We start from the raw sequence: 133,291 nt of genomic DNA on the forward strand, positions 1-133,291 counted from the left end.
TCCTGATGAGTGCAAGATGAAAAACTTTGACAAAATGTCTCTATTTTCAGCAATACTCAAGTTCTGTACTACAAATGACTATTTTAGCATTAATTGAGAATTTTTGTATAATCAATCTCCATTCAGCACTGAAGGGGAGGCAAGTAACCAATTCAAAGATACTCCAGTCTGTTATCAAATAAGTCGACTTTGATTTTATCATCCTATACTCAGCAACACTTCTTAAAGCTATTGGGCCCAATTTTAACTCTGTGCAAGTAAATGGGTTTTGAATGAATTAAAAATCTCATCCTGTCTCAATCCCCAATCCTTGCAACACATGGCCATCTCTTCCAACAGCCATCTTTGATAGGCTATTTAATTGAAAAATACTAGTTTAGTGCTTAATTCATAAGGAAGGAGCTCAGTTGAGAAACCCATTCAATGTCGAAGCCTAACAACAGAAGCCAAAGATTTTAAAGAACTGACTGCTTTTCACCTGGGATCTGAGAAGAGAAAGGGCTGTGTTCTAAATCCCGCACCACCCCCAACTCAAATAAAAACCGAAAGGGGCCCCTTTTTAACCAGGTAAATTGTAACAGTTCATTCAAAGTTCCATCGGTTTACTTACAAACATAAACCCGTGTCATGCATTCAGAGTCATGTTTTTCTAGACCTAGACCTTGGTGTACAGGGCAAATTTCAAAATTTGCGGACGATACAAAACTTGGAACAACTGTGAACTGTGAGGAGGATAGTGCAGAACTTCAAAAGGACATAGACAAGTTGGTGGAATGGGCGGCCAAGTGGCAGATGAGTTCAATGCGGAGAAAGGTGAAGTCATTCATTTTGGTAGGAAGAACATGGAGAGACAATGTAACCTAAAGAGTACAACTCTAAAGGATGTGCAGGAGCAGAGGGTTAAATCATTGAAGGTGGCAGGACTGATTGAGAGAGTGCTTAATAAAGCATACAGTATCATGGACTTTATTAATAGGGGCATAGAATACAAGAGCAAGGAGGTTATGCTAAACTTGTATAAGACACTAGGTTGGCCTCAGCTGGAGTATTGTGTCCAGTTCTGGGCGCCGCACTTTTGGAAAGTTGTGAAGGCATTGGAGAGAGTACAGAAAAGATTCACATGAGTGGTTCCAGGGATGAGTAACTTCAGTTATGAAGATAGATTGGAGAGGTTAGGACTGTTTTCCTTAGAGAAGAGAAGGCTGAGAGGAGATTTGATAGAGGTATTCAAAATCATGAGCGGTCTGGACAGAGTGGATGCAGAAAAACTGTGCCCCCTCGTGAAAGGGAACAGTTTTAAAGCGATTGGCAAAAGAGCCAAAAGTGACATGAGGAAAAACTTCTTTACGCAGCAAGTAGTTAAGGTCTGGAATACACTGCCTGAGTGTGTGGTGGAGGCAGGTTCAATCAAAGCTTTCAAAAGGGAATTAGACTGTTATCTGAAAAGGAAGGGGGAATGACATTAGCTGAATTGCTCAGTTGGCGAGCCAGTGCGGACACGATGGGCCGAATGGCCTCCTTCTGCACTGTAACGATTCTGTGATTCCGTGGTTTCTGTGATTCTATGTGAATAACGCCACCTAGTAAAATGACATTATGCACCACCTTAGAGACAAACACTGGCATGAGGATCACTGAGCAGAGGACACAGATTTATGTCACTGGCAAAAGAACTGGAGGGAGATGAGATTTTTTTTCAAGCTGTAAGTGAGAATGTACTGCCTGAAGGAGTGGTGGAAGCAGATTCAATAGAATCCTAGAAAGTTTAAGGCACAGAAAGAGGCCACTTGGCCCATCGTGTCTGTGCCAGCCGAGAAACGATCCACCTATTCTAATCCCACCTTCCAGCATTTGGTCTGTAGCCCTGTAGATTACGGCACTTGAGGTGCATATCCAGACTCCTTTTGAATAAGTTGAGGGTCTCTGCCTCAACTATCCTTTCAGGCAGTGAGTTCCAGACCTCTACCACCCTCTGGGTGAAAAAGCTTTTCCTCATCTCCCCTCTAATTTTTTTACCAATCATTTTAAATCTATGCCCCCTCTGACGTCTGTGCTAAGGTCAACAGACCCTTCACTATATCCAGGCCACTCAAACTTTTGTACATTTCAATTATATCTCCCCTCAGCCTTCTCTGTTCCAAGGGAAACAACCCCAGCCTATCCAATCTTTCCTCATAGCTGCATTTTCCAGTCCTGGCAACATCCTCGTAAATCTCCTCTGTACCCTCTCTAATGCAAATACATCCTTTCTGTATTGAGGTGACCAGAACTTCACACAGTACTATCAAGTTGTGGCCTAACCATGAGTTATACAGTTCCAGCATAACTTCCCTGCTCTTATATTCTATATCTCGGCTAATAAAGGAAAGGATTCCATATGCCTTCTTAACAAAGGCCTGCTACCCGACCCGAACCCGATGGGACCTGACGACATGTGTCGGGTCGGGTCGCTCTCCCGGGTCCGGCATTCGGGCTTGGGTCGGGTTGGACCGTGTCGGACATGCTCAATCACCACCTCAGGTAAGTGATTCTAATATTAATTTACTTTTTGGACTTTACAGATGGTTTTGTTACAGTTATTTTAAGCTTGTGCAGGTAAGGACCAAAGTGAAAAACGGAAGGTAGGTTAACTGATGGTCGGGTTGGGTCGGGTCGGGTCGGGCATGGGAAAAAATGGAAGAACTCGGGCCGGGTCGGGTTCGGGGTTGGATGGGGTTCTGGCGGGCTCGGGTCGCGTTTCATTTGCAGACCCGAGCTGGCCTTTACTTCTTAACCACCTTATGGACCTGTCCTGCTACCTTCAGGGATCTGTGGACATTCACTCCAAGGTCCCTTACTTCCTGTACACTTCTCAGTATTTTCCCATTCATCGTGTATCCCTTCGCCTTGTTTGACCTCCTCAAATGCATCACTTCATACTTCTCCAAGTTGAATTCCATTTGCCACTTTTCTGCCCATCAGACCAGACCATCAATATCCTCTTGCAGCCTACAGCTATCCTCCTCGCTATCTACCACACGGCCAATCTTTGTGTTGTCTGCAAACTTCTTGATCATGCCCCCTACATTACATACAAATTGTTAATACATACTACAAAATGCAGGGGACCTAGTACTGAGCCCTGCAGAATGCCATTCGAAACAGCCCTCCAGTCACTAAAACACCCATCAACAATTACCCTTTGTTTCCTGTCACTGAGCCAATTTTGTATCCACCTTGATGCATTTCCCTGGATCCCATGAGATTTTATTTTTTTAACCAGTCTGCCAAGTGGGACCTTGCAAAAGCCTTGCTAAAATCTATGTAGACCACACCAACTGCACTACCCTCATCTATCTTCCTTGTTATTTCTTCAAAAAATTCAATCAAGTTGGTCAAACAAGCTCTTCCCTTCCATGCTGACGATCCTTGATTAACCTGTGCCTTTCTAAGTGACAGTTTATCCTGTCTCTCAGAATAGATTTCAAGAATTTGCCCACTACTGAGGTTAGTCTGACTGGCCTGTAATTATTCGGTCTATCTTTCGCTCCCTTTTCAAACAGAATTACAAACTAGCAGTTCTCCAATCCTCCGGCACCACACCTTTATCCAGTGAGGACTGGAAAATGATGGTCAGACCTTCTGCTATTTCCTCTCTTGCTTCTTTAAACAGCCTGGGGTACATTTCATCTGGCCCTGGTGATTTATCAACTTTCAAGGATGCTAATCCCATTAATACTTCCTCTCTCCCTATGTTTATCACATCCAATACTTCACACTCCTCCTCACTAACTAAAATATCTGTATCATCCACCTCTTTTGTGAAGACAGACACAAAGTATTCATTAAGAACAATACCAACATCTTCCACCCCTACACATAGGTTACCTTTTTGATCTTTTATGGGCCCTACTCTCTCCTTAGTTATCCTCTTACTCTTAATGTATTGATAAAACATCTTTGGGTTCACCTTGATTTTGCTTGACAATATTCTTTCATGCCCTCTTTTTGCTTTCCTAATTTCCTTTTTGATTTCACCCCTCCACTTTCTATACTTCTCTCGGCTTTCTGTAGTATTGAGTTCTCTGTGCCAGAGATAAGCTTTCCTTTTCTTCCTTATCTTGACATCCATGGGGCTCTAGATTTGGCCATCTCACCCTTTTTCTTTGTGGAAACATGTTTACTCTGAACCCCCTGAATCTCCCCTTTGAATGCCTCCCACTGTTCTGACACTGATTTACCTTCAAGTAGCTGTTTCCAGTCCACCTTCGCTACATCACTCCTTTGTTTTGTAAGATTGGCCTTGCCCCAATTGAGAACTCTAACTCCTGTTCTATCTCTGTCCTTTTCCATAATTATGTTAAAACTGACTGAATTATGATCACTACCACTAAAATGCTCTCCCACTGCCACTCCTTCGACCTGCCCAGCTTCATTTCCTAAATCTAAGTCTAAAACTACACCCTCTCTAATTGGACTTGCTCCATACCGGCCAAAAGAGTTCCCCTGAATGCACCTCAAGAATTCTGCTCCCTCAATTCCTTTCACACTAAAACTATCCCAGTTAATATTGGGGTAATTAAAATCCCCTACTATTACTGCCCTATTGTTCTTGCACTTCTCAGAGATTTGCCTACATATCTGCTCTTCTATTTCCCTCTGACTGTTTGGGGGTCTATAGTGCACTCTCAGCAGCATGATTGTCCTTTTTTTGTCCATTAGCTCAATCTATATGGCCTCATTTGATCAAAGTTCCAACATACCATCCCTCCTCACAGCTGTAATAGTTTCCTTCACCAAAATTGCCTCTCCTCCTCCTACTTTCTTATCCTCCTCCCTATCGCGTCTGAAAACCCTGTAACCAGGAACGTTGAGCTGCCATTCCTGTCCCTTCTTAAGCCATGTTTCTGTAATAGCTATGATATCATACTGCCTGTGCTCTCAGCTCATCTGCTTTATTTGCTTTCCTCCTACATTGAAATAGATACCCTTGAGCACTGCCAAACTCTTTTTAAAAAAAATTTCTAACCTTTGTTTTCTCTGTCTTCCAGACTCATCCGTTAATTTTCTGCCTTCCATTTTCATTTCTGATTTTGTCCCAACTGAGTCTACCCTCAGATCCCCATCCCCCTGCCAAACTAGTTTAAACCCTCCCCAACAGCACTAGCAAAACGTCCCGCAAGGAACTCAGAGACTTTCAAAAGGGAATTGGATTTATAGTTGAAAAGGAAAGATTTGCAGGGTTATGGGGAAAGAGCAGGAGAGTGGGGATAATTGGACAGTTCTTTCAGAGAGCCAGCACAGACATGATGGGCTGAATGTCCTCCTCCTGTACTGCATCAGTCTATAACTCTACTTTCTACACAACACAGCAGCATGTAGCTTACACTCATTAATAGAAGTTCTTGAGACCTCTGAGTACGATAATAGTTTCCCATTGTGAAGGGATTTAATTTAAATCAATGGAAGCATTAGTGGAGTACAGAAAATGTAGGATGGAGCTTAAGAAAGCAATTAGGAGAGCAAAGAGGGGATATGAGAAAGCTCTGGCTGGTAAAAGTAGAGAAAATCCCAAGATATTCTATAAGTATATCAATGGGAAGAGGATAACCAGGGAAAGAGTAGGAGGACCCATTCGGGACCAAGGGGGAAATTTGTGGGTGGAGCCAGAGGACATTGGTAGGGTGTTGAACGAATACTTCACCTCTGTCTTCACCCAAGAGAATAAGGATGTAGATATGGAACTTAGAGAGAGAGACTGTGAGGTTCTTGAACAAATTGTCATAGGGAGTGACAAGGTATTGGAGGTTTTGGAAGGCTTAAAAGTGGACAAATCACTAGATCCAGACGATTTGTGTCCCAGGATGCTGTGGGAGGTGAGGGTGGAGACTGCAGGGGCTCTGACCCTAATTTTTAATTCCTCTCTGGCCACGGGGGAGGTGCCAGAGGACTGGAGAACAGCTAATGTGGTTCCCCTATTTAAGAAAAGTTGTGGAGATAAGCCAGGGAACTACAGACCAGTGAGTCTCACGTCAGTGGTAAGGAAACTATTGGAGAAAATTCTGAAGGAGAGAATCTATCTCCACTTGGAGAGGCAAAATTTGATTAGGAATAGTCAGCATGGCTTTGTCAGAGGGAGGTCATGCCTAACAAATTTGATTGAATTTTTTGAGCATGTGACCAGGTGTGTAGATGAGGGTAGTGCAGTTGATGTAGTTTACATGGATTTCAGCAAAACCTTTGACAAGGTCCCACATGGGAGACTTATCAAGAAAGCAAATGCACATGGGATACAAGGTAATTTGATAAGGTGGATTCAAAATTGGCTTAGCTGTAGGAGACAGAGAGTGATGACAGACAGCTGTTTTAGTGACTGGAAGCCAGTGTCCAGTGGCGTACCACAGGGATCTGTGCTGGGTCCCCTATTGTTTGTCATTTATATAAACAACATAGATGACTATGTGGGGGGTAGGATCAGTAAGTTCGCGGATGACACAAAGATTGGCCGAGTGGTTAACAGTGAGGTGGAGTGTCTTGGGTTACAGGAAGATATAGACGGGATGGTCAAATGGGCCGAAAAGTGGCAGATGGAATTTAACACTGAAAAGTGTGAGGTGAAACACTTTGGAAGGAGTAATGTGACACGGAGGTATTCAATGAATGGCCTGACACTGCAAAGTTCCGAGGAACAAAGGGACCTTGGCCTGTTTGTCCATAGATCTCTGAAGGCAGAAGGGCAGGTTAATAGAGTGGTGAAAAAGGCATATGGGACACTTGCCTTTATCAATCGAGGCATAGATTACAAAAGCAGGGAGGTCATGTTGGAGTTGTACAGAACTTTGATAAGGCCACAGCTGGAGTACTGTGTGCAATTCTGGTCGCCACATTATAGGAAGGATGTGATTGCACTGGAGGGGGTGCAGAGACGATTCACCAGGTTGTTGCCTGGGATGGAACATTTAAGCTATGAAGAGAGGTTGGATAGGCTTGGGTTGTTTTCACTGGAGCAGAGAAGTCTGAGGGGTGACCTGATCGAGGTGTACAAGATTATGAGGGACATGGACAGGGTGGATAGGGTGCAGCTGTTCCCCTTAGTTAAAGGGTCAGTCATGAGGGGTCACAAATTTAAGGTGAGGGGCGGGAGGTTTAAGGGGGATTTGAGGAAGAACTTTTCTACCCAGAGGGTGGTGACGGTCTGGAATGCCCTGCCTGGGAGGGTGGTAGAGGCAGGTTGCCTCACATCCTTTAAAAAGTACCTGGATGAGCACTTGGCACGTCACAACATTCAAGGCTATGGGCCAAGTGCTGGTAAATGGGATTAGGTAGACAGGTCAGGTGTCTTTAATGCATCGGTGCAGACTCGATGGACCGAAGGGCCTCTTCTGCACTGTATTATTCTGTGATTCTGTAATTTAGATAGTTACCCTCCATAAGGGTATCCTCGCCTCCACGTTGAGGATGTTTGATCTCTCCTTCAGAGTTCCGAATTTTATCAAGAGAATCTCAACCTTCGATGATTCCTGAGTCCCTCAATACAGAGTCAGAGAAACAGAACTGCTCGGAGTCTGTGATCGAACCTTATGAAAAAGATCATTTCGATTTAGTAATGGCTAAAATCATTCAGGGACACTCCTGGAAGCAGTTTTTTTTTCTAGAAGGAATGAGCCTGTGCTCTTGTTCCAAGGAATGGGTGCTGTCGATAAGTTAATGTTCCCCAGTTAGTGGCGTGGGCAGGACATCATTTCTGGAAGAGAATTTCTCATTAAACAAGCAGTCAGTGCAAATTGATGAGATTTGAGAGAGTGAGGCAGTCGCCACATCTGCCAGTTTGAAGGTGTTATCACTGGTAGATCTTGCCTCTGAATTCATGTTTAATGCATTTAAAGCGAGGGCGGCTGCCTTTGATGTTTAAAGCCCCATTTATACTGCAGCTGTTAAACCTTCCAAGTATTTTACTGATTAGATTCTCCCTGTTGTGCACATGTTCACGTAAAGGAGAAAGTTCCTTACAAGGAAAGCGCCTGTGACTTAGGGATCCTTCCAAACACCCCGATCCCCCGCCTCCTCCTCCGAGCCCGGGACTGTGACCCTCCCTCCCGGCCGATCGACCGTGGGGGCGTCACTCCGGCACTGCCCCCGCCCTGCCGCTGCAGCCTCTCGGTGTTTGGAGGCGGCTCTTGGTTGAAGCTCTTGGTCTCGGGAGGAGAGTCAGCGCTGGGATCGTTCCTTTCCGATCCGCTCGGCAGGTGCAAGCTGGTAATGTTTTAGTCCCTTCCAGAATGTCCTCGATGTTTGGGAAGGTCCGAGCCGGCGGTGTCATTGCTTTGGCCGCCTCCTCGGAGCGGGACCGGGCTCCGCTCGCAGCCACCCCGGAATGTAACATCGGCATCCTGGGCTGTGCTGGCTCCGGCAAATCCGGTAAGAAACAGGGGCGGGCTGAATCGGGCAACAACCCACCACCCTCTCCCCTCCTCCAAACAGCCCCCAAACCTCCCTCCTCCCCACCTTCCCATCCCCCACCTCCCCCCCCCCCAAACAACTCCTGAACCCCCCCCCTCCTCCCCACCCTCCCCCCTCCAAACAACTCCCACACCTCCAACCCCCTGCACCCCCTCCATCCACCAGTCCCTGCATCTTCTTCACCTCCTTCACCCCCTCCATCCCTGACCCCCTTCACCCCCTGTATCCCCTCCACCCCATTCACCTCCTCCACTAACTGCACCCCCACCTCCTCCACCATCTGCACAAGCACTGGGATAGCTTGGTGTCAGATCATTTCCAAATTCTCACTCCAAACAGGGCATGAGGGTAAATGTTTCACTCAGTTGCTATTTCCAGCGAACGAGACAATTTACTTAGAAATGAGAATCTAAGAGGAGACTGTGTATCCTTCACAACGTTGCCAATAGAGGAAATGTGCACTCAGCGAATCCCAATCCAAATGCCTATCCTTTGAATTGCAGGGAGTCCATATGACAGGAGCTATTGATTCATTGGTCTAATACCTCAACATCGTAGCTGAAGCTTTCGCAAGGTTTAAGTGAGACTAAATACTAATGTTTTGTTTCTTTAGCTCTGACTGTGAAGTTTCTCACCAAAAGATTCATAAGCGAGTATGATCCTTACCTAGGTAAGTGCCACAGATTTTCCCTAACCATTTATTAAGTCAGCTTTTCAATCTGTTCATGTGAAAATTTAACGTAAGGAAATCTTTAGCAAGCTATAGCTTGCTTCTGTTGAAATTAGTCCAGGTACAGCTGGCGTGGTTACTTCCATTACAGCGAGCACATTCTGTTAATTTGCTCTTGCTGACTGTCCAATACTGCTTGTCGGTGGTCCTGACGGGTGGAGGTTGTCAGTGTGGGAACAAGTGACCCCATTTGACCGGTGAGGGTTACTCAACAACTGTTGAAAGTACTTTGGAATCTGAACAAGTTTTCTACTCAGACAGACTTATTGCTATGATAGTGATTCCAAGCATTTTCTGTTTGTTTTGTGTTCATTCCTCATACAGTCTGGAGCATTATGTCTATCAACTTTTTTTTCCCAGACAGTCAATAATAATAGTTTTTGTCTGTCCATATTTATCTGATGGGGGTGTGGGTGGTGACTGCATAGGAGGTGAAACAGCTTGGGAGGAGGGGGGAATGCATGGGAGGTATGGAATGGGGGATTGGGTTGACATCAGAAGAAGGGGTGGGATGGGGAATGGGATGGGGGTGATACACGAGGGATGAAAGGGATGAGATGGGTATGGTGTGCGATGGGGATTTAAAGAAGTACTGCTACAATAAAGGTACGAGTTTCGCTGCAGATGTTTTGCGGATCTCTGTTAGTTTATTTGTAAAAAGTCACTAGTATTTAAATCAATAAACTTTTTTTTGGGGGGGGGGGGGGGGGGGGAAACCCACCTGATTCACCAAACAAGTAGTGAGAATATGGAACTCGCTGCCACGTTGGAGTGGTTGAAGTAGATAACATTACTAAATTTAAGATGAAGCTTACTGCACACATGAGGGAGAGAGGAATAGGGGGTAGGGTGGGAAAAGGTAATTATAGTGGCTGGTGTGGAGTATAAATACCAGCATAGACCAGTTGGGTCAAATAGTCTGTATCTGTGCTGTAGGTTCTATATAAGTGAGCTGACAAATTTCAAATAACTATTGTCATGGACACTATCACAATAAAGGGTTCTGGAACACAAACACTTCAGTGCAGAATCTTTAGTGTCCGGAAATGCCACAATTAATCTGGTTACAGTTGATAATCTATCCGTTTTATTCGTTTTGTCGAAAGAAATGGTTTACATATTTTGCAATAGTTTACAGTCCAATATATCTTTGCCAATAAGTTGCTTCAACATCCACTTATGTCTCTGTTCTATACCAGGAGCAGTTGGTGCTGTTCATGCACTTTCTGAGGTTTTTATTAATGCATTATTAGTCTATTTAATTTTACCAACTCTTATCCATCAAAACAAAATTGTAGCAGTAGTTCAACTCAAGAGTATCAATTTAGAACTCTGCTCCATATCCTTTTGTATTGCATATTTATTTTCTTTTAAAGAGAGTGAAAAGAGTTTGTGGGAGATGGGGGTAATAGAGGAAATTATTTCTGTGCTTATCAGAAACCTTATACTTTCTCACTTATCACCGAGATAAATTGTTACTGTCTCAACATTTCTCAATGACAACTTTTGCAATCTAAATTAAAATGAAGACCAACCAGATATATTTTGTGTCAATCATATATTTGCTCTTTTTAAAAAAGTTCTTGATGTGTTGCAATTGATATTGGTAATCCAAGGACTGTTCCTTGCTGACAATGCTATTCTGTTCCAGAGGATACCTACACTACTGAAGAAATCGTGGATCACCAGCCAGTCCTCTTAAAAATAATGGATACAGCCGATCAGGTAATAAAGGCTTCAGCAGTGGAAGAAGGGTATGTGCAGGATATTGTAGCTGCAATATTAAAACACACAGACATTTAGCCATTATTTTACACTGATTCAAATAACCAAAACCTTTTATGTGTTGACATCTACAGAGTTAATGAGAAAGTGTTTAAGTAGATAGTTTTCAAATACCTCGTTTTTGCTGGGCTATTTAATTTAAAGCTTGTTAACTTGGTTTCAAGGCTACACTTGTGCCCATTCTATTGAAGACCAAATAAATTACATAAAACATGTTTAAGATCAATGTTAATAGGGTTTTAAAGTAACAAGATAATATAATGACAATTTTCTAAGAGCACTCCATATTTTCAGTACTGCAAATAAGACCAGATGGCTTTTTACCCATTTATATGACAGACGAAGCATTGCATTTTGTACATGTCTTTCATTTGCCATTATTCATTAGAGAAATTACATCCCTTCCAGTCGGCCTTTTCTTTTTCAAAACAGTTAAACAATAAGCTCTGTCAATGAGAGTACCATTTAACAAAAATAACAACAGATAACTATGGCACAGATAATTCTCTAGTATAATTAGAGGGCTTTGCTATAATCTGCAGTCATTGATAATCTTATGGATACTACACTAACGCCTATTACACTCCACATTTCTTTTAAATTGATAAATTACTGTGATAATGTTAACATCTGCAGTGAGACTCAAGGAAGAACAACAATTAAACTTTCTATGGCCTGCTCTAGTTGCTTATTGAATCTGCATTATGTGGCATGTTTTATGTTTTTCTGCCTTGTTGGCTGACTGTTTTTGCCATCATACTTTTATCCCTGTTACAAAAGTTTCTTTCAATTTTTAGAACTGATTCTCACCTTCAATTCATTCTCAGTGCATACAATAGTTTTGAATCCCCATATAATAAAATGGGTGTAATTAACTCTAGGCACTGATTATTTTTTTTTAGATCTAAACATGTTTAAGAACATTGTGAGTGCATTGGGAACGATTTTCTATTCCTTTAATTTCAATAAAATGGTATTCCTTTAGAACATGGTTTAGTCAAAAAAAAAACAGCGGGAATCTCCACAGATATAATTACACATAGCAATTGGTGGAATTCTTACACCTGTATTGTTACTGAGCAGGAGAATGTATGAATCGTTAACATAGTGAAATTGTGCAGAAATAATACAAGTTGTAGTTTCCACTGGCAGTAAAACACTAAACTGAACGCGAGGGATAAAAAGGAAAATACAAATGGAAAAAAAAACTGTGTGGTACAAGCAAAGATGAGACCATAAAAAGTGAGATAAGAAACTAAACAAGTACTTTTAATGTGAAAGTGCACGTTCTCTAATCCACAATCTGTTATCAAGTGCTCTGGAGGAGTCTTATTGCCTTATCAGCTTACGTAGCTACATTTAGTAATTTATGTATCAGTACTCCCAGATTTCTTTGTTCCTGTACCCAATGCAACCCCATTGTAAATGAGATATGTATCAACAGCTGAATAATCAGAGCTTCAGTGCAGTTTCCCTGCAAGATCTGTAAGTTACAATTAAGTCAGTGAGTAGCTGATAGTGTTCAGTGGAATGCAAAGCTATCTCCGTTTATTTTAGAACCAAATAATTATAGCAAGTATATTTTGTTTAAGCATTAGAATAAAGCTACAGTATTTTCTTGTTATTCAATAATTGGTTGCGATATTGTATTGTGCTTTATACGTGAATATGTATGATGATGAGTATTAGTTTATCCGTGCATGTTTATGCTTTGCGAAGATGTGTGTGTGTTTGTTCTTACAAGTATTTTTCAGATACCTCTCTAAATTAATAATGCACCAGCTGTGACTGCATAACACTAAACAATAATTTATATTTTGAAAACTAGGACAAACCAATGAACTCCGAACGTTACCTGAACTGGGCGAATGCATTCATTGTTGTCTACAGCATTGATAATAGGAAGAGCTTTGAAGGGTGCCTCCATTATCTAAATATAATTTCTAGTCATGCCAAAGGACTACCACATGACTATCCAATTATTTTGCTGGGGAACAAACTGGACATGGAGAGATACAGGTAAGAAATATTATTCAAAATAAAAATGAGTGACTCAAGAGTGTAGGATTTAAAGGGCTTTTTTATTCAGTTGCCACCTGGTCTATAAATAAGGTTCTACACTTTGAGACATTTGCTTATATATTCCTTTTAATATCAGGAAATTTAGGGACAGGAATAGCCTATTCAGTGACTCTGTTCCACTATTCAATTAGATAATGTCTGATCTGTTTATGAACATAATTTACCTGCCTTGCTTTCATATCCCTTAATGCCCTTGTCTAACAAAAATCTATCAACCTCACTTCTAAAATTTCAATTGACTTAGCCTCAACAGCTCTTTGGGAGAGAGAGTTGCAAATTTCACTACCCTTTGTGTGAAGATGTGCTTCCTGACATCATCCCTGAACAACGTAACTCTTAATATTAAAGTTATGACTCTTATACTGGGCTCCCACACATGAGACAGGCACAGCAACAGGTGATATTACAGAGATGGTCTTGGAGAGGAGATGGGGTCAAATAGGATGTGCAGTTTGCAAATCAGCCTCAGAGAGTGGCCAAGGAGGGGGATGAAATTACTGGTAAGGGAATGGAGTTTCTGTCGAGGAATGAAGACAATGATTTTTATTTTTTCCAATATTTAATTAGAGGAAATTTCTATTTAAGCAATACTGAATGTCAGACAAGCAGCATGACAGATCAAATGCAGTGGAGGAGCCGAGAGAGGTGATGGTGAAGTAAAGCTGGGTATCGTCAGCGTACATGTGGAATCTGGCTTTGAGTGTGTATGTCAAATTGTGTGTTTACAATAACCATGTCTTCAGCTCCATTTTCTATCCAATCAAGGTGAATTCATGGCTTTTAAAATACTTGCATTTCTGATGCCTTCCACTTTGATATCACAAGTGAACGTCAATTTGTGGACCAGACCACTGAATGGGGTAGTCCAGCTCAGGAAAAAAATACCTGTCAGTTCTGACCCGCCACATGAATATGTCATTCTTCTGAAAATGATATTCTCCATTGGAATCTGGTGGGATAACATGCTCACTGGCTTTGGTCCTGTATATGAGGTAAAAGCTTGTGAAGGATGAGTTAGATGACCCAATTTGACTCCCTTATCCGTGCTTATCTTTGCGATCTGCCTCTGCCACTTTAATTTGCTTTGTATGCGATATCAGTAAGATCTGACAAGAGGAACAATATGGTCACCACCAGGGCTCTTATTCCTCAGAGCTGGAATAAAATTATAATGGAAAAAGTGAAAGAGGAATTGTGATTTTTTTACCCTGTGAAACAGCCAGTTTATCTCCAGTTTATATTATGAATAATGGTGACATCTAATGATTGTAGAATAAGATTATCAATATCAAATGCACGTTCAGAAGGTCAATACATGTAGACAATGAGAAAGCAAAACAGTGTTGAGAATCCCACCCTGGTGTATTCATAATTCATCCCCTTTCTGTAAGTCTTCCTGTACCACGCAGCATCCCTTGCCAACAGGATGATGGGTGATCAGTTCCGCAGCCTTTGGTGCCACTGTAACCAGCTCCTGCAATGCGGACAGCTCAAACAGGCCCCTACAGGGAAATGTGTAGCTACTTTCCTACAGTGGGACAGTTCTGAATAGAAATTGATAATCTGGGATGTTGCAGGTGCAGTCCTATGTCCCCCCCATTTTATAGAGCAGTGCATTGGACCACTCATTAGCCTAGTCACAATGCTTTTTAATTAAGATTTTTGAAACGGCTCCGATAAGAGATTTTAAAAGGATTTGAATTGGGGTCTTAAGGATATTCTTTATTTACGTATCAAGCATGGATAGAGTTGCTGTTCCCATTCTGCAGAAAATATATATTTGAATTCAAACTATGGTCTGTTATGAGGCAAGCCTTTGTTGTTTTTTGCACACAGCAAAAAAAAAAATCTTGGTCTGCATTTTTAACCTTAAATATCTGTAGCATGTATTATTGGAAATTATCAATGCAGAGTGGAGTTCTTGAAAGTAACACACAATATAAATTTAGTTCAAATTGTTTACATTTCAAGATCCATAATTCCAGAACACTTTCACGTCTCAGTGTTTTGGATCATTGCCATTCATTAACTATGGATATTAACGTGTTTTGAAAAAACATCTACTTTCTGTTTTCAGACAGGTAAGCAAGTCTGATGGCCTGTCACTGGCATCCAAATATAACTGTTCATTTTATGAAGTGTCTGCCTGTTTGGACTTTGAGTCTGTGCAGCATGTGTTCCACGAATTGATTCGTGAGGTGAGACGAGAGACTGAGCGTCACCTTCCTGTCAGACCTCTCTTTATTTCTGAGGAGAAACCCATGTTGGGTATTGCCCACCCACCTGCCTTTGCCCATGCCGTTAAACACCACCCACCTATATTTGGAACACAGCGTCTGTCCACTGCCACCTACAAGGAAATTCCCACCATCACATCAGCTAAACTGGTCACTGTGAAGGCAGCAAGGGCTCAAAGCAAGCGGAGAACTCCCACACTAACATTACTTAAAGGATTTAAAATATTTTAAAATATTAATCACTATTCTGAATACCAAAGGTCTATGTAACCTCTTACCTAGCTAGGTCAAATATTCTGTTCTCTGGCTAGAGACTGTGGAACTAAAACTGTCACAGAGTGTTATGGTATCAACCCTACTAACTGAACACCAAGGACTTCATCTGGTATTGGAGTGATCTTTGGTAAGAATGTCTGAAATTAGGAGTGAGTAAATCGACTAACAGGCGTTGCAGATGTCTACCTTTGTTGATTGCCAGCTGAAGCCTCTTTTAAGAAAAGATATTGAAGGGAAGAGCATTTGTTGCAGTGCCTGCTGCAGGAATTCAGCCAAGGACAGAAAAGATGACATATCCATCCAGTAACCAGAGGGCTATCTTCATGTGAAAACATGTTCCTCAATACCCTTAAGATGACGATGGGAAGTCAAACATACTTTTTCAGCACATTTCAAAGGTAAAAAGGAATCTGGAACAAGTTTTTCAAGAACTAAGGAAGAACCAGAATTGAAAATGGTGTTTATGCTTCAATTATCTGATTAAGAAGTGTTCATTAAATTACATTAGATTTTACTTATTTGATCATGAAGTGTAATGCACAGTGACTCAATAAACTTACACATGTACTGATATCTTAATCTTTTATCTGTATGGTTATGAGATGTACTTCTATGTTTGTTGCAGATGATAGAGTGAAGTAATAGTCATTAAGAATGGGATATGTGAAGTTAAGGACACTATGTTTTCTTCTGTAGACTGCAGCTTTGAATCCATCTCAGCTTGGCGAGATGACCATCTCCCTTTCTCTCTTCTTACTCTTACTGCCACCTGTACATGTTGCCAAACAAAGTGAATTTGGGCAATTGCAGCCTGGTTTTCCATTGGGTTTGATGTTACAAAACAACACCGCCCATAATTTGAGAGGAATTATCACTAAATTAACAATCTCACTCCAAGTCATGAGGATGCCCAGTGCGAAGAGTAGGAATGTTCAGACTGGTGCATCGGAAAGTACTGGACTGAATTTGGGATTGGACAGCTTTACTAAGCATCTGACCATACTTTATCTGGCTTGCAAGAATTGTTGTTGACTGTGAGGATCTAAATAAGAGTTCCTGATCTTCATTACCAGACAACCACAAAAATTAACCTATATATAAAAGACCATAGACCAGTTCCCATAATGGTTATACACCAGATATGTGTTAGCCATGCCTCATCAGAGAAACGGCACCATAAGTTCTTAAATTTTTTTTGTATTTACTGTATATTTGAATATGAAGGCTACTTATTTGCAGGAAAACAAAACTATCTTGCAAAATTTATCTCCAATCACGCATTGGATTTTAGGAGACAGAAACAGAAGCTAATTTGTCACAATAATGTTGGATTAATAAACATCCAAAGTAAGGATACTATTTTTTGTTTGGTTTATTTCCCCCATATATATTTATCTTGCCCTTTGTAAGTAGCCCCTGAACTGTGCACAGTTCCTCAGCCAAGAGAGCGTTTCATGTGAGGAAATGTTCATAACCAGTGTATTGGGAATGTCATGATCCTGTTTTTTGGGGGGGAAATAGGCAGTGTGTCTCTAAGACAGCAAAGGATCAGTACTGCTTTAAGGCATCAAGATTCAGGAGTTACCGAGTAAAGGTGCATCTTGGTTGCCCTGGATACAACCAATCAGAGACCAAGGACAGGACATACAATGTTGCAATTGACTTTTGAAAAACTGGCTTTTGCAGAGACAGTTGAGAGACACAGACAGTTGACACAACTGGGCCAGCCTGTAATGAAGGAGAGATCTCTGTCAATTTAAGCTGAAGGAAGTGAATTTAGACTGACTATTTTTACCTCTCAGAATTCTAAAAATTAAGCCAGATTAATTATTTTGAACGTGGTTGCGAATTGTTGAATTGCTGTAGTCATCGCTGGAAAGAAGAAGAGTTTGATGCTTCAGCTACTGGACTGTAATTACTGAATGGCTTATCGATGAAGAACTGTTTTCCTTTCCTCATTGGACCTGGAAGATTGCGAGTGGACTTTGAATCAGAGGACTGTTCATCAGGAAGCATAAATCTGCAAGGACTTCACTGTTATTTCTATTTTTAGATATTGGTTTAGCTTAGTGTTTAAGGTTCTTTAGTTTTTCTAATAAACAGTTAATTTGTTAAGATCTAAAGATACCTGGTTTGGTTCGCCTCATTTGGGGGTTAATAGATTGTTCAATTCAGCTGTGGCTTCCTTTGATTTGGGAAAGCTTAAAGATATGTTATGCGATCTGTGGAGTGACGGGACTGAATTGACAGTGCTTTGCTCCCACTGCAAACAGAATCATATATTTTGATTGGGAGCTTTGTCTTGAGCAGTCATGCCATAACAGGAATCCCAGATAATGGTGAATAGAAACTATAAATACCAATGCCAGCGTATCAGAGATTCCCAAATACAAAGCTGCATCCTATCAGTCTAAGGTATGGTGTCTAGTCAAACACTGAAATGAAGCATTGCCATGCGTCACCACAGATTGTAGTTCAAATCCCAGAAGCAAAGTGCAAAATGTCCCCTCAAAATTCTACAAGCTCAATGAATTAGATCAAACAATCATTTATTTATTTCTCTCGCTTTTCAAAATATGTCATCTTCATTTGCTTATCTATGCAAATTTCTGTCTGAAGGTCCCCGGAGTGTAAATGCACCAGGTACTGAGTCATTTGGATTAGGAAGCCCCCAAGTTCAAGGAAAGAAAGACTTTCATTTATATAACGTCTTTCATGCCCACTGGATGTCTCAAAGTGCTTCACAGCCAATAAATTACTTTTGAAGCATAGTCACGGTTGTAATGTAGGAAATGCAGCAGCCAATTTGTGCACAGCAAGCTCCCACAAACACCGATGAGATAATGACCAGATAATCTTTTTTTGTGATGTTGATTGAGGGATATGCATAGGCCAGGACACCAGGGAGAACTCCCCTACACTTATTCAAAATAGTGCAACGGGATCTTTTACATCCACCTGAGAGTGCAGATGGGGCCTCAGTTTCATATCTCATCAGAAAGACAGCACCTCTGACAGTGAGGCACTCCCTCAGTACTGAATGGGAGTGTCAGCCTTGACTTTTGTGCTTAAGTCTTGAAGGGGGAACTTAAACCCAGAACCTTCTGATGCAACAGAAAGAGTGCCACGAGCTCAACTGACCAAGTGCCCAACTGACACTTAATCAAGGTCTGGCGATCTCAACCAGGGCAGTGGTGGGGAAGTGAAAACTAGTTTCAGTGTGCCAGGCTTGAAGGCGGGGAAATCGGCTTGAGTTCTCACACCTGATTGCTAACCAGTCGCCTTTGCTAGAAAGTGCAAATATGTAGACATTGGGAGAGGACAAGATGAGGTTTCAGGGGATAAAAGCGGGTGCGGGGAAAAACTATCAGGGTAATTAACAAAAGTGGAGTTATTGATTTATGGCAGTCTAGCAACATGACCTTGAAACATTACCTGGAGCAAGAGACAGCTCAGCCCTTCCTCATATCATTTAATCCTCTTTCAGTACCTGTACTCACCAGTTTTCCACTCTCTCCTTATGCAAACAACCTTGTACTTCCTGTTACGTCAAACAATGGGACTATTTCCTTTCTCGATGCTAGGAGTCTGTGTTTGCTGCACTAGGTGGCAACCTATTCCATTCATTAACAATATTAATGCTGCATTCTCACTACACCTGAGGCCGTGACTTGCAATCCTGGTTCCAGCCAGGAAGTGGCCTATTTATGTTGCACAGGAGTGAGCTCTGCTCATGCATGGTTACACGCACACATAGCACTCTCTCCCGGTGGTTAAATTTAAGGCAACAAAATTCCTGGATTGGGGAGGGTGGAAAAGGAATAAAAACAAGAAATGCTGGAACCACTCAGCAGGTCTGGCAGCATCTGTGAAAAGAGAAGCACAGTTAACGTTTCGGGTCAGTGACCCGTCTTCGAAACGTTAACTGTGCTTCTCTTTTCACAGATGCTGCCAGACCTGCTGAGTGGTTCCAGCATTTCTTGTTTTTATTTCAGATTTCCAGCATCCGCAGTATTTTGCTTTTATATTAGGGTGGAAAAGGAGTTGTGCCACCTGAAGGACCAGGAATTTGAAATGGAACAGCGTTGTGCTGGAATTTCACCTTAAATTCCAGTACGGGAGGGGGAGAGGGCAAGTTTCCAGCCTTTCAGTTGCATCAAGGGGGAGTGTTCCAGGCCACACCAGGAATTCCACCTTTACCCCCCTTATAAGGTTTCAACCAAACTCCCACCAGCTGAAAACTAATCTGAGGTTCTATTGAGGCTTTTGGAAAAAAAAACCCAGCAGATCCTCAAAGCAAATTAGTTGATCCCAGAGAGGATTGATTACTTTAAACTGTCAGGAAATTGCCCTCTTTGGAGCTAACTACAAAAGCCACTGGCATTTTGCCTTCAACCTGGGAAGGGTCTCAAAGTCATCAAAGTGCCATGCAGATCTGAGCCAGGGGATTGGTGAGGGTCCCTCGAAGTGGCCTCACAAGAACGGATGCTTCGCTATAATTATCTAAATGACTGCAACCCTGGGATTTGTAGGGGTTTCGGCTCTGCTGCGGTTCTGCTAGTGGAGAAGGACTCCCAGCATATTGGCCCTGGAATGTTCAGAAAGCAGTATCTAATCACAACACCAGATAAATTTAAGAAGCTCCTGGGAGGCCAAAGGGACACTTGTCAAACCTGGTATTACACCACACTGGATTTTTTTTTATTCGTTCCTGGGATGTGGGCATCGCTGGCCAGGCCAGCATTTTTTGCCCATCCGTAATTTGCCCTTGAGAAGGTGGTGGTGAGCTGCCTTCTTGAACCGCTGCAGTCATGTGGGATAGGTACACCCACAGTGCTGTTAGGAAGGGAGTTTCAGGATTTTGACCCAGCAACAGTGAAGGAACGGTGATATAGTTCCAAGTAAGGATGATGTGTGACTTGGAGGTGGGGGTGTTCCAATGCATCTGCTGCCCTTGTCCTTCGAAGTGGTAGAGGTCGTGGGCTTGGTAGGTACTGTCTAAGGAGCCTTGGTGCGTTGCTTCAGTGCATCTTGTAGATGGTACACACTGCTGCCATTGTGCGTCAGTGGTGGAGGGAGTGAATGTTTGTGGATGGGGTGCCAATCAAGTGGGCTGCTTTGTCATGGATGGTGTCGAGCTTCTTGAGTCTTGTCGATGCTGCACCCATCCAGAGAATATTCCATCACGTTCCTGACATGTGTTTTGTAAATGGTAGACAGGCTTTGGGGAATCAGGAGTTACTCGCCACAGGATTCCCAGCGTCTGACCTGCTCTTGTAGCCATGGTATTTATATGGCTACTCCAGTTCAGTTTCTGGTCAATGGTAACCCCTAGGATGTTGATAGTGGGGGAACTCAATGATCGTAATGCCACTGAATGTCAAGGGGAGATGGTTAGATTTTCTCTTCTTTGAGATGGTCATTGCCTGGCAATTGTGTGGCGTGAATGTTACTTTCCACTTATCAGCCCAAGCCTGGATATTGTCCAGGTCTTGCTGCATTTCTACACGGACTGCTTCAGTGTCTGAACAGTGGCGAATGGTGCTGAACATTGTGCACTCATCAGCAAACATTTTTTTTATTCATTCATGGGATGTAGGCGTCACTGGCCAGGCCAGCATTTATTGCCCATCCCTAAGTTGCCCTTGAGAAGGTGGTGGTGAGCTGCTTTCTTGAACCGCTGCAGTCCATTTGGGGTAGGTATACCCACAGTGCTGTTAGGAAGGGAGTTCCAGGATTTTGACCCAGCGACAGTGAAGGAACGGCGATATAGTTCCAAGTCAGAATGGTGTGTGACTTAAAGGGGAACTTGCAGGTGGTGGTGTTCCCATGCATTTGCTGCCCTTGTCCTTCTAGTTGGTAGAGGTTGCGGGTTTGGAAGGTGCTGTCAAAGGAGCCTTGTCGCATTGCTGCAGTGCATCTGGAGCTCAGATGATTGACCTCCAACAACCACAACCATCTTCCTTTGCGCTAGGTATGACTCCAGCTAGCAGAGGGTTTTCCCCCTGATTCCCATTGACCTCAATTTTGCTAGGGCTCCTTGATGCCATACTTGGCCAAATGCTGCCTTGATGTCAAGGGCAGTCACTCTCACCTCACCTCTTGAGTTCAACCCTTTTGTCCATGTTTGAACCAAGGCTGTAATGAGGTCAGGAGCTGAGTGGCCCTGGCAGAACCCAAACTGAGTGTCACTGAGCAGGTTATTGCTAAGCAAGTGCCACTTGATGGCACTGTTGATGACACCTTCCATCACTTTACGGATGATTGAGAGTAGGCTGATGGGGCGGTAATTGGCCGGGTTGGCCTTGTCCTGCTTTTTGTGTACAGGACATACCTGGGCAATTTCCACATTGCAGGTTAGATGCCAGTGTTGTAGCTGTACTGGAACAGCTTGGCTAGGGGCGCGGCAAGTTCTGAAACACAGGTCTTCTGTACTATTGCCGGAATATTGTCAGATTCCATAGCCTTTGCAGTATCCAGTGCCTTCAGTCATTTCTTGATATCACGCGGAGTGAATTGAATTGGCTGAAGTCTGGCATCTGTGATGCTGGGTACTTCACGAGGAGGCTGAGATGGATCATCAACTCGGCACTTCTGGCTGAAGATTGTTGCAAATGTTTCAGCTTTATCTTTTGCACTGATGTGCTGGGCTCCCCCATCATTGAGGATGGGAATATTTGTGGAGCCACCTCCTCCAGTTCGTTGTTTAATTGTCATTCACGGCTGGATGTGGCAGGACTGCAGAGTTTAGATCTGATCCATTGGTTATGGGATCACTTAGCTCTGTCTATTGCATGTTGCTTATGCAGTTTGACATGCAAGTAGTCCTGGGTTGTAGCTTCACCTTGTTGACACCTCATTTTGAGGTATGCCTGGTGCTGCTCCTGGCATGCCCTCCTGCACTCTTCATTGAACCAGGGTTGGTCTCCTGGCTTGATGGTAATGGTAGAGTGGGGGATATGCCGGGCCATGAGGTTACAGATTGTGGTTGAGTACAATTCTGCTGCTGCTGATGGCCCACAGCACCTCACGGATGCCCAATTTTGCATTGCTAGATCTGTTCGAAATCTATTCCATTTAGCACGGTGATAGTGCCACACAACACGAAGGAGGGTATCCTCAATGTGAAGGCGGGACTTCGTCTCCACAAGGACTGTGCTGTGGTCACTCCTACCAATACTATCATGGACAGAAGCATCTGCGGCAGGCAGATTGGTGAGGCCGAGGTCAAGTATGTTTTTCCCTCGTGTTGATTCCCCCACCACCTGCCGCAGACCCAGTCTAGCAGCTATGTCCTTTAGGACTCGGCCAGCTCGGTCAGTAGTGGTGCTACCGAGCCACTCTTGGTGATGGACATTGCAGTCCCCCACCCAGAGTACATTTTGTGCCATTGCCACCCTCAGTGCTTCCTCCAGGTGGTGTTCAACATGGAGGAGTACTGAGTCATCAGCTGAGGGAGGGCGGTAGGTGGTAATCAGTTGGAGGTTACCTTGCCCATGTTTGACCTGATGCCATGAGACGTCATGGGGTCCGGAGTCGATGTTGAGGACTCCCAGGGCAGCTCCCTTCCTGCTGTATACCACTGTGCCACCACCTCTGGTGGGTCTGTCCTGCCGGTGGAACAGGACATACCCGGGGATGGTGATAGCAGTGTCTAGGACATTGTCTGTAAGGTATGATTCCGTGAGTATGACTATGTCAGGCTGTTGCTTGACTAGTCTGTGGGACAGCTCTCCCAACTTTGGCACAAGCCCCAGATGTTAGTAAGGAGGACTTTGCAGGGTCAACAGGGCTGGGTTTGCCGTTGTCGTTTCCGGTGCCTAGGTCGATGCCGGGTGGTCTGTCCGGTTTCATTCCTTTTTATTGACTTCGTAGCAGTTAGATACAACTGAGTGGCTTGCTAGGCCATTTCAGAGGGCATGTAAGAGTTAACCACATTGCTGTGGGTATGGAGTCACATGTAGGCCAGACCAGGTAAGGCCAGCAGATTTCCTTCCCTAAAGGACATTAGTGAACAAGATGGGTTTTTACAACAATCGACAATGGTTTCATGGCCATTATTAGACTAGCTTTTAAATTCCAGATTTATTAATTAAATTCAAATTCCACTTTCTGCTGTGGTGGGATTCGAACCCTTGTCGCCAGAGAAATACCCTGGGTCTCTGGGTTACTAGTCCAGTGATAATACCACTCACTACGCCAACGCCTACCCGTTCTGACCTTACGATTGAAGAAAGGTCATTGATGAAGCTATGCTCTATGCAGAGTCAAACCCAAACGTTGTCCTCTTACTTGGATCTCAAACCATTTCTCCTTTGAGTGGCATTGGGCCCTGACTGCGACGCTGCAGTTAGGCAGACACTACTTTGCAGCAATGTAGCCATAGTGTTGAACAATTGAGCTTGTGATTACTTCAGTTTTTAAATCACGTCCACTGCTTCTGCTCAAAATACCTCATCGTTACTATTTAATCAACGGATCCAGTTGTTTCGGACAAATATTAGCACAGATCTCTATATAAGCAAAGGCATCATCCATCAAACTAAGCTGGAAATCCCACAACTGATTGGCTCATTCCAAAACAGGATAAAAGCACTGAATGTATGTCTTATGACCTTGCACCAATTTGTATTAACCTTACAGTTTTTCACATGTTGCCTCGGCCACTCCTTATTCCATCTATTTGCAGATGGTTTTGAATGCCATCATTCTCTTCAACTTTGGTTACTGGATGTTACCATTTTTGAAGGTGGCAACACAAAGCCTGTAACTCTCACACACCATGGCTCCAGTAAATTCCAGTATGTTTTTTTTGTATTCATGTACCTAATTGGAACTTGATGGAAACCGATCATTCTCTTCCTGGACTTGCTGGTCCTGCATAGTTCAAGCAAAAGCACCATGTTTTTTATTCTACTAAACCTGTTGACAAAAATTTATTTAAATTCAAAATCGTACTTTTTTATATTGCAAACATAAAATTATGCATGAATTTGCTAAATAAACAGCAAATTTTAAGAGTTGGGAGAGGATATAAAACACCCCCTCCTTTTTAAGTTGCTTTAAGATGGTATTGTTATAATAGTGTTAAGCCAGCCAGTTATTTCCCCTTATATAAGGGACCTGCCACTTTTAGATAATTCCCGGACTGAGACCCTTTATTTCTATGACAATTCCAGCTGAGTTAGATGCTATTAGCATAAGCTGAATACACAGCCATATCTAGCTAATACTAAAACACATTGGTACGGGTGCTTCTAGACTGTCACACAAGCTGGTTTAAAGGGTTAATTACCACAGATGTGAATGGAACTTCTTTGGAAATATTCATTGGCTTCCCCATAAAGCACATCACTGGAGTGGCACAGGATGCAAGCAAAGACTGAAAATAGCAGGTTTCTGTGGCAGGGAAAATATGAGACTAAATTAATTTCCAAACAGAAAAGTAACAGAAAATATTCTCCTCTGTATGTAAAGTTATAGAATTCTTTCTTAACTAATCTGACACAAACATACTGGAAAAAGATGCTTTAACTTTATGCACAGAGCAAAATATACCCCACACCTTTTAATATTTTTGAATCTGGGGAGACCAGGAGTACTTTGTGCTAAAACTTCTTCCAGACTTTGCTTTTCCATTAACTAAAGATATTTATGTGGTTGGATAATGTGCTTTTATTAATGCAATTAATCAATTCTATATGCATCGTTATACCATCCAACAATGCCGTATCAAGAGAAGATATGAGGAGATCTTACTCGAATGGGGCATCTCGTAGCATAGGACGTTAGGCAGACTTTTCTCTGCAGCTTTTGGCTCATTTTTTTTTTGCGCCATAATTTGCTGCAAGTGCGTGTTGATAACAGCACGGTGAGGGCAAAGGGCATCCAGGACCTTGGTGAATGGTGGGACCAACAGTCTATCTCCTTAACTAATGAGATTTAGGGATTGAGAAAGAAACTGAGGAACGATTGAGAGGCAGTGTGAATTAGAATCAGGTAAGGAAAAGAAATAATGAGGGGGAAACAAATATTGTATTGAGTAAAGGGACAGAAAGGAAAATAAAAACATTTAAAATGTGACATTTTTAAAATCTCTAACAATTGACCACATGCAGGAATGAGATTGAAAAATTTAAACTGTTCCCATTCTGGGCCAGAAGAGGTTGATTGCCATTGTATCAACAATTATCATATTGTTAAAGACTGCATTTGTTGACAACGCTATCGGTAGGTGGCGCTGTTTTGGCACATGTGCAAATACAGCATGTGCCACTAAAACGTCACAGCTTGCGACTGTAGCAGCTGCCAGGACTAAAGATGGCGCTGGTCAAAGAAGAAGTTTCTGCAGTGAGTTCAATGGGCAGTTAATATGCTAATCCAGCAAATTCTTTAAAATAAAGGGTAAGATACCGTTTGTGCAAAGCAAAAGACCAAATAGCATAAATCAATTGGCAAAATTTTGGAGGTTCCCAACTCTTATTTTATCTCTTAATTCCTTGAATTTGTTGGCTGATTTTCACAGTAATTTGCACATGTCTTGTTAACATGCTGTTATTTTTGTCTCGATATCCATATTAGACAACAACAGATAGATAGGGCAATTGGAGACAGGCAGGCTGGAGCAGGCTTGCTCTTTAATACAGGCCAGACACAGATAATCTGGGAACAATGTGGTTATAGAGCCTGTTACAAGGAAGCCACAGCCCAGGCCCAAAGGTACAACACAGCCAAGCTGGAAGTATGCAGTATGTTACAGGTCAGAAAATATCCTTGTAAGTTCTATAGACTGTTTAAACAGATATAATGTTGGTGATGTTTAAGCATAAAAATAAATTCCTTGGGTCAAAAGGGATAATCTCCCTTCTCTATGTGGAACAAGTCAGCATAAATGGGTTAATTGTCTCCATAGGAAACATGTCTAGATTTATGATGTAGTGTTTACAGCACAGAAACATGCTACTCAACACACCTGATTTAGGTTCCACACGAGCCTCCTTCCACCTCTCTTCATCTAACCCTATCAGCATATCCATCTATTCCTTTCTCCCTTGTGTACGTAACTAACTGCTCCTTAAATGCATCCAAGCTATTTGCCTCAATTGTTCCTCGTGGTTGTCAGCTCCCATAGTTACCATTCTTTGGCCAAAGAAGTTTCTTCTGAATTCTCTATTGGATTTATTACTGATTATCATATATTTATGGCCTCTGGTTTTGGTCTCCTCCATAAGTGCAAGCATCTTCTCTGTGTCTACCCTATTAAACCACTTCATCATTTTAATGTGTAGCCTAACCAAGTTTCGGTATAAGCTTATCGTAACTTCTCAATTCTATCCATCTAGAATTAAACCCCAGTGACTTGTCATGATTCTGTCTTTTTAAAAAAATAATAAACATATTTAAAAAACATACATCCCGACGACATGTGTCGGGTTCGGGTCGGGCCGCTCTTCCGGGTTCGGCCTTCGGGCTCGGGTTGGGTCAGGTCGGGCCCAAGTCAGACACATACAGCAAGTTAAGCGTTAAAAGTTTTAAAACCTGCCTGAGCTGCGAGTCTGGGACGTCAACAGGGAAACTCTGAGTCCGCGCAGTGAGCGTCTCTATGACCTCATCACGCTCATGCTGCAGCTTCCTGAAGATTAGGAGTCGGAAGGTAAGTAAAGGGAACATTGCGGCGGTCGGGTCGGATCGGGCTCGGGTCCCATGTTAGGTTTGGGTCAGGTTTCTTTTGTCACTTGAGCAGGCCTTTATGTGGCCTCCTTATTCTTCCTACCAAAAATGTAATGCCTCACACTTATCTATATTGAAATTCATTTGCCAATTACAGGCACATTCTGCAGGTTTATTAGTGTCCTCTTGTCTCTGGTTGCAGTCATCCTCAGTATTAGCTACACCCTCCAATTTGGTGTTGTCCACAAATTTTGAAATTGTATTTCTAAATCTGAAGTCCATATTATTTATGAGCATTGTGAACAACAGTGGTCCCAGCACCATTCCTTATAGGATACCACAGCCCTCCTCCTGCCAGTCTGAGTAACTATACTTCGCCCCCTGCTCTCTTGTTTTCTATTCTGTAGCCAGCTTGCCATCCATTTGTCCTTTTATTTACCAAAATATTTTACAAATATCATTTTCTTAAGCTTAAAAATAAATTCTTCATCACGAGCTCAGTCCTGTGACTTGGGGTTCTATACATCATCTTCCTTTGCGTTCCTGAAAAGGGAACTTATATTTCCATCCTTCCATTCAATCACGATCTCTCCAGGTTTGGGTGAGATTTTTGGAGATGAACTCTGCAGTGCCTGGTTCATGGAAATGTAGGCCTGCTTGGTCTGTAACATCTGGTCTGTCTCTGCAGTGTTGTCAATTTCATCTGTATACTGTACCATCATCTTCTGCAGTGACTCGCTCTCTGTTGCATTCTTGTCCTTTGCATCATTGAGTGCCTTAATCTTTTTCTTCCTTTGATAACAAAGGGATAAGAGAGACTGGTGAGTTATTGCCAAGTACATAAAACAAGAATGAGAAGAGCCCTTCACAAGCTTATTTTCTTCAGGTCCAATGTCAACAGTTTTTATCTCTTTCTGTATTGTCAATTTATTCAAATATCTTTCCGGTTGGTTTCGTTTTACACAATGCTTATGCCAGCATCAAATGATTGTGGTACAAGACGTATCAGAAGAAGCTGGAGTTCTTTAGCCTTGACAAGAGCTGACTGAACATGCACCATGTAAGATGGTAAATTACAAAGATAAGGTTAATCTGAAGCACCATTTCAAGTTATGCCAGAAGACTAGATCAAGTGGGTATAAGGTTAAACTGGTGAAAGCAGGAAGTTTAGGACAGATGCTGGGAAACAGTTCTTCGGGCTGGATTTTGTTGTCCTGTCACTGGGAGCGGCAGCGGGTGCATAAAATGGTGGCTGCCCGGCACAGGAGCTGCGCCACTGCGTAGACGGCCACTTAACATTTGATGCCAGCAGACCCCCCAATCATATGGTGGGGATGGCATCGGTGACGAGTTCACACTGTCACCTGATGCCGGCGCAGGTACTGGCACCATTTTTAAAAGGCTGTCAGCCCTTCCAACCCAAACAGTTCAAAATAATAGAGTTGACCCCTTTCTCTCCACCCGCCCCCCCCCCCCCCACAATATACTAAATGTTGCAGAGTTGACCCTGTTCCCACCACCATATCCACAAAATAATGCAGAGTTGTCCCTTCCTGCCCTTATCCTTACACACAATGCAGAGTTGACCCCTGCACCCCCCCCATCCCCCCCACCAGTAACTATACTCAGAATGCAGAGTTGACCCCTTCCCTTCCTCTGTGGCGTCAGCTTCTCCTGGATGGGAAAGCGAAGGCGCGTGAATGCCGTAAGTCAGGCTGAACATCAGGAACAAATGGGAAGATCACGGTGGATGACATGGTAATGTATGCAGATGGATATTTAAACCAGAGTCCCGTCACAGAGCGGCGGAGGAGCCACCACGGAGCTTCCCCGCTGCCGGGAATATCGGGCTCGACAATCCTAGTGTCGGGTTCTGTGGCGGCTGCTGCCGCTCCGATTCCTCAGCCCTCTCACCCCCACCCCGCTACGAAACTCAACGTCGGGCTGGGAACAAAATCCGGCCCAAAGTGTGAATAGCAATTGGACTGTTCTTTCAGGGGGCGGTGGGGAGGAAGGGGTTAAAGTTTTTATATTCTGACTGGATGAGCTATGATGGCTCGAATGCCCTCCCTCATCCATATCTACCTGCCTCAACTGAGTCCACATCCACCTCAATGGATGATAATTTATTTAGTCTTCAACTCCTGTTAGCTTTAAATTGTCATTGCATGGTTCTTCCCTTTTCCACAGAAAATACTTAAATCCACCTTATTGAGTCCCTTCAAACTGAGATCTTGATCATACCATCCACTTTATCCAATAAAAATCAATTTAAAGTCTTTAGCTTATTTCTCACGCTTAAAACCTAAAGGCATTATCGTCCCTCTTTTGCTCCTCTAATTTTGTCCTCTTGACCATTCCCAATTTTAATCGCTCCACAATTCGCAGCTACGCCTTCAGCTGCCTGGGCTGTAAGCTCTGGAATTCCCTCACTAAACCTCACTGCCTCATTTTCCTCCTTCAAGGCGCTCTTTAAAACCTAACTCTTTGACCAAGCTTTGGTCGTCTGCCCTAATACCATTTTATGTGGCTCAGTCTTATTTTGTTTTAAAATACTCCTGTGAAGCGCCTTGGGATATTTTATTTTGGTAAACGTGCTACATAAATATAAGTTGTTGTTGTTGAGGACACATTGCCTGCTCCTTGTAACTGCCATCTGTACCCCCATATTCCAACAATGATGGTTTGCATTTATATAAAACCTTAAATGTAGAAAAATGTCACTCAGTGCAACTCAGATCAAGAGCTGAGCAGAACAGGATTTTAACTGGGATCCAATCCTGTTACATGGCCGTGTCAAAGACTTACTTATTAAAGAAATATTTTGCATACTGCGAACACATCAACTAAACTTTTTAACTCTAACACTACAATTACCATTTACTCTCATCAATTCTATTCTTCCTGACAACCTTTGTAGCATCTATTGCTTTGGTTTAATGCATTTTCAGATCTCGTTCCTCCCCTGCATCCTTAAAAATCTACTGAAACAGTTAAAAATCAATTAAAATCTATTTAAAACAGGGAAGAGAAAACAAATGAATAAACAGGACAGTTTACTGGTGAACCTGCTGTCTAGAATCTCGTGACATTGAACCTGAATGTTCCAGTGTAGGATTATTTACAACATACAACCTTCAGAATGAATACGACCTTTCAGCTATAGACATATTTTACTACAGAAAACAGAAGTGTGTGCTTTACAAAATATCAATGCACTTGGAAGAAAACTGCAAGGTCTGACTTACTTGTTTGCGCTAGAGCTTAACGCCAGAATGAGGAATCCCAGGAACAGTGCAATGAATGCAAGCCCCAACATAGAATAATTCCAGTTAGTGGCTGTAAGAGATAGGGGAACTTCAATTAAATGATACAAGCATAGCTGGCAATCTGCTCAATGGAATCAACATTTGCTGCTTGTGGTACCTGGAGACAAAGCAATCTCTAAATGCTGATCAGCTGACATCTCTAGCCAAAGCTCTTTCGTACAATGCCTTGGCTGGAGAGTCTAGAACTAGGGGTTACAGTCTCGGGATAAGAAGTCAACAATTTAGGACTGAGATGAGGAGAAATGTCTTTACTTGAGATTAATGGATTTTTGGACACAAAAGGAATCAAGGGGTATGGGAATCAGGCAGGAAAGTGGAGTTAAAATAGACAGTCATCCATGGCCTTATTGAATGGCGGCATAGGCTCAATGGGGCCATATGGCCTACTCCAGGTCCTATTTCTTATGACCACATGGCCAAGCACTGCCAATTCTGCTTAGTAAATGGTCACGGATGTTCCTGAAGAACAGTCTGGGGTGACGATCCCTCAAACGTTCCTTTCCTTGTTTGTGAGTAAACACCTGAACTGCATTTAGCACCTCTCCACAATGCACTGAAATCCAGATTTCGTCAGGTGGACATTGTGGGCACAGACTGGTGTCTCTTGACCTTGAGGCACTTTTGTGGTGCATTTCCAAGACAATGCAGGATCAGAAAATCCTTTCAAACACTCTCTCTTAATACTGCACCATAAACCACATCAGAATCTTGAGAGTGCAGTTCAACAGAGAACTGTAAATGCTGGAAATGCTTTGTCGGTCTGCCAGCATCTGAAAAGAGAAAGATCGGTTGGCACGTTGGGTGTGGACCTTTCATCAGGGCTGAAAGGTAAGCGAGACCCTTAATAGGACTGAACAAAATGAAGAGGAGAAAGAGAACAGACGGAAGTCAAGGGTTAAGAATGCTGACTGCAGCCATGGAGAATCAATGGGAAAGGCTACAAACAAGTTTTTAAAAAAACGTTAGACGTGAAGGCTGGTGAATGATATACAACATCATGCATTTACATAGCGCCTTTAACATAATAAAATGTTCCAAGGCACTTCACAGGAGCATTATAAAACAAAATATAACACCAAGCCACGTAAGAAGATATTAGGTCAGAAGACCAAAAGCTTGAAGAGGTAGGTTTTGAGCAGTATCTTAAAGGAGGAAAGTGAGGTGGAGAGGTGCAGAGAGGGAATTCCAGAGCTTGGGGCCTAGGCAACCCAAAGCACATCCACCAATGGTGGAGCAATTAAATTCGGGGATGCTCAAGAGGCCAGAATTAGAAGAATGCAGAGATCTCTGAGGATTGTGGAGCTGGAGGAGATTACAGAGATAGGGAAGGATGAGGAGGGAAAGTTTACCTTGGTCACAAAGGATGTCATTTGTGACTTTGCTAAGATCTGTTACAGGCATTAAAGGAAGAAAAGGGCATGAAAATAGCATATATCTGCTACAGTAGTGTAATGATGATGTTACTGAACTGGTAATCCAGAGCTCTGGAGTAGTAATCCAGAGAAAATAAATTCAAACCCCACCATAATAACTTGAGAACTTTTAAGTTTAAATATAAAATCTGGAATAAAAAAGCTGCTATCTGTGAAACTGATCTTGAAGCTGTTGGTGTAAAAACTCAACTGGTTCACTAGCGTCCTTTAGGGAAGAAGATCTGCTGCCCTTACCTGGTGTGGCCAATATGGGACTCCAGTCCCACATCAATGTGATTGACTCTTAATTGCCCTCTGAAGTGGCTTAGCATGCAGGACCACTACTGCTTTCTCAGGGCAACTAGGGATGGACAATAAACACTGCCCTTGCAAGCAAAACCCTAATCCCCAGAATGAATAAAATAATCCCTTTGTTCCTGTGATGCAGATAGTTGCCTCATTTATACTAATTTGCTTCATTGATATTCCTAAATAACTAATTCCATTTGTAATGCCATCCTGATTGACGACTCTTATTCCTAAATTTTTAAATTATAACTTTTAACTTACATGCTCCTCATTGCTCTTGCCTTTAACTAACGTTTAGACATATGGTATTTAGATGTGCATTTGAAACGCCATAGCAGACAAGGCTACGGGCCAAGTGCTGGAAAATGGGATTAGAATAGATAGGTGCTTGATGGCCAGCACAGACACAATGGGCTGAAGGGCTTGTTTCTGTGCTGTGTGACTCTATATAGAAGAATATTGCGTCAAATAGCTCATATTCCAAAGAATTGACATTTTACACAAAAGTGGATGCGTTTTGCTAATGTCAGCTATGAATATATCATCAGTAAGTAGCAGGCAGCCTGGAGAATTCTGCAGTATATATCCCTGAATGGTGCTCTGAAAGCAAAATTCACTCTACACATTAGCATCTATCAAGGAAACCTCATTCGGTCAACTTAAAGAACTGAATCACAACTTGTGATCAGCATCCACAGCACAATTAATTTTTGGCTAGGGATAACAAGAAAAATTGGAATGTGAAATTGAAAAAGAACAGAAATGCTGAAAATGTATAAAAGTTATTGATTCTGATGAGGTATCTCCATTTGGAAAAAAGGTTAACCCTGCTTTCCCCTTGCAGAGGTCGACTTGTCTGCTGCGTATTTCCTGCCATTGTGTTTACGTTTTAACAATCTCCCATCAGCCTCCAGACACGTTCACTAATGATGCCCAAGAAAGACCAGCCAATTAGAGCCGTTCTCATGAAATGATGCTCAGCTGCTTCAGAAAACCCATTCATTGCAAAAATCATTTCTTTTATCATTTGAGTGTTTAAATGCTTAACCTGGAGATGGGCAATATGAAGATGGGGGGGCGGGAGGTGGGTTCGGTTGGGACTGCCACACATGGAATCATTCTCCATTCAGGAGAGCAAGGGAGAAGGGAGAAAACTGGTGGAAAAGGATGGGCAAATGAACCCTTCATTTTAAATAATTTTAGTTCTAGCAGGGAAGTTTGACTGAATTTGCTGACACTAAAGCTTAACCGATGTTCAGATGCCCAAATGGAATTCTGGCTTGTGTCCAAATAATTGTGCGCAGAGATCCATTTGCACTGGGCAGAGAAGTGGCACGAAGCCATTCGTATCACTTAGATCTGCCATCCCTGGGCCTCTCTTAGCTGGTGCCATTCTCAGACCTGTTCGACAGATCTTACTGTCTTAGTTTTAGGAACTGTAGATCTGATCAGGTTAATTTACTGGAAAAAAATTTCCCTCCAGTAACATTCCTCCTTTAATTTTTCAAGTGACCTTGAATGGTCTGAGTCACCAAACTTTAACAATATTACATCATTCACAGCTTGTAATGTGCAAGGCCTGTCCACACAATCTATGCTTTTTAATCGTGACATATTAAAAAGAGAGAAATGAAGTTCACCACGTACAGTCCTCTATCACATATGAGATTTGTTTTGCTGTGGTAGTTTCTTCCTCTTGCGTTTCGTGCTGCCTCACATTGCTGATGGTCTCAACGTCTGTTTCTTCGAATTCTCTTGCTAACATTTGAGCCTTTGCTGTTACCAGTGGGTTTTCTATTCAGTGAAATTAGAAAGTATTCATGAGTTTTATCTTTATACAGAATCTAAAAGCCACAACCCCACCTTTTGCAAATCAATGGCAGCTATGATACATCTCTGGTACAGTGGATAACGCTCTCACACCTGAGACAGAGGGTGTGGGTTTAAGTCCCATTCCAGAAACTGGAGGACAAAATCTAGGCTGACAATCCAGTGCAGTACTGAGGGAGTGCTACACAGTCAGACATGCCTTCTGTTGATGAGATGTTAAATGGAGGCACCAGTTACCCTCTCAGGTGAAGGTAAAAGATTCCATGGCACTTTTTCAAAAAGGAGGAGCAGGGAGTTATCCCTGCTGTCCTGACCAATGTTTATCCCTCAATCAACATCACTAGAAAACTGACTATATGGTCATATTTGTGGGACTTGCTCCATGCAAATTACCTTTTGTTTTTCCTACTTTACAACAGTGACTACACTTCAAAATGTACTTCATTGGTTGTAAAGCACTGTGGGATGTCCTGAGGTTGTGAAAGGGGCTATATAAATGCAGGTCATTTTTAATAACTGCCCAGAACCTGAATGTTTCAGTTGATAAGTGCGCCATTCAGTGTGGGACTCGGCTACATACAGATGCCTCAAGTTCAATTCCCTGCCTGTGTTCAGTGGTGTTGCTATTGGTCTCAGAATCCTGAGGCAAGCCACTGAAGACAGAAAAAAGGCTTAAAATGTAGGCTTCAGTTTCACCTTTTGGTGTAATGGTCTTTCTGTATTTTCTTGCTTCTTGTTGGACTCTTGAGATGAAAGAACTCCTCGAACATTTAACTTGTATGTGACTTATTGCCTGAGGGGCACAGCTCAAATCAATTGGATTGCAAGCATGCATTGTGTCTGACACAGTTTAAGCAGCTTAAGGAGAGCTGGTAAGCGCTTGAATGAACTGCATATTATAACTCAAAGCAGCCTTCTACTCTAATATCAGTCGGTATTTTAAAACTGGATTTTATAAATATATTTGATTCATGAGTTTTAGCCTGTCAAATCTCTGCTTTTCAGATTACAAGGGATACAATCTGCTCACAGAAACTGTTGAATCAGAAAATGGCACTATAGAACCTAAAACAGCATCACTTTCACCACAGCACCAAGTTAAACAGTTAAATCACATCTTGCACCAGTCATTTGATCCCAATTGAGTTACATACAAAAAGCGAGGGTGTGATGGCCGGTCTTTCAAAGAGCCAGCACAGGCACAATGGGCTGAGTGGTCTCCTCTTGTGCTGTAATTTTCTATGGTTCTATGATTTCTAAGAAGTTGATCAATCGGCTGTTATGCAGTTAAGGTCTCAAAAGACTGTGAAATAACGGATCTGAATTTCTTTTGTTATGTAGCTCATGGCCAATTCTGCTTTCTCGGTCTTACCCTGAAATGACATCTCGCATATGCGTGTATTATTCACTGAGCTCCACTTGGAATTTTTCTTTTTTTCTTTGGAAATTAGCACCAAGTTCCCTTCTGCGATCAGATACAAAGAGCTGGCCCTGTGGACAAGTCGACGATTGGTGCAGATCCATATTAGACTGGTCACATTCTCACAAGTTGCAGTCTGAACATTTAGGGTCTGGTCTGCAGAAAGACATCTTTGGTTCCCTTGATTGAAAAGCCAGTTTTGTTTCCACACCCAGTCTTGGAGCTGTAAGTCAGGGTTGCATCTATCTGTCAGCACCAGATTGCTTTCCAAAGAGGCTTCCAAGCATTGATTGTCAGAACTCTTTATAATAAAAACTTCCACTCCTGTAAAAGTTTAGTACAAGCATCAAAACAGTTATAATCTTTATGATGTAAAATGCACATCATTTGAATTTGAAAAATAAACTGAGCATAATTATTTTCTTTAACACAATAGTGTAGGTTTAAATGACTAATCCAGCCCATGACATCCTAGCCTAGAATTTCACTCCATGGGACAAAATTCTAGCATTCGAACAGTGGGGGGGGGGGGGACTAGGAGATGGGGAAGAACCCAGATCTGGGGGCAGTGGGAGCGGTGGGGGGGGGAGGGGTGGTTTCTGATCCCCTTTCACCCATCCCCCACAAACCCCCGACCCAACTCCCATCCTCTGATTAACCACTGCAAATTCTAAGGGAGGAAGTTGGGTGCATCCCTGTCCGTCCCTCCATCTGATGTCTTGATATCAGTTTGGAAAAAATGTCTAGAGCCACTCCCAGGCTACCCCTTGCAATATGCTGCTGCAAGGCCTAGCATATGCTAGCAGACAGCAAATGTCAGCACCATTTTGGGCCACATGTGGACCGTACAGAGAACATTTCCAACTGCAATCGACCCTAGAGGGATTAAATGCCATTCCAAAACTAGTCCACCTTTGAAGGAGTGGCTTGTAGAGCAACACTGATGTTCCAATGCCTTCAGCCACTGTGACTTGCTTGCAGTTCATAGGAACATCAAGGAGTCATGCCAAAATCCCAAAATGAAGGTTGGATGAGCACCCCTGTGGTGCCACTACTGGGAAAGATGCCCACCATATTACAGTAATGGCCCCGTTCTCAGGATTTGGGACAGTGATGGACAAGCCAAAGCAGCAGGTGGTGTTTTGCCCCACTGCACTTTCTATAGCAATGGTGCTGCCAGAATTTCTATCATCTGTTTCCATTAATGTTATGTGACATAACAGATAAAGCCAGAATTTGTTCTCCAGCAACTTCCACAATTAAACTTTTTAATAATGATCATTGTTCCAATTTATTTATTACCAGATTCTAACAATTTCAGCTCGTTTTGATAAAGGCGAGACTTTATCACATTCAGCCAGTTATATGCAGTAGGTAGGTTCAGCTAATCATTGAAAATCTGGCTAATGGAAGAGCCTCCTGGTGAAGCAATGACCAGGGACTCCTAGAATTTGGCAGCACCCCAAAAACCAACTTCTACACCTATCCCAACTAAATACAGGAGCATAGGAAATAGATTCGGCTTTCATCTACCCAGGGTTTGAACATAGAACATAGAAACATAGAACATAGCACAGTACAGGCCCTTCGGCCCATGATGTTGTGCCGAACCTTTAACCTACTCTAAGATCAAACTAACTACCTACCCTTCATTCTACTATCATCCATGTACCTATCCAAGAGTCGCTTAAATGCCCCTAACGTATCTGCTTCTACTACCACCGCTGGCAGCGCATTCCACGCACCCACCACTCTCTGTGTAAAGAACCTACCTCTGACATCTCCCCGAAACCTTCCTCCAATCACCTTAAAATTATGCCCCCTGGTGATAGCCCTTTTCACCCTGGGAAAAGTCTCTGACTATCCACTCTATGCCTCTCATCATCTTGTACCCCTCTATCAAGTCATCTCTCATCCTTCTTCGCTCCAATGAGAAAAGCCCTAGCTCCCTCAATCTTTCTTCGTAGGACATGCCCTCCAGTCCAGGCAGCATCCTGGTAAATCTCCTCAGCACCCTCTCCAAAGCTTCCACATCCTTCCTATAATGAGGCGACCAGAACTGAACACAATATTCCAAGTGTGGTCGAACCAGGGCCTTATAGAGCTGCAGCATAACCTCGCGGCTCTTAAACTCAATCCCCCTGTTAATGAAAGCCAACACACTATGCGCCTTCTTAACAACCCTATCAACTTGGGTGGCAACTTTGAGCGATCAATGGACATGGACCCCAAGATCCCTCTGTTCCTCCACACTAACAAGAATCCTGTCTTTAAGCCTGTATTCCGCATTCAAATTCGACTTTCCAAAATGAATCACTTCACACTTTTCCAGGTTGAACTCCATCTGCCACTTCTCAGCCCAGCTCTGCATCCTGTCAATGTTCCATTGCAACCTACAACAGCCTTCCACACTATCCACAACTCCAGCAACCTTCGTGTCATCGGCAAACTTGCTAACCCAGCTTTCCACTTCCTCATCCAAGTCATTTATAAAAATCACAAAGAGCAGAGGTCCCAGAACAGATCCTTGTGGAACACCACTGGTCACCGAGCTCCATGCTGAATACTTTCCATCTACTACCACCCTCTGACTTCTATGGGCCAGCCAATTTTGTATCCAGACAGCCAACTTTCCCTGTATCCCATGCCTCCTCACTTTCTGAATGAGCCTACCATGGGGAACCTTATCAAACGCCTTGCTAAAATCCATATACACCACATCCACTGCTCTTCCTTCATCAATGTGTTTTGTCACATCTTCAAAGAATTCAATAAGGCTTGTGAGGCATGACGTGCCCCTCACAAAGCCATGCTGACTGTCTCTAATCAAACCATGCTTTTCCAAATAATCATAAATCCTGTCTCTCAGAATCCTCTCCAATAATTTGCCCACTACCGACATAAGACTGACTGGTCTATAATTCCCAGGGTTATCCCTATTCCCTTTCTTGAACAAGGGAACAACATTTGCCACCCTCCAATTATCCGGTACTACTCCAGTGGACAGTGAAGACGCAAAGATCATCGCCAAAGGCGCAGCAATCTCTTCCCTCGCTTCCCGTAATATCCTTGGGTGATATATCAATCTGATAAATATCTAAAATATACTGTATTTAAATAGAATGAAACATGTGGCTGTTGTTCAGAAAGAATGTACATCTTAAATAGTTTTGCAAGAATTTAACCTCTCAAATCCTGAGATTGCCTACAGCAATGGCAGCCACTTTCGGCACCTCACCTGATGATATTCACCCAGCCAGGCAACTATACGTCAAGTATGAGGCAATTATACCTGGTGCACCAATCCCTGAGGCTTTCAATGGATACCAATCTTCTAAACTCCATTGATCTGAAGTTTCTTAATCCCCATGTATTTCATATTTTTCACAGTTACCTGAACAGTTTCTGCAAAGTCATTTGATTAATGAACTAGGATCAGTTTCATTTCATACCTTCATATGAACAGGAATTAGAAGATTGATGTCACTGTCAATATTTGGATCAGAACACTAGCTATTGGTAGGTACACTGGATAAAACTTCCAATACAGTTACAATGGGAAAACTGGGGAAGAAAATCAAGGAGAAACGTGAAAGGAGAGAAACACAGCCACGATTTTAGCAGCTGTACTAGGGTCCTGAAAGTGACACTCTACCAAGGTTCCTTAAAGGTCATGTAGTTACATATTTACAGTATCCCTTACTGTAAAACACTTGCGCACTAAAAGGTACTTGCCTCCATTTTGAGAACATCTTCCACATGGGTGGAATAATGAGGCAACAGGTCATGCAAGGGAATCAAGAGATGGTCTCAAAACCAAAATCATACAAATATTTCCTACTTGTTTGCTCGCCTTTTAAAAATGATTATGAAGTTATTACAAATAAACTGCAGACTTTTTAAAATTAATTTTAAATATACGTTGTGTCGACGTTGTTCCTTCATAGCTGCTTAAATAATTCTTGTTTTGAGCAAATAGCCTTATGGTTTCAGGGGCTCAGCGTGTTGTTGTTTTAAAATGCTACGTCATACAGTGGTAGGAACAGGGGTTTACACCTGCCATCCCCATGTATTGAGTTACCAACCTAATCAGTGTCATTACTTCACATCATGAAGCTGAAACTCAGCATTTCCTCAGGAATATCAGAAGGGCATTTAACCCAATCTACTTCTGTACCTACCCTTAGCCACTTCCAAAACAGCACTGGTGAAGACCTGGGTTAATGTTATCTACTTATTTATCAGCCATAAGAATATAAGAAACAGGAGCTGGATTGGCCATTCGGCTCCTCGAGCCTGCTCCGGCATTCAATAAGCTTAAAGCTGATCTTCTACCTTAGTTACACATTCCCACACTTGCCATATATCCCTTGACTCCCTTCGTATCCAAAAAGCTGCTGCTCTCTGTCTTTAATCTACTCATTGACTGAGCATCCACAGCTCTCTGAGGTAGAGAATTCCAAAGGTTCACAACACTTTGGTGAAGACATTTCTCTTCATCTGTCTTAAATGGCCAACCCCTTACTCTGAGACTGTGACCCACTTAGTTCTAAACTTCCCAGTCTGGGAAAACATGCTTCCAGCATCTAGCCCATCAGGCCACTGAAGAATTTTATATGTTTTAATGAGATCACCTCTCATTCTTCTGAACTCTAGGGAATATGGGTCTAGTCTACACAATCTAAACGAATGTGTGGGACGCAGGACATCAACAGAAAGAAAAGGTTTGGTGGCAGAACCCACTGGAGTGCCAACACATACTGTCAGCAGTGGTGGGTTGCTGGTCTGATTCCCTGTTCTACTGAATTCCCAGTCTTGCTGCACTCAGTGGATGCAAGCACTTCCCAACAGAAAGAATGCCTCTGAGACAGCAGAACAGCAGCAATGGCAAAGACCTGAAAGCAGATTGGAGGCGCAATGGGTATGCATATGTGGGGCGGGGGCGGGGGCGGGGGAATAATTTCGAAGGCAATTTTTTTCAGGGATTAAAATGAAAAGGAAATGATAAAATAGGAGGGGGTGGGGGAAACTTTAAATACAGAGATTCACCTTCCAAAAAATACACCTTTCCTTCTTAGTGTTTCAAAGGCCAACTGACATCAGAAACTGTGCCCATAGGTTAGTAAAAGCTCTTTATTAGATAGGGTGCTGAACTTCGATTCGGAATTTGTCCGAGACTTCACTGACCGAACTGGATGTCTTCTCAAATAAGTGAATCAAGCGACCATTCAGACTGACCTAATGCACCCTCTTCATACATTATACATAACTTGCTGTATTCCTCATAGTTAATTTATTGAACTAAGGGGTTTCCATAGTTATATCACCAGTGCAACATTAACCAATAATCTCTTTTTCCTGACTAAAAATGTAAGATGGTTTGAGAGATCAACTCTCCTGCCTTAGAATGAATACCATTTCCACATCAGTTGTGATTGCTTTAACACTGGAATATCAAATGTTTGAGGTTTAAATACCCATGCATACTTTAAAGCACACTATTCTTTCAGAACTGTTCCATTTGTATCTGATCTCTACTTGGATATGACTAATATCAATACTTTATTTGCCTGTAGTTTTAAAGTTCATATTTTATCAGAATTCACCCTTAAAACCAACATGATTGAATAGGTGTAAAAACTAAATTTATTTCAGTACCTTTTGTTATAAGCCAACATTATAAGATTACATATTTTCCCCCACCCGCTTTCTGATTAAATATAATTTCTACAGTAACATTTTATTAAAGCCTTCATAATGCACAATATCACCATTTGAGTGACTGTGAACATGTTGCCCTGCCACAATCTGCATTCATTTCTCAAAGAAGTAGTTTTTAATTAAAATTACATAGATGGTCTCAGCCGCCCTTCAGTTGTTGAGTGGAATTTATATGAAAAGCTAACAAATTAAACTAGCTGGTGATTGCTTACATGAATATTTTATTGTAGTACAAATTAAGGGTCACGTTATCATCCATCTCGATTTTGGAGTGAATTATTGAGAGGTGTATCTCCTTACACCAGATATGTTGGCATCATGCTTCCACAGGGAATACAATTTTTTTTATTTTAGCAAATTGATCGAGATTTTCCACCATGGTGAAAGAAAGCAGTGGAAAAAGTGCAAATGCTTTGTTTATTTTTGTTTCCATGTTCTTTATTAAGTCCACAGTAAATAATCGTCGCCGCTTGTCATCGCTTCCACTGACAGCCTTGCACGGTAGATGCACTCCCGAACAGGCTCTGCACCTCCCAATATCAGCTCTTTTATAAAACAAAAATGAAAAGCAACATAACTTGTGGCCAATCAACCCAAACTGTGGACATATGGGCCCCTGCCACTAGATAGGGTGGCTTGGCGGGACTATTTCTGAAGGCTCCTTCTGAGCACATTCTTGAACACTGCTACTTCTGTTTTTTTTGGCGCAAGTGCGTGAGTGTGCGTACGCCGGAGGTTGCGATGTCGTTCCGGCTCTCAATAGCGGCGAAGGTCTCGGTCTTTGCTACTATTGGAACCGCAAAATCCAGGCCAATATCTACTATCTTTGGGTGTGGTTACACTGTAATTTTGACGTGACGACAAGCAATTTCCAGTGTGAATGGGCATAAAAAGTAGCAGTTTAATTCATGACTCAGGTCCTGATCTGACATAGGAACATGCTAAATCCACGCAGTTCAGGGCTTCCCCTCCCCCCAAGCAGCCTATCTCACATTCCTGAGTTTACACCAGCTGATGTAAAAATTTCAGCCCGCTGCAACATCTGACAGGCCAAGTGGATCACCTGCATGGTTCTAAATTTTGATATGAATTCTCTTCAATCCTGGGATAAGGCAGACACTCAAGCCCATGTTTTTCTAGCATTAATAATTGGCCTCTAGGGAATGGAGTGCTGTGCATGTGTTAGAGACTGAGATTAATTTGCAGTGTAATAAAGGTTTGCTTATTGTTCAATTGAGCCAGTAGATTTCAATCTCAGAATAGGAACTGAAGTACAACTACAGCATGGATATCTAAGACATTTATGAACGTCAGTGACTCAAAGTGAAAGACTTTCGTTGTGTAACCAGATATTGGATTACTAACCTGATTTTGATTGGACAAGGATGTTAATGATTTGTCACAGTATGAAATGGGTGGTTACATTTGGCTCACGTTTCTCTCTTGTGTCAACAATAAAACAAAGTCAAATACGCTTGAAATTCCTTTGCAGCAAATAGCCACCGCATCCCTGCCCCTCTGGAATTGTCTCCTAAAATCACTTTCTCTTCCTACCTCGCTCACTGTCCTCAAAAGCTTCCTGTAAAGGGAATTGGAAAGAAAAAAGATGGCAGTGCTATTGGGAAAGAGCCTGGGAGTGGGACCAATTGGAAAGCTCTTTCACAGAACTGACTCAGGCACGATGAACCAAATGACGGCCTCCTTGTAAGAATCCTGGAAAATCTCTACATCAGGTTTTCTTGCTAATTAACGAAAACTAATGGAAATATTATGTACACTTCTTTAACTACATTGCTATACTGAATCTTGAACTGAACCAGATTTTTAATCCTGCTTGTAATTCGCTCTGGGTATAAGCTGCTGAAAGATGACATGATGGGAAACAGGGAGTAGTTACTTGGAGATTGTGCTTCTACCCAGGGCATAATGGTAATGCTGTTGTGCTTTGATACTGCTTCTCAGATATTAGCATGTGTCAAGTCTTACTTATACAGAATAAAATATAACCACAGTCACCAATAAGGATTATCACTTCTTTGTTTCTATAAGTGCGGTAACCTGCAGGCTGGAAAGTGGGATTAGGCTGGGAGACTCGTTTTTCGGCTGGCACAGACCCAATGGGTCAGGTGGCCTCTTTCTGTGCCGTAAATCGACAGGTTTGCGGCTGCCTGCAATGAATTTGGCCTAACCATCAGCCTCAAGAAAACGAACATCATGGGGCAGGACATCAGAAATGCTCCATCCATCAATATTGGTGACCACGCTCTGGAAGTGGTTCAAGAGTTCACCTACCTAGGCTCAACTATCACCAGTAACCTGTCTCTGAATGCAGAAATCAACAAGCGCATGGGAAAGGCTTCCACTGCTATGTCCAGACTGGCCAAGAGAGTGTGGGAAAATGGCGCACTGACACGGAACACAAAAGTCCGAGTGTATCAAGCCTGTGTCCTCAGTACCTTGCTCTATGGCAGCGAGGCCTGGACAACGTATGTCAGCCAAGAGCGATGTCTCAATTCATTCCATCTTCGCTGCCTCCGGAGAATACTTAGCATCAGGTGACAGGACCGTATCTCCAACACAGAAGTCCTCGAGGCGGCCAACATCCCCAGCTTATACACACTACTGAGTCAGCGGCGCCTGAGATGGCTTGGCCATGTGAGCCGCATGGAAGATGGCAGGATCCCCAAAGACACATTGTACAGCGAGCTCGCCACTGGTATCAGACCTACCGGCCGTCCATGTCTCCGCTTTAAAGATGTCTGCAAACGCAACATGAAGTCCTGTGGCGTTGATCACAAGTCGTGGGAGTCAGTTGCCAGCATTCGCCAGAGCTGGCGGGCAGCCATAAAGGCGGGGCTAAAGTGTGGCGAGTCGAAGAGACTTAGTAGTTGGCAGGAAAAACGACAGTGGCGCAAGGGGAGAGCCAACTGTGTAACAGCCCCGACAAACAAATTTTTCTGCAGCACCTGTGGAAGAGCCTGTCACTCTAGAATTGGCCTTTATAGCCACTCCAGGCACTGCTCCACAAACCACTGACCACCTCCAGGTGCTTACCCATTGTCTCTCGAGATAAGGAGGCCAAAGAGAAAGAGAGAAACAGTCTATATTTCTATGAATCATTTCAGAACTTGAGAGTAAGATGTTAAAGGTTAATTGACTCTGATACCCCAAATTCCTAATTCTGTACTGTTAGATTCTAAGGGAAAACTCATTCATCTGTCTGAGCCTTCACTCTCCCCCTAAATTCTTTTTCGTGTTTCTACTTGTTGTCCTGTGCTCCTATAAGCTGCTCTGCGATGTCATTTCCAAGTGAGGTAGACAATATAGATACAAATTGTTGTGGAATGTTTCAGAACACTCTCACGCTGAAGTATTCAGCAGTTTTTACCTTGCAGCAGCACACATAGAATGAGCCAACCAAATTGGTCTCTCTTCAACTCATACATTTCTTTTTCAATTGCACAGTATGTGCCAAGTCCAATATATCGAGACCTACAGGAAAAAAGATAAAATGAATCTCAATCACAGAACTCCTATAACCTCCTCCTCACAAAGAAAGTGATTTATTCAATCAAAATAATGAACAGATGGGTATGAACCAAAGCCGTAGCCTGCAGGTAAAGTTATTCGCAAAAGTTGTACGTTATTAAGCGAATAAACCATTCCCAGTATCAGTTGATAAATATGAAACAGAACTATAATTTCTTGATAAAGTATGAACAAAATAATTTGTTAAACTCATTTACATACCAGTATCCTATAAGCAACGATGTGATAGATGACCAGTTAATTTTTTTTGTACTGTAGATTAAGGAAGAAGTGGTGGTTAGGGGTATTGGAAGAATTTCCTCCTCTTCAAACAGTGCCTTGGGAAATTGTACCTCCACCTTGGTTTAAAGACTTGTTTGAAGGTCAGCATCTTTGACAATACACGACTCCCTCAGTACAGCACTGGATTGCCAGTCTAGGTTAGGGACATGAGCCACAAGTCGTTGACCCAGAGGTGAGTGTGCTACCAACTGAGCTAAGCTGGTACACTTTAGAATAAAATATCAGTCCTTAAGTACAAATGAATTGAAAGTCCCCAGTTAATGTTATAAATTCCCTTTCAATGATAGCTGCGTGCCTGGGAGCTCTAAAACTACCCATTTATTCTACAGCACCTTTTAATACAGGCTGGTAGGGAGAAATGAAACAACTGCTTCCATTGCACATTCCCTCCATTTCTTGGCCAGCTTGCACCCTCATACAACTTAAAGTAAAAATAAAAATCACATGGGTATAGGAGTAAAGTAATTTTTTTTTTTTAAAAACTCTTCTGCAAATCCCCACATAACTAGCAAGGCAAAATCATTGTCTGGGTCTGTCAAATGGCCATGGTAAAGAATGGGTAATGGAAGATGGCAGCCATGTTTTATGGAGTGAGAACAGAGTTGAATCTGAGGCAGCTTGGCTTTTAGGTGCACTAACTGACTCTGAGTCATTTAGTTTTCCAAGAGCAATCAGGATGTGAATCTGACATTTACCAATTTTTAACACCAAACAGGAGAAAATGAACTTTGTGGGATAGGAGACTGGTCTCCTTCCCATTTCTATTAAAGACCAAACTCTACTGAAGATCACAAACAAAAGGGTAATAAACATCCAGAGATTGTTAAAAGTGCAACAGAATCACAAGTTCATTCATTTTTTCTCTTATTAACCTACAGTAATGTGGTGTAATTTACAAAGTCATGATTAAATATCAGTTAACTATAATGATACTAGGTCTTTATGCTTGTTAACTATCGAGGTAGAAATATGGGGCAATTCTCAAAACAACGCTAATTTTTTTTTGCTGTCCTCAAAGATGCCTTGATCTCACTTCTACCTAAAGATATTTATTAATTTCCATTACAGCAACTTGAATAGCAATAAGCACGTGCAGCAAATCTAAAATGTTGCATATTATTTTCCACATAAAATATTAGCTTTATAACGTGCCGTTGAAAAAATACAAGGGATCTATTTCACAGTGTTTCTGGAAAGTCATCGTAACCGTACTCACTGGTCTATCTTCTAAGATTGGAAAATAGACCTTTGGTGTACACAGAATATTTTCCCCTATTTATGAAGTTGAAGTGAATTTGATGAACTGTTTGGTTCATTATGATAACATAGTAAAAACTTTTAAAATGTTACACAAAGAGGAAAATATGTTCCACTGCTAAGGGTTAAGTTGAAAGGGATTTAAGGCTCCTAGTAGACTTGACATGTCCAAACACTCAACTGGATGGCCTTTCTAGCTAGATGAAATAAGATAGGTCAAATGGCCTTCTTTATTTATCCTATGCATGAGGTTTTCAATAAGGCTGTTGAACATTAAAGTTAGGCATAGTACTTAAACATTACACTGAAGAGGTAGTACTTACAATCAAACCTAATGATGGTCTGGTCTGGTTGGGGAGTAAAACATGTTACAGTTTTGAGCTCAATATCTTAGGTCTTTAGAAATCCCAATACTCATTATAAACTGCCAGTTTTTATACATTTCTCTCACCCGTGGCAGTCCCCATCAGTCTATATTAAGTTGAAAATTCAACTCCATATAAGGAGAATTTTATTGACTTATCCCTTACCAATTTTATTTCCCTTATTTAATGAGCTCTTTTTCCATTAAGCTAACAAATACTTTTGTTATCCTATTGTTAGTTTCACTCATGTTTCAAATAATTGCGATTCTATCTAGTGAAACCTTAACTATAATCTGTCTTTTGTTTCTATTTCAATTGTACCAAATAAAAAGGACGTTGGATGGCCAGATGTTTTCTCTTGCCAAACTAAATCATTTTCTAGCACTCGTTATCAGATGATTAGGTTTCTGCATTATTTCTCTAACTACCTCATCCTGAAACTGATCATTGGTGCAGGGTAACAGTAACTTAAATTAACTTTATACTTCCATGCTTAACAGGCAAAGGCTAAAGGTTAACATTAGTAGAATATAAAGAGAAATCAATAGCAGCACAACAGTAATAAACTTCAGGGCAATCTAGTTATCACAAGATTTTAAGGATAGGGTTTAACAACAGCAGTAAGTAAAAGCAATTTTCATTTTAACATTTTTAACACATTGTAAAGTCACAGGCACCATTTTGAACTGACTGCTAAAGTTGGACAGCATCCATCATTCATAGATCACTGTAAAAAGATCAATGGTCTGTGTTTGGGACCACAACATAGATGTGAGATCAAGAAGGAGCAAGGGTGTGAGCTCACCTTGCTGTGGGATGGCCTTCAGATTATTTTGAGGACCTGTGATTCGCAATTTTGTAGCTCTACTGAAGAAACCTGCTGAATTTGCATTAGTCTATGGTATTCCCAGCTGCAGAGTATATGCACACTTGGCATCGCTTCAGGCAAAAGATTATTGACCTCAAATATACTTTTTCCATAACGTGTGACAGTTCAGTCACAGAGAGGTTATAACTGTCAGGTAAGACTGAACAGGCTGTGGCTCTTTTCTCCAGTAAAGAGAAGGTTGAGAAGTGATATAAGATAGGTCTTTAAAATTATTGAAGAATTTGATAGGGTAGACATAGAGAGGATGTTTCTACTTGTGGGAGTCATAAATGTAAGATCGGCATCAAAAAAATCCAATAAGGTATTCACAAGAAACTTTTTTTTACCCATAGAGTGTTTAGAATGTGGAATTTGCTACCACATGGAGTAGTTGAGGTGAACTGCATAGATAGATTTAAGGGGAAGCTAGCTAAGTACATGAAGGAGAAAGGAATAGAAGGGTATGTTAAGAATTGGATGAAGTAAGATGGAAGGAGGCTCGTGCGGAGCATAAACACCAGCAAAGACCAGTCAGGCGGAATAGCCAGTGTCTGTGCTGTAAATTCTATGTAACTCTATGGTAACAACTTGAATTCCATAAAATTTATACATATATTTTGACAAAGTGAATATATTCCATTAAATAGGCTCCTTTTCATTTAAAACATAGATCACAATGGGAGAAAACTGAGAATTTAGATTTTTGTACCGCTGAGCTTTTTACACAGGTAAGTATGTACTGTTTTTATATTTTAGTATTTAATGATTAGTTCAATACTGAAATATGTGCCATTTAACAATTAATGCCAATATTTATAACCTGTGCATTTTATATAATTGGCTAATATTAGATACATGATTTTCAATGTTACTCATAAATCTGGATGCAATAAACATTTGTATTGATAATGATTCTGAGAACAATCTGTGCTTTGTACTCACTGGCTTGTACTAACCACTATGTTACAAAAAGAATCTATTGTATTTAGTTACCCAGTTTGTGTTTCCATAGCAATTAATACGAGAAAATCCAGACTTTAGATTAACGCATTAAAGTCTTTATGTAATTAACTTTTATATAACGTGTGAAACACAACATAGCTTTCCCTTCAGCTGCAAGAGATTTACAGGGTATTCTAGAGCTCAGAATACACCCGGATGTATTTTAAATTTTTTCTTCTAAACTTTAATTGACCTCAGACTCTGCCTATGAGCAATTACCTCCTACTGATCTGAGGAAAGCACAGCAATTATATCCTGTGCCCTTAAAAAAGACATGAGTTACACATAGTTGAACGTTAGCAGTAGAATAAACAAAAAGCACCGTGCATTACACCAATGCTTCTGTACTTATAAAATACTGTATTCCCCAACTTATCAGCAAGGGAGATTCACTACTTAAAAAAAAAATCACTGTGGTGCTGCCAAATTATGTATAATTCTTATTTGCATCGATAGAATTAAACTAGCGGCTGCTTTAGCATACTTTGAAAAACATCGACGTAAATGCAAATTCAATTATTGTGTCCTCATGCACATAGATCAAAGTAATAGCAGAGTGCGTTCTTATATTAGCACATTATCCACACACATCCATGCCTCCCCATTTTACGTTCACTGACATACCTTTCTAATGCTGCGATGTATGTTTCAACAGGCAGGACGATGAATATGTATTAAATTCATGGAGGGCAATGCCATTAACTAATTTATGCAAGACTAACATGAGCAAAGTCAAAAATGTGGCCTCCAATTCCATTGTAACCTTGCGGTTAATGACATCTACAAAACCATCAATCCCACTGTCATGTATCCTTCAACCTGCTTCAAAAAAATTCCACTGCATCAAAGGTCAGTTTTTATGATCACATAATTATACTATCAGTCACTTTCATTCTGTTGGCTGTTTCTGCTCCCAGAGGATGTACATGGAAGGAGACTCAATAAGCACAATGTACCTGTTTTGTGATGTGGGTATGGAGGAGTCATTGCAACACCCTGGAGATTTCTGAGGCTCTGCTCCACTGGCATGAATGTGGTGGACTGAGACTTATGGCCAGTGAAATGGGGAGAGATTACCTTTGTCATAAATACAATGGTCAGCTAATGTAAATAATGCTGGTGGGATAAGGATGACAGTCATGACAAGGGAGCTCAGAAAATTCAGCAAGGGGACAGAGCAAGGATGCAACTTTCCTCTTTAAGTGCCTCCATGCAATGAAAAGGCAGAGCAGGCTCTTGAATGAGGGACTAAATGGCTGAGGTTATAGAAAGATCTTTTTGATGGGCTGGAACTTCCAAATAATAGTACTGTATTCATTTGCAAAGAATGATTCTTTCTCTCTCAAATACCTAGTAGCTGTTGCTAGTGAATCTGCTTCCTCATAGAATCATACAAGGAGGCCATTCAGCCTATCGCACCTGTGACGGCTCTATGAAAAAGCTATCCAATTCATCCCACTCCCCTGCTCTTTCCTCATAGCTCTGCAAATGTTTCCTTTTCAAATATACATCCAATTGGAGCAGAGCTATCTGACCCAAACCCGATGAGACCTAACGACATGTGTTGGGTTTAGGTCGGGTCGGGTCACTCTTCCGGGTCCGGCATTCGGGCTTGGGTTGGGCTGGGTCGGATACAGTGACAGCCAGGATGTCAAGGTGGGAAACACTCCGCACTAGTCTGCAGTGAGCGATTCCATCCAAGGTAGAGCACAACCTCTTTAATATAATCAATCAATCTTATTCCAGTGGTTGGGTCGGGTCAGGTGTGGGAAAAAATGAAAGGCCCCGGGCTGGGTCGGGGTCGGTCGGGTTTTATTTGCAGACCCGAGCCGACCTTTACATCCAATTCCCTTTTGAAACTTACGACTATCTGCTTCCACCACCCTTTTAGGCAGTGCATTCTAATCATAACTTGCTGTGTGGAAAAAAAACTTCTGTTCCTCTCCCTTCTGTCTTTTTTTGTCAATTATCTTAAATCTGTAGGCCCTGGTTACCAACCCTCCTACCAATAGAAACAGGTTTTCCTTGTTTACTCCATCAAAAACCTTCATGATTTTGAATAGCTCTATTAGATTTCACACAAACCTTCTTTGCTCTAAGTAGAACCATCCCAGCGTTTCTAGTCTTGTCACATAACAGAAGTTCCTCATCCCTAGTATCATTCGAGTAAACCTCCTCCTCTTTCTCACCAAGGACTTGACATCCTTCCTAAAGAGAGGTGCCCAAAACTGTACACATACAACAGCTGAGGCCTAACCAATGATATATATTCTTTATAGGTCATCAAACCATGTTCTTGTACAGAACATGGTATTTAACAGTTCAACAACTTTCTCCCATGCTTTATGATGAGCACTGGAATTTGAGAGAAATCCCTAATATGTCTGGTCCCCTGTTAAATATCTTAACTACTTCAACCTATTCAGCAAATTAAAGTTAATTATTTGCCCCAGCTGTGGTTTTTGTACCACGTTGCTGTAATTAATAGGAGTCAAGGTCATAATTTTCAGCTTGCTGAGCTAGTTTTAAAAACAGTCACGGGGCTGGATTTTCATCTCAGGGTCGAGACCCCGACACTGGGACCATTACCGGGTCCCAACCCCACTCCGCGTCAGCCCCTGACGTCCGACGCAATTTTCAAGGAGATGCCAATTACTGGCCCGATCGTGTATTTGTCGTCCAATTAGGGATGGCGGATGCAATCAGGAGGTTGGAGTTAGACATGGCGGGCCCAATTTAAAGGGCGCCCAGCAGCCATTAATGTTTACGCAGAGAGCAGTGGAGCAGCAGCACGTCAGGCACCTGTAGAAGGGCGGCCCCATAATTTACCGATGCCTCCTTGGAGGTGCTTTTAGAGGCGGTGGCAGCCTGGTGGAGTGTTCCGTTTCCAGAGAGCGGTAGGAGGTCAGCCACCCAGACAAAGCAGATATGGCTGGAGGTGGCTCAGGAGGTGAACAGCCATAGTGTTATCAGCAGAACGTGGGTGCGGCTTTAATGACCTTCTGAGGTCTGGCAAGGTGAGTGAAATGCGACACCCAGATGACAGGCTTTCAGTTCTATAATCACCATCAGAACCACGAGCTGAGCAACATGAGGGTGTATAGTGCTCGGGTACAGTGACCATATATGTGCTCACATGCCCTCCTGAGTCACAGCAAAGCTCACACCACAGGCATTTATGGAGGAGGCTACACTGGAGACAGTGACATGGCATGTGAGTGAAGTGCTGGATGGGGTGAAAGAGGGCACCACTGCCTTAACTCTCGCTCTTGCAGGATAAAGAGAGTACTCCTCATGAGAAAGGTGGCATGGCGCATCTCGCTATATTGACAGCCATGGAGGAGGCCCTTGACATTGCCAGGGTGGCAGCTTATCTGAAAGATGATGATTGTGAGATGGGAGTCTGTCCAAGACAGGGTGAAAGGATCTTACCCTCTACAGATGATGGGGATGAAGCTTCCTCCTCCTCTGTTTACTCCATGCTAATACATAAACCGCAAGGGCTTGCTGCAGAAGCAGATGCTGAGAGAGGAGAGCTTTCCTAAGCAAATGCTTATGCCTCTCGTCGGGCCAGTTGTGGAGGGGTGCCCCAGCATGCCACTGTGACTTGTCATCTACTTCAGAGAAGAAAGATGCATCCGAGGCAGCACCATCACATCAGACAAGTGCACCCTCCAGCAGCACAGATACACCCACCTCGGTGGGACCTCATGTGAGTTTCGAAGAGGGTGATCAACACTTTATGGAGGAGATGAGGGAGGCAGAGGCAGCTATGGCCAGTCGCTTTCGGAGGATGGAGTACAGACAAAACCATTCTCAGCTGGGCGGAGATGCAGAGCATTGGGAGTCCCACACAAGGTTGGTCTTCTTGGAGCAGCATCGGGAAATGTGCACCCAAATGTCATTGTTCCCTGAGGCAACGTAGAGTCATGGACAGAGAAGGGAGGAGTCCATTCATGAGATGTACTCCGCTATGTCTCAGTCATATAAGTGCATAAGCTCATCTACTGAAAAAGTGGCCTACCTTGTGGAAAGCCATACGCGGCATCACAGAGTGGATACAGGAACAGCATAGTGGCATGCACAGAATGTATGCCATATTCTGTACCACTGACTGGTCAGTGGCACTGATGGTCCAAAGATGCATGGAGGGGTTCCAGCCCATGGTTCCCTCTGACGTGCATGTGCGCCATGAAAGGGTGGACCAGTCAGCGATGATGTTGAGGGCACCCAGCCCTCACTGGGCAGTGTCTTTATCAGCCACCGCTTGGCCCCTCTGACTGAGGCATCATTTATACAGCAAGGCCCCTCAACCCAAGGCTGCCCCTGCATCAACAGAGGTGGGGCAGACTGTGGCGGTGCCTCACTGTCACTGCGACACGGAGGATAGCCACCAGGGCACCTCAGCTGCAGGCGCATGCAAGCAGCCTGCCTTCACTTTACCCTCAGCCACTTTTTTTTATTTCCAAAATATACTTTATTCATAAAAATCTGTAAAAGATACGTTACAAAACAGTTCCAAAAAGCACCAAGTCAAACAATACAAAGAGTGGGAAGGAGATCAGTTTCCTTCAATACAGGAGTGAGTTGCCCCACAACCCTTCCATTTCATTTTACATGCCATGTACATTTTACAGCAAACAAATATTTTCTGGCTACAGTTCGAGGGGGTTTTCCTTGGATCCAGCCCTTCAGTTCACTTTGGTGGGGGGACCTTACACAGTGGTCTTTCCCCATTGAGCCTTTGCTGCAGCTGCCCCAAGCTTTAGTGCGTCCGTCAGCACGTAATCCTGGACCTTGGAATGTTCCAGTTGGCAACATTCGGTCGTGGACAACTCTTTGCGCTGGAAAACCAGCCACAAATGGAGCACCCCATAGGAGCGGCTGCGAGCAGAAACTGGTACATCGATAGTTTCGCTTTGTGGTGCACTTTGGTGACTTGCGGTATGGTTATGTTCAGTGAATGCAACTCAGTATGATGAAATGGTTGATGACTGAACCCAGACTTCTGTGATTCTAATGGTTTGATGCCATTACAGCACCCAAACAATGAAATGGGTGTGCGACAAAGGTGAGCTGTCAGGAACATTGTGTAGCCGGTGGCAACTTGTCTTCCGGGCATTGCGGGAGAAAAAGGGCACATCCCTGCATTGTCTGCATCTTGGATGCGCTCAATCCTTGTGAGAAAGATGAATGTGTGAGCCCTCCAGGATGAGACGGCCTCAGGAAAAATGTACATGTATTAGATTTTAGATTAGATTAGAGATACAGCACTGAAAACAGGCCCTTCGGCCCACCGAGTCTGTGCCGAACATCAACCACCCATTTATACTAATCCTACACTAGTCCCATATTACTACCAAACACCCCCACCTGTTCCTATATTTCCCTACCACCTACCTATACTAGTGACAATTTATAATGGCCAATTTACCTATCAACCTGCAAGTCTTTTGGCTTGTGGGAGGAAACCGGAGCACCCGGAGAAAACCCACGCAGACACAGGGAGAACTTGCAAACTCCACACAGGCAGTACCCGGAATCGAACCCGGGTCCTTGGAGCTGTGAGGCTGCGGTGCTAACCACTGCGCCACTGTGCCGCCCTTAATGTGGCCTGAACGTCCCTGCCATCCTGCTCAATGGTTTGATGCCTCAGTCAAAGCTGTGGAAGGTCTTGCAACACAGATCACCATGCTCCAGCACTTCTTCCTCCTCCTCCGAAAATGTGTGCCACTCCTCTGCATCTCCCTCTTCAAGGCCCACACCTCTCTGGAGGGCCATGTAACGAAGAGTGTATCATACCACCACAATATGGGAATCCCTTGAGGGAGTGCACTGGAGGGTGCCCTCCCGACCGGTCAAGGCACTGGATCCCTATCTTCAGGAGTCCAACGGCCTATTCTATGATGCTCATTGTGCTGAGATGGCAGCAGTTGTAGCGCTGCTGTGCATCCATTGTACGGTTGCGCCTGGGAGTCAGCAGCTATTTCTTCAACAGCTTGCCCTTGTCCCCTAGCAGTCATTCACGTAGTGTCTCTGGTGGCATGAACAGCTGTGGCACCTCTAACTGCGTCAGGATGACAGCATCATGGAAACTGCCAGGAGACCGTGCACACAGCCGCAGAAAACGCTTGTGGTGCTCACACACCAGTTGGACATTGAGGGAGTGGAATCCCTTCCTGCTCAAGCCAGGGCCTTGATGGCCAAATGGGCACAATCGATAACTCCCTGCACAGCTCGGACATATCCAGTAAGCTGATTCTTTAGTGGTAGACCCTATGGTGAACATGTCGCCTTCGTGCCCTCCCTGCCCCTCATGCATCACCTCTGCTTCCCTCCAGACCAAGGGACTGCATGTGTTGGAGTGGCTGCTCCTCATCACCGCGCGTTGTCAACTCGAGCTGAGCCCCGTGTCCACGGATGGCCTTACCAGCCACCAGCTGCACTGTGACGGCTGCCTGGAGCCCCCGCTATACCCCACTTACCCCTGCAGGCGCAATTCCCCGCAACTGTGCCAGCGCCTACGCAATAAACTTGTGTGTTAATGCATGAAGTGCCCTCTGCTCCTTCCCCCTTTTATTCATCATTAGGGATTGCTCCTGCCTCTACAGAGGATGTACAGCGCAGAAACAGGCCCTTCAGCCCAACCAGTCCAATTATGCTCCACTCGGGCCTCCACCCATCTTTCCTCATCTAAATCTATCATCGCCTTCTCCCTCATATGCTTGTCCAGCTTCCTCTTAAATGCATCGATACTAGTGGCTTTAACCAGTCTGTGGTAGTGAGTTCCACATTCTCACCACACTTCAAGTAAAGCACTTCTGAATTCTCCATTGGATTTCTTGGTGACTGACTGTCTGATATTGACGGCCTCTCGTTAAGCTCTTCCCCACCAGGAATTTCCGACCTGACATCTCAATGCTCTTCCACTGCTCAAATTACCACGTGTGAAATCCTGACACTGTAAATACATTTGGCATTCCTCTTACCCACAAACAGCACCATTGCCCAACATTTTTTCCTACGATTTTTTTTTTCAAATAACCATTTCTAAATACCGAGGCAAAATGTCTTACCTTTGTTTCTCGTAGGACGTTCAGCAAGTGAAATCCCAATGTCCGTGCGCTACAAATGATTTCCCTCCCCGATGGATAATGAGGCCGGCGGCAAACTGCCCTTTCAGGTTTCAATCTGCAGTTAATTTGTCAAAGGAACGCCCCAGCTCCTTCCCACGCCACAGCCGCAACACATGGAGAATGGGAGGGGACTGGAGGTCCAAGATTAGGTTTCCCACGAGTGAATGTGACCCACTGCCGCGGATAGAAAGCAACATGCCCTTTCACAAAGATTTTTAATATAATGATCATAAAAGTTGCATTGGATTGATTTATGGTATGACTTTCGTCGAACCCTTTCACGACACTCCACCTCGCACAAACTGACATTACTCATCAAACCATGTCTCTCCTGTAATTATTTCTCCGCTCAGAAACCAGCATTTTGATCAAACCATTCATCTGAAGAGTTCAGTTTGCGTGTTGATTTTTTTTTACAGTTGGCAGAGTTCAGGCTTCAGATCCTGTAACTTTCTTACTCGCACGGATCAGTACAATTCCATTCGGTTTATTCTGACAGTGTCATTGACCTCATTGCAGTTTACTAAGTAACGACAATTCGTTCGGTTTCCTATCTCGCTATTACTCAACATTTTCAATAACGGCAAAGGTTTAACCAGCGAACATTGTCTATTAAATGACAGAGACACGACTTCATGGTTTATTACAGAGCCCTGGAGGTTACATATCACATTTCTGCCTTTCTCTGCTGGAAGGGCCTGTAGTCCTGCCGTTTCAGATTGCGAATGACATTATATTTGGGCGAAAACCCCACTTCTGTCCTATTTATTTTACCGTATAAGGGGGATGCTGGATTTCACGTGATTAGATTCCACACAGCAATCACCAATGACTGACTGGATTGCTCGACAGAGAGCCAGCATAGACTCGATGGGCCGAATGGCCTCATTCTGTGTCATAACGCGTCTATAAGATCCTCAAAGCTAATAACCATTAACTCATGCAACTGTTTTACATTTCTCATCCTCCTGTTCAAATCCCTCCATGGCCTGGTACCCCCTCCCTATCTCTGTAACCTTCACTAGCCCTTACAACCATCCAAGAACCCTTCTTCCTCCAATTCTGGCCTCTTGCCCATCTCCCATTTCCATCTCTCCACCATTTGCAGCTGTTCCTCCAGGCGTCTAGGCCCGAAGCTCCAAAATTCCTTCCCTAAACATCTCCGCCTCTGCACCTCTTATTCCTTTATAAGATGCTCCTTAAAACCGACCTCTTTTGACCAAGCTTTTGATCATGTCTGAAAGTCTCCTTCTTTACCTCGGTGTCAACATTTGTTTGATTAAACTCCTGTGAAGCGTCTTGGGATGATTTACTGCATTAAAGTCGCTATATTAATGCAAAAGCAAAATACTGCAGATGCTGGAAATCTGAAATAAAAAGAGAAAATGCTGGAAATCCTCAGCAGGTCAGGCAGCATCTGTGGAGAGAGAAAGGTCAATGACCTTTCATCAGTATTGTAAACATTAATCCCAGTTATTATTTATATTGAACACTAAGAGAATGGTGAAAAGCATTGCAGCCAATTTCATTTTAAAAAAAGAAACAAAATGTTGTTGTATATGTTAAGTGTCAACCTGAAAATCCAATTGCAAGGAGAGTTGGGGAAACAGCAATCACCAAACAGGAAGACAAATGAAAAAGTTGAGCATTGTGAAGGGACTCACAAAGCTTTAACTTTTATGACAAGATAAGCATCTGTTTCAGTTTTCTGACAGGGACTGTAAAGCAATATAAGATCTTGTTGCCAAAAGCAAGAATTTCAAAGGTTGTTTTAAAACTAGCCTAGCACAGAAAGAAAAGCTTACACTCCTGGGCACCTCATGAAAAACATACATCTATAAACTCTTTACAAAGAGTAACTCAGGAGACGATTAAAGCACTGGGGCTTTTGGGGGGTGGGAGCTGTAAATATCGCTCGGTAATACCATAACTAATGCAACTTCTGGATCAAAGTATTCGAGCATTTAATGTAGATTCAAAAGAAGGTTGGGGCGGCGAGGCAAAATCGGCGTATTTATTGCAATATTAATACTGACAAGTATGATTGCGGGGCGCAGATGGGGGAGACGAAGGGAGAGAAATTCCTCCGCGTTGCGCTAACGACGCCAAGCAAACTACGTCGAATCCCTGGGGGAAGCACCACCGCGAATTTCTGCACCGATAAAATAACATACGCTGCTTGCACTCCATGGAATCGACGTAGTAGCGGCGCTAGACGAACAAATCCCCCATCCCCAGCTCCCCAAGAGCTCTTAACGTTAACACAAAACGGCATATGGTTCTGATATGCTAACTTGTAAATCAAACATAGCATGACATTCATTTTCACACAAAAAAGTTCTGATTCAATCCTTTTGATTTCCCCCATTCTCCCAAAGGGCCAATAATTCCAATTTCCTAATGTTAGACACAAGTAACTGTTACCCCACAATCACACACAAATGTGCTTGGACATCTGCCTTACCATACAACTGAAAAAAAAAATCCCAAATTGGTAAAAACAAAAGTATTTTAAGACCACAGTTTCTCATTCAAACAACATGGAAGAAGGAAATATGCGAAGTTCCTGGGGTTTTAATATCAAGGAAGGAGAATCAATAATACTCCCAGGATATGTTGTTCACAGTGGCAGAGGGTATTTGACAGTTTCTCTGCCTACCCCAAGGGCTCAGCTGGCACATGCCACTCCATTCCAGTCTTCAATTCCCTTCCTTAGACAGCACCTTCCAAACCCGTGACCTCTACCAACTAGAAGGACAAGGGCAGCACATACATAGGAACACCACCACCTACAAGTTCCCCTCCAAGTCACACACCATCCTGACTTGGAACTAAATCGCCGTTCCTTCACTGTCGCTGGGTAAAAATCCTGGAACTCCCTTCCTAACAGCACTGTGGGTGTACCTATCCCAAATGGACTGCAGCGGTTCAAGAAGGCAGCTCACCACCACCTTCTCAAGGGCAATTAGGGATGGGCAATAAATGCTGGCCTGGCCAGTGTCGCCCACATTCCATGAATAAATAAAAAAAAAATTAGCCTGCCTCTCCAGGTCCTGAAGGAGCCAGTCACTTCCTTCCTCAAGTTCTAAGTGACCACTGACTAACCTGTGACCCACAGAGCAGCTGTCCCAGATCGCAAAGAGCAGTTGTTCCCTTCCTGCACCAGCTCTCTCACAATAGTTGATTACTCTGTACTCCAGGTTCCACGTAGCCGTGAGACATGACTGCCACAGCACCAATGAATCCACTTTAAGGCAAAAAATGACTTTCACCCTGTGCATGTCTGAATTTTGGTATTCCCTGGTCTCCAATTGCTGAGAATCCTAGTGGGGAATGAAGAATCCAGCAGATCCCTTTCTATTGTAACACACATGGTTTGAAATTAAAATGTAGTCTTGTGTTATTCTGGTAAACATTATATGCAAATCCCCAACACAAGTGAAATATACTGGGATATTTGAGGAGTTTTTTTTTAAAGCATGTGGTCCAACTAACAGGATAATCCTAAGTATTAGGCGAAACAGTCTTGATCAAAAGACTGCACAGGCAAAAGGTGGCACAGTGGTGCAGTGGTTAGCACCGCAGTCTCACAGCTCCAGGGACCTGGGTTCGATTCTGGGTATTGCCTGTGTGGAGTTTGCAAGTTCTCCCTGTGTCTGCGTGGGTTTTCTCCGGGTGCTCCGGTTTCCTCCCACAAGCCAAAAGACTTGCAGGTTGATAGGTAAATTGGCCATTATAAAAATTGTCACTAGTATAGGTAGGTGGTAGGGAAATATAGGGACAGGTGGGGATGTTTGGTAGGAATATGGGATTAGTGTAGGATTAGTATAAATGGGTGGTTGATGTTCGGCACAGACTCGGTGGGCTGAAGGGCCTGTTTCAGTGCTGTATCTCTAATCTAATCTAATGGAAAAATGCTAGATATTTGATTTTGAAACTGAAAAATTAATATTTCAATTGTTTTATTTGTTGTGCAAACAGAATACTGCACCACAAGTGGTGCAAATGTTCATTAGTGCATTCCCAACACACACACATTATCTGCCCCATTTGGTACCCTTAAGTGAAATGGAATCTACTCCAGTATTATGCCATTGTTCTCTGTAAGCAGCCACAAACAGCAGTGCAAAGGTGGCGTGGGATGTCTTCTCTGATTTTTCTCACCCTCCTTTCCAGTGGGGAAGTCTTTATTAACAATGTTAACTTGATGGCAAAACTGAGTTTTAAATAATCTGTATTATTAGTGAAATGTTTGCACAGCCAGTCATTTCGATGGGAATCAATGGTCAGTTACCTCAAAATGGAATGAGATGGGACTACACATGCTGATGTCAAGGTAACTATTCATTCCAATCAATTAGAAGCTTCCAATTAGGAGCAGTCATGTTATGATTGACAAAATAATGAGTTGCTATGTTGGTTTAGCTAATCATTGATAGAGTTATTAGCAGAAGGGCAATGTGGGATGGGTAACAAATGCTGGCCTTGCCAGCGACGCCCACATCCCATGAAACAAACAAAAATTAACAGAACTGATTGCAATAGTTCACCGTTGTATCCTTTAAGAAGATTCCACCATCTACTCAAGAACAAAATGACATGGGTTAATCCTACTGATTCTAAAACTTTATGGTTTACAAAGCCAAATAAAAATGTAGTCACAGTGACAGATTTGGGTGTTTTGCAATCCAACTCAAAATAAATATTTTACACAGGTTAATGTCCTTATTGTCATGACATATATTACAGTGCATTCCTCTACAGCTGTCCTTACACTTTAACAGTTTATCAGTATGACTATGGACTGTGCTGTATAACTACAGTGGTTGGCATCCTTCCATCTATGAAAGATGATGGACACGCAGCAAACAATCCATTTAAGTGAGGTGTCTTCTCTTGGTGCACCTTTGTTGATGGCTGTGAAGGCCAATCCTTGACAGGCAGGTTCTGCCACAAGTGCTGCATGTGAAGCTACCGTGAAATTACTGTACTACAATTCTAACAGGACACAGATACTGTACAATGTAATTATATGTCTTCCTGACTGATAAAGTGAGTTTGGTTCACATGAAGAATTGGGACGATGGGGGGGCAGAGAGATTTCTTCTGTGCATTATAAGTAGCAAAATCATAAACAAGTTATTTATAAATGGGGTTATGATTTTGTTATACATAGTATCTGGAAGAAATCATCTCCCATGATAAGCAAAAAGAAGGAGGCTGTGATTGATCAATTAATAAGGTGTGGTGGAAAATACTACCATGTCTCTTTGGATTACTAGGGACATAATCAGATACTTCTCAGAGTGTACTATAGTACTATAATTCAGTAGCCTACTCTGAAAACTTCCAAGTCAACTTCTGGTTGTACCTGCAGAGTTTCAACTGCATTTCAATTTAGGTTCTTAGATTTATCTTTAAGTAGGAATATGAGGAATCGGAAGGGTACCACCTACCACTTATTTGAAAGGGAAGTTCTTATTTACTATCACATTACAGCATTTCACATAATCCTGGGAACGAAAGGCTTCCTCTCACCCTTTCATTATTGTGATAATGTCTTCCTTGGAAAAATTATGACGTTGCCTTTCAAAATTTGCCAATTTAACATAGCAAAACTGGTTTTGCAATCCAATAAGGTAAAGAAATGGACACCAAACCTATGAAAGAGAGATCAGGAGGGTCTCACCAAAGGCTTGGTCAAAGAGGTGGGTTTTAAGTCAGGTCTTTAAGGAGGAACATGAGATGGAGGGACAATGGGGTTTAAGGAGGGGATTCCAGAATATGGGGTCTAGGCAGCTGAAGACATGACCACCAATGCTGGAGCGAATGGAAAATTCAGGGCAGGGGAGGGGGGAGTATGTAGGAATAATTAATGTAGGGCTGGAGGACGTTACAGGAATAGGGAGAGATAAGGCCATGAGGAGATTTAAAAATGAGGGTAAGAACTTCAAATTTATTTCATTTGAAGCAAGGACTGGGGTGATGGGACAGCAGATAGTGGTGCAGCAGAAAAAGAGCAGCTGAGATTTGAATCAACTATAAGTCCTTTCTGTTGTCCTATTTAGCATGCAATTCTCCCAAGGTCTCGCCAATAAAGAATTCACTGTCAGAACTATAACAGTGCTACTGGACTACTATAAAATATTGGCTGACAGTTACGAGCCAAACCCTCCACAGGAGCATCGACAGATGGATAAGAGTGTTTATAAAACTACATAAAAGCAAAATATTTCTTCTGATGGATTCCAGCTCAGAGTACATTGAAATATTCTGTATATTCTTGGCATAAGTGATTCATTTAAACTGTTGATTTCATGCTGCCAAAATGTATTTTTAAGTGGATTCTTTGTCATTTTTTAGCCTCTGGAGTTCCTTTTATTTATCTAAGTCGGTTAATTCTTTTCATGTAAATCTGACTTCAGTACAGTGCAGCATTGAGGAGAAGATCATACATCAGGATTGTTTAAAGCAAAACCCTCTCTTGGTAAAACATTTTTCTCAATCATAAGAAAGCCAATTGTAATAAAATTGTCGCAGCAAATTTTAAACTGTTCTGCCACACTCAAGTAGGCCCCTCTTTCATTCGGTGCTACTACGGGATGGAACGCTCATGCATTCTAAGCCTGCAATGTTACAGCATAGCGAATAAGTGGGGAGAAGTTGACGATGCACCCAAAATAGGCAGCAAGTTGGTACAGCGATTGCAACATGTGCCAGTCTGGGTTGCCAACCCTCCAGGATTGCTCTGGAGTCTTCAGGAATTAAAGATTAATCTCTTGGGCATTGCTGTGAGTAACCCAGGAGAAAAATCACTGAGGCATTAAAAAAGTGTATTGTTTCATTTTCTTTAAACACTTTCATTAATTAGCTCTAAAATATTAGGGATGGGGGAGAAAAAGAGCTTTTGATCAGGCAGGGTTGTAAGAGTTGGAAAGTTATATGATGGAACATCCAGGTATATATCCAACCAGAGTTGGAAACCTTAATCTGTGTGGCTTTAGACTTAATCCAAATTTGGCATCAGGCTTCATTTGATTGGAAGCGGTGAGCTGTGGGTGCTGAACAGGCATCCCGATGCAGCTCACCAATTGAGGCCAGAAGAATTCCAGCCAGTTCCAATAAAGATCTCGCCGACAGGTCCTGGGACTGAGGAAGCAAAGTTGAAGAGGGCCAAACCTAGGCCAGCACTGACCCACAGTACTGTTGTCTGTTGTGGAGCCAACAGTGCAATGCAACAGGGCAGCATGGATCTGCTTTTATTCTGTACTAATGCATTAATAAGACACTGTCCTTCCATATATTTTACACCTCAACAACAACAACAAAAAGGACAACTTGTATGAAGTTGGCAGACATTCTCATTTCATTCTGTGAAGTTAGGCCGTAGAGTTGCACAGAAAGTTCTCGCGAGTAATGTGCTACGTGTTCTTTTCTTATTTATATTCCCCCTGCTTTGTCCCAAATGGTGCCTTTCACTGTGTTTCTTCAAATAGTTGGGCAAGTGCGCAAGATAATCTGAGTTATGGGACTATCCATGGCTGGTGCCAATTTTGTTATTGACCAATAGCAGGTTCATCTCGATTGGGTTTAATTGGCTGTGTTAATATTTCTCCAATACGCTGGTTGCTGTGCTGATGTACAGTGCTCCATCCAGTGGATTGGGTGAACTGACAAAAGCTGGCCAATATGAACCTGTGATTATGATAATTGGTTGTGGCTTGTTAAGGACATCAACTTACTGTCTTCCACTTCTGCAGAAACTGAAACATAATATTGAAACAGCTTTCCACCAATTATCAGGCCATGATAATGGCCAGCAACACTTTGCTACCAAAACCACTAAAATATTGATACCACATAACCAACACTCCACTGTCAAGACCACTAAGCTATAAGAAAGCAAAATCTACCCTCTACTGCCTGAACCAGAGGTTGCAATGCCTGTAGCCAACAATGAACCACTCAAAGCACCAGGTCATGACAACACAGAATCAAAAATCTACTGGTACAGCCATTAGGCAATGGTAGCAAATAATAAATGACTCTAGAACCCACTGGGGCATGAAAGAACACAATCAATCACTAATAGAAGCATAGACTGTGTTGATAAGCAATTCACACTGTACCACCAGAGCCAGTAGGCTTACCATGAAACATAAACTTCCCACAAATTGAGGTACAAGTAATTGAAAATGCCCTTCAATGAGGTATATAAGCCAGACATGTATCCTGTCAAGTCCAACATCAGAGCAGAAGAAACAGGTGCTGGAGTAGGCCATTGGCCCTTCGAGCCTGCTCTGCCATTCAATAAGATTATGGCTGATATTCTACCTCAACTTCAGCTTCCTGCACTATCCCCCCTGTCCTCTAAATACTTTAGTACCCAAAAATCTATCGACCTCTGTCTTGAATAGACTCAAAAGATGGAGAATCCACAGCTCTCAGGGGTAGAGAATTCCAAAGATTCACAACCCTCTGAGTGAAGAAATTGCCCTCATCTCAGTCCTAAATGGATGACCCCATATTCTGAGACTATTAACCTTGGCAGGACAATGGGCACTAAAAATAGCACTGCCGGTCAGCTTTCCCGTCACCATTCCTGCCACCAGGAGTTTCACCAGGATGGGGGAAGGTGGGACCTCTGTAACCTGCCCAAGTTTGCAATGAGACCAATTAAAGTAGTTAAGGAGCTCACTGAGTGTGCACAGATTGCAAGCTGGATCAGGGGCAGACCAGGTCCACGGCGGTGGACACACAGTGGGGAGCCAGTCACGGCTGCATCAACTTAGATGGGCCCATAAAAAGGAGCATGGCTGAAAGGGGGACTCAAAGGGGCACTTTGCACACGGGTGCCATTGGGTGTGTGCAGGTTGCGCGGAGAGTGTTCTCTATGTGCATGGGCAGTGCAGGGGTCATCACCCTCCTGGCATCACTGGGGCATCAGAAAAGCGGCTAAGGCTTCCTGACATAACAGACAGTCCAGCAGAGTGGAAGAAAGGCAATAGCTGGCAATGGGAATGCAACTTTCAGATTTTGGTTCTCGTGGCAATGAGGTGTGACATCCTCAGCAGGAGAGGCAGAGCCCCGGGCATGAGCAAGACAGTGAAGAGGGACAAGGGGCAGGAAGGCAATGGAGGCCATACTCTCAGCATAGGATCTACTTCAAAGGCGGAGCTACATGTACATGTCGGAGACCCAGTGCTGCAGGAATCTGCACCTATCCAGGCAGATGACCACAGAGATTTGTGGCCTCGTCGCGGAAGATCTCACATTTCATATCACTAACGCCATGCCCTGCCAGTAACTGTCAAAGTCACAGTGGCCTTGAAATTCTTCACCTCTGACTCCTTCCAAGGATCAGCAGCAGACCTTGGTGGTGTCTCGCATGCGTCTGCAAACCATTGCATTTCACAGGTCACTGATGCCCTCTTTGTGAGAGCTGGGTAGTACATTCAATTCCAGGCAGATGGACCTCGCTGGCCCAAAGGGTATTGGGTTTCACGCCATCGCTGGATTCCCCCAAGTGCAGGGCATCATCGATTGCATCCATCTGTCCATCAAGGCACTGAGTGACCGCCCAGTGAGATTCATCAACAGGAAGGGCTTCCACCCCCTCCAACGTTCAACTGGTCCGTGACTACAACAAGAGCTTCCTGCATGTGTGCGCTCGCTTTCCTGGCAGCTGCCATGACACCTTCATGCTCCAGCAGTCCAGGGTGCCGCAGCTCATCAGTCTACCGCCCATACTTTGTAGATGGATTCTAGGGGACCAGGGATATCCCTTGAAGAGATGGCTACTCACCCCTTTACAAGACCCCACGATGGAGCTAAAGAGGCACTACAACTGAAGCCATCTGCTCACAAGATCCATTATCAAACAGGCCACCGGCCTTCTGAAGGTGCAGATCTGGTGCCTGACTCATCAGATGGTGCCCTGCAGTACATTCATTCAAGAGTCTCGTGCAATGTGGTGGTCTGCTGTGCTCTCCGTAACATGGCCCTCTGGAGAGGTGTGGGCCTTGAAGAGGGTGAGGCCCTGCAACAACACAGCTCATGGTTTGCATCCCAGGTTGCTAAAGGAAGTGGGGGTAGAGATAGTGGAAGGACTTGCCATAATCTTCCAATCTTCCCTATATATGGAGGGAGAAAAGAGGATTGGAGTGTGGCAAATGTGACACCATTATTCAAGAAAGGGTGTAAGGACAGTCCTAGCAACTACAGGCCAGTTAGATTAATGTCAGTGGTGAGTAAGGTTTCAGAAACAATAATCAGGAAAAAATCAATAGACACTTGGAGAGTTTTGAGTTAATCAAGGAGAGCTAGCATGGATTTGTAAAAGGCAGATCATGCTTGATTAATCTAGTTGAATTTTTTGATGAAGTAACAGAGAAGGTTGAGAAAGAATGCAGTGGATGTTACCTATATGGATTTTAAGAAAGTGTTTGATAAAGTACCACATGAAAGGCTGGTTAAAAAAATTGAGGCTCATGGAATAGGAGGGTCAGTGTCCAGTTGGAAAAAAATTGGCTTAAGGACAGAAAACAGCGAGTCGGGGTAAATGGTTGTTTTTTAGACTGGAGGATGGGAGACAGTGGTATTCCCCAATGGTCAGTGCTGGGACCACTTGTTTTTTTGCTATATATAAATGACTTGGATCTTGGAATATAGAGTAGAATTTCAAAATTTGCCAATGATACCAAACTTGGAGGAATAACAAATGGTGAGAATGATACAAACAGCCTGCAACGGGATATGCTAGCAGAATGGGCAGACAAGTGGCAGATAGAATTGAATACAGACAAGGGTGAGGTGATGCATTTTGGCAGAAGGGATCGAGTGAGACAATATAGACTTAATAGCACAGTTCTAAAGAGTTTGTAGGAATAGAGGAACCTGGGGATGCATGTGCATTGATCTTTGAAGGTGGCAGGACATACTGAGAATGGTTAGCAAAGCATATGGCATCTTGGGCTTCATAAATATGGTGCAAAAGCAGGCAAGATATGCTGAACATTTATAAAGCTCTGGTTAAGCCCTAACTGGAGTATTGCATTCAGATCTAGTCACCACACTTTAGGAAGGATGTGGGAATGTCTCAGAGAGTGTACAGAGAAGATTTACTGGGGTGGAGGATTTTAGTTACAAGGTTAGGTTGGAAAAGCTGGGGTTGTTCTCCCTGGAGCAAAGGAGATTGAGGGGAGATTTGTTAGAGGTGTTCAAGATTATGATAGGCTTAGATAAGTTAGACAAGGAAAATCCATTTCCATTAACTGATGGTACAAGGATTAGGGGACACAGATTGAAGGTTTTGTGCAAGAGATGAAGGGGGAATGTAAGGAAGAACTTTTTTAACGCAGCAAGTGATAACGACCTGGAACTCACTGCCTGCGAGGGTGGTGGAAACAGAGACAATCAATGATTTCAAAAGGAAATTGGATGGGCACGTGAAGGAAATAAACTTCCAAGGCTGTGGGTATTGAGTGGGGGAATGGGACTGACTGGATTGCTCTGTGGAGAGCCAGCATGGACTCGAAGGACTGAATGGCCTCCTTCTATGCCATAAATGACTCTATGATTTATCAGAGGGAGGAAGAGCATGACGTGGAAGAGGAGGAGGAAGAGGAAGAATGCAGAACACAGAGGTACCCCTGTTGCACAGGGAGAGGCTGGGCTTGGCGGAGGACTTGAGGGTCTTGTCAGGATGACACCAACGTCAGGGATCATTTAATCCAGGCACGTTTCAGCAGAACCCTTCTAACCCAGGAGGACAGCATGCACTGGAACTCACTTTGAGCTGCCTGTGAGTCCACTTCCATTGAGGTCACGGCCTCGAATAGATCAACTCTCACCGCCAGTGAATAATCTGCCAGAGTCAGTCATGAATTGTTTGGTGTACAAGTTAAGGTATGTTTTCGTGCCTGCAAACTATAAGTATCCACAGTTTAAGGTAAGAAATTGGTTTGCATCATGGATAGCTGTTGCTTGCCGCTATAATCCGTACAGCCCAGCAAGAAAAATTGCATCACATAAAATCATTAAGTGGCTCTCTAAAGATACCAAGGGAAGTTATCGTGTGATAACATTGTCACATATGCCCAAATAATTTGATCTCTTATATAATATTGTATCTATAAATTCATGCAATTCCCAACCTTGAAATTCAGGTCTTAAATGTTTCCCTCAAAGCCAAGTTTTCAATTTTTGAGATGATGTTTTAGACTTGTATGGACCTACTGGGTCTGTTTCGATGCTGTAAATGTGATAAGTCCTGAGTGCAACTTGGGATATTGAAATGTTTATTCATATACATCCAGACAGCTAAGGGCAAGGCTAATTACTCTCTCTGATATTACTCACATGTGCAGATCATAGAAAAGCTGTCCAATAGGAATCTTTCTCAGCTAGGCATGGTCTCTTTTAAACCATTGGATAGTGTCATAGGATGTTGGCAATGATATAAACCCATTGTCATTGGCACAATTTAGCAGTCAGATGTATTACTTGTGGAGTGTAACAGCAGCACAAGAGCTGTTCTGAAAGTGTAATTATCTGAATAGTCTTTGAAAGTTAAAAGGCAGTGGATAATGAACTAGCCTCAGATAAAGACTGTCGCAAATCTGATTGTCAAGGTATCATGACTGTCACAAACTGACTTCTGCATATTAAAGCTGTAAGAGAATAAAATATAAAAATCAAAAGAAGTAAAAGTTGTTAGGAAATGTAATGTATCTGGCTCACATCTCTCACTTTGGTTTTATGACCAGCCTCTGTTTTAAAAGTATGAGAGCTGTGCTGAGAGCAATTGGCAATTGTACTGTACCAGCAGGGTTCACTGTTTCTGAAGCCAGTGGAAGTTTAATCCCAGATGAGGTTGTATAGAAGAATCGATGATTGCAATGTCCAGGAGACACAGTGCAAATGTTGAAAAAAAATTGTGAAATTGGAAAATAAAAACAGGAAATGTGTAAAATATGCAGCAGGTCTGCCAGCTTTTGAAAACAGAACATTATTGTTGGATGAAGCTATCTTCAGGACCTGACCCGAAACATCAATCAATCTTTCTTCAGACGCCTTTTTTTTCATCAAATCCAAAAGGAGACACTGGGTTGCTTCAGTGTCATTAAACAAAAAGAACTAACAAAAGTGCTCCCCATATAGAGGAGCACAATGAATAGAAAATCATAAAAAAGGGAAACTTATCAAATTAAATAAAAATGTTGTCACTTCTCTCCAATATGTCCTGCAGTGTGAAAGTTTTTTTCAGCTGCTGAGCCTGGGTGGCGCAGTGGTTAGCACCGCAGCCTCACAGCTCCAGCGACCCAGGTTCAGTTCTGGGTACTGCCTGTGCAGAGTTTGCAAGTTCTCCCTATGACTGCGTGGGTTTCCACCGGGTGCTCCAGTTTCCTCCCACAGCCAAACACTTGCAGGTTGATAAGTAAATTGGCCATTGTAAATTGCTCCTAGTGTAGGTAGGTGGTAGGAGAATTGTGGGGATGTGGTAGGGAATATGGGATTAGTATAAATGGGTGGCTGTTGGTCGGCACAGACTTGGTGGGCCGAAAAGCCTGTTTTGTTGCTGTCTCGCTAATAAAAAAAAATAACAATTTCTGCCTTGTTTTAGGAGGCCTACTGAGCCATTAACGATTGGTGGACAGTGACAATAATAACAGCAAGCAGGGGCATTCCTCCACATCTGCAAAAACAAATCATCTCACAACAAGCCAGGAATCTACAGCATAGCATGCGACTGTGGACCCGTCTACATTGGGGAAACAGGCCGCAACGTACTCTCTAGACTCCAGGAACACCAAGCCTGCTTCAAACACAGTGAATGGGACAAGTCACCTATCGTCAAGCACGCTCAGCTCATTGAATGGCCCAACTCCAAACTCATTTCATCCATCATGCACTGGCATACTAGACGTGCCAGGGAAGTCATGGAGATCTACTAACACCACACAGTGTCCCAAGACAACGGCCTACTTATCAGTAACATCTGGCTACCTCTACTCAAGAATCATACCACCGCCTGCTCTGCAGCCAACATTCCAAACTACAACCAACTTTAACAACAGACAACCCTCCACACACTCAAGATCCACCACACTGCAAGAACCTTAACATGTACGGACCTACCACAGGATAGCTTAGCTAACCAATCAGGAGCAAGAACATTAGCATGTACTGGCCAATCACAGAACACAATAGCCAACCAATCAACACAAAGAACAATCACATATATGGATGTATCACAGACAGACACACTAAGCCTGGCCAATCAGCAGCAAGATCCCACCCACCCTACCATGCTTTACCATATATAAACCCACCTCTTCCACCAACCCAGTCTTTTTTTTCCAGAAGGCCAGCAGAATATGTTGATTGAAATGTCAGGTCCAAGAGACGGTTGCCCACCTCCTCCTGGAATGTGTCTTTACAAAGCAGGTGTGGAAAGAGATGCAGTGGTTTTTGTCGAGGTTCATCCCGAGCAGTTCTGTAATACAGGAGTATGTGCTCTACGGGCTGTTCCTAGGGACGCACACCGAGACAAATATCAACTGCTGCTGGAGGACTATCAATTCGGTAAAAGACGCCCTTTGGTCTGCCCGAAACTTGCTGGTCTTCCAGCGCAAAGAGTTGTCCACCACCGAATGTTGCAGACTGGCACATTCCAAGGTCCAGGACTACGTGTTGAGGGACGCACTAAAGCTTGGGGCAGCCGCAGCAAAGGCTCAATGGGGAAAGACCTCAGTGTAAGACCCCCCCACCAAGCTGAACCGAGGGGCTGGATCCATGGGAAACCCCTCGAACTGTATCGGGAAAATTTTCATTTGCTGTAAAATGTAAAAATGTAATTGGCATGACAAATGTGAAATGGAAGGGTTGTGAGGCAACTCATGATTGTAATGAAGCAAATGGACCTCCTTTGCACTGTTTGTATTTTTTGACTTGGTGCTGTTTGAAACTGGTAATGTATTTTTTACATATTTTTATGAATAATGTATATTTTGGAAATAAAAAAAAATGTCAGGTCCTGACAGTTCTTTTCAGAACTAGTTTTTCAAAAAAACAATTGCTCGTTTCAGAGCAATTCACATGGTGTAAACTGTAAATCATCTTAGTCAACCTTACTGCTCTCACCATGAAAACCTTCAAACAATATTTTAAGTGGCATTATTTTTATTCATTTACAGGATGTGGGTGTCACTGGGCAAGGCCAGCATTTGTTGATCATCCCTACTTGCCCTGGAGAAAGTGATGGTGAGCTGCCATACAACAAAGTAGCTTGGTAGGCAATTGTTTATGGGTCCAAAATCACATTTAGGGCAAACTGGGTAAGGGTGGCAAATTTTGTTCCCGAAGAAAGCATTAGTGAACCAGTTGGGTTTTCAAACACTCAACTAAATTCCATTATTAACACTAGCTTTTAACTCCTGAGTTATTTAATTCACGGAATTTAAATTTCCCTAGGTGCTATGATGAGATTTGAATCCTCAGCTAGAGACCATCAAAGTCTTTGGATTATAAATCCACTAATATAACCACCAGGCTACTGGAGATTTGCTGATGTGTGCCTGTAGGTGGTGTTAATCGTCGGAGGTATATCAGCGCTGGACATTGACCGGAGGTGGCGCTGTAAACGGAGGTCTTCCGGCACTGCAACTGTAGATGGCTCTGCGTGAGGAGCTGCAATAGCCCCTCGAGCAACAGGGGTCCCTCCTGTCTGAACATCATATATCCTTGGTAGCGGAAGTAGGGAAAGCGGAAGTGTATAAAGAGCCCCGGAAGCGAGTGTGGGAGTTCCAGTGTGTGGGTGAGAATTAAAACAATCGTGTTATAATTGTGTTTTTACTTTGGGGAAAAAAGACACAAAGATTAAATAAAATGTTACATTTATTTGCAATTAACAAAATAAAATCAATGCATTCCTCAGCCTCCCCACCATTGCGGATATTGTCATGATTTCTTCAGAAAGCAACTGTTTAGGAATGCTGTAAATCTGGAATTTTCCAAAATAATTCGCTTTAACAAAACGAGTGCGAAATTCAGTTTGTTCCCCTCCCGGGATTAGCTCATGGACTGAAACATGAGAGCTTTGTTTTTACGGTGACAGGGGACTTTATGTAAATTCAATTTTAAAAATGTTTTTGCATACTCATTTTTGAATTCCTACCAATCCCCAGCCCATTTTAATACATTTTTTCCCTTTAAAGCTTTAAACTGAAAATGACATTATAACATCCTATTTAGGGTTGCCACCTGCTTAATGTTTTGACTTGGCTGTCTGGAATTTTCTGAGTTATAAACCAGGAAGGAAAACTCTTCTTTAAAATTGAAGTTGATTTTTTTCTCCACTTACATCTGTGTCTTATGTGGTCTTTTAAAATGTCAGTTCAATCCATGAGCTGTCTGGCTTTTAACTTAGCATGTGACAATCCTTGTTTTATGTAGACTGAGATGTTTCTAGGTCTCAGATTGCGGCAGTTTATCTCAAAGCATATTTGTTTGTTAGACTGCTATATGTAAAAGAAAGAGCTTGCATTTATGTCGTGCCTTGCACAAACTCAGGATATCCCAAACTGCTTCACAGCCAATTAAGTACTTTTGAAGTGGAGGGAACATATATAGATGTGCATCTATCTATTTATCTAATGAAGAGTTTTATAGCTGGATGAATGTATTTGCTCTCTGAACAATCAGATTGCAAAATTAAAAACAGAAAGTTGTGCAACTCTGAGAAATCATCTCTGAAATTTAGATTGAGAATTACACCTGCCCTGAGGCAGTAGGTATGAATGTTGTGGTCCCCCAAGAGCACCATGGGATTTAGGAGAATGAGAGGTGATCTTATTGAAACATATAACAGTCTGAGGGGGCTTGATAGGGTAGACACTGAGAGGGTGTTTCCCCTCGTGGGGGAATCTAGAACTACGGGGTGCAGTTTCAAAATAAGGGGTCTACCTTTTAAGACAGAGATGAGGAGAAATTTCTTCTCTCAGAGGGTCATTAATCTTTGGAATTCTCTTCCCCAGAGAGCAGTGGAGGCTGGATCATTTGAATATATTCAAGACTGAGACAGATTTTTGATCTACAAGGGAGTGAAGGGTTAATGGGGGCGGGGTGGGGGATCAGGAAAGTGGAGTTAAAGCCACGATCAAATCAGCCATGATCTTATTGAGGGGATGAATGGCCTACTCCTGCTCCTATTTCTTATGTTCTTATGAGAAAAGTGCCAAACCAACAATTCCTCCTTTCACTTTAGAGTGATCTGCAGTTGCATCATTGTTCTCACATCCATCAGTAATTGAGTCTTTGTACTGCGAGCACCAAACTACCTACCCATGAACATTCCAACACGAGATCAACTCGTGTTACAGAGCATGTGCCTACCACATTTCCATCTGTAAACAAAAGAGCTTCTTGCAGGAAATCAAATATGTGGCACTGTATATGTGCATATGTGGGCCAGACTGCTTTGAGTTTTGGGCATGAAGAGTAATGTACTCGATGCATAGGGTGTTGTGCTTCAAACGCAGCGCATTGCGCTACAGTTGCTGAGGTAATGTTCTATGATTGTTGCATCTTTGCAGTTTGTACTTAATTCTCTGCCCTACCTTTTAGGAGGGGAGGTGATGGCTGCAGCAATGGAAACTGAACAACCTAACATTGAAGTCTTTGAAACAGCGCCTGCATGTGCTGCTGTGGATATTGAAGAGTTAGAGGAACTCGAGCCATACTATGTGGAGAGGTACTCCTGGAGTCGCTTACGGAAGTTAATCACTGACAGCAGGAAGCTGCATGGGCACATGATGGCAAAAGCTCCTCATGATTTTTATTTTGTAAAGAAAAATGATCCTGAAGGGCCTCATTCAGATAGGGTCTATTATCTAGGTGAGGAGCCTCTGTCTCACAGCTGTACCAGGCCTGCAGTTTCATCTGTTACAATTCATATCTTTTTCTACAGGACTGTTAGTCATATTAGTCTCATTTTCTCCATATCTAGTTATGTCTGGATGTGTGTGCCTCTGTTTGCTTGTGGTTTTGGTGTTATGATTGATGTATGCAACAACCACAGCTTTTTATTTTACGAACTATCAGCTCATCCCTATTTCTTTAGTTAGTGTAATGTGACACAAAATGATATTTCCTTACAAGCACATTATCCACTGTTTTGCATAGCTTGTAGCAGTTAATTCTTGTCCACAGTTTATATTACTAAATTACGTACAGAAGATACTTGTTCTTCTGTGAACACACAGGCTGGTATTATTTATTTACTTTCCAATTCATTTTGTAGTTTCTCTCCCTCCCACCACCAGTTTTGACCCTAGATAGCGAGTTTCTGACTATGAAATATATCACAGCGAGCTGATCTGCCTCCACCTGAAGTGCATCCAAGTCTATTTTCAGCAAGGGTCACTGGACAGCCATCAACAATGGGAACACGCTCTCCCTAGCTAAGGGGCGCTAAGGCTAGTTATAACTCTTGTACCCTGACTGAGATCATCCAACTAAGACCAAGTAATCAGCTATTAATTCTCTTTTTTGCTAGTCCATCACTGCACTGCTACCCCAAACTGGCCCCTCTAGTAAGTGGCATTGCCGCTCTGTAAGTGGTCACTTGGAGATACATACGGGCAGATTAATAACATATATCCCAGACCCTATCCTCTCCCTCACCTGGAGGAGGTTGCTTTGCCTTCATGTGGTCAGAACTTCCTTTCTCCGAGTGGAGGAGGTGGGAAGAGGAGAATAATGTGTAAACTAAAGGTGGATCTGTTACAAACAACTAAGTGCCTTCCTCTAAAACACTTGTGGTAATGGGTGCTGGGTTACTAGCTTCAGTCTACAGCAATAAGGATGGGCACTAACAAGCACACCTTCCCAGCCCACATCCTGAGAATAAACTAAAAGAAAGCGTGAACATAATTTGTATATTAATTAATGTAGGGAATATGTAATTTGAGTATTAGGGTCAGGCGTGTGTAATTTGTACATTAAGGTAGGGAGTGTACTGTTTATTACGTTAATGTAAGGAGTGTATAGTTTACATATTGATGGGGGAGTGAGTAGGTTGTAAATTTATTCATGTATGGAGTGAGTAATTAGTATATCAGTGTGTATAATGTATATATTTGTTGATCATATATAATCATAGAAATTTCAGCACAGAAGGACACAATTTGATCTACTGTGCTTGCACCAGAGCTGGCTCCACATTATCCTGCTTTTTCCCTAAATCTTTTAATTTTTTTCTTCAAGTATTTCTCTAATTCTCCCTTAAATCCCATGATTGACTTAGCATCGATTGTCACTTATGGTAATGCATTCCATATGAGAATAAGCCTTTGCAATTCTGTCATCATAGCTATATCCTTTTATCGCTGGTATCATTCTAGCCAGTCTACATTGCACCTTTTCCATGGCTGCACTATTTTTTTTCTAGTAATGCAACTGTAGTGTAACCAATATTTTGCTGGACATGCCATGACATAATTGTATCTATGCTAATGTAAGGAGTGAAGGAGTATTCAAGTGTTGTATATCTGCTGATAGAAAGTCCATGTAGTCCTGTACGTTTACTACTGCAGAGTATATATCCAGTACCACAGAGCAAGCTGAAACGGCTTATAATCTCCAATTTATCATCCATTAAATTGTTGATTTCAACAGTTCTGCTTGATAATATTACTGTGAATTGATCTGGTATATAATTGATTTTAGTATGTGATTCCTTTCCAGCTATGTCAAATGAAAACCGGGAAAATACATTGTTCTACTCAGAAATTCCCCATAAGATAAACAAGGATGCTGTCCTGCTGCTCTCATGGAAACCTTTGCTGGATTATTTTCAGGTACAGGAAACTGCTAACAATTGTTATTTTACTTATCGTTAAAGAAGGACACCAGATGACTTTTAATGTTTATGCCCCAGTCCGTTCCTGACTATGGAATTTACTGTCGTGAAGAAGAGCTGTTGCGGGAAAGGAAAAGAATTGGAACGATTGGAATTGCATCGTATGATTTCCACAAAGAAAGTGGAATGTTTCTGTTCCAGGCGAGCAACAATATCTACTTTACGGTGGATGGTGGGAACGCAGGCTTCACTGTGAGTCCGATTGTTTATTTCTGTCTCTACAAATTTAAGTTACTTTTCTCCTCTTTTACGTCCCCATGCCAGTGCAGTTCTTTGAATAAGAGGCCCTTTTTAGTACCACTCTGAAGGCTGTAAGATTGCTGAAAGTTGGTTCAATCTTTGACATTACCTTCCTGCAGGAAAGCAGGTGACGCTGATAGCCTGGTTCCATGGCTCAGTCTCAAAATCACATAGTCTGATAATCTGTGAGTTGTATGCTCAGTTACCTCTGGTGTCCACCAAGGATCTATCCTCGGCCTCCCCCATTTCTCAACCACATGCTAACCCTTGGCGACGTGATCCGAAAACACGTTAGCTTCTATGTGTATGCTGGTGACACCCAGCTTCACCTCACCACCACCTCTCTCCACCCCTCTGTTGTCTCTAAATTATCAGTTGTCTGACATCCAGTCTTGGGTGAGCAGAAATTTCCTCCAATTAAGTATTGGGAAGACTGAAGCCATTGTCTTCGGTCCCCACCACAAACTCTGCTCCCTTGCCACCGATTCCATCCCTCCCCCTGACAACTGTCTGAGGCTGGACTAGTCGGTTCGCAACCTCAGGGTCATATTTAACCCCAAGATGAGCTTTCAACCACATTTCCGCACCATCACTAAGACTGCTTATTTCCACCTCTGTAACATCGCTGACTGCACCCCTACCTCAGCTCATCTGCTGCTGAAACCCTCATCCATGCCTTTGTTACCTCCAAGCTTGATTACTCTAATGTACTCCTGGCTGGCCTGTAACATACCACCCTCTGCTGCCCACATCCTAACTCGCACCAGATCCCATTTACACATCACCCTGTGCTCGTTGACCTCCACTGGCTCCCAGTTAAGCAACACCTTATCTCTCTAATCTCCTTCAGCCCTACAACCTTCCAAGATATCTGCACTCCTCTAATTGTGCCGTCCTGAGCATCCCTGATTTGAATTGCTCCACCATTGGTGGCTGTGATTTCAGCTGCCTAGGCCCTAAGCTTTGGAATTCCCTCCCTACACCTCTCTTCCCCTCTACCTTGCTTTCCTCCTTAACGACACTCATTAAAACCTGGTGTCATGTTTTGTTTTATAATGCCTCTGTGAAGCACCTTGGGACATTTTATTAGGTTATAGGTGCTAGATAAATACAAGTTGTTGTTGTTGTAAATGTTTAAAAAGTGAGGTTGAGGATTAATTGAAGACCAGACCCAGTAGCTCAGCGCCATTTATATTGTGTGTTAAAGTGATACAGACAATGACACTGATGCTCAAGACCATTTTGGGGGAGGAGGAAGCTTTAGTACACTCAGTTCTTGATCCAACCTGAACTGCAGCCATACTAGTTGAAGGATTTGGCATTTCCTGTGAGTGGAACCAAAGGACAGACCAAGGTTGCTGGGCCAGTGCCTCTTAGCATCAGGCCAAAGACGACATCAGTGAAGGTCTGCGAGCAATCCACCCATCTTCTCATTGGCTGAAATACGAATCCATGTGATTTAGAGGTTCAGGCATATTAATTTAGATTTTTTTAAAGGTGAACTTGGCAGCTGAAATTGGGATTGATTTTACAGAAGTCTTTGGATTAGGGATTGGCAGAAGGACAGACCACGTGAAATTTGTTGCTGTTTAAAGGTATTGAGGTTAGTTCAAAGCTAAATCAGGTACAACATGGTGCTGTCGAAGGAGGAGGTTTTCCATTGGGGGGGTGGGCAAAACTATCAATTACAGTAGGAAGGTTTCTGTGTTCCACAGGTGAACAGCCTATCCTCCAATAAACAAACAAAAACATTTAAGTGGTTTGAGATGGAACAACAATAAATAGGGGTTAGTAAATATCTTGGCTGTTTTATTTTCCAGAACGAGCCATTAAATCCTTCACCAGTGAAAACCAGCTGTCCCAACATCAGGATGGATCCCAAAATTTGCCCTGCTGATTCATCTTGGATTTCATTCATCCACAGTAATGATTTGTGGATTTCTAACATTGAAACAGGGGAGGAAAAGCGACTAACATTTGCACATAAAGGTACTGATAAGTCTCACAAAAACATTAACCCAAAGCTGCATCCACAGTGTTGTGAGATTTGTTCCACTTGGGATCTGTTCTGATAGCCCTCTATGCACAGAGATAGATGGGATTTGGTCCAGTAAGAGAATGAAACACTTGTATTTGTATAGCGCCTTTCACATCCCAAATGGACATCCCAAAGTGCTTTACAGCCAATGAAATCAGCCAATGATAGCCTTCTACCCACAGTGATAAGTGGGGTGTGCACTGATAGTATGATATCAAGAACAGTGGAAGGTAAGTACTCTGCCATGCCAAACAAGAGGATGTTTCCTATGATTTTGTCTATTCCTGGATGTCTACCAACAGCAATTAAACACCCCACAGCCCTCTTTCCTGTAAATGAGGTCTGCCAACAATTTAAATTTACATCAGTGATTTCCAACCTTTTTTGTTTGGCGAATTCCCTGCAAATATTGACACACTCACATTTCCTAACTTCCAAAAGACCATGTTATCAAGCGAAGAGAATCAAATGCTATCACCTTTTATGGGTATGCAACTACAGAAATTAAATAAGAAAAAATCTGCCGACATAACAGACAAATTTGATGACCTTGGGGACCACAGTTTGAACCTTATGATTAATCCAGGAATTCTTACATAGACAAGTGTCTTGGAGCCCTTCACAAAGGGGGAGTAGAAATTTGGGAGGAAGTCCAGAATCATGGCAAAGTGGGGCTTGATGATGATGATGGGGCTGATAGCCACAGGTAACTTGTTATTATTAATCATTAATAACTACCTGATAGAATCATAGAATGGTTATAGCACAGAAAAAGGCCATTCAGCATGTTGTGTTCATGCCAGCTCTCTGCAAGAGCAATTCACCTAGTCCCACTCCCCTGCCTTTTCCCTGTAACCCTACACATTTTCCCTCCAGATAATTATCCAATTCCCTCTTGAAGGTCTCGATTGAATCTGCCTTCACCACACTCCCAGGAAGTGCATTCCGATCCTAACCAATCGTTGCGTTAAAAATAAGATTTTCCTCATGTCGCTGTTGCTTCTTTTGCCAGTCACTTTAAATCGGTGTCCTCTGGTTCTGGATCCTTTTGTCAACAGGAACAGTTTCTCCCTATCTACTCTGTCCAGACCCCTCATGATTTGGAACACCTCTATCAAATCTCATCTTAATCTTCTCTTCTCTAAGGAAGAACAGCTCCAGCTTCTCCAATCTACCACATTACTGAAGTCCCTCATTCCTACAACTATAGTTCAGTTGTACAGGGCATTGGTGAGACCACATCTCGAATACTGTGTGCCGTTGTGGTCTCCTTATTTAAGGAAGGGTGTAAATGCATTGAAGGTAGTTCAGAGGAGGTTTACTAAATTGATACCTGGAATGAGCAGGTTGTCTTATGAGGAAAGGTTGGACAAACTGGGCTTGTTTTCGCTGGAGTATAGAAGAGTGAGGGGAGACTTGATTGAAGTTTATAAGATCCTGTACGGTCTTGACAAGGTGGATATGGAAAGGATGTTTCCTCTTGTGGGTGAGTCCAGAACTAGGGGGCACGGTTTTAAAATTGGGAGTCGCCCTTTTAGGACAGAGATGAGGAGAAATTATTTCTCTTAGAGGGTTGTGCGATTTTGGAACTCTCTGCCTGAGAAGGTGGTGGAGGTGGGGTCGTTGAATATTTTTAAGGCGGAGGTAGATAGATTCTTGTTAGGCAAGGGAATCAAAGAATATCGGAGGTAGATGAGAGTGTGGAATTCAAGACAGATCAGCCATGGTCTTATTGAATGGCAGAGCAGGCTAGAGGGGCCGAATGACCTACTTCTGCTCCTAATTCATATCCTCGTGAATCTTTTCTGTACTCTCTCTAATGCCTTCACATCCTTCCTAAAGTGTGATGCCCAGACTGGACACCGGATACTCCAGTTGAGGCCGAATTAGTGTTTTATGCAGAATAAATGTTATGCAGAATAAATTGAATAGAAGGCAACACAACCTGAAGAGGGGAAACAGTTACTACGAAACATGGGTGAAGAAGAAAATGGGAAGGTACAAACCAAACAACAGGAGAGAATACTGTCCAAAACTCCCAGATAGAAGAACAAGTTGTCAGGATTATCCACAAACAACAGCTGACTTGCCAAATGCTGCTTTGTAACCTATATAAAACCTTTATATTTTGCTTTCTGCACCAAAGTTTGTCAAAACTATAATACCCATAAGACAATTTCAGACCAAAAAGAAATCTTTAATCAGGAATAGAAAGCCTCTATTTTTTGAGTTTTACAAAAATATATCTCATATTACCACAGAAAATGTTTGATCTTTGCAGAGTCCTTACAGTCTGAAATGCTATCAATAAGCATGTGCCTGTGGAGAAAAGGAACAGCATGCAACCTTTGCATGTCAGGCATTTTCTGTTAGTTGTTTCAGATTAGCAGTTTTTTGTTTTTTATTTCTGATATTTGCTTTCTCCGACTTTTGTCATGAAGGTTTGCCCAACCTAGAGGATGATCCCAAATCTGCAGGAATCTCCAGCTTTGTACTCCAGGAAGAGTTTGACCGGTACACAGGGTATTGGTGGTGTCCTTTGGCCAAAGAAAGTAAGTATATTCATTAAGTGAATGCACGGGAGTATACTGAATTAAATGATATTAAAGTCAGTTACTTCTACTAGCCAGTGTGGTACTTAGCCACTCAGGCCAGGAAGATGTCAGATTAAATTCACAACCTGTGTTGTTAGCTGACCTCAGGTGGGAAACTATGATGTGGGATCAGTGCCCATGAGAAGGAAAGGGAAAAAGTTAGTCAGGATTCCCACTTCTGACTACTACCTAGTGACCCCACTTGAAAAATGTGGGGATGTTAGACAAAAACAATGTCAAGTTCATTTCTGATATCTTACACAATCAATTAGCCTTGATATTTACTGTCTAGTAGACTGGCCATTTGAACAAGGTAATGGAGATCTGCCATAACTGATGGAGCTGCTGAGTGATCAAAACAGTTATATTTGTAAATGTTTTGTGCAAATTCAGCGTCTTCTGTGTATGGCACACTCTGAAATGTTACACAATGTTATGTATTCATTATTTAAAACAATGTTATATAGTGCCTTTAATAGAGTGAATATTTCCCAAGCCTCTTCACAAGAGTGTTATCAAACAAAATTTGACACCGAGCCATATAAAGAGATACCAGGACAGGTAGTCAAAAGCTTGGTCGAAGAGCTAAGTTTTAAGGAGAGAGAGGTAGAGAGGAGGGGAGATTTAGGGAGGGAATTCCAGAGCTTAGGCCCTAGGCAGCTGAAGGCCACGCCTGCCATTGGTGGAGTGATTAAAATCTGGGATGCGCAAGAGGCCAGAATTGGAGGAGCGCAGAGATCTCGAAGGGTTGTATAGCTGGAGAAAGCTACATAGATAGGGGAAGGGCCACGCTATGGAGGGATTTGAAAATAGCACATTTCTACCATATATGACTGTAAGGGCAATTTAGAGACTTGATAACAACCTGTCTGTATCACATGCCGGCCATGATTTGGATTTGTTCAGTTGCTTATGTTAAGACTGCATTTCTGTGGGTTTGATCACGTCACACAGTAAAGATGGTGAGTTCTCTATACGTAAACCATGTCATTGGGTTGTGATATTGAGCTGATGGTATTTAGCTCTCTAGTTTCTCCATGTAACAGCATGATGAGGTTCTAGAATTACCCCAATGACATCCAAATACTTGCATTGTTTCTGAATGAAAATTGAACGTGTGAATGAAGATATGTATTCATTGTGCTTTTGCAGATGAGGTTGAGGATGGGCAGATTTGTGTAGTTTCAAACTAAGAACCTAAAGCCTGGCCCACTCTTTCAGATGGACTCTGCATAGTTGGTACTTCTAAGGTTTTCTGAAACTTATTTAATCTATTTATGAAGTTCAATAGCTACAGGAAAAATACATCGACGAAGTAAAGCTTTGAAGTTTCTCTCCAAATACCCCTACAAATAATGAAGTACAGACTCAAAATTAATCACTTTAACACTAATGGTTGTTCCATGTTGAAATTGAAATTCTTTCCCAGCTCCAGATGGAGGATGGATTTTCAGGATACTTTATGAGGAAAATGATGAGTCAAATGTTGAAATCATCCATGTGACTTCACCCATGCTTGAAACACGAAGGTGTGATTCATATAGATACCCACGGACAGGTAAGGCGTCTGTTTTGTTGCATATGGATTGCATTAGTATGGACACTGTGTGATCTCTATGATGACGAGTTCAAAATTGGTGTGCACTCCTGAATAGGAGATGCAGTATTGCAGTCACAATCATGCAATTATGCTTCTACCACAGTTAAGTAACAAAAAAGTTTACTGTCTCAATTCTGGAATGGTTGCAGTGATGTAGAGCAAGGAGTCATCAGGGAATTGGGACTGGCAGCCAAAAGCACTTCAGCTAACAATGAAAAGCACCTATGGCGAGTTGATATTGCACCCCCTTGGAGGAAAGCGACAGCGAGGAGAGTAGGGTGATCTTTCATATTTAATTAGTTGTAGAAGCATTACACTTACAAAGAAATACCAATATAAACAAGAGTTGAGAACCACTGTCCTAATATAAATTGCATATTGGATAAATTAACACTGGCATTTATCTCTCAGGTAACAATCAGTTATGGGTCGTGTAGTTTACAGTCACACTTGAACAATGTGTAAGAGGGTGAAAAAAAGGATTATTTGTCCTAAATTTTGTAAATTAAATTTCTGTACGTAGACAGTATACATCAGTAGATCATATGTTTAGCTTAGGGGAATAATCTGCAACCTGCTGAGATCCTATCTTGCACTTTGTGAAATTTCCTGGTCCATGAATGCTGGTCAGATATATTGGTCTCTATCACTCCCACACAATAATAACTTGCATTTATATAGCGTTTTTAACATAGGAAATATCCCAAGGTGCTTCACAGAAGCGTAATCAGAGCAAAATCAACACTGAGCCAAAGAACGAGATATTAGTAGGGGTGATTAAAAACTTGGTCGAAGAGGTGGGTTTTAAGGTGGGCCTATAGAAGGAAAGGGAGGTGGAAAGACAGAGAAGTGTAGGGGGGCAGTGCTTGGTGTCAGGGTCTGGATGGCTGTAGACATGACCACAGTGGTGTGAAGAAGAGATTTTGTGACACACAAGATGCCAGAATTGGAGGAATACAGAGGTCAGAGGGTTTCGGGGTGGAGAAGGTTGTAGAGGTGAGGAGGAGAAAGTCCTTGAAGATGAGAATGTTAAATTTGAGGCATTGGGAGAGCAATGTAGGTTACTGAGCACAAGGCTCATAGGCGAGTGGGACTTGGTGTAGGATAGGATACAGGAAGTTGAATATTGGGTGAGCTGAAATCTATGTAGGTTGATGGATGTGTGGATGGTAATGTTCCCTCTAAGCTGCGCAACAACCTGAAAGTTAGAGTCAAAGAGTCGTATAACATAGAAACAGGCCCTTCGGCCCACCGCGTCCATGCCGACCATAATGCCTATCTATACTAATCCCACCATCCTGCATCAATTCCATATCCCTCTATTCCTGCACAGCCATTCACAAGTCAGTCCCTTTAAGTTACTGTGCCTGCGCAGCCACACAAAGAAATCACAGGGACCACATACTTAAACGAGTTGGCTATGATGGCCAGGCAGAGTATTGGAATAGCGAAGTCTGGAGGTGACAAAGGCATGGAGTCAGGTTTCAGCAGTGATAGGCTGAGGTAGGGCAAAGAGGGATGATGTAGTGGAGGTGGAAGCAGGTGGTCTTTTTGTTGGAAAAGATAAGACATCGGAAACTCCACTCAGAATCAGATCATGTGCCAAGGTTGCGAACAGTCTTTATATCCTCAATAAATTATCCCCTATCCCTCCTGTTTTTAATGAAGAATCTCCCTGTTGTTGATCCTTCAGCTGAACTCTTTCTCCATTCCATGGTGGTTCATCTCTCTCCCCACAGTCCTTATTGATTATTCAGCTGAATATTTTTCACATTCCATGTTTTTACATTCTGCTATCACTTTGAGCTAAAGATCAGTTTTCTGTCTCCTAGGAATGTTCTGTACAGTTTTGAGATTACTCTTATTTATGTGTTTGAATCTTCACAGACTTTAAAAAAAGTAGTGATCACTAACATGAAAAGTGAACAGCATATTACACGTTCTGTTTTAGAGCTAACCACTGGGTTTATGCACACTTTTGGCTGTTTGGCAGTGGTATTTCCCCTGGAACGATACAGCATTAACTTTGCAGTTGTTCCTTTTGAAGTTAAAAGCTCTCTTCAGTTTGAACACTGTTCTACATCAAAGGATTTGGAGTGGCTTGATGTGTTTACATAGTAATGTAGTATCCAGGTAACTGGGAATGTGGCGTGTGCGATAATATCTAAAATGCTTCAGTAACCCCAGAATTGCCAGCCTGGACTTTCTGATGCAAAATATACAGTCATACAAGACAGGATCATTCAGTACTGCTCAAAATATGAGTGGTGCATCCTTTACCAATTCCAATGCATTCCTTTACACATAGCTTTGTTTGAGAGCTGCTATTCATTTAAGTTATTATTTATGTTATACAAGTGAGACCTGTGAAGAGAGAGAAGTAGACTCAGGCATAAGATATATAGGACCCGATTTTAACTCGGTGCAAGTGGGTGTGCTTTGAATGAGTTCGAATCTTGCCCATGGTTTATGAAATGGGAATAACTGAGTCCTGATGGAAAACAAAAATGAGTGCAACCTTCTACATGGATTGGAGACATTTATGAAACAAGCTTCCCACACTAAAGGACAGGAACTGTAAGATCAAGCACTTTGTATAAGACCTGTGAGACGAGCCTCCCGTTGTGGGTTTAATGAGGGATTGCCTCTAAATGGGGAATGAATGATTAGATTAGCTGTCCAGATGCGAGCAAATTCTGCAGTGTAAATCTGATCAGCAGATTTATACTGGGTAATACAGACATTGTGCCTGCACTTGTGAGATCCATGGCAGTAGCATTGTGAGTCAACACAGTTTGATTTGGTGCCCAGTGTGGTCTGCAGATTCTGTCTCTTAGTAAGAATTAGCCATGGTTTCCATGTCATGGTTTCTTGATCTCTGTCCCTGAGTGTAAACTCTTCAGCTCCAACTTTACTCTGTTGTAAGTACTGTAGACTTTGGACTTGTTTACTCTGAAGTTGTTCCTTATAATCTTTCCTATCTGGGTTAGGTTCCATATCCATGATAACCTTTTATGGAAGAATAACAAAAAACTTCCAAACATCCCTACAAGCACATTTCATGTCATTTAATGGTTACTGTCCCAGGAGGTCCATGTCAGTTGTTCAGTCAAACACTTCCAGGCTTGCCCTAAACACCCCACCAAAGATTTGCAAAATTTACCCTCTAGAGGAGCCCAAGTGTAAATGTACTATTAGCCCTGGTCTCTGAGTCAATAGGTCAGTGGTGTTTAGCTAGTCTTTCTCGAGCCCGCACATTTTGTGCAAATAGAAACTCCTCATGACACAGTCCCTCTAGTGGGCACACTCATCACTCCAGCTGTGGCTCTTGTATCAGTGGCTCATGTTACTGCTGCAGAAACACAGCTCACTGTACTTCTCAGGGTGAACCACTCAAGTACAGATGAAGTATATACGCAATTCATACTCTCTTTGTCAATAGTCAGAGTGGCAGACTATACCTCCTCACAGCAGGAATGCAGTACAGATATAAAGCACGCTGTCCCTTTGTGCTTTAACTCAACACCTGCTTCTCGTAGGCAGGTCACAACAATATGTTCACTAACCTCTCTAGATATGGGTTTCATGACTGTTTGTTAACAGTACTACTACAGTGTAATCTCATGCCATCTCGATGCCACTCTTAGTCAACTGCAAACGTTGTGGCTATCAGACTTGGAGTTAGGGAAGAGAAGCAGAGTTAACGTTTCGGGTCAGTGACCCTTCTTCGGAACTGACAAATATTAAAAATGTCACAGGTTATAAGCAAGTGAGGTGGGGGTGGGACAAGAGATAACAAAGGAGAAGGTGTAGATTGGACAAGCCACATAGCTGACCAAAAGGTCATGGAGCAAAGGCAAACAATATGTTAATGATGTGTTGAAAGACAAAGCATTAGTACAGAAAAGGTGTTAACGGACTGAATATTGAACAGCAGCAAGTGCAAACATGAAAAAAAAACAGTGGGTAAGCAAACTGAACAAACTAAGATGAAATGAAATAAATGCAAAAAAAGGTTGTAAAAAATGTAAAAAAGAAAAAACAACTAAAAATGAAAGTAAAATGGGGGGCTGTCATGCTCTGAAATTATTGAACTCAATGTTCAGTCCGGCAGGCTGTAGTGTGCCTAATTGGTAGATGAGCTGCTGTACCTCGAGCTTGTGTTGATGTTCGCTGGAACACTGCAGCAATCCCAGGACAGAGATGTGAGCATGAGAGCAGGGGGGAGTGTTGAAATGGCAAGCAACCGGAAGCTCAGGGTCCTGCTTGCGGACTGAGCGGAGGTGTTCCGCAAAGCGGTCACCCAGTCTGCGCTTGGTCTCCCCAATGTAGAGGAGACCACATTGTGAGCAGCGAATACAGTATACTACATTGAAAGAAGTACAAGTAAATCGCTGCTTCACCTGAAAGGAGTGTTTGGGGCCTGGGATAGTGAGGAGAGAGGAGGTAAATGGGCAGGTATTACACCTCCTGCGATTGCAGGGGAAGGTGCCATGGGACGGGGACGAGGTGGTGGGGGTAATGGAGGAGTGGACCAGGGTGTCGCGGAGGGAACGATCCCTTTGGGATCGTTAGGGATACTGGTATCAATCCAAGTACAAAAGTTAACAGAGTTCAAAAAGACTGAGATAGAATAATTTCGTTATACCTAATCTAATATAAATGCAATCATTTCTTTTGTTAGCCATTTTCTCCCTTTAACATTAATTAGTAAATAAGGTGAAGATGTGCCTCTGTACTTTAATTATATTGAACACTGAATTTACCTAAACTGCTTACATTTCATTATTTTTTTCAATATTGCAGGGACTCTAAATCCAAAGATAACTTTCAAGATGTCCGAAGTAACAATAAATGCTAATGGAAGGGTGAGCACCTATAATAGTCACCAAATTTCAAATATACTAAGTTTCTAAGCACAATAACAATGATGCTGTATTTCTTCTCTTCAGATTTCGAGTGTTGTTGACAAGGAATTGGTCCAACCGTTTGAGGTTCTCTTTAATGGAACAGAGTACATTGCACGGGTTGGATGGACTCGAGAAGGAAAATAGTGCGTATGTTACTGGTACCTGGTAGGATTTGTCTGCTTTTCAGTTCACAAATATAAACACAAATGAGAAAGCTAAGAAATCTATCCACATTAGAGCTCAGATTGTCTCATCTTCAGATACAAGATATTCAGCGATTCCAACCCTGTAAAATCCATGTCTTTGGATAGTAGGAGCTGAATTTTTACTTACCAGACCTGCCAGGTGCAGGGAGAGGGGTTGGAAATAAATGGGAAACCTGAAAGTCGGGACTTCCCCACGCACACTGAAGTTTTGCTTGCATGACATCACTGATCAGTTCCCTGCTCAGAAACCAGCTGGATTAACAGGCTCGGCTTCCAGCCGGACAGACTGGTTGGTGGAGGCTAAAGGATCAGATAGATCCACACCAGGAAGGGCAGGGGGCATCAGTCGCGATGTGGGGGTGGGGGGCGATCAATTTGGAGGGGTGATCCCAGGGCTGCTGCCGATCCTGGTGGTGGGGGGTGCAGAGGCGGTTGGAGTCCCTTGGGGGTGGGGGTTGGAGGCCTAGGAAGGGAATTGGAAAAGGGGATAGGTTGGGTGGGATTGGAAGCCCCGTGGGGAAAGCCCGGGAGGGGGATGCCTGATCGCAGAGATTGCCCAGGCAGGCACATTAGGTCCAGGCTGAATAACAAAGAACAAAACAAAGAAAATTACAGCACAGGAACAGGCCCTTCGGCCCTCCAAGCCTGCGCCGATCCAGATCCTCTATCTAAACATGTCGCCTATTTTCTAAGGGTCTGTATCTCTTTGCTTCCTGCCCATTCATGTATCTGTCTAGATACATCTTAAAAGACGCTATCGTGCCTGCGTCTACCACCTCCACTGGCAACGCATTCCAGGCACCCACCACCCTCTGCGTAAAGAACTTTCCACGCATATCCCCCCTAAACCTTTCCCCTCTCACTTTGAACTCGTGACCCCTAGTAATTGAATCCCCCACTCTGGGAAAAAGCTTCTTGCTATCCACCCTGTCTATATCTCTCATGATTTTGTACACCTCAATCAGCTCCTCCCTCAACCTCCGTCTTTCTAATGAAAATAATCCTAATCTACTCAACCTCTCTTCATAGCTAGCGCCCTCCATACCAGGCAACATCCTGGTGAACCTCCTCTGCACCCTCTCCAAAGCATCTACATCCTTTTGGTAATGTGACGACCAGAACTTATCAGATTTGAAGTGCCAGCCCGCCTCCTTGGAGCAGGTTGGATGCTCGCCCACCTTCTCACCTCAGTAAAAGCTAGAACTAGCCGAGTCAGAGGCGGGTTTGGGTTGGTAAACCGATTTTTAAGATTGTAATCCCCCCAACTGATCCAAATCCACCGGTTGTTGGTTATAATTCCTCCTTAGATGTTCAATCTAAGACCCATGTCTTCACCTACTAGATAGTTAATTGTTCCATCCCACTAATACCTGTTTTCAGATACCAACTGTTTAATGGTAACATTAACGTTCGCGCCACACAAATGCCAGGCAATGACCATCTCCAACAAGAGAGAATCTAACCATCTCCCCATGACATTGACCAGAAACTGAACTGAAGTAGCCATATAAATACCGTGGCTACAAGAGCAGGTCAGAGGCTAGGAATCCTGAGGCGAGTAACTCACCTCCTGACTCCCCAAAGCCTGTCCACCATCTACAAGGTACAAGTTAGGAGTGTGATGGAATACTCTCCACTTGCCTGGATGGGTGCAGCTCCAACGATGCTCAAGAAGCTCGACACCATCCAGGACAAAGCAGCCCGCTTGATTGGCACCCCATCTACAAACATTCACTCCCTCCACCACCGACGCACAGTGGCAGCAGTGTGTACCATCTACAAGATGCACTGCAGCAACGCACCAAGACTCCTCAGACAGCACCTTCCAAACCCGCAACTCTACCAACTAGAAGGACAAGGGCAGCAAATACATGGGAACACCATCACCTGCAAGTTCCCCTCCAAGTTACGCACCATCCTGACTTGAAACTATATTGCCGTTCCTTCACTGTCGCTGGGTCAAAATCCTGGAACTCCCTTCCTAACAGCACTGTGGGTATACATACCCTAAATGGACTGCAGCGGTTCAAGAAGGCAGCTCACCACCACCTTCTCAAGGGCAATTAGGGATGGGCAATAAATGCTGGCCTGGCCAGCGTCGCCCAAATATCTATATCTTCAAACACTACATATTCAGTGGTTGTGCTCTTGTAAGACCTATTCCCAAGGATAGTAGGTGTTGCTCATGTAATACCTGGATATTAGGTAGTCATTAACTGCACTAGGTATTCAGTATTCAGGTTTTTGAACACTGTCTCCGGATACTAAGCATATCACTATTAGATGAATATCTTCAAGCAGTGGAACTATATCTTTAAGACCTTATGTTCAGATAACTAAACTTGGGGATAAAATTTCTCTTGTCAATAACTTCAGACATGTTAACTTTTATGTGAGAATTATGGAGTTCTAAATAATTCACCCAAGGTCTCTTCTATTGAGATTAACATTTTATTTTTGCGTCTCTTTCATTTGTATAAAGCCCTGTCTTTTTTTTTAAAAAGCAAAAAAAATTACCAGCATATCTGAATCTATAAAATATTGATTTTCTCATAGTGCATGGGCCATCCTATTGGATCGGCCCCAAACAAGGCTCCAGATCGTCCTGATTCCTCCTGCTTTGTTTATCCCAGTGGTAGATGATCCAGTGGAACGACAGAAACTTGTGGAATCTGTGTATGATAGTGTCGCACCATTTATTATATATGAGGAAACAACAGACATTTGGATAAACGTATGTAGCATCCACCTCTTTAAGTTTATAAACTAGCTGTTATTTTAATTAGTGTTGTGACTAAGAGATTAATTGTAAGGGTAACGATTTCACATTGTAGCAAAATGCTTGATTATCCAGGATGAGTCGATGAATGGTTCAAAATGACACTGTCCCCTTCTCACTGCATGTCAGTTGTGGCTCAGTTGGTATCACTCTTGTCTCTGAGGCACAAGGTTCTGGGTTCAAGTCTGACTCCAGGACTTAGCACAAAAATGAAGGCTGACCCTCTAGTGCAACACTCCTGCAGGTTTTGCACTGTCGGAAGTGCCATCTTTCGGATGAGACGTTAAATCGAGCCCCTGTCTGTCCTCTCAGATTCTATGGCATTATTTCTTAGAAGAGCAGGGGAATTATCCCAGGTCTTCGGGCCAATATTAATTCCTCAATCAGCATCACAAAAAACTGATTATCCGGTCATTATCACATTACTGGTTGTGGGAGCTTGCTGTGTTCAAATTGGTTGCCACTTTTCCTACATTACAACAATGACTACACTTCAAAAGTACTTCATTGGCTGTAAAGCACTTTGAGATATCCAGTGGTCATGAAAAACACTATATAAATGCAAGTATTTTTTTCTTTTGCAGGTGCATGATATACTTCACATATTTCCTCAGGTGAAGGAGGATGAGATTCAGTTTATTTTTGCCTCTGAATGTAAGACTGGCTTTCGACACCTTTACAAAATTACAGCTGTCTTGGAGGAGTGCAAGTATAAACGGTCCAGTGGGGGCTACCCCTCTCCAGGTAAAAACATTTGAGAAAATATAAGCACTTGTTAAAGTTGATTTGAGTTTCTGTTAAGGAAACCTAAAAGGGTCAGTGCACTGTTAAGATCTGCACTGTTTTCATTTCACTAAAGTTAAAGCACCTGGCCAGTTAAAATATTCCATTATTCAGAGAATGTTATAAATAAGAAATGCTGTGATTGTAAGCATTCCTGTTGTTCATAGCATTCAGGATTGCAGATTTAGAAAATATATTTCAAATGCAAGAGGGGACTGGATAAATAGTTGGAATAGAAAGGGATGAGGTATATGACAGGTTGAGAGGTTTATGTTACTTTTTAAATTTTGGGATGGTCAGATGGATTTCATTGGTTTTGTCTGGTCCTGTACATTCCTGTGTTGTTGTAGTTGTTGAATAGAAGCTGTGCTTCAAAAACCAGAATTAATATTTGACTCTGAATGAATTAATCCTGCAAATCCCAGTGGGTTGTTAGGCATCTTCTGCATAAAAGGTGCTATATAAATGCTGACAAATTAAACTTTCTCTGGAGGGTCAATATTCCCTTCAGCCATTGTTATTGTGTCACTCCGTCCCTCTGGTGATGTTCCCATATTATTGCATCAATAACAACAACAACTTGTATTTAGATAGTGCCTTCAACATAGTAAAACATCCCAAGGTGCATCAGAGGAGCAGTATTAAACAAAATTTGACACTGAGCCACATAAGGAGATATTGGGACAAGTGCCAAAAGCTTGGTTGAAGAGATATTTTTCAAGGAACGTTTTAAAGGAGGAGGAAGAGGTAGCAAGGTGGAGATGTTTAGAGAGTGAATTCTAGAGCTTGGGCAGCTGAAGGCATGGCCGCCAGTGGCGGGAGGATTAAAATCAGAGATGTTCAAGAGTCTGGAATTGGCTTACTCCACAATGTTATATTATTAGAATCCTTCCTCCTTGTAGTGGTGCTTGCCATGGTGTTGTGTTGTATTGTATTCACTCAGCACTCCTTCCCAGATGACTATCCATCATATTTGATCTATTAGTGTATTTGGTGTATAAAATTTACAGCTAAACAGATCATTTTCATTTTTGCCATATTTAATTCTTCCCACAATTGGTAGCTGACTGCCTTGAGATAATTATAAAGGGTTAATTTGTACAATGAAGATGCAGCCAGTAGATGTCACTAGTCCATGTATTTACACAGTGAATAAAATACCTTTAGTTGTATTCGAAATGAATTGTGCCTTGTCATGTGGGATAAACCTTCAGCTTGAATCTTTTCTTCACTCCCTGATCTCACTCTCGTCTCCTTTCTTTTTGATCTTTGGAGATGTATGTGAGTCTGGCAAGGCCTAGTTTCTTGCTTATCTGCGGTTTCCATGAGAAGCTGGTGATCCTTGAGCTGCTACACTCTTTCTGGTGATCGTGCTTCCACAATGGTGCTAAGTAGGGAATTCATGGACTTTGATGATGAAGGAACAGTTTAAATCAAATGTTCAAATTAGGACTTGATAGAGTGGATACTGTGAGGATGTTTCCTCTTGTGACTAGAACTAGGGGACACAGCTTAGAAATAAGAAGTCTCCCTTTTAAGATGGAGATGAGGAGAACTTTTTCCACTGGTCATTAGTCTGTGGAATTCTTTTCCCCAGAAGGCAGTGGAGGCTGGGTCATTGAATTTATTCAAGGTTGAATTAGATTTTTCATAGACCAGGAGTCAAGGGTTATGGGGGGCAGACAGGAAAGTGGAGTTGAGACCACAACCAGGTCAGCCATGATCTTATCGAATGGTGGAGCAGGCTGGAAGGGCCGAATGGCGTACTCTGCTTCTAAGTCCTATGTTCCTAGGATGGTGTGTGACTTGAAGGTGATTGTGTTTCCCTGATTTGCAAAATAAACTCTTGATCAACTGGAGTAATCTGTACTTTTTCTGCGAGGAATGATACTTTCGATACTAATAATGAACCAGATCCTAAGTAACTTTATAGTTCTGATGTGTACTAATATAACATGGCAACGCCAGCCATGGCTCACTTGATAGCACTCTCATCTCTGAGTCACAAGGTTCTGGGTTCAAGTCCTACTTCAGGGCTTGAGCACAAAATGCAAGGCTGACGCTCCATTGCAGTACTGTGATGGAGGTCCCGTTTTTCAGATGAGACGTTAAACCAAGGCTCCATCTGCCTGCTCAGGTGGATGTTAAAGATCCCATGGTGCTATTTCAAAGAAGAGTGGGGAAGTAATCCCTAGTCTCCTGGCCAATACTTATCCCTCAATCAACATCACAAAAACAGGTTATCTTGTCATTATCACATTGCTATGTGTGGGAGTTATCTGTGCGCAAATTGGCTGCTGCGTTTCCTACATTACATCAGTGACTATACTTCAAAAGTACCTAGTTGGCTGTAAAGTGCTTTGAGATGTCTGGTGGTCATGAAAAGCGCTATATAAACGCAAGTCTTTTTTCTTTCTGATAAGTCCACATGCTGTTTTCCCAGATGACTTCAAATGCCCAATTAAAGAAGAATTGCCTTTGACCAGCGGAGACTGGGAAGTGCTCGGGAGACATGGGTCTACGGTATGTACCTCTTGTGCTTCAGGAAAATGCTGTCAGTTTGGTTGTAGAGAATGGAATGCACTTTTAATCTTGGCAATTTTGGTATCATTTTGAGCTTCTATGGCAACAGCACCATCTATCACTGAGCTCAACCCATTACGAACATTGTTAATATTGAGTAAATTGTGAAAAGTGTTGTGCATTGAGTAACAATAAACTATTAGCACTGGTGTGCAGCCAGTCTGCTTGGATGCAGGCCTAGATCTTAATTTGCCACTGATCAAGCTCACAATCTCTTAAACATCAGGTTGAGGCAAAAGGCGTTAAAATCATCAGGTGTTGCATGCCTGTTAGTGGCGGTGACAAAAGGCTGGGAGTCAGTCACTGCCTATTTTTTGGCCAAGGAATGGCGTGAGGTACTTGAAGATATCATTGAAACACAAGGGTGGAGGGACGTAAGCATAAAACTAAGTGTCATTGCCAGTTGTTTACAGAATGTCCTGAGTATATCTGCACAAGTGTATCAGATGGATAAAAGAGACACTGATGTCAAACAATGCTGACTTTCATTTAGCTTTCAGGCAGACTGTCAGTAAAGCTGTTACATTTAATGTGTCGGACAAGAGAGGGGGAAATTTCAGGGTTTGTGTTTTCGATCGTTAGCCAGTGAAAATGTGAGTGAACACTGGCTCAGAAGTAGATCAGCCTGCTTCTTATAGCCACCACAGTTGAACAGCCCACCGACACTTACAGTTTTGACTCACAAATGAAGAATGGGCAAGTGGGTGAGTGGAGCAGAACAAAACCACGTGTTGTAGCAGAGTTTGCAATGGGAATGGATGACTGTTCATTGCTTCTTGTCCACTACTCATTATTTAAACCTCAGGTTGATGCTAGGAATAAAAAGGCTTCACTTTACGTAGCATTTGTGTTAATGTATAACATCATTTTATATGATCTGGATGACATTTTCTCATGGTGCATTTTTGACAGATATGGGTCAATGAAGCTACTCACCTGGTGTATTTTCAAGGTACTAAAGACACACCATTGGAACACCACCTCTATGTAGTGAGCTACAAAAGTCCCATGGAGATTGTACGACTGACACAGTTAGGCTACTCTCATAACTGTTTTGTTAGCCAGGTAAGGCTTCCACTCGTCTGCAGGCTTACTTCAGAAAATGAATACCACAGATCCAACTCGATTATGTTAATTACTGTATCTCTTCTCATTGAGATCTTCATTTGGAAGATGTTGAATAAAGTCTGACAACATAGTGACCGTATTAACATGTATAGTTTTACACATACTGATGTGAGTCTCGTTTCCTGATGCAAGGGGATTACATGTGAACTGCTGCATTAGTTTAATGTACCTGTTAATAATTTATGGTGGAACAGTGTTACAATTTACATCTCCTGTTTGCTTGTAGAACTTTGATATGTTTGTCAGCAAGTACAGCAACCAGGACCATCCACACTGTGTGCACATATTCCGACTGACTGGATCAGAAGAAGCCCCTCTTCACAAACAGAGAGAATTTTGGGCTACCATGTTGGAGTCTCCAGGTATTGCCATTGTTGTTATTAAAAACCCATGGAATAATCCTCCCTTGTGCCATTGCTTCCATAAAGTTGCTTGTTCTCTCCGACACATTCTGAGCCAGAGGCTCTCTCAGAAACTAATGCTGAGATGCTTGCAGGGAGGCAGAGGCAGGAGTAGTCACAGAGATAAATGGTATGCTGATAGGTACTTAGGTGGGCCAAAAGTGATACGCAAAGATAGACACAAACCCAGGTCTCACTGTTACTTGGAGCTAACTCACCTGATTGTTCTCTAATAGCCTGGCTGTTGAAATGGGTTCCATGCGAGCTGATGCAAGCATTTCTTTACCTGAAATGCTACTGGTTGTATTGCAGGTTGCCCTCCAGATTACATTCCTCCAGAGATGTTCAGTTTTCACAGCAAGTCCGGGTATATGTTGTATGGAATGATGTTCAAACCACATAATCTACAGCCTAGAAAAAAATACCCCACTCTACTTTACACGTATGGTGGCCCTCAGGTAGGATTATTTCTTTCCCATTTCCCCTAAACTCCATTTTGTATTTCTTTTCCTCCACTCTTTTTGAGTGTCCTGTACCACATCCACAATGCCTGAACGGACAGGCAGGCAAATAGCCTGCTGCTCTGCCTCTGTTGGGGCAGAATGTGTGTTCATGTTTTGCCACTGTTGTTCGCTGTCAATGGGCTATTCCCCCACTCTGTTGGGATTATTGGGTTAGATCCCTGTCTGCTTGATTGTAAAGCAGTTTCTTCTGACTTTCCTATTTGATTTCTTGGTGACTATCTTATATTGAAGGGCTCTAATTTTGCTCTTCCCCACAAGTGGGTCTTCTCTTATCAAAACCTTTCATAATTTTAAAGACCTCTATTCGGCAACTCCTCACCCTTCTCTTTTCAAGAGAAAAAAGACTCGGCCTGTTCATCCTTTCCTGACAGATATAACCTCAACATTCTGGTACCATTCTTGTAAATTTTCTTTGCACCCTCTCTGGTGTCTCCATATCCTTTTGATAATTATGGCAAGCAGAATTGTACACAGTACTTGAAGTGTGGTCTAACCAAGGATCGATATAAGTAGCATAACTTCTCTACTTTTCAGTTCTATCTGTTAAACACTAGTGCTTGGTTATCTTTTTTTAATGGCCTTATTAACTTGCATCACCACATTTAGTGATTTGTGTATTTGTACCCCCAAATCAGTTTGTTCCTTTACCCCATTTTGATTCTTATTTTCCAAGTAATATATGTGATCTCTTTATTTTTCTTACTAAAACATAATATCTCACACTTATCTGTGTTGAAATTCATTTGCCAAGCAGTGGATATTGTTGGGTTAGTACCCCTGCCAGCGGATGCTGAAGGGCCAGACATTTCTTTTAGGAGTCAGTGAGCTGTTTATTCCCTGTTGAGATTGGTGGGATAGTCCTCTCGCTGGTGCGCTACATCTTCCTTCCCAATTGTGTGCTCATTGTTTAATTATTTCTTCTAATTTTGTAAACTTCATTCCTGTGATGATTTTCACTTTTTTTGTGGTTTTATTGCCACTTGCTGTCTCTTTTAATCAATCTAAGTGCAATAGTGCAGCTTTCTATTTTCAGATGAATTAGAAATAACTTTTTCAAAAAGATTTCAAATGCGTATTTCTTGGAGACCAAATGTCACTGTTTAAAGTATTGCTGTATCTTATCTCTCTTTTAATGGTCTCCCCCTCCCCCTGTCAAGTCATGCACCATTCAGGTGCACAGATAGACCAGAGGCTTCCAGGCCTCAGCTGCACAGAAGTTGGCTGCTGGGGCAGAGAGGAGATTGGGAGTAGCCACAAGTGATTCTTTGCTAATTTTCTCTCCTTCCTTTTGGGAAAATGCTAACGCCTGCTCTGAACGATGGTGTTGCTGAGATCACCAGTGCAGTGAAAGGAGGATCAGGTGCAAAAGACATTTAATTATAGACATTAATAATAGTTTCTTTCTGTTCATAATATTGAAGAGAAATATGTTTTTGCCTTATTATTTACTCCACAATAAAGTAATTTAGACTAAAAATTGTTCAAACTATGATACAATAGACAAAACTCTTATTATTTTTACCCCATAGGTGCAGTTGGTAAATAATCGCTTTAAGGGAGTTAAATACCTGCGCCTGAACACTCTAGCAGAGCTTGGCTATGTTGTGGTTGTCATAGATTCCAGGGGATCCTGCCACAGAGGCCTTAAATTTGAAGGTGCCTTGAAATACAAGATGGTAGGTAGAATGCTTTATCCTTTGGATTCAATAAACTAAGTATTTTTAAAGTGAGACTAGAAAAGCACAGATTGATCAACAACTGGTCGAGTAATACAGGGGCATAACTTTCGGATCCCTGAGCAATGGGTTCAGTCGGCAAGTTGCTGATCTCGGTACAGTGCTGTGAGGAGAGGCTGACTACCTTTTCACATAGTGGTAAAGTCAAGGGGAGAACCATAAGTGGATTGGTCCTGCACACCTCCTGTCAGCCAGCCCAAGTTCAGCATTAGCAGAGGCCTAAAAGCAGGGGTGGCATTTGTCTCATGAGGGCCCTGTGCAAAGGTTCGGTTTGGGGCCCCAATATTTTGCTAGACACTGATACTAAATACTTCATCTGGTGTCTAATCCGCATGTGCACGATTATGAAATCTGCAATAGGAAAAGTAAAAATAGTTGAAACATTGATAAGCAATTAAGAGAACAAAAGTAAATGGCAACAAAAGATTATAAGGAATCTTGAAATACTGATATTATTTCAGTACATGAGCCGTTTGCCAATTCAGAAACTAGATTTGCATGCTTTAGCTGCAGCAAGGATTTGTATAATATCTGAGTAGTTGAGTGGTGCAGTTTGTAAGGGCTGATTTTCATCTCCTATCTCAGCCATAACTAGGGGAGGATGAGTTAGCTAGGTGAGAAGGTCAGCAACTAGGTTGAAGCTGCTGGATCAGAACTCACTTACCGACTGTTCCTCATTCTCCTGCATTTGCTCACTGACGCGCACTCATTCTAACAGGCTTATTCACTCAAACAATCTTTCACTCAGTCACTCCCATATTAACTCCCTCAGTAACTCACCCCACCCACACTCACCCTTTTACTCTCATACACTTTCTCAGTCTCACTGAATCTTTTCCACATGCTCACTTCCTCACACTCAGTAACTCATTCATTTACTCTCTCACACTCATTCACTCTCACACTCAATTTCATACTCACTCACATTCTCTCACGCTCATATTCACTCACACTGAAGCCCATCCTTTCACTCATTCTCTTGCACTTTGTCACTCACTCAGTAACTCACTCCCTTTGCCTGAAGATCCCAGTGGCTTTAAAACAATACAGAGGTGTACTCTAGACATATGTATCTGTTTTCAATACAATTAAAATCTGGGTTTCCAGACGTTGTGACTGGAATTCTTAAGTCTGAGGTAGCCTGGCACTTGCAAACTGAGAAATTTTTGACAAAGTGTACATGTACTCAGAATGGATTGGTGTCATTTTATATTAAACATTTTATATTAAATATTTAACTTTCTAATCAGTGAAATTCTCTTGCAGGGTCAGGTAGAAATCGAAGACCAGGTGGAAGGGCTACAGTATCTGGCTGCCAAGTACAGCTTTGTTGACATGGAGCGCATTGCAATTCATGGCTGGTCATATGGAGGTTATCTGTCCCTCATGGGTCTAGTTAGGAGACCAGATATATTTAAGGTTTGTATGTTAACCCATTCTCATCCATCCAGCTCTATCATTAGTTTACCATTAGGTAAATTAGCAAATTGCCTGGATGTGACTGTTAAAGAACACCTGAGGCTATAGCAATTGAATAGAAGGTCTACATGTAAATAAGGTGCAAAAAAATTGTCCTTTTCTCCACTTTGTGTAAGCTTATTGGTGTGTGGTATTTCTACAGCTGCAAAATCTGAGCTGATTGTTTATGGGTACCTTCTGATTGATTGGTCCATGTTATGCATGTAGCAATCATATCCAACGTTCACAATCGGCTGCTAGCTCACCATCAATGTATTGATATTTACAGCATAGGAAGCCATTCAGCTCATGAAGTCTGTGCCAGCTTTTGGCTAAACTATTCCAAAATAAATCCGACTGTCCACTCTCTCTCCCTATTGCCCTATTTCCTCTATTTTAAAGATTTATCCAATTTACCCTTAAGTTATGTAAAGATCTCAGCCTCAACCACTCTCTCTGGTAAAGCTTTCCATGCTCCAACAACTCAATGGGTAAAAACATTTTTCCTAACCTCTCTCCTCACTTTCTTCTGACAATTTAAATTGATCACCCGCAATTTGGATCCAAAATTGGCTTAGTGGCAGGAGGCAGAGGGTAATGGTCGAGGGTTGTTTTTGCGAGTGGAAGCCTGTGACCAGTGGTGTACCGCAGGGATCGGTGCTGGGACCCTTGCTGTTTGTACTGTACATTAAGGATTTAGATGTGAATATAAGAGGTATGATCAGTAAGTTCGCAGATGACACGAAAATTGGTGGTGTCGTAAATAGTGAGGAGGAAAGCCTTAGATTACAGGACGATATAGATGGGCTGGTAACATGGGTGGAGCATTGGCAAATGGAATTTAATCCTGAGAAGTGTGAGGTGATACATTTTGGGAGGACTGACAAGGCAAGGGAATATATAATAGATGGTAGGACCCTAGGAAGTACAGAGGGTCAGAGGGACCTTGGTGTACATGTCCATAGATCGCTGAAGGCAGCAGCACAGGTAGATAAGGTGGCTAGGAAGGCATATGGGATACTTGCCTTTATTAGCCGTGGCATTGAATATAAGAGCAGGGAGGTTATGATGGAGCTGTATAAAATGCTAGTTAGGCCACAGCTGGAGTACTGTGTACAGTTCTGGGCACCACACTATAGGAAGGATGTGATTGCCCTGGAGAGGGTGCAGAGGAGATTCACCAAGATGTTGCCTGGACTGGAGCATTTCAGCTATGAAGAGAGGCTGAAAAGGCTAGGGTTGTTTTTCTTAGAGCAGAGGTGGCTGAGGGGGGACATGATTGAGGTATACAAAATTATGAGGGGCATTGATAGGTTAGATAGGAAGAAACTTTTTCCCTTAGCGGAGGGGTCAATAACCAGGGGGCATAGATTTAAGGTAAGGGGCAGGAGGTTTAGAGGGGATTTGAGGGAAAAAAATTTCACTCAGAGGGTGGTTGGAATCTGGAATGCACTGCCTGAAGGGGTGGTAGAGGCAGGAACCCTCACAACATTTAAGAAGTATTTAGATGAGCACTTGAAACGCCATAGAATACAAGGCTACGGGCCAAGTGCTGGAAAATGGGATTAGAATAGTTAGGTGGTTGATGGCCGGCACAGACACGATGGGCCGAAGGGCCTGTTTCTGTGCTGTATTTCTCTATGACTCATTACTAAACTGCCTACCAGACAAAATACTCTTTCCTTATTCGTTCTATCAAAACTCTTCATAATCTTAAAAGAACTTGTTCACTTCAAAATGGCATAATAAAATAAGGACAGTGAGCTTATCACTCACTCTCTCGCACTTTGTCAGTCACTCAGTAACTTAATCCTTTTACTTGAAAATTCCAGTGCCTCTAAAACAATATAGAAGTGTACTCTACACATATGTATCAGTTTTCAATACAAACAAAGGAGGTGAGATAAGAGGGCTGACTAAAAGCTTGGTCAAACAGATAGATTTTAAGAAGGACCTTAAAGGTGGAGAAGGTTTAGCGAGGGAATTCAAGAGCATGGTGCCTAAGTGATTAAAGGTCTTTGGTGCTGGGATGAATGGATGAGGGAATGGACAAGATCCCTGAGTTGGAGGATTGATGAGTTCGGATTGGAGGCAGTTTTAAGATTTGAGGAGGTTACAGAGATGGTGAGGGTTGAGGCCATGAAGGGGTTAAATATGAGGGTATGAATTTTAAATATGATTCTTTGGGGCACCAGGAGCCATTGTAGATCAGCAGAGACATGGGTGGACAGGACTTGGTTTGGAATAGAATACAAGAAGCAGAGTTGTTGGTGAACTGAAGTTTATGGAGATGAAAAATTGGAGCCCAACCAGGAGAACGTCAGAGTAGTCGAGTCTGGAGGTGACAAAGGCATGGATGACTGTTTCAGTGGAAGATGTGCTAAGGTAGAGGCAGAGGTGGGCTACATTATTGAGGTAAAAGTCTTTGTAATGGAGTTGGAAGCTCAAGTCGGGGGTGGAATAGGATGTTGAGGTTACAAAAATAATCTGATTCAGCCTGAGACAGGGATGGAATCAATGACAAGGGTACGGAGTTTGTGGCGAGAACCAAAGATGATGGCTTCAGTGTTCCCAATTTTTAGCTGGAGGAAATTGCAGCTCATCCAAACTGGATATTGGATAAAACAATTTAGTTCCTTTTCATGTTGAGTTGTGAGTGGGCCTGTGTGGTTTTCTTGCCAAATGTGGACATTGATGCTCATAAATTTGTTTTGTGCAGGTGGCCATAGCTGGAGCCCCTGTGACGCTGTGGATCTTCTATGATACCGGATACACGGAACGTTACATGGGTCTCCCAGATAAAAATGAGAGTGGCTATGATATTGGATCAGCAGCAATGCAAGTTGACCGGTTTCCTCTTGAGTAAGTTCCACCGCTTCGCTACTTCTGTTGTGTTCAGTGGTTTCCCAGCCACATTCCAACCCAGAGTATATTCAAGATTCAAAATGTGGTCAGTTTGGTTATCTAATACAAATGTTGGACAATGGAATCTTATCTGTGGGCACTTGTCATTTCAGAGCCTTAAAAATCCTTTGGTAACTTTAAACCTTAAAGTTTAGAAATTGCATTTTGTGGAAAGAAGTATATTATTATTTTGGCATAAATGTCTAGCTAGGATTGAGCGGATGAGTTTTAGAACTATAGAAAAATTATGGCACAGAAGGAGGCCATTCAGCCCATCGTGTCTGTGCCGACAGTAACTCAGTTTAGTAACTTCAGACTAATAAAATTCTGAAACCTGGTAAGCAGGGAAGTTTGTGTGCTAGCTTTCCTTTTCCACATCCTAAAATGCTAATAGTTTGTAGTGACTATTGTTACTTGGGTCAGAGAGACAGTGAACTAAGTGAAGGTCTAATTTATCAATCGGAATGTTTGGTATTCAATTTGAGCATGATGATTCGAACAGGATGATTAATATGCTCAATTAAACTTAACCAGTTCTGATGAATTAGTGAGCTGTGTTTGAAGTATCCTTGATCTACCTGTGCCTGTACAATATTCCAACTACGATTTAAATTTGACTTTGACGTTTCAAGTAATTGAGTTGACAATTAAAAAGAAAAGAGTACACTAGTAGAGTTGGTTTTGCCTGTGGACTCATGTCACAGGCAGATAAAGGAACATTGTTGGCTTTTGCCACAGGAATCATTGTGTGAAGAACATTCTTGAGGACAGTCAACTGGGACCATCATCAACAATAAGTTTCACAACATGATTCTGAGAATTGCTGCTGTGCCTAATGTAATTTGTTCCAGATAAGGAACAGTGATCACATTTTTTTTCCCCACCTGTAGCCCTAACCGCCTGCTACTCTTACATGGGTTCCTGGATGAAAATGTTCACTTTTCTCATACTACTGTACTGCTTAGCTTCCTCGTTCGATCAGGGAGACCATATGACTTGCAGGTAATGTAATACACAGCAAGTGAAATGAAACGCTATGCAAACTAGGTCTTGTGTTTTCAAGGAAGAACAGATTGATCCATAGCATGATCATACATGTGAGACTGGTTACACTATCTTCTTTTGCTTGGAGCTTCTGAATTTTGACCTAGCAATCCCTCAGGATAAGGGGTCGATCTTTTAAGACTGAGATGAGGAGAAATTTCTTCTCTCAGAGGGTTGTGAATCTTTGGAATTCTCTACCCCAGAGGATTATGGATGTACCATCGTTGAGTATATTTAAGGCCGAGATAGACAGATTTTTGCTCTCTCAGGGAATCAGGGATATGGGGAGTGGTTAGGAAAGGGGAGTCATAGAGTTATACAGCACAGAAACAGGCCCTTCGGCCCATCGTGTCTGTGTCGGCCATCAAGCTCCTAACTATTCTAATCCCATTTTCTAGCACTTGGCCCGTAGCCTTGTATGCTATGGTGTTTCAAGTGCTCATCTAAATACTACTTAAATGTTGTGAGGGTTCTTGCCTCTACCACCCCTTCAGGCCGTGCATTCCAGATTCCAACCACCCTCTGAGTGAAAATATTTTTCCTCAAATCCCCTCTAAACCTCCTGCCCCTTACCTTAAATCTATGCCCCCTGGTTATTGACCCCTCTGCTAAGGGAAAAAGTTTCTTCCTATCTAACCTATCAATGCCCCTCATAATTTTGTATACCTCAATCATGTCCCCCCTCAGCCTTCTCTGCTCTAAGGAAAACAACCCTAGCCTTTTCAGTCTCTCTTCATAGCTAAAATGCTCCAGCCCAGGCAACATCTTGGTAAATCTCCTGTGCACCCTCTCCAGGGCAATCACATCCTTCATATAGTGTGGTGTCCAGAACTGTATACAGTACTCCAGCTGTGGCCTAACTGGCGTTTTATACAGCTCCATCATAACCTCCCTGCTCTGTGCTGCTGCCTTCAGTGATCTATGGACATGTACACCAAGGTCCCACTGACCTGTACTTCCTAGGGTCGTACCATCCATTGTATATTCCCTTGCCTTATTACTCCTCCCAAAATGCATCACCTCACTCTTCCCAGGATTAAACTCCATTTGCCACTGCTCCGCCCATCTTACCAGCCCATCTATATCGTCCTGTAATCTATGGCTTTCCTCCTCACTATTTACGACACCACCAATTTTCGTGTCATCTGCGAACTTACTGATCATACCTCCTATATTCACGTCTAAATCCTTAATGTACACTACAAACAGCAAGGGTCCCAGCACCGATCCCTGTGGTACACCACTAGTCATAGGCTTCCACTTGCAAAAACAACCCTCGACCATTACCCTCTGTTTCCTACCACTAAGCCAATTTTGGATCCAATTTGCCAAATTGCCCTGGATCCAATGGGCTCTTACCTTCTTAACCAATCTCCCATGCGAGACCTTATCAAAAGCCTTACTGAAGTCCATGTAGACTACATCAACTGCTTTACCCTCATCTACACATTTAGTCACCGCCTCGAAAAATTCAATCAAGTTAGTTAGACATGATCTCCCCCTGACAAAGTCATGCTGACTATCCCTGATTAATCCCTGCCTCTCCAAGTGGAGATTAATCCTGTCCCTCAGAATTTTTTCCAATAGTTTCCCTACCACTGATGTTAGACTCACCGGCCTATAATTACCTGGTTTATCCCTGCTACCCTTCTTGAATAATGGTACCACATTCGCTGTCCTCCAATCCTCAGGTACCTCTCCTGTGACCAGTGAGGATTTGAAAATTTGTGTCAGAGCCCCTGCTATCTCCTCCCTCACCTCATATAACAACCTGGGATACATCTCATCTGGGCCTGAGGATTTATCCACTTTTAAGCCCGCTAAAATAGCTAATACTTCCTCCCTTTCAATGCTAATATGTTCAAGTATATCACAATCCCCCTCCCTAATCTCTACACCTACATCGTCCTTCTCCATAGTGAACACAGATGAAAAGTAATCATTTAAAACCTCACCTATGTCTTCCGGCTCCACACACAGATTGCCACTTTGGTCCCTAATGGGCCCTACTCTTTCCCTGGTTATCCTCTTGCTCTTAATATACATAAAACGCCTTAGGATTTTCCTTTATCTTGCCCGCCAGTGTTTTTATATGTCCCCTCTTTGCTCTCCTAATTACTTTTTTAAGTACCTCCCTACACTATCTATACTACTCTAGTGCCTCCGCTGTTTTCAGCGCTCTGAACCTGCCATAAGCCTCCTTTTTTTTCCTGATCCAATCCTCTATATCCCTTGACATCCAGGACCTGTTGGTCCTACCCTTCACCTTAACGAGTAGATGTTGGCTCTGAACTCTCACTATTTCCTCTTTGACTCCTACTGGTCTGATGTAGACTTTCCTACAAGTAGCTGCTCCCAGTCTACTTGGGCCACATCCTGTTTTATCATATTGAAATCAGCCTTCCCCAATTCAGTACCTTTATTTCTAGTCCATCTTTGTCCTTTTCCATAATTACCTTAAATCTTACAGAGTTATGGTCACTATCCCCGAAATGCTCCCCCACTGACACTTCTACCACTTGTCCGGCTTCATTCCCTAGGATTAGGTCCAGTATTGCCCTTTCTCTTGTAGGACTTTCTACGTACTGGCTCAGAAAACTCTCCTGTATGCATTTTAAGAATTCTGCCCCCTTTAAGCCTTTTGCACTAAGACTATCCCAGTTGATATTGGGGAAGTTGAAATCTCCTACTATTATTACCCTACTATTTTTACACCTCTCTGAGATTTGCCTACATATCTGCTCCTCTATCTCTCCCTCACTGTTTGGAGGCCTGTAGTACACTCCCAGCCAAGTGATTAACCCCTTTTTGTTTTTAAGTTCTACCCATATGGCCTCATTTGAGGAACCTTCTAAGATATCATCCCTCCTTACTGTAGTAATTGACTCCTTGATCAACAGTGCAATGCCACTTCCTGTTTTACCCTCTCCCCTGTCTCACCTGTAGATTCTATACCCTGGAATATTGAGCTGCCAGTCCTGCCCCTCCCTCAATCATGTCTCTGTGATAGCAATAATATCATAATCCCATGTGCTAATCACCACCCTCAATTCATCTGCCTTACTAGTAAGACCCCTTGCATTAAGATAGATGCAATCCAGCCTTGCATTTTCCCCTTGTGCCTTGACAGGTCTATATTTGCTCTGACTTCCAGACTGACTGAGTTTCTCTTTTATATTTGACTGTGCATCACCCCCTACTGTACCTCCACTCTGTATCCCATCCCCCTGCCATATTAGTTTAAACCCCTCCCAACAGCACTAGCAAACCTCCCAGCAAGGATGTTGGTCCCGTTCCGGTTCAGGTGCAACCCATCCAACTTGTACAGGTCCCACCTTTGCCAGAAACAGACCCAGTGATCCAGGAAACTAAAGCCCTCCTTCCTGCACCATCTCCTCAGCCACGCATTCATCTGCTCTATCCTCCTATTCCTATACTCACGAGCATGTGGCACCGGGAGTAATCCAGAGATTACAACCTTTGTGGTCCTGCTTTTTAATATGCTACCTAGCTCCCTAAATTCTTGTTGCAGGACCTCATCCCTCTTTCTACCTATTTCGTTGCTACCAATGTCTATGACCTCTGACAGTTCACCCCTTCAGGGAGTTGAGACAGAAGATCAGCCATGATTGTATTGAAGGCGGAGCAGGCTCAAGGGGCGTATGGTCCACTCCCGCTCCGATTTTGTATGTTCTTATCCCCTTCATTTACTGACAAACAGACCAAATCGTTATGGTAAACAGCCTAGTTCCAAGCTGCTGACTTACTGTTGGGGGAAAAAATGCTGGTTTTAACAATACAGAGATATTATGAGTTAAGAAATCCAATTTAGGTAAAACATGGAAAAAACAAATTGTTAAACTGGAAAAATGTGTACCTAGGACAAAAACAAATACTTAAAATGGAGGAGTGTGCTGATAATTGTCTGTGCAATTGTAAAATAAAGATACCTAGACACTTCTTATTTGTAAATTAATGTTTTTCAACCCTTTAAGGTATATCCCCAGGAGCGGCACAGTATTCGTGTCCCAGAGTCCGGTGAACATTATGAACTGTATCTGCTGTACTATCTTCAGGAGAACCTGGCTTCCCAGATCGCTGCCATGAAGTAGAAGATATTGTGTTACTTTTGACACTTCCTATCTCAGCCAACAACTCAACGCAATAGATGTCAGAAGAGAGATACTGCTTCCATACCTCACTAATAGTGACCTGCTCTTGCCCCATAAGTCACTACTCAAAATTATCTCTTTTTCTTCATGAATAGCAACCTTTCTGTTCCTTATCATACAAATAGCAGTGATAGTTCTCACTCAATTTCAGTAATAGCAACAGTTGTCCTCATCTCACTTATCTGTTAGCATCGCTTTCTCCATTGCTCACCACTAACACATCTGTTTCTCACATCTTTTTCTCCTCCCCTTCCCAAAATGATCTCACTAATAGTGCCTGACAATCACTTTCTGCTGTTTGTACTGAGAATGTAAAATATGATCCACGATCATGGAAACTTTACTTTCCAAGAGCATTTTATGGGCATTAAGGATAATTTCTTCTGAAGAATGTGTGTATGTCAGTAAATCTTGAAAAATGTAGCAATTTTCCTACAATTCTATGTTGCTTCCTCTTAGATTCACCACAGCTATCTAGAACTCTGCATCTTTCTGAACCTTTCCCTGTGAATTGATCAGATTAGTGAGATTTACTCATTTGCTTCTGGCTGCCAGCCCTACAATTCTGCTTTCCATTACAACAGCATCTGCTCGCAGCCTTTCCAGTGCTGTTGTTTATTTGCTTAATTACCATAAAATGGCAATTATTTCCACATATTGTAGAGTAAATGGAGATGATTGTGAAACATTTTTGAGCACTTTATGTAATAGTAATGTTTTGATTAATGTCTTAAACGGTATCATTTTTATTATTTATAAAACCGCATCTGGTCATGGATTATTTATACTCTTTCAGATACAAATGAAAGGGTTTTACCGCTGCCAGGTTTGTTTAGATATTTGGATATCTGCAGAGGATTGTATGTATTCTGTGACGTGAGAACAATGTATAGAAGCACAGGGTGGGGGTTGGGGTGTTGTATGTTCACAGGTGGAACAAAGACAGTGGGAGAGAAATCCGTTCACATAGTGCCACTTCATTGATATCATTGAAGAACTCTGCAGGGGACCTGCAGGTAGCTGCCCACGGTGCTATCTTCTTCCGAGGAATTGATGTAAGTCTGCACTAGCGGCACTACGTCATCAAATTTCTCCGCAGTGTCTTTGCGCTTGCCTAATTTCTGTTTCGGTAGAGGAATCCTGTGCCACTTTTCTGCTGGTTAACTGAGATATTCCACTTGTTTTAAATTGTTTTGAGAGAGGTTCTCTTTGTCCCTTCCCCAAAGGGCCTTTTACTGATGAGTCAAACCTTAGTTTCTTGGATTCAGAGTTCCAGGCTCTTTCAGCCAGTTAGTGACCTCCCAGATAAGTTTAAATATTTCTCCCATGAAGCATGAGAGAACTCAATCTTTAAAAAGGCAAAAGTGATTATCCTAGTCAACACATCTAAAAGTATTGAGACCATTTTGATAGATTAATGGGGACTTTACAGACAAGCACATTTTTATGTTAAATATGGACTTTAACCTACAAATTCTGCTGATGATTCTGTCCATTATGAAAATCACAGTTGTGTAAATATTGGAGGTCGAATTACAGTTGATGTTGACGTGGCTGTCCATTCATGGTAAATTAGTTTCAGAAACCATATGCCGCTTTGCCTTGGCTGCGTTCTTTGCTCTACAAATGGTTTCACTTTTTGTTTAAACTGGTATTCTACAGCTATTCACCGAGACTTTGATTAATCTGTTGAAACAACTAGCTTTCCGATATATCCCTCTGAACATGTTATGTCAGCAAGTTGGCATGATTGTTACATTCATACTGGCAGATAGGGAATAATCGTAAATTGGTATTGTCCAATAATGATTCAATTTGAGGGCACAATCCTGCACTTACATAGCTAAATAGACTTGAATAGTATTTACAGCACAGAAACAGGCCATTCAACCCAACAAGTTGATGCTAGTGTTTATGCTCCACACAAGCCACTTCCAACCTTGCTTCATCAACTTCAACATATTCTTCTAGTCCTTTCTCCCTCATGTATGCTTCTATGCTAGTCGCGAGTTCCACATTCTCTCACTTACACAAAGATGCTAGGGCCTAACAGTGTGCTGGTATCATTCAATGTAGACTGAGTGGGAAGTAATATCAACAGGATACGAACTCACTGGAAACACTTTGCTTCCATGCTTAATTTTTGTGCGTTAACCCTGTTATGGCTGTAAAGATCACTTCCCCATAGAAATGGGGAAAAAAGCATATAGAAAACATAGACCAGAATTTGTTAGCATGCAGAGGTATTGCTGAAGACATTGATGAATCATTTCTGTTAGAGTTCAGTAAATAATCAGTAGGCAGTCACTGTCAGTACAAATTCAGTGCTATTAGTTAAACCTGTGGATGGATCAATCCGCCAGAAAGCTCTCCAATGCTGCCACCAGCAGTAAGGTGCTCTCGCTAGTTTCATCACATTCCTCCAACTCTGGTTCCTTTCAAATTTTTGACTGAGAAATCATTTTGGAACTAAGGTCTGATTTGGATGCACAAAGTCAGAACACATTACCTGGTCCCAAAACTACAACTCAGTTAAACAAGAATTGTATACTACTGCATTGCACAATAAATCTAAGTGTTATGAATAAGCATATATGGCAAATTAGTAAAAATATGCTGTTGCTATAAATATAACAAGCTGTTGAATGTTTACACTGAAATCAGTGATGTTCAGCTGTGTTCAAGCATGGTGGGGAAGGGAATCTTTTCACCAGTTTGGCCATTTTCTGACAGCAGCTACTTTTTTCTCTCATTGAAAGGGGGAAAGTATCCTGCCTGGGGCAAGATGCGTTTCTCCTCCTCTCCTGTTAATGAACATAGTCATAATGGTAGTTCATTATCCTTGAACAAGAATCAAACTAAACTCAAATGGGGCCTGAGAGGACCAAGGCCTCAGGTGGCCCTGTCTATGTTGCGTTATTTAGAATAATTTCAGGTAACTTGCACAATAAATAAAAGAATTGGTCTGAAATCTTACCTTTGGTAGATCACGCTACAGAAATGATTATCTGTTTATTGTGGCACATCAGTCAGTTGTAATATATTTAATGTAAAAAATGTATTTTTGTTTTGGTTGAATGGTTTTGTGGGGAGGGGTTGGTGATCAGCAGTAGTTCATGTGATGTCACATCAACAGCAGTGATTTGAGTTAACGCTTAGCAGCCATGTTGGTGCTTTTTTATTTGGAAGTTAGATGAGTTGTGTCCAGAAGTCATGTCTGCAAAAGACTGTGTGTCTGGGACTGTCATCCTACAAAAGTACTGCCAGTACTGAGAACGTAAGAGCAACCCACAGACACGAGCCTCATCACTATCCACCATTGGTCATCAAGAAAATTGTAATTGTGACCCACAGACACCCAAGGTTCACCGCAATGAAACACGTATGTGAACACTGACTTTCTTTTATATCTTTTGAGTGTATGATTCATATCAAATAAATATAAGCAGATATTTTGTGAGTGATGAATATTTTTAATAAGAGATCAGGTAAAGCTTACAGAATCATAAAAACATTGCATCATTCTCACTATTCCAGAAATAAAAAATTGTAATCTTGATCAATTTTGTTTTTGGTGGAGAAATGCTCCTTTAGCTTCTAAAGGATTTTTTTGATATTAAGTATAAAATTACCAAACTAATGTGAATGGGATCCTGCAGCAGAACATAATCCAGTCTTGAATCCTTTGCTGGAAAATGTAAGGGAACAACTAGTTTGGGATTAGCACTGAGCTGGGAAATTGACAGGAGGTTTCATTCAGAAGTGTGAAAGAACCTTGCACCTTCATTTTCTCCCATGTTAACTGCATATTTACTTTTATCAAACAAAATGATTTATCACTTAACATTCAGTATATATTAGTTGGAAATTATGAAGTGCTTGAAATCACACCACCTCCTCTGGCTGCACTAGAGATGATTAAAATTACTTAAATGTTCCCCAGTCAGGGACAGGCTTCGGCACTGGTGAAAGTGACTGATGCTGGGCTGAGCAGTTGAAGGTTGGAGGGTTCAAGCTTAGATATGATAACTGAAGAGCTTGCTAAAGCTGTTTCCCATTGTGTTCACGCAGCATGAAATGCAACAATCTGCATATGACGACACATTTGTTTTGTTCACAAGGAACATCTACATTGCAACAACCAAATTTTGTTATTTTGACCTACTCAATGTATAGGAGCAGTATTTATCATTTGGTAGGAAATGTAACCACTGCCACTTAATCCATCTTCACATTTACCATCATTGGTTAAAGAAAACTCATATCAAAGTCACAAATGACATTCAATGTGATTGTGACAAAGGTAAACTTACCCTCCTCATCCTTCTCAACCTGTCAGCAGCCTTTGGCATGGTTGATCACACCATCCTCCTCCAATGCCTTTCCAATGTCATCCAGCTCTGTGGGACTGCTCTCGCCTGGCTCCATTCTTATTTATTTAATAAATAGAGTCACTGACAATGGTTTCTCTTCCTGCTTCTGCATTGTTACCTCTGGTGTTTGCTAAGAATCTATCCTTGGCCCCTCCTATTTCTCATCTCCATGCTATCCCTTGATGACATCATCCAAAAGCACAGCATTAGTTTTCACATATATACTGACAACACCCAACTCTACCTCACCACCACCTCTCTTGACTCCTACACTGTTCCTAAATTATCAGACTGCTTATCGGACATCCTGTACTGGGTGAGCAGAAATTTCCTCCAATTAAATATTGGGAAGACTGAAGCCATTGCTTTTCGGTCCCCACTCCAAACTCTGTTCCCGAGCAACTGACTCCATCCCTCTCCCTGGTAACATTCCATGATTAAGTTGTTCACAATCTTGGCGTCACATTTGACTCTGAGTTGAGCTTCCAACCTCATATTCATGACATCACTAAGACAGCCTATTTCTACCTCCATAACTGCCTTATGTCGCTGCTATCTCCACTCATCTGTTGCTAAAACCCTCATTCATGCCTTCATTACCTCTAGACCTGAACGTGAGGTCATCCACAACTCTGCTGCCCGTGTTTTAACTTGCACCAAGTCCTGTTCCCCTATCACCCCTGTGTTGCTGACCTACATTGGCTCCCAGTCAAGCAACGTCTTGATTTAAACATTTTCATACTTGTTTTCAAATCCCTCCATGGCCTCACCCCTCCCTATCTCTGTAATCTTCTCCAGCCCTACAACCCTCCAAGATATCTGTGCTCCTCTAATTCTGGCCTCTTGTGCATCTCCGATTTTAATTGCTCCACTGTTGATGGCCGTGCCTTCAGTGGCCTAGGCCCTAAGCTCTGGAATATGCTCCCTACACCTCTCTGCCTCTCCACCTCACTTTCTTCCTTTAAGACACTCCTTAAAATCTACCTCTTTAACCAAGCTTTTGGTCATCTGGCCTAATATCTCCTTATGTGGCTCAGTGTCATATTTTGTTTTATAAGGTTCCTGTGAAGTACCTTGGGAGGTTTTATTATGTTAAAGGCGCTGTATAGATATCAGTTCTTGGCAGATTAAAATGCACAAGTATATACCTGTCTGAAAAGTAGAGGGAAGGAGCTCTACTCAAATGAGAAAAAGATACATTTCCTGGAAAACGACCTCCCTAAACACAGGCCTTGAGTCCTGACAAGAGGAGAGGGATAATTACAAAAAAAACCACAAACATGAAGGGGGTGGAGGGTGGGTGGAGAGTGACAAAAAGCAGGAAACTAAAGGCCAGTTAGCCTAATATCTCTCATTGGGAAAATGCTAGATTGCATGATTAAAGAAGTAGTCGCAGGACATTTAGAAAATCATAATGCAATTAGGCAGAGTCAACATGGTTTTATGAAAGGGAAATTGTGTTTAACAGATTTATTAGAGTTCTTTGAGGATGTAGCAAGCAGGGTGGATAATGGGGAACCAGTAGATGTTGATTATTTGATTTCTAAAAGGCATTCGATAAAGTGCCACATGATAGGTTACTCACAAGATAAGAGCTCACGGTGTTGGGGGTAATATATTAGCATGGGTAGAGGATTGGCTAACTAACTGGACACAGAGAATTGGGATAAATGGGGCTTTTTCAGGTTGGCAAACTAACTAGTGGAGTGCCACAGGGATCAGTGTTGGGGCCTCAACTATTTACAATCTATATTAATGACTTAGATGAAGGGACCGAGCGTATTGTAGCCAAATTTACAGACGATACAAAGATAGGTAGGAAAACAAGTGAGGAAAACACAAAGTGTCTGCAAAGAGATATAGATAAGTTTAGTGAGTGGGCAAAAATTTGTCAGATGGCGTATAATGCAGGAAAATGTGAGGTTGTCCATTTTGGTAGGAGAAACAGAAAAGTGGAATATTATTTACATGGAGAAAGACTGCTATGGTACAGAAGGATCTGGGCGTCCTTGCACGTGAATCACAAAAAGTTAGTATACAGGGACAGCAAGTAATTAGGAAGGCAAATTGAATTTTGGCCTTTATTGCAAGGGAGATGGAGTATAAAAGTAGAGAAGTCTTGCTACAATTGTACAAGGAATTGGTGAAACTGTATCTAGAGTACTGTGTACAGTTTTGGTCTCCTTACTTAAGGAGGGATAGACTTGCGTTGGAAGCAGTTCAGACAAGTTACACGAGGCTGATTCCTGGGATGAAGGGGTTAACACATGAGAAAAGGTTGAGCAGGTAGGGCCTATACTCATTGGAGTTTATAGAAATGAGGTGATCTTATTGAAACATATAAGATTTTGAGGGGGCTTGACAGAGTAGATGCTGAGAGGATATTTCCCCTTGTGGGAGAATCTAGAACTAGGGGGCACAGTTTCAAAATAAGGGGTCTCCCTTTTAAGACAGAGATAAGGAGGAACTTCTTCTCGCAGAGGGTCGTTAATCTTTGGAATTCTCTTCCCCAGAAAGCAGTGGAGGCTGTGTCATTGAATATATTCACGGATGAGTTAGATTTTTTGATCTACAAGGGAGTGAAGTGTTATGGGGACAGGCAGGAAAGTGGAGTTAAGGCCAAAATCAGATCAATCATGATCTTATTGAATGGCAGAGCAGGCACGAGGGTCTGAATGGCCTACTCCTGCTCCTATTTCTTATATTCTTATGTTCACTGGCTGGTTTAGAATTGAAAGTACTGTTCTCATAAGCAACAAACATTGGCAACAATGCATTATAGTATTTTGAATAATTGCCCACTGCTAGACCAAGCATAAAGAAGAATTTGAGGCAAAAGGTTTAAGTGAAATAAGTTTCTCTCAAAGACTTTAACTGCATGTTTTTTACTCAAATTGTGAACTATGTATTTAATTTAAAAGAAGATAATATTGCATTGATGTCCCCTCTTCTCCAGAAATCTAGTGATACTCAAACTGAGGCAATAGTATTGCATCTCAACACCTGGTGAAACTGCACTGCTGCGGCCCACTCAATGAGACTGGTGATGCATCACTCAGTGAATCCTCATCACGCTTCCTTCAGTTCTAATGAGGCTTCAGGGCTCTGTATTCATAAGGTGGCACAATAGGACATAAAGCATGGAACAAGTAAAGGACATTTAGTCCATGAACCTCCTGCTTCTTCCACACACCATTTAATTCCTTGAGGAAAAGTTTTTAAAAATTATTTTCTGATTCTCAAAGGTGAAAACTCCACAACATTTGCACTATTCATCTTTGGCCTACTGTCTTCCATGATATTTCCCTCACTGACCGCAATAGCATAGGAATCTTCAGGTATCGTTTGACCATTTCAATCTATACTTATCCTTATAATGTTCACTCCCATTCCCAATCAGACATTTTTTCCCCATCTCCTTTCTGGAATAGTTAATTGACACAGTATTGACTGCCTTATTTTCAGGGACTTTGTCTCACTCCATGGTGTGGAGAAAGACAATGAAAAGGTTTGTGAGTTAAACATATGCTATGCAGTTCTATCTGTAAGTCAATATCTATATTTAATATTTTAAAGACCTGTAACATGTTGGAGTATGTATCAGGAAAGTCTGTAATTTCTAGTTTGAGCAAGTGCAGAATTTATCATTATCTATCAGGAGTACCGAAGCTGAAAATCCAGACTATTAATTTTTCCTTGATGCATACAGCCCGAACTACAGGAAATCATACCTGTAACTCTTCAGAATGGACAAAAAAGCTCTGTTGCTAATTCCCATTCAGACCTTATTTCACTTATCACCTATTACTGTATTGCTTTTATACATTTCTGAGCATCCTCAGAACTTCGCATCATCCTTGAATTTAAGGCATTGTACTTCATTCAAAAATGTGTTAATTTATTGAATAGCTGGGGTTACACGGCCAATTCCTAGAGGTCACCACCAGTTATGGCTGCCCAGCTGAAACTAATATAATTGATAACTACCCTCTGTTACCTTCTAGCTAGCCAATTAATAATCCAATTTACAATGTCATCTTAGATCCCATGGGCTTTCACTTTAACTGTTACCTTCAAATGGTAAGTTTCAGCAAAACAATTTAATCAGCACACAATCAGTTCCTGTGAAACAGTCCAAGGAAAGCTCCAAAATGATCAAATATGCATAATGTGACTGTAAATATAAATAAGTATATAGTAGAAAGTTCTCGTGTGATTTTATAAGGCAAAAGGTCTGAAATAAAACACAAATCTCTTGATCAATGACAACTAGTTATCCATTAAATGTTGATTCATTGCTCAATTAAACTTGGCGCTTTATATGGTTTCTTGCAATACTACTTCTGACCAAATCCTTATTTCAGTTTACTTGTCACTTTTACAGCCATCCATTAAGAGTCTTTTAAGACTATTCTTCAGTGAGGGAAACGAACATAATTTTAAGCACTAAAGATTTGAATTGTGGTAATTACACATCCTTTAATAATGCTGTTAAGTGTGTATTTGTCAGCTGCAGTTTGGTATTCCATCATCGAACAATATTCCTTTGGTCTAAACAGTGAATTAATTCAATGTCATCCTATGCGACAATAACATGACAAATGAAACTTAATGCAGGCAAGCTTTTAGCAGCAAATTGCTTAATAAGGAAATAAATAGACAGTTATCTGAATAGCCATTCCTTAAATGATTTATGACAGTGGTGGGGCAGAACCCCTCTGTACAGAATCCCTGATTAACACCGCATTTAGCAACATTTAAAACTATACTTTTGCCTATTGTGAATTTTCTGTGGAAGTGGTGAATTTTCATCTGAATTAAAATTGTAATTGACTGATTATTTTAGCATGTGCACCTAATTATTTAAAAACGTTCACAGGATTTGGTATCGATATGTAACAGTTCTTTAACGTATTCCGAAAAAAAACCGATTCAAAATATTCTTCTAATCCGTAAATTTAGCTTTGCAGGCTTTGTCCATTTACACGCTATATGATTGCAAAGTTTAAGGAGACTGGGTGGGGCAGAGGGAAGAATGCTCTCACTTTATCTCCAGGATTTAAATCCAATATGTAAAATTAGATCCTTTTCTGTGTGTGCTACGTGGACTGAATTTTGCTAATCAGATTTGAGACTGGAGTGGACAAACAATTGCAAAAGTTGCACTTAGTGAGAATAATGCATCAATGTTGCTCGGATCATTGGCATATGGATTGTGAAAGAATCAAAATCCCTTGCTGATGTAATGGAGCATTGTTCTGAGGTTGGTACTAAGAAGCATTCATGGAAAAATGTAGAGAATTTTTTTACTTTCCAAACGTTACCGTACCCGGTTTGAAAGAAATTGAAGGATATTGTTCCTCGGTGCTTTTTGAAATCGTTATTTTCCGGAACACTTACTGTTACTAGTCACATATGTTGCGATTGTAAATATAACTAGAAAACTGTTTTTTGGACTGATTAATTTCAGTAAAAATGTGTTACAGGGAATATTGCTTTATATTTGCCTCTATTTTTTCACTAAGAATGGAAAATACATTCATTCGTACTTTAATTTTCTGCTGCCGGGAAGAGCAACTCAAAATGATTGAGTAGAATCAGAATGTTACAACACACCTACAGCAAGATGTGGACAACATTCTTTGGGCTAATAAATGACAAGTAACATTCACGCCACACAAGTGACAGGCAATGACTACCTCCAACAAGAGAGAGCCTATTCATTTCCCCTTCACATTCAGTGGTATTACCATCATCAAAATCCCACTATCAACGTCCTGGGGGTCACCCCAGGCCAAAAAATTTACTGGAGCAGCCACATAAATACTGTGACTATAAAAGCAAGTTATCATTTCTGTAGATGGTACACACTGCAGCCACTGTGCGCTAGTGGTGGAGGGAGTGAATATTTAAGGTGGTTGATGGGGTGCTGAGCAAGCAGGCTGCTTTGACCTGGATGGTGTTGAGCTTCTTGAGTGTTGAAGAGTTGCACTCATCCTGGCAAGTGGGGAGTATTCTATCACTCTCCTGACTTGTGCTTTGTAGGTGGTGAACAGGCTGTGGGAAGTCAGAAGGTGAGTTACTCACTACAGAATTCCCAGCCTCTGACCTGCTCTTGTAGCCACGGTATTTATATGGCTGGTCCAGTCAACGTTTTGGTCAGTGGTGACCTCCCTCCCTCCCTGCGCAGGGTGTTGATGGTGGGGGATTTCATGATGGTAATGCCATTGAATTTTAAGAAGAAGTGATTAGGCGCTCTCTTGTTGGAGGTAGTTATTGCTTGCCACTTGCGTGGCCTGAATGTTACTTGCCACTTATCAGCCGAAGCTGAATGTTATCCAGGCCTTGCTGCATGCAGGCTTGGACTGCTTCAGTATTTGAGGAGCAAACATAGCAAACATCCCCATATCTGACCTTAATTTATGATAGGGTAAACGTAGAGAAGATGCTCCCATTTATGGGGAGACCAAAAATATGGGACATAAATATATAAGATTGTCACCAATAAATCTAATTGGGAATTTAGGAGAAACCTCTTTACTCAAAGAGTAGTTAGAATGTGGAATGTGCTACCACAAGGAGTAATTGAGACGAATAGCTTTGATGCATTTAAGGGGAAACTAGATAAACACACGAAGAAGAAAGGAATAGAAGGATATGTTGATGGGGTTAGATGAAGAAGGTGAGACAAGACTCATGTGGGACTTAAACATCAGCATAGACCAGTTTGGCCAAATGGCCTGCTTCTCTGCTGTAGACTCAATGTAATTCTATGTAATATGTAGAAACTCAAAGCATTCACTGTTTTGAGATCATTTTCTAAACGCCCATTTTTATTCTCCAACTCAGGAAATTGACACTTTCCACCTCACTGTTCTGCAAGGACAGTCTCTGTTGCAAGAATTGAGAAGAAACATCCAAACTAATACTGAAGACAGCTAATTGTGATTTTAAAAGTCAACAGTGGCCACAGGAGGGCACTACATGACTGAAAATTGTCAAAATAATAACTCATATTGGTTGGATAAATTGAGCCAGGGCAGAGACTCTGTCTATGTAGATGGGCCTTATGCCCAATGTATAAATTCATACACAGATTGCCTATTGAGAATCTATTCTTAGGAAAGCCCCTTGAACAGGAATCATCACATCCCACAGTTTCTTGTAGGATCAGAAAATAATGTTCAATAATGTGAAGTGACATTGAAGAAGTGTAGGATGTAACTCCAGTACTTATTTGGGTTTTGAGATGGAAGAGTCGTTCGTGGTGTAGAGTTAAAAGAAAACTAATTTCTGCCTTCTTCATAGATTCCTTACCAATTGGTATATACTCTAACTTAAAATGTCATTCTGAGTCAGAAGTTTGTGTTCAAGCCTCACTGCAAGACTTGGACATATAATCTGGGCTAACAATCCAATGCAATGGTCTTTGCTGATGTTTATGCTCCACCCGAGTCTTGTTTCATTCTTTTCATCTAACCCGATCAACATATCCTTCTATTCCTTTCTTCCTTGTGTGCTTATCTAGCTTCACCTTAAATGCATCTAAGTTATTTGCCTCAATTACTCCTTGCGGTAGCACATTCCACATTCTAACCATTCTTAGAGTAAAGAGGTTTCTCCTGAATTCCCAATTAGATTTATTGGTGACAATCTTGTATATTTATGTCCCAAATTTTTGGTCTCCCCATAAATGGAAGCATCTTCTCTACATCTACCCTATCATAATTTAAGGTTAGATGCATTGTACAAAGTACTGTCTTTAGAATGTGATGTTAAGTCAAGGCCCTGACTGTTTGTTCAGGTGGACATAAAAGATCTCCTGGCAACATTTCAAAGAAGGGCAAGGATGTTATTGTAAGTGGGACCTTGCTGTGTGCAAATTGGCTTCTCCATTTTGCCTACATAACATTGATTACCCTGCAAAATGAAATAATTGTGAACCACTTTGGGATGTGAAAGTTGCCATATTAATGCACATTTTTTCTCTCTGTAAGTGGCTGGGCTGACCAGTCTCCACCAGCTTATCACACCTTGGTCAGATAAATATATATTACCAAATTAATCCTGCACCATCTTAACCACTGGGGGTTTAAATTTCTCTGTGTGCATTTTTAGCACACTAGATAACATGTTTTAAAATAACCAGTTAACCACTATAAGACAAGAAGCACAGACAGGAATTTCTATAAGCATGTTAACATCAAATTAAACTTGTTAATGTTTGCATCTAGTGCTTGTGATGCTGAGTAGAAGTCTGATCAAGTATCATTGGAAATAATCAGCCTTTTACATTGTAGTTTAGTTTTAGTTTAGAGATACAGCACTGAAACAGGCCCTTCGGCCCACCGAGTCTGTGCCGACCATCAACCACCCATTTATACTAATCCTACATTCCTACCACATTCCCACCTGTCCCTATATTTCCCTACCACCTACCTATACTAGGGGCAAATTATAATGGCCAATTTACCTACCAACAAGTCTTTTGGCTGTGGGAGGAAACCGGAGCACCCGGAGAAAACCCACGCAGACACAGGGAGAACTTGCAAACTCCGCACAGGCAGTACCCAGAATTGAACCCGGGTTGAACCCGGGTTGCTGGAGCTGTGAGGCTGCAGTGCTAACCACTGCGCCACGAGTAGTAATACTAGTTTGATCACAATGACTGTAGATGTAAGCGTGTATCTGTGACCCCCGCCATTGCCTTGTTGGACCAATTGCTGAGATACGGCATGGAATTTAGCTACCTGGTATGGCTCCTTTGTGCGAAGTATAGAATCTTTAGCTTGGATGGTGTAAGAGGCTTCAGCAATGCATTAGAGGAAGGAGTTGAGCATGCATATTCATACTTTCAGAATGGAAATTGTTGCTCTTTGTCCAGTATGCTGCACAGCTCCCTCAGTCTTCCAAATTTTTGTTACATTGTGTGCAGGTATTGTTGGAGACGTGGGGTTGGTGGTGGTAGTTAAAAGCTTAATACCACACAACTCGTTAAAAATGGAAAGACCTATTTCTCTCCTTGATATAGAAATGGCCTCACCTTTGTCAAAAGCTGTGAGGGACAATCTGAAGCCTACGACAAAAAACAAGGAGTTGGTACTGTTCCCAATTTCAAAGTCAGGATCCAGTATCCCCACTTTGAGTTGTGCAACCCTAACCAGAGTTTAAGACCCATTCTTTACAAGCTTTGTTGTATATAACGCAACACCTTCCTACAGACTGAGTATTTTGTGGAGAGTGAAGGTTTTTCCGAAGATTATAGGCATCTGTCAATAATAAGAACATAAGAAATAGTATCAGGAATAGGCCATTCAGGCCTTCAAACCTACTGTGCCATTCAATAAGATCATAGCTAAAGGACAGCATTACCCCTGAAATAATCAAGAGTGCCAAGCCTGCTATACTCTCAGCACTACATGAACTGCTATGCCTGTGCTGGGACGAGGGAGCAGTACCCCAGGACATGCGCGATGCCAATATCATCACCCTCTATAAAAACTAAGGTGACCGCGGTGACTGCAACAACTACCGTGGAATCTCCCTGCTCAGCATAGTGGGGAAAGTCTTTGCTCGAGTCGCTCTGAACAGGCTCCAGAAGTTGGCCGAGCGCGTCTACCCTGAGGCACAGTGTGGCTTTCGTGCAGAGAGATCGACCGTTGACATGCTGTTCTCCCTTTGTCAGATACAGGAGAAATGCCGTGAACAACAGATGCCCCTCTACGTTGCTTTCATTGATCTCACCAAAGCCTTTGACCTCATCAGCAGACGTGGTCTCTTCAGACTACTAGAAAAGATTGGATGCCCACCAAAGCTACTAAGTATCATCACCTCATTCCATGACAATATGAAAGGCACAATTCAACATGGTGGCTCCTCATCAGACCCCTTTCCTATCCTGAGTGGCGTGAAACAGGGCTGTGTTCTCGCACCCACACTTTTTGGGATTTTCTTCTCCCTGCTGCTTTCACATGCGTTCAAGTCCTCTGAAGAAGGAATTTTCCTCCACACAAGATCAGGGGGCAGGTTGTTCAACCTTGCCCGTCTAAGAGCGAAGTCCAAAGTATGGAAAGTCCTCATCAGGGAACTCCTCTTTGCTGACGATGCTGCTTTAACATCTCACACTGAAGAGTGCCTGCAGAGTCTCATCGACAGGTTTGCGTCTGCCTGCAATGAATTTGGCCTAACCATCAGCCTCAAGAAAACGAACATCATGGGGCAGGACGTCAGAAATGCTCCATCCATCAATATTGGCGACCACGCTTTGGAAGTGGTTCAAGAGTTCACCTACCTAGGCTCAACTATCACCAGTAACCTGTCTCTAGATGCAGAAATCAACAAGTGCATGGGAAAGGCTTCCACTGCTATGTCCAGACTGGCCAAGAGAGTGTGGGAAAATGGCGCACTGACACGGAACACAAAAGTCCGAGTGTATCAGGCCTGTGTCCTCAGTACCTTGCTCTATGGCAGCGAGGCCTGGACAACATATGTCAGCCAAGAGCGACATCTCAATTCATTCTATCTTCGCTGCCTCCGGAGAATACTTGGCATCAGGTGGCAGGACCGTATCTCCAACACAGAAGTCCTCGAGGCGGCCAACATCCCCAGCTTATACACACTACTGAGTTAGCGGCGCTTGAGATGGCTTGGCCATGTGAGCCGCATGGAAGATGGCAGGATCCCCAAAGACACATTGTACAGCGAGCTCGCCACTGGTATCAGACCCACCGGCCGTCCATGTCTCCGCTTTAAAGACGTCTGCAAACGCGACATGAAATCCTGTGACATTGATCACAAGTTGTGGGAGTCAGTTGCCAGCGTTCGCCAGAGCTGGCGGGCAGCCATAAAGACGGGGCTAAAGTGTGGCGAGTCGAAGAGACTTAGTAGTTGGCAGGAAAAACGTCAGAGGCGCAAGGGGAGAGCCAACTGTGTAACAGCCCTGACAAACAAATTTCTCTGCAGTACCTGTGGAAGAGCCTGTCACTCTAGAATTGGCCTTTATAGCCACTCCAGGCGCTGCTTCACAAACCACTGACCACCTCCAGGCGCTTATCCATTGTCTCTCGAGATAAGGAGGCCAAAGAAGAAGAATCATGAAAGAACCAATTGGACAGATTTACTTGAGTTTACACAAGAGGGAGGTTTACTATACTTAACACTTCTTATCTTGAGAGACAATGGGTAAGCGCCTGGAGGTGATCAGTGGTGTGTGGAGCAACGCCTGGAGTGGCTATAAAGGCCAATTCTAGAGTGACAGGCTCTTCCACAGGTGCTGCAGAAAAATTTGTTTGTCGGGGCTGTTACACAGTTGGCTCTCCCCTTGTGCTTTTGTCTTTTTTCCTGCCAACTGCTCAGTCTCTTCGACTCGCCTTAACACTCTAAGCTGATTTTAAATACTAAAAATACGCTACACATTCATGCACACATTCACACGAGAATCACACACACACAGATTACAGGAGGGAAAATAGATTTTGTGGTTGGATTAACATCCAGAGTAAATGGAACTTAAATATAGTCTGTAAAGTGGATGATCCAGTAGTCCTCGGCTGATACTGTATTCTTGAAGTTCTTGGTTGGTCAAAGTGTATTTTGGCTGGCTTGCTTTGCTCAGGGTTTTCCTGAAGGCAGAATCTGTCGTTGGCTCTCTTCCCCTGGTTGCTGCCTGTAGCGGTTTGTAGGCTTGGAGGATCCTCCAGTCACAGACAGTTTTCAAACCTGATTGCTTCCCTTTCTCTCTCCCCAGTACACAGCTTTTTGCTGCTGCATACTCAATTACTGCTTGTCTTCTGTCTGTGTAGCAAAACCTAGTTTCTTCAGAGATGGACAGAGTCACATGATTCTCTCAATCCCCTTTGTTTTTAATGAAGTTTTCTGGAACCTTCTAATGAAATTCCAGGTTCCACATGCCCCAGCATGCCAATTCACACTTGGAGGGGGTTGGCTCTTTCAAAGTTAATGTATGCGAATTGCTTTGACTGCCTTGCTAATGAAGCCATTTTAGGTAATTCAATCACTTAGAGCAAGCCATTGTCCTGGCTGGGCTTCTTGTTAGACTTTCTGTCTCCAGTTCAATCTCCTGGTATTTCAGATGTAAATTGCAGTGGCCATCTTGGCTGTTAGTTTTTTTAAAAACTGTTAGATTTTTTTCCCATTAAAAGTCTAATGTAAATTTCCAACCGATGAAATTAATATTTCCCATTTGGCATATAGGGTTTTCTTGACACTACCTTTTTAGCCAATTTCTTATCCATTCTCATGATTTACCCTGAATTCCTAGAGTTTTATGAATAACTAATAATATTTAATTTCAGCTGTAGCTCAATGGTAGAACTTATGCCTCTGAATCAGGAAGTCATGAGTTCAAGTCCCACTCCAGAGGTTGGTGCACAAAGTCTAGGCTGACACTCCAGTGTAGTATTGAAGGAGTGCTACACAGTTGGAGGTGCTGTCTTTCAGATGAGATGTTAAACTGAAGCCCTGTCTACCCTCTCAGATGGACATAAAAAATCCCAGGGCACTATTTGAAGAAAAGCAAGGGAGTTCTCCCTGGTGTCCTGGCCAATATTTATCCCTCAAACAGCATCACATTGCTGTTTGTGGCCCCTGGCTATGTGCAAATTGGCCACTGCATTTCCTATAAAACACTTCAAAAAGTACTTGACTGGCTGTAAAGCACTTTGGTATGTCCTGAGGTTGTGCTATATAAATGCAAGTCAGTCCTTCCTTTTACTCCTTGGAGGAGCAGGCAAGTGGCGTAACCCATCAAAGAGAAGGCACTTGCAAGATGGGTTGAAAGACTTCCTTTTGTGCATGTGATATGGAAATCTGATATACTTTATTTGACAGAGACAGTACACTTTTTGCATGTGCCAGAAGCTGCTTTTCAAAATATTTGCTAATTTTCTACCCTACTCCCATGATGGTTTGCTGACACCAGTCACCCTACGGTACCCAAGAGGCCATTATTTGTATATGGACATTGACATTGATTCCTAGGCAGGTATTTGACCACAGATATCACAGACCAAACTCAATCCTGTCCTCATATGAACTTCCTGCCGGATGCTGATCAAGAGGAACTATTAACACTATTGAGGATTGAGCTTGGGACCTTCCAGGTCCATATAAACTTACTGAGCACTTTTACATACCGGGGCTAATGATTAAGTAGTGCTTGGGACTTTGACGATGATATGAATAAGGCTGGTGCTAAATGTAAACACTGCAAACCATATGGATGGGATGGGGGTGACGGGTTGGGTGACGGGTTTAAGTATGGTACACTGATATTAATCTGATGACCATAGATTTCTGCAGGGTTCATTCAATGCAACCAACTGCCTTTTTGTGAATGAAAACTGGATGGATACTGATGGAGGATCTGTCACTACTGATGTCAGGCTCATTCATATAGACAGAGCCCCATGTGCTACTTAATCATCATTCCTAATTCCTGAAATTACACAGAACTGGAAGGTCCAAGGCTGTACAGCCACTCTAGCTTTTATGTCAGCTCTTGACTGAATGCAGCTGTGAAACAACATTTCACAGCTACGGTGCTTTCTTTTTACACAAAATCTCCTGCCATCATCAGACGAACTTTCACAAATTACATTTGCAGTTGGAATTCGGGGTTAAATTGCAAGCCATAGAGTTATAGTGTATATCTTCTAGCCAGTCTCAACGAGGACCAGGAAATTTGATGGAGACCCGTTTCACTGGATCACTGCCCAATTGCACTGTGCACAATCTGCTGAAAAGCCTTTAGGGCACATCAATGGGTAATCATTTCATTTTAATATTGAAATGGAGCTAAATTTTTTGAAATGTATGTTAGCATTATTTGGCATCCATTTGGGATGGTACCACATGATATGTCTGCTTACCCTTTTGAAGGTGCAATATAAATCTCACTGGGAGATTGTGCTCTTAAAGGGACTTTTTTGTACATTTTTATTTGAATTTTTCTGATACCTCTTCAATACTTATTATTTTTCCCTCCAAAAATTTTGTTCTTTTTTGCTATCCAAATACACAAGGAATCTTTATGTAGATACAAAAAGTTAAATATTGTCTGCAAATTCCATACATATGACTGTAATTGGAGAATTTACAAATCTTCAACAGAGCAGAAAGAGGTTAAAATAGGAAGGGACTTGTAAAAGGCATCTTAGTACAAGTTAGAGTCCCATAGCGTTTGGCAAGTCAAGTTGATATGAATGGCATGTGTTGATTTTTAAATTACTCCAAATACTGTACTTCATTGTTGAAGTGATACAAAGTGTTGCAACAAGGAGCATCAGAGCTGCCTGCACTTATCATTATGCCATATCTGCAGGCCTTGGCACAGCTCTCTGGTACTGACTGAGTGGAGCTACCTCCAATCTTCAGGTCAACATGGAGCAGTTGCAGAACAATGCCATCTGCTGCAAGGAACAGCTGTAATTAAGCCTGCATCATATGGATAGCCCTGACAATGGTAGTCAAGGTCTCTGCCACCCTCAATTTTTCTGGCTCTGTCTCCTTCCAAGTTATCATGGGGATCATCTGCAATGGTAGCTCCACAGGTATCAAATATTAGCATGGCCAGCATAATTATTTCCTTTCCAACTAAATATCCACAGCAGCATGACAGAACTATCTAATATCACTGTACTGCTGCATTCTCCAAAGTATAGGTGGTAGCCATGAGGCCATATGGGCAGCAAGTTCCTGCTCCTCCTGTCACTACCACTTGATTCTCTTTGTTACAATTTCAGTTTCTCCAGATATTTTTTTGTCATGTTCTATAAAGCCAATTCCCATAATGAAAGCCTACACATCCTATGAACTGATGGGATAAAATTTCTGCAGTGATTGGCACAATCGTCTGGCGTAACTTTGACCAAAGATCTGCGGAACTTTTATGACATTTCACCAAGGGTTTTCACTGATCTGGCGGGACTTGGGAAAATCCCCATGAAAATACTACCCCTTGTGTACAAAGTAAACCGGATAGTGTGCTCTGGTAAACCATAGACCTTTCTTTACTTCTCTGGATTACATATAGAATTTTCACCATGTGCCCATGCCCACATCAGAAGATGATTGACATCAATAATTTCAGACATTTTTGTTACAGACTAAAGTACCAAACAAGTTTTTAACAGGTAGAACAATTTACAGAAGCAAATAGTGAGTTATTGAAGTCAGTTCAAACAACACTGCAGCTTTGAACCAGTTTGCTGAAGGTTAAACAGACAAACACATGACCTAAGTGCCTTTGTTTGGACTCTTTGTAGGTCTTTCTTGCAGCTAAATGCTATTTCGGAAGGTTTGCCTTTTGTCAGCTGGTTACAGACTTTGTCAGAATTACACAGGCATCCTACATTCAGAGGCACGCCTTTCTTCCAGCTAGGTTATTTTCTCAAAACTGCTGCCCCCATACTCCCTGCTGCTGCAGCCATTTAAATATTGCGACTGCACTGGATTACTCTCCAACCCAGAGGCTGGCTCCCAATAGACAGTGCAAATAGCACTGAGAACCCACCCACAATTATGCAAGAACGTTGGACACGATCACAGTTGGGTTACCAGGTCCAACAGAAGTTATTTTGATACTAAACCCAATGCTGAGGAAAATCTAACCCTTTATTAGTTAAATTCAAAAATAAAAATGTGAAAGATCCATTCTTAGGATCCTGGTTAAGCTCTAGTAAAGGAAACCTGCAGGGATGCAGAAAGTTTAAAGCTTAGTGGAAGCAATATTTGTATTCCTTGGGTCTGCATGAGGCTCCTTGAAAATGCTCACTTTTTTGATGTGCCCTCTGATTATTATTCCCCTTTCCTTTCTCTTGCTTTTCTTGAGAGGTTCTTAGAAGCTTCCCTATACTTGTGCTGAAAGGATCACACCATATTTCCCATCTCTACTGAATTCATATGAGCAGCTACTGAGATGATTAAAAATCCATGACACCATTTGTAATCTATTCTGATCTCTGTGGCAGAGAAGAGGCTCATTCATCAGTGAAAGACTGAGGCTGGATGCATTGTTGCATTGTATTCGAATAGTCAAGCCTGAACAATGGCAATACAGTTGTCAGCTGACACCTTGCATTCTGAGTTTCTGCTGGCCTAGTTCTGGGGTTTTCAACATTTCATAGATTCCTTTATGTAACAAAGGGGAAGGAAAATATCAAACTATTTGAGGTCATCTTTAAAGATCTTTAAGTGTTGGAAGTGATACTGACTTTAATAAATGTGTTTTTTTTAAATAAAGCAACATATCAGTCTGGTGAGAAAAGAATTGTTCAGTGAGCTGCAGAGTTATTAAAAAGACAGTGTTGTCATTTAAGGTATCTTGTAAACCTTTTCTCTCCCCCAGTGTAAAACTGTGATAATGCAAATAGCAAGAAAAAAATGGTTCTATTGCAAAATTGTAATGTTACTTGCAAATATTCCTAGTGTGACAAAAAGGTGTACAGCTCTCCTTACCTTCCAATGGCAATAAATCTCTCAATGGTAGCTGTGCTTGGGAAAAAATTGTTTGTTTTGGAGGGAATTGAGAGATATGAATGGTCAAAATAAGTATGGGAGGGATATATGATTATGTTTGGGGTAGTGATGTGTGGGTGGGTACATTTATGGTGATGAGGGAGGGGATGTATGAGTGGGTATTTTTGGGGTAGTAGGCAAGGGATGTATGAGTGGGCAAGTTTGGGGTGTTGAGGGTGGGGATGTATGAGTAGGTGCATTTGGAGTGGTGATAGAGGGATAGCTGTAGCTAAGATTCTTAAGGAGCGTTGAATCTCAATAATATGTTTAAGATTGCTATAAATTCCAGAGCCAGAGTACATATGCTCAACCCTAGAAGAGGGAAAGTGTGCAGACAGTTTAGGTTTAACAACTTTACACAAAGTTGATGAATGTGTGCAAGAGTGCACAGAAGGGCAGCGGCGACAATTTCTTCACAAGGGATCCACCACGTTTCCATCCTCCCAGGAATGCTCAAGGATGTTCACTTGGCGACAAGAGCAACTGCCTTATAACATGGCTGATGACACCATTTATCCCACCCAAGCTCTAGTACAGGATCAGATAGGCGGGATAGATAATGGCTGGTATTTTACATTGGGCGGGAGGCAAAGAGTCGGGGGCGATGCAGCCTCTGCTGGGCCTGGGGAGCCATGCCTGGATTTTTCACTCCTCATGCCCTTAATTGGCCTCGGGAGACAGAAAGTCCCGCCTAATGGAGCTGCCAACCAATCAGTGGGCCAGCAGTTCTTAGTCCCAGCAGCACCACCGAGAGCGGTGGCCACTTCTGGGACTATACCCAGCCAACGGCAGTAAGAAGGGACACGCGCCCGAAAGATGGTAAGTTTCTGGGGCCTCGCTGGGGACGATCGACCAGACCCCGGCGAGACAAGGGGGTTTGGTTTCGGGGGGGGGGGGTGCAGTGTTTTGCAATGGGGGTGGTTGGGGCTTCGGGGGTGACCCTCCGTGGGGCACAGAGTGCTCGATCAGGAGGGCCCCCCTCCTCAGCCTGCAATAAGGCCATCAGGTTTTACTTAAAATCTTCTACAAGCATGTAAATAGTAAGCGGGTAGGAAGAGGTGGAGTGGGGTCTATTAGGGACAAAGAGGCTAACATATGTTTAGAGGCACACGGCAAGACTAAAATACTTAATAAATACTTTGTGTCAGTGTTTACTAAGGAAGAGGAATCTGACAAAATATTGGTAAAACTTGAGGAGGAGGTGGTACTGGAATGGCTGGCTATGTTTAGGGTAGATAAGTCACCTGGTCCAGATGGCTTGCATCCCAGGTTGCTAAAGGAGGTGAAGGTGGAGATAGCGGAAGGGCTTACCATAATCTTCCAATCTTCTCTAGATATAGGGAAGTGCCAGAGGATTGGAGTGCCGAATGTGACAGCCTTATTCAAGGAAGGGTTTAAGGACAGTCCTAGCAACTACAGGCCAATTAGTTTAACATCAGTAAGGTTTTAGAAACAATAATCCAGGAAAAAAATCACCAGGCACTGAAGAGGTTTTTGGTAATTCAGGATAACCAGCACGTATTTGTAAAAGGAATATCATGCTTGATTAATCTAATTGAATATTTTAATGAAGGAACAGAGAAGGTTGAAGAAAGGAATGCAGTGGATGCTGTCTATATGGATTTTAAGAAAGCGTTTGATAAAGTACTACATAAAAGGCTGGTTTACAAAATTGAGGCTCATGGAATAGGAGGGTCAGTGTCCAATTGGATAAAAAATTGGCTTAAGGACAGAAAACAGCGAGTCGTGGTAAATGGTTGTTTTTTAGACTGGAGGATAGGAGACAACGGTGTTCCCCGAGGGTCAGTCCTAGGACCACTGCTTTCTTTGCTATATATAAATGACTTGGATCTTGGAATACAGAGTAGAATTTCAAAATTTGCCAGTGATACCAAATTTGGAGGAATGACAAACAGTAAGGATGATACAAACAGCCTGCAACAGGACACAGACAAGTTGGCTGATGGAACTGAATACAGGCAAGTTTGAGGTGATGTATTTTGGTAGTAGGGAGAGGAAATATAGACTTAATGGCACAGTTCTAAAGAGTTTGCAGGAACAGAGGAATCTGGGGGTGCATGTGCATCGATCTTTAAAGCTGGCAGGACATATTAAGAGAATGGTTAGCAAAGCATTTGGCTTGGGTTTGGGCTTGATAAATAGAGGCACAGAGTACAAAAGCAGGCAAGTTATGCTGAACCTTTATAAAGCTCTGGTTAGACCCAACTACAGTACTGTATTCAGATCTGGTCACCAGACTTTAGGAAGGATGTCAAGGTTCATGCATGGGGTGAGGGAAGAGGAGATTTACAAGAATGGTTCCAGGGATGGGGTATTTTAGTTACAAGGTTAGGTTGGAAAGGCTGGGGTTGTTCTCCCTCGAGTAAAGGAGTTTGGGGGGAGATTAGATAGAGGTGTTCAAGATTATGACAGGCTTAGGTAAGTTCAAGAAAAACTGTTCCCATTCACTGATGGTACAAGAACTAGGAGACAGAGATTGAAGGATTTGGGCAAGAGACGCAGGGGGAATGAGAGGAAGAGATTTTTTATGCAGCAAGTGATAACTTGGAACTCGTTGCCCATGAGGGTGATGGAAGTGGAGACAATCAATAATTTCAAAAAGAAATTGGATGGGCACTTGAAGGAAATAAGCTTGCAGGGCTACGGGGATTGAAAGGGGAGTGGGATTGCTCTGCGGAGAGCCAGCATGGACTCAATGAGCCAAACTTATTTTTACATATTCTTTTTCAATGTGAACATCACTGGCTAGGCCAGCATTTATTACCCATCCCTAATTGCCCTTGAGAAGGTGGTAGTGAGCTGCCTTCTTGAACCGCTGCAGTCCATGAGGTGTGGGTACACCAACAGTGCTGTTAGGAAGGGAATTCCAGGATTTCGATCCAGTGACAGTGAAGGAACGGCAACATATTTCCAAGTCAGGATGGTGTGTGGCTTGGAGGGGAACTTGCAGGTGGTGGTTTTCCCATGAACCTGCTTCCCTTGTCCTTCTAGATGGTAGAGGTCGCAGGTTTGGAAGGTGCTCTCAAAGGAGCCTTGATGAGTTGTTGCAGTGCATCTTGTAGATGGTACACACTGCTGACACTGTGCTTCGGTGGTGGAAGGAGTGAATGTTGAAGGTGGTGGATGGGGTGCCGATCAAGCGGGCTGCTTTGTTCTGGATGGTGTCGAGCTTCTTGATTGTTGTTCGAGCTGCACCTATCCAGGCAAGTGAGAGTATTCCATCACACTGCTGACTTTTGTCTTGTAGATGGTATATAGGCTTTGGGGAGACAAGAGTGAGTTACTCGCTGCAGAATACCTATCTCTGGTGTCTATAGTATAATGGCCTAATGTTTGAGACAGGAGAGTAAACCCCTCCTACGGTGGTGATAACAGTCACATGGGTATTAGGCTGAGAAGAAACTAAAAGCAGCATGAGGTGTGCTGGCCAGACAGGCTTGTGGAGAGTGTAAGTAGTTATACATGTATATTATAAATAAGTTATTCTTTAGCCCTACAAAGAACCCGAGACTTCTTTAAACAACACTCGATCTAAGCTACCAAAATACACAACATTGTCCCCCAAGAACCTATTCCTTCAGCCCCTCTTATTTCTCATCTACATATCTTCATGCTGCCCCTCGGTGACATCATCCAAAAACACAGTGTCAATTTTCACATGTATACTGACGATACCCAGCTCTACCTCACCCTCTCTAGATTCCTCCACCTCTCCAGATTCCTCCAGTGCCTCTAAATTGTCAGACTGCTTCTCCGACATCCAATACCAGATGAGCAGAAATCTCCTCCAACTAAGTATTGGGAAGACCGAAATCATTGTCTTTGTTCCCCATTACAAACTCTGTTCCCCTGCCAGCATCTCCATCCCGCTCCTTGGCAACTGTCTGAGGCTGAACCAGGCTGTTCACAACCTTGGTGTTATTTGTTTTCGAGATGAGCTTCCAATAACAAGCACCATCACTAAGACCACCTATTCCAACCTACGTAACAGCACCCAACTCTGCCCTTGCCTCAGCTTCTCTGCTGCTGAAACCCTCATCCATGCCTTTCTTACCTCTAGAATTAACTATTCCAACACACTCCTGGCTGGTCTCCCACTTTCTACCCTCTGCAAACATAAGGTCATTTAAAACTCTGCTGCCTTTGTCGTATGTTACGACACAACCACTCAAGACAAAGTCAAAATATATGATTTTGATAGTGGTGGGAGCAATGCACTGTCAATTCAGTCCCGTCACTCCACAGATCGTCTAAGATATCACTTTAAACTTTCTAAGTGAAAGTAAGTCATAGCCGAATTGAACCATCTATTAACCCCTGAATAAGGCTAACCAAACCAGGTATCTTTAGATCAACAAATTAACTCTTTATTAGAAAAAATGAAATTCTTAAACACTATTAAGATATAAACAACATTTAAAAAAAATAGAAGTAACAAAGTCCTTGCAGATTTACGCTCCTGCTGAAATGGCATCTGCCCAATGTAGAAATGGTCCAAGGTTGCTTGAAGTCTTTGCAGTTGTCAGATGGGGAAAAAAAAGTTCTTCAACAGTAGGACAGTCTGTGGTCTAGTTCAGCTGTTGTAAGTGTTGCTCTTCTTCTCCAGCGATGAACACAGCAATTACATTTCAGTAGTTAAAGTAATTGGTTATTTTCTTTTAAGAAATTAATCTGGCTTGAAGCTTCTTTAAAACTTTGAGAGAGTATAATAAATAGGATTTAAATAAACAGAGGGAGAGCTCTCCTATTTCCTTCGGTATATGCTGGCAGAACTGTCTGTGTCTGTTAACTGTCTCTGCAAAAGCCAGTTTTTCAGCTAGTTTCAAAAGTTAATCACAACATTGTATATCTTGTTCTCGGTCACTGAATGACTGACTGTATCCGGGCAACCAAGATGCACTTTCCTTGCTGACTTCTGAGGCTGGTTTGTTCTTAAAGCAGTGCTGATCTTTTGCTGTCTTAAATACACACCGCATATTTGCCCCCCCAAAAAAAAAGTATCATGACACCTCCACCCCGGCAGAATGAAACACCATTCCCGAAATGCGTTTCATTACAATGTGTTAATAAATAGACATTGAAAAAAACGCTAACACATTTTTTTTCGTATTTACAGATGTACTCTACTAATAATTTACAGCGTTCTTTTATACCATCACCATCTACATACGTTAACATGGTTAAATCCGCGACAAAGCGTCGGCGATAACATTATTTTTCCCTGAAATATGTATAACCCTCAGATGATAAGGCTGTAACAGACTCCATCTGAAGATTCTAGCATTTCGGTTTTTAAACTTTTCCACAAATGTTAATGGGTTATGGTCAGTGTATATTAATATCTCTTATAGTCCAGGCGGACATATACCTCAAAATGTTTGAGAGCCAGTAAAAGTCCCAATGTTTCTTCCACAGTGGAATATTTTTTCTGATGACAGTTTAGTTTTCCGGAAAAATACCCTACTGTCTTCTCTATGCCCGATTCGTCATCTTGCAGTAGGACGGCACCAACCCCCAGGTTGCTAGCTCGATCGCCAATTTTAAGGGTTTAGCGAAATTAGGAGCAGCCATCTCTGGTTCATTAATTAGGATTGTCTTTAGCTTTTCAAAAGCTGCCTGGCATTCATCTGACCATACCACT

General features: G+C 42.3%; 3 protein-coding genes and 1 long non-coding RNA gene across 9 annotated transcripts; 3 read left to right on the forward strand and 1 right to left on the reverse strand.

The window, feature by feature from the left end:
* Positions 1 to 8,176: 8,176 nt before the first annotated feature.
* On the forward strand, positions 8,177 to 17,571 carry rasl12 (RAS-like, family 12). The gene is made up of 5 exons (XM_068017628.1): positions 8,177 to 8,397; positions 9,053 to 9,109; positions 10,821 to 10,894; positions 12,783 to 12,973; positions 15,114 to 17,571. Exons 1-5 carry the CDS (start codon positions 8,259 to 8,261, stop codon positions 15,502 to 15,504), a joined length of 852 nt encoding a protein of 283 aa, XP_067873729.1. The 5' UTR covers positions 8,177 to 8,258; the 3' UTR covers positions 15,505 to 17,571.
* An 8,598-nt stretch (positions 17,572 to 26,169) lies between these two features.
* si:cabz01068815.1 (solute carrier family 51 subunit beta) lies at positions 26,170 to 55,801 on the reverse strand. 2 transcript variants are annotated; one of them, XM_068018026.1, is made up of 6 exons: positions 55,640 to 55,801; positions 44,629 to 44,732; positions 35,472 to 35,843; positions 33,917 to 34,063; positions 30,468 to 30,558; positions 26,170 to 28,011 (listed from the first exon to the last, which is right to left on the reverse strand). In XM_068018026.1, exons 2-6 carry the CDS (start codon positions 44,684 to 44,686, stop codon positions 27,738 to 27,740), a joined length of 942 nt encoding a protein of 313 aa, XP_067874127.1. In that variant the 5' UTR covers positions 44,687 to 44,732; positions 55,640 to 55,801; the 3' UTR covers positions 26,170 to 27,737. The 2 variants fall into 2 exon arrangements, with proteins under 2 accessions (XP_067874127.1, XP_067874126.1); XM_068018025.1 differs by lacking the exon at positions 55,640 to 55,801 and adding an exon at positions 49,188 to 49,291.
* On the forward strand, positions 48,230 to 61,976 carry LOC137352497 (uncharacterized). The gene is made up of 4 exons (XR_010969727.1): positions 48,230 to 48,289; positions 49,219 to 49,412; positions 59,944 to 60,035; positions 61,768 to 61,976. It is a non-coding gene; the product is annotated as an uncharacterized lncRNA (long non-coding RNA).
* Positions 61,977 to 71,442: 9,466 nt separating this feature from the next.
* LOC137352498 (dipeptidyl peptidase 8-like) lies at positions 71,443 to 110,172 on the forward strand. Of its 5 annotated transcripts, XM_068018028.1 has the most exons (20): positions 71,443 to 71,516; positions 73,325 to 73,594; positions 75,446 to 75,558; positions 75,639 to 75,812; positions 77,681 to 77,849; positions 80,340 to 80,450; positions 81,922 to 82,050; positions 86,899 to 86,960; positions 87,045 to 87,145; positions 89,765 to 89,942; positions 90,572 to 90,731; positions 93,214 to 93,293; positions 94,266 to 94,418; positions 94,708 to 94,843; positions 95,195 to 95,340; positions 96,936 to 97,082; positions 98,409 to 98,561; positions 101,320 to 101,462; positions 102,395 to 102,506; positions 106,544 to 110,172. In XM_068018028.1, exons 2-20 carry the CDS (start codon positions 73,336 to 73,338, stop codon positions 106,658 to 106,660), a joined length of 2,643 nt encoding a protein of 880 aa, XP_067874129.1. In that variant the 5' UTR covers positions 71,443 to 71,516; positions 73,325 to 73,335; the 3' UTR covers positions 106,661 to 110,172. The 5 variants fall into 5 exon arrangements, with proteins under 5 accessions (XP_067874129.1, XP_067874133.1, XP_067874132.1 ...); XM_068018029.1 differs by lacking the exon at positions 71,443 to 71,516 and having other exon boundaries at positions 73,358 to 73,451; positions 75,428 to 75,558; XM_068018030.1 differs by lacking the exon at positions 71,443 to 71,516 and having other exon boundaries at positions 73,358 to 73,451.
* The last annotated feature ends 23,119 nt before the right edge of the window (positions 110,173 to 133,291 follow it).

Source organism: Heterodontus francisci, chromosome 38, assembly GCF_036365525.1.
Source record: "Heterodontus francisci isolate sHetFra1 chromosome 38, sHetFra1.hap1, whole genome shotgun sequence".
Taxonomy (NCBI): domain Eukaryota; kingdom Metazoa; phylum Chordata; class Chondrichthyes; order Heterodontiformes; family Heterodontidae; genus Heterodontus; species Heterodontus francisci.

Coding starts and splice junctions, on each gene's coding strand:
- LOC137352498 (XM_068018028.1), top strand. CDS start 73,336: ATGGCTGCAGCAATGGAAACTGAACAACCTAACATTGAAGTCTTTGAA. Junction 73,595..75,445: donor AGATAGGGTCTATTATCTAG/GTGAGGAGCCTC, acceptor ATTCCTTTCCAG/CTATGTCAAATGAAAACCGG. Junction 98,562..101,319: donor GGAGACCAGATATATTTAAG/GTTTGTATGTTA, acceptor TGTTTTGTGCAG/GTGGCCATAGCTGGAGCCCC.
- rasl12 (XM_068017628.1), top strand. CDS start 8,259: ATGTCCTCGATGTTTGGGAAGGTCCGAGCCGGCGGTGTCATTGCTTTG. Junction 9,110..10,820: donor CGAGTATGATCCTTACCTAG/GTAAGTGCCACA, acceptor ATTCTGTTCCAG/AGGATACCTACACTACTGAA. Junction 10,895..12,782: donor TAATGGATACAGCCGATCAG/GTAATAAAGGCT, acceptor TTTGAAAACTAG/GACAAACCAATGAACTCCGA.
- si:cabz01068815.1 (XM_068018026.1), bottom strand. CDS start 44,686: ATGTATGAGTTGAAGAGAGACCAATTTGGTTGGCTCATTCTATGTGTG. Junction 35,844..44,628: donor TCTATGTGTGCTGCTGCAAG/GTAAAAACTGCT, acceptor AAACTTTTACAG/GAGTGGAAGTTTTTATTATA. Junction 34,064..35,471: donor ATGCGAGATGTCATTTCAGG/GTAAGACCGAGA, acceptor TTCACTGAATAG/AAAACCCACTGGTAACAGCA.